This window comes from Gossypium hirsutum, chromosome A05 (assembly GCF_007990345.1).
Source record: "Gossypium hirsutum isolate 1008001.06 chromosome A05, Gossypium_hirsutum_v2.1, whole genome shotgun sequence".
In the NCBI taxonomy this organism is placed as follows: Eukaryota; Viridiplantae; Streptophyta; class Magnoliopsida; order Malvales; family Malvaceae; genus Gossypium; species Gossypium hirsutum.
This window is the reverse complement of record NC_053428.1, coordinates 21410900-21548947: the sequence shown is the minus strand read 5'-3', so window position 1 is coordinate 21548947 and position 138048 is coordinate 21410900. Positions and strand designations below refer to the sequence as shown.

General features: G+C 30.9%; 13 protein-coding genes across 34 annotated transcripts in view; 8 read left to right on the top strand and 5 right to left on the bottom strand.

Annotated features, from left to right (window-relative positions):
• Positions 1-12701: 12701 nt before the first annotated feature.
• Positions 12702-16378, bottom strand: LOC107957870 (protein SPA1-RELATED 2). Of its 12 annotated transcripts, XR_005927235.1 has the most exons (6): positions 15900-16341; positions 15451-15678; positions 15338-15366; positions 13754-13777; positions 13521-13648; positions 12702-13403 (listed from the first exon to the last, which is right to left on the bottom strand). XR_005927235.1 is itself a non-coding variant. In XM_041113927.1 (5 exons), the coding sequence occupies exons 2-5, from the start codon at positions 15381-15383 to the stop codon at positions 13191-13193; spliced, it is 411 nt and encodes a 136-aa protein (XP_040969861.1). In that variant the 5' UTR covers positions 15384-15678; positions 15900-16341; the 3' UTR covers positions 12702-13190. The 12 variants fall into 12 exon arrangements, 5 of the variants coding, with proteins under 5 accessions (XP_040969861.1, XP_016748961.1, XP_016748962.1 ...); XR_001700547.2 differs by having other exon boundaries at positions 13521-13777; positions 15900-16344; XR_005927237.1 differs by lacking the exon at positions 15338-15366.
• Positions 16379-35538: 19160 nt separating this feature from the next.
• LOC107957873 (inositol-tetrakisphosphate 1-kinase 3) lies at positions 35539-40749 on the top strand. Of its 4 annotated transcripts, none has more exons than XM_016893480.2 (10): positions 35539-36383; positions 36904-36985; positions 37097-37129; positions 38634-38754; positions 38898-38990; positions 39271-39390; positions 39490-39666; positions 39902-39957; positions 40056-40140; positions 40251-40749. In XM_016893480.2, the coding sequence occupies exons 1-10, from the start codon at positions 36193-36195 to the stop codon at positions 40337-40339; spliced, it is 1047 nt and encodes a 348-aa protein (XP_016748969.2). In that variant the 5' UTR covers positions 35539-36192; the 3' UTR covers positions 40340-40749. The 4 variants fall into 4 exon arrangements, with proteins under 4 accessions (XP_016748969.2, XP_016748970.2, XP_016748973.1 ...); XM_016893481.2 differs by having other exon boundaries at positions 36001-36383; positions 40056-40162; positions 40251-40347; XM_016893484.2 differs by lacking the exon at positions 35539-36383 and adding an exon at positions 36678-36819.
• A 284-nt stretch (positions 40750-41033) lies between these two features.
• LOC107957874 (50S ribosomal protein 6, chloroplastic) lies at positions 41034-41531 on the bottom strand. Its single transcript, XM_016893485.2, has one exon. The coding sequence runs from the start codon at positions 41529-41531 to the stop codon at positions 41175-41177; it is 357 nt and encodes a 118-aa protein (XP_016748974.1). The 3' UTR covers positions 41034-41174.
• Positions 41532-42048: 517 nt separating this feature from the next.
• On the top strand, positions 42049-43971 carry LOC107957875 (uncharacterized). Its single transcript, XM_016893486.2, has 2 exons — positions 42049-42819; positions 43027-43971. The coding sequence occupies exons 1-2, from the start codon at positions 42194-42196 to the stop codon at positions 43742-43744; spliced, it is 1344 nt and encodes a 447-aa protein (XP_016748975.2). The 5' UTR covers positions 42049-42193; the 3' UTR covers positions 43745-43971.
• Positions 43972-49212: 5241 nt separating this feature from the next.
• Positions 49213-52501, top strand: LOC107957877 (ergosterol biosynthetic protein 28). Its single transcript, XM_016893487.2, has 3 exons — positions 49213-49492; positions 51409-51615; positions 52235-52501. The coding sequence occupies exons 1-3, from the start codon at positions 49378-49380 to the stop codon at positions 52300-52302; spliced, it is 390 nt and encodes a 129-aa protein (XP_016748976.1). The 5' UTR covers positions 49213-49377; the 3' UTR covers positions 52303-52501.
• A 4092-nt stretch (positions 52502-56593) lies between these two features.
• On the bottom strand, positions 56594-57104 carry LOC107957879 (EPIDERMAL PATTERNING FACTOR-like protein 2). Its single transcript, XM_016893496.2, has 3 exons — positions 57092-57104; positions 56949-56983; positions 56594-56854 (listed from the first exon to the last, which is right to left on the bottom strand). Exons 1-3 carry the CDS (start codon positions 57102-57104, stop codon positions 56594-56596), a joined length of 309 nt encoding a protein of 102 aa, XP_016748985.2.
• On the bottom strand, positions 56949-63433 carry LOC107957878 (uncharacterized). Of its 5 annotated transcripts, XM_041113924.1 has the most exons (13): positions 62791-63400; positions 62631-62698; positions 62064-62134; positions 61545-61814; positions 61227-61387; positions 61072-61127; positions 60834-60886; positions 60618-60750; positions 59513-59610; positions 58068-59414; positions 57437-57583; positions 57092-57239; positions 56949-56983 (listed from the first exon to the last, which is right to left on the bottom strand). In XM_041113924.1, exons 1-10 carry the CDS (start codon positions 63066-63068, stop codon positions 59343-59345), a joined length of 1260 nt encoding a protein of 419 aa, XP_040969858.1. In that variant the 5' UTR covers positions 63069-63400; the 3' UTR covers positions 56949-56983; positions 57092-57239; positions 57437-57583; positions 58068-59342. The 5 variants fall into 5 exon arrangements, with proteins under 5 accessions (XP_040969858.1, XP_040969856.1, XP_040969857.1 ...); XM_041113922.1 differs by having other exon boundaries at positions 57437-59414; XM_041113923.1 differs by having other exon boundaries at positions 57092-57583.
• Positions 63434-66661: 3228 nt separating this feature from the next.
• Positions 66662-71000, top strand: LOC121202997 (endo-1,4-beta-xylanase 1). The gene is made up of 5 exons (XM_041113921.1): positions 66662-67064; positions 67433-67785; positions 68319-68496; positions 68647-69183; positions 69583-71000. Exons 1-5 carry the CDS (start codon positions 66930-66932, stop codon positions 70696-70698), a joined length of 2319 nt encoding a protein of 772 aa, XP_040969855.1. The 5' UTR covers positions 66662-66929; the 3' UTR covers positions 70699-71000.
• A 498-nt stretch (positions 71001-71498) lies between these two features.
• On the top strand, positions 71499-75671 carry LOC107957881 (endo-1,4-beta-xylanase 1). Of its 4 annotated transcripts, none has more exons than XM_041113918.1 (7): positions 71499-71620; positions 71852-72355; positions 72442-72601; positions 72926-73275; positions 73434-73611; positions 73826-74362; positions 74519-75671. In XM_041113918.1, exons 2-7 carry the CDS (start codon positions 71937-71939, stop codon positions 75632-75634), a joined length of 2760 nt encoding a protein of 919 aa, XP_040969852.1. In that variant the 5' UTR covers positions 71499-71620; positions 71852-71936; the 3' UTR covers positions 75635-75671. The 4 variants fall into 4 exon arrangements, with proteins under 4 accessions (XP_040969852.1, XP_016748987.2, XP_040969854.1 ...); XM_016893498.2 differs by having other exon boundaries at positions 72923-73275; XM_041113920.1 differs by lacking the exon at positions 71499-71620 and having other exon boundaries at positions 71731-72355; positions 72531-72601.
• Positions 75672-95862: 20191 nt separating this feature from the next.
• LOC107957882 (homeobox protein knotted-1-like 2) lies at positions 95863-101788 on the top strand. The gene is made up of 6 exons (XM_016893500.2): positions 95863-96247; positions 96485-96904; positions 97037-97159; positions 97317-97452; positions 100574-100827; positions 100932-101788. Exons 2-6 carry the CDS (start codon positions 96512-96514, stop codon positions 101133-101135), a joined length of 1110 nt encoding a protein of 369 aa, XP_016748989.1. The 5' UTR covers positions 95863-96247; positions 96485-96511; the 3' UTR covers positions 101136-101788.
• Positions 101789-108091: 6303 nt separating this feature from the next.
• LOC107957883 (homeobox-leucine zipper protein HAT22) lies at positions 108092-109515 on the bottom strand. The gene is made up of 3 exons (XM_016893501.2): positions 108887-109515; positions 108712-108791; positions 108092-108622 (listed from the first exon to the last, which is right to left on the bottom strand). The coding sequence occupies exons 1-3, from the start codon at positions 109313-109315 to the stop codon at positions 108340-108342; spliced, it is 792 nt and encodes a 263-aa protein (XP_016748990.1). The 5' UTR covers positions 109316-109515; the 3' UTR covers positions 108092-108339.
• Positions 109516-128089: 18574 nt separating this feature from the next.
• LOC107957884 (branched-chain-amino-acid aminotransferase 2, chloroplastic) lies at positions 128090-131522 on the top strand. The gene is made up of 10 exons (XM_016893502.2): positions 128090-128410; positions 129044-129111; positions 129432-129603; positions 129939-130115; positions 130237-130368; positions 130446-130544; positions 130654-130770; positions 130868-130963; positions 131037-131149; positions 131224-131522. The coding sequence occupies exons 1-10, from the start codon at positions 128342-128344 to the stop codon at positions 131336-131338; spliced, it is 1158 nt and encodes a 385-aa protein (XP_016748991.1). The 5' UTR covers positions 128090-128341; the 3' UTR covers positions 131339-131522.
• Positions 131523-137645: 6123 nt separating this feature from the next.
• LOC107957885 (transcription factor MYB36) overlaps positions 137646-138048 on the top strand; it is a gene marked incomplete at its 5' end in the record, with an annotated part of 1623 nt that continues 1220 nt past the window's right edge. Inside the window, 2 exons of the mRNA XM_016893503.2 lie at positions 137646-137808; positions 137979-138048. The exon at positions 137979-138048 is cut by the window's right edge and continues 60 nt beyond it. Coding sequence (XP_016748992.2) covers positions 137646-137808; positions 137979-138048 — 233 coding nt within the window. The remainder of the gene's footprint in view (positions 137809-137978) is intronic.

Here is a 138048-nt window from a genome sequence, read left to right as displayed (position 1 = left end):
AAAAATAAGCAGAAATACTGTCAAAATTTTTGTAAAAAAAATACGAAAAATTTTCGGAATACTCAAACAAGTCTTTTTCTACTTTTAATACATGTTTTGGGCTTCGAGAGTCCAATATAGGGACTTAATTATTAAATTATACTATGAATGTTATATTAATTATGAATTATTAGTAAGTTGTCTGATATGTCCGGTAATGCCTCGTAACCCTGTTCTGGCGACGGTTTGGGGTTAGAGGGTGTTACATAATAATTTTCATCCTATCAAACATCGGTGTCGCGACACCTAAGATTTGGTGTCGCAGTACCCTCGACAGTGGCACAATCTTGGCTTTAGAGGGTCTTGATGTCATGATATTGAGTAGTTGGCGTCATGAAATCTTCGACAGTGGCCCTAACTCTTTCACTTCAACAAGCAGCAATGATATTGCAACCTTGGAGACTTGGTGTCATGACACAAAACCCTTGGTATCATAACATCCTCGACAGATTACTCCAAGGTTCTCATTGAAGTATTGCTTCCTTAAGGTGATGAAGGCTCAGTGTCTCAACATCCTAGCATCAATGTCATAACACCAATGCCAGGTGCAGTTCTGCTCAATGTTTGGTCGTGGTCATCTTCCTACACAAACTAAAACACACCATTAGATTTCCAATGGCACCATTTTATCAATTTGGGTCTCAAAAGGACTAAAATTAAATAAAAACAATCATTAATACTAAAAAAATAAAAATCAATGAAAAGCATAGAAAATACTCGTAAATTGCTTGATAACAAACCCATCAATTGTTCTAGAGAGCCTAATTTGACGTATCAAATTACAACAAATTATCATTAATAATTCCTAAAACAAATAGCAAATAATATATGGTTACAAAAATTTTTACTCATAAAAGTATTTTTTTTAGTTATTATAACATTGTCACATTTAAAGGAAACTTTCACTCCAACTTTTCCTAATAATCCAACAAAAACCAATTTGGTTCTAACTTTAGAAATATGAAGCACCTCGCTTAGGCTAAAGTTTTTCTAGATGTAAAGTTGAACAAAATCTTGCCTTTTCTAAGTAGATTTGTAGTTTCCAAAGTATCTAAGATAGATAACATCTTCTCATTTTTCCACTTGAGAGTAGGACGTAAAGATATTTTAATTGCCACAAATGTGTCTAGTGGCACCACTGTCTAGTACCTACTCTTTCATATTAGTCACAATATTGACATGTGAAAATAAAAAATTGTATCATCTATTTCAACCAAATTGATGATTGGCTTAACAATATTATCATTTCTTCATTCTTCGTTTTTGCACAATGTTATATAATGACTCAGTTTATCATCACAATTAGATACTGGAATAATGAGCATAGTTGATGAATAAAAATCAAATAGGTTTCGAAGAAAGAAATGTGATGTACATGATCCTCTTAAATATCGAGTTTTTCCTAGCCAGCACCGTTCCTAGACCTATGCTTTCATGCTATCACACTTATTCCCAACAATCAATTTTGAGATTATCACTAATGCAAAAAATATATACTTGTCATAAATCATGTTTAACATAAATTCAACTTACAAATATATAAGCATACAATTCAAAGTATTTTTGAAAATAAATATACTAAACTTACATATTCATTCAAATCCGAAAACATGGCATATAAGAAAATTTCATCATAGTTGCAGTTTAATACAATTTTAACAATTGAGTCTAATTATTAAACAAAATTCATGTTAAACCAATGTTCAATTTAATAATTTATTATTAAAACTTTAGTCTTTTTAACTTGGGTTTGATCCAACTCATATTAAAAGTAAAATTAATATGAACTAGGTTATGAGTAAATTTACAGTAAGAATTTTACTTTATTAAAGTCTAATTTAAGGCTCACTAATTTTTCAATAATTATATATGAATTCACGCAACTTAAAATTATTTTGTCGTATAACATATTCTCTAGGATTCAACAAGCTGATCCCTTATAAAAAGGAGAGCTTTTAGGCCTAATGTGCAAATACACCCTTTCAGCTTAGCTTGTATTAACCTAATGAAGCATAATGACTTATAAAAAAGGTCTCAAGGTTTTCTGAAGGAATGTGTGATTTAATTCTTTTGAAATATCTCAAACTTTCCAACCTTTTCTACAAGCAGTTTAAGATTATTGAGATGCTTATGTCGAGGCTGTGTAAAGGAAGGGATAAGGGTTGTTCAAAGATTGTACTCATATTGTTATCAACTAAAATTTTGAATATAGATCTTTTGCCAGTCTTCCATCTCAATCAATAACGGTATTACTGATTGTAAAGCCCAAAATCTGCCCGGGCCCATACCAGCAAACCTACCCCCCACTTGCCCACTTACGCCGTTGCCCCATGTGCCCAACCACTCAACCTCGCACGCCTCTGCTCCGCGCCAGCCTCCACGCATGCCCATTACCGTCTGCACCCCATGCCTCTGTCACCTCCATCGTGCCCATCCCATGCAAAGAGACAAAACAGAAACAATAAGAAATTAGATGAAAATGGGTTATAAAAACCCGAATCAAAAATTGTACAGGGTGGGGGGGCTTCTTTTTTTTCCTTCTTCTTCTTTTCTACTTTGTAAACACTAAAGAGAAATTTACAGTCTTCAATAAACAGATAGCAGTGATTGTTAAAAACAAAAAACAAAAGGTTGTATTTTTTTTTCTTTGTTCCTTTCGATTTTTACATACATATATATACATTTCTTTGTTTTCTATCTATTTAACATAAAAATATACACAAATATAAAAAAATAAAATAAAAATTTTGAAAATTTTACCTCTCCGACCGCCGTGTACGACGGCCGGCGGTCGGCGCCGGTGATCGGACCGACGTCCCTCCCCTGGCCGGAAATCGCTCCGTGCCCTCCCTCTCCCTCTTTCTTTCTTTTTTTTCCCTCACCTGGTCTCAAATGAATTTTTTCAAAAAAACTTAGCTTTTATAGGGGACCAAAACGCACCGTTTTGGTCCCCCTGTTTAATGATAAAACGACGTCGTTTCGGACGTGGGTCGGGTCGACCCGACCCGCACCAGGGCAGGATCCGCGTGTTTTTGAGCGGAAGGGCTATTTGCGCAATTGGCCCTTCCGCATTTTTATATTTCGCAATCAAGTTATTCGTTGTTTATAAATTGACCCTGAAATCCATTCACTTTGCGATTTAGTCCCCCTTCCAACGGTGTCGTTTCAAGTGTTTGGATAAATTACTTATTTGATCCCCCATAGTTTAACGCGCGTTCTAATAAGTCCATTCTCCTTTAATTTCTTTCAAAATTCGCCCCAAAGATTTGGTTTTAATCCAATCTCATCCCTTTTTCATCTTTTTTTTTTACCTTAAATTTCATAATATTTTTGCTGTTTAATTCAATTTTAAATATTAATTGTTATATATATAATATTATTATCATTGTTGTTTTATTATTATTGTATTATATTTAACTATATATATATTTTTCGTTTCGTTTCTACTATTATATACATATATTATATATTCTTTAATATTAATATTTGTTCACATATTTCATTACGTATATATATAGGTATTTTGTGTATATGGTATTATTTTCATGTATTCATTTATTTATATCATTTTTTTTAAATAATTATATTAAGTATACACTTGTAAATATCGTGCTATTCGTATATTTCCCATTATTTCATACAAATATCTTTGCATTATTCGTCATATATCTCTTTCATTTTTATGTATATGTTTTTAGATGTCATAACATTTATATATTTTTTGCATTATGTCACGTATACATTTTTTATCTTTACTATTGTGATTATTAGTATATGTTTTTGTATTTATGAATATATCTTTAATACATATAAGTATATATTTATTATTAATAGATGTTTTCAACATTATTATTATGTATATTATGTGAATATTTTAACATTATATTATATATGTATTTATATATATTACGCATATATATATACCCCTTTTTAATATTATATTTTTTACACATATATGTATATATACATACTTATACATACTTAAATATATTTTCCATATTTCATAATTCTTATATACTTACATATATTTATGCATATTTTACATCATATACATACTTATATATATATATTCTTTATATTCTTAAAAATGCTTTTTGTATATTTCACATATTTTATAACTCACATACATATATTTTATATTATCACGATTTGTAAATATATAAACACATTTACATTTTTATTTTTATAATACTTACCGATTTTTATATATGTATATATTTATCTATGTTTCATATTCTATAATTTATATGCATTTCTTGTTTTATGGCTTTAAATTATACATGCATATACATTTTTACATAATTGTATTTATTGTCATCATTGTTATTTGGTGTTTGTTTATTTATTCGTGTACACTTATGCTTTTTTTAAATGTTAGTTCTATTTATTTATTTGTATGCTTTGTTTATGTAATCGCCTCGTCATTTCATTTTGCCTATTGTATTGTTGTTACTCACTTTACTTTGTTCACCTTGTCGTATTCATTATTGTTTTGTCAAGCATTGACACTAAACACCAAAAGGAAAATTTTTCTAAATAAGGCAATATTTCGCGTTTGGAAACTCGAGAAAACGTGCCCTAACGTGCTGGGTTTCGATTTCTCGTTTGACTAAATAGCCAAATATCCTCTTAAAGCTTCAAAGTATGGTTTCATTAAACTATAAGGTGATCTTGGTTTCGATGGTTTAGAGTATCGTGTCCTAACGTGCTGGATGTGATATTCATTCGGAAAAAGAGAGTCTTATATTTCAATTCACGTTATCAGAGTTTCTTTTAAGGATCGTATTTTTAAATTCTTTTCGAGTTTTTATTTTTTTGACATCAAGACATTAAGTAATCAACTAGGTACCAGTTTTGGGCATATCGAGGGTGCTAATCCTTCCTCGTACGTAACCGACTCCCGAACTCATTTTTCTAAATTTCGCAGACCAAAACCATTGTTTTAATAAAAATTAAATCGTTTATCAAAAACAACCACTTTTCGAGGTGACCCGATCACACCTCATCAAAAAAAGGATGGGTGGCGACTCCCATTTTCATTCTTTTTCAAAATCCAAGTCGACCCCATTTCATCCAAAAAATGTTGTCAACACTGATCTAATGAAGATTTTAACACCAATCTTAAGAACCCAAATTTGTATGTGGTATGATAAGAGAATACCACACTTGTATTCTTCCTTAATGTATTACGAATTTTAGATATTTTGGAGCCTCTTGATGATCTCAATTCAAAGTGTTGTTGGAATTAGTTCCTGTTGATACTGGGAATCAATAAAGAGGAAGGCTAGCAGCGGTGAAGAGAGCTTTTTCTTATATGTTCTCTTTCTATAGAAGTGAGAAAGCTTTTATATGAAAGGTTTGGGATACCACATGTACGCCTATTGCTTGTGTATGGATCACCTTCTTGTCCCCTAGTGAAGGTGATGATGTAACCTTATAGGTTAGCAATGTCATCATATCGTAGGTTGACTTGACAAGCGATCATCGTTTCATCATAGTTGAAAGGCTCTATGAAAGATGTTGAGTGCCAATTAATCTTGCTTCTGACGAAAATGAATAGTAGCAGTTCCGTCCGACTATCCCTTAAGAGAAAAAGATGGTAAGTTTTGCCTCGCATTGAAGTAGCTTACAGTTTGGGTAATTGAGTTATGAAGATTTAATTAAACAGCAAAACAAGCGTAGCATATTGGTGTATAAAAATCACGCACATGAGATATAAATTTAGTGGACACCAGCAATGAAGTCCACCAATTTGAAGACGTTCTTTTGTTTGCTTTGTGTTTTTGTCTTCTTTCACAGCACGTTTTACTTAATTATGGGGTAAAGTGAGATGAGAGGATTTGAATCATTGTTTTTGTAACTTTAAAGCACTATTTGAGCAGCTAAATTCAACTTTATTATGAAAATGACAATACATGTGTTGAATTTTTGGCTTCAGCCTTTATGGGACCAAAAATCATGCAGTTAAATGCACTAAGATCAAATCATGGATTGGCAGTGATGGTGGCCTGCTTTCTTTATGATTTCTGCCCCTCGATAGTTGGAGATGTTTTGTGGCCCTAACTCTGCCAGGGTTGAACTTCAGAATCCTTTTATATTTGAAGACAACCATAATTTATATATTTGTAATTTCATTACCATGTATGTATTTATTAAAAGGGTATTTATATTATACCATTTCTTTTACTTTATTTTGATAAAAATGTGTTTTCATTTATGTAATTGATAAAGTTTTGAAGTTTTTCTTTTTCAATAATATTTTTAAAATAAATTTTCAAGTAAAAATAATTATTAATAACTTTCTTATGGTATTTTTTAGAGTTAATTGCATTACACATCTTCCACACTATCACTTTTATTTTAAAATTGGTCCTTCAAATTTTAAATTATTCTAATTATATCTTTAAACTTTTGATTTATATCAATTAGGTCCTTCTGTTATTAAAATCATTAATTTAACTGTTAAATAGCACATTAGATCTTATCTAACATAATTTAAAATGAAAATTTTAAGAAAAATGAATACCGTAAAATTGAATGTTTTAAAAATCTTAGTTTTGAAGTTTAGGGACCAATTTAAAATGAAGGTTATAATTTAAGGGACGTCTTGCACAATTAACTTTATTTAAATTAATTTATATATATATAATATTTTTTAAGTTACTTTTATTATTTTAAATATAAAATATTTAAAAATTTTATTATAAAAATAAAAAATTAAATCAATTCAAATTTAATTTTATATTTTATTTATAATAATTCAAACATCTCAATTCGAATCTAATAAAAGAAATTCTCATTCAAGAGTAGCAAACCAAAAGGTCAAGTTTGCTAAAGGCAAGGAAACTATATATGGTGGAAAATGATACAAGCTTTGATAAGCAGCTTTGTCACACCACACCTTTCCATCAATATCTTTGCAATCATATTCAACAAAAGATGGAAAGGAAATTTCATAAATCAACATCCTTGTCTTTTTTTTTTAGTAAATAAAAGAAAGAGGTCACGATTTTATTACTAAGGTAAAAGTAAAGGTTGCAACAATTGTAACTTAAATTTTACATCTAGCTAACATTAATTGTTTGATTCAAATGAGTTATGTTTTGGGTTTATTGATGGAAACTTGATATATCAATCTCCGCTAGGATATCTCCACCATACCATCAACTATTTTCACTAGTAAATCCCTTTAATCATGACAAAACAACTATCCTATGTTATAGCATTTTATATTCTTATTTTGCTATCTTCATCAGGAGATAAGAAATGACTTATTCATAATTGTGGTGTCTTTACGTAACACTTCCGCCTCCACTAGCACCCTGAGATACTCATATAAATGTCCTATTGTCTAATTAAAGAGGACAAGACTTTCTTCTCATATCTTACTCTCTTTATCTCTTTGATATCCAACTTGAACAACAGTTAAGATTGAACCATTCCTTATCTTCACTGGCTTCTTTCTCCTTTGAAAACTCTTGAAAATTTTTAACAAAAAAAAAAAAAAACTAAAATGTTAAAAGGTGTTAACAAAACTAAACATGTCAAGTTTAAATTTTTTTTATAAAATATACTAATAATGTTAATTGTGATGCTAAGATTTTCAAATTGAAGAAGTAAGAAGACTTTAAATTTTTTAAGTCTAAGAGCTAAATCTCAAACTTTATTTAAGTACAATGATTGGTTGCATATTTAACCAATTTTATTAAAGTGATATACAAAAATACAAGAGTTGTTACATTAAAAATAATCAACTTAGTTTTGATTTGCTCATTGATAAATATCAAAATTTCAACCTTTGTTTATATCTTATTCTTTTAGTCAATACCTAACATATATCCATGTTTGCTTTCTCTTATACAATAGATGAGATGTTCAAGTTTTCTCAAATAAAGTACAAAAAGTACAATTAAAAATTTATTTGTTGAGGGATTCGGAAAATTGAAAAACATTCTATCCAACAATCCAACTACTTTTAACATGGTGTTTCAATAATTCTTTTTTCTCAACTTGGAACTTTTAATTTCAAACCTTATATATTAAAAAAATTCTTTAACAACATATAAAAAAATCAATTAAGTCACTGTCTTAATTTTAAATTTAATTAAGCTCCTAATGTTAATTAAAATAATTAATTATACCTCTCGTTAATAATTTTCGTCATTGACTATGTTGGCTGTCAAAATAAATTAACAAACCAACCAGATGGTGACACATGGTATCTTCTGGTTTAATCTAATATTTTCTTAAGAAAATCCAAAAAATCAATTTAGTCCTTGTATTAAATTTGCACCCAATTAAACCCCTATAGTTAACTAAAATAATCAATTAGGCCCCTCCATTAACGATTTTCATCATTGACAACGTTGACCGTTAAAATAAATTGATAGACCAATCAAATGATGATACGTTGCACCTTCTAATTTAATCTAATATTTTTCCCATAAAAATCATAAAAAATCTTAAAAAATAAAAATTTAGAAAAATATAAAAATATAAAATATTTAAATTGATATAAACTTATTAAAATTATAAAAAATCATAAAAACAAAAAATCTAATAAATTATAAAAAATTATAAAATTAATAAAACTTATTTAAATATTTAAAATTTTAAAAAAGTATTAGAATCCTAAAAAATAATAAAAATTGTAAAAATATTAAAATTGATATAAACTTATTAAAATTATAAAAAAAATCATAAAATCTGCAATTGGACCAGTTAGCTCGAAATTGGCAAGGTATAGGTTTGGGGAAAGCCATTAGATTGGTTAACAAAGAATCGGGCATTTGAACCGAATTTTTTAAATATTTTTATCAAACCAAAATTTCATTATCCAATTATTAGCTTATGTCAAAATGAAATATTCTAACCAAAATTTCTAAAACCGAACAGATGGTCTAACTGATCAGGTCATCAGTTTGCCAGTTCGACTGATCTATCTAATTAAATTAAATAAAACATTACAAAATAAAAAAATAAAAAAAAATTGGTTCAACCATCCAATTCTTAGATCAAGTGGTTTAATAGCTTTCACTGAACCAATACCCTTGTCAATTTCAGTTTAATCGGTCCAACTGATTGCTTTGATCCAGTTCAAGTTTTTATGATTTTTTTATATTTTTTATATGTTTATATAAATCTCAATACTTTTAATACTTTTTACAATATTTATGATTTTTACAGAAGTTTAATATGTTTTTACAAAAGTTTAAATATTTTAAATATGTATTATTAATTTTATAATTTATAATTATTAGAATTTTATATTTTTATAATATTTATAATTTTATATCAATTTTCATATATTTTTATATTTAATAATTTTATAAATTTTTATAACTTTCTGGTTTTAAAATTTTTTTATGGTTTTCTTATTTGTTATGATTTTTCAGTTTTTATAATTTTTAATATTTTTTATAGAAAAAATATTAGATTAAAACTGAAGTTACCACGTATCATCATTTGATTGCTCTATTAATTTATTTTAATAGTCAACGTAGTCAATAACAATAACAGCTAATGGAAGGACTTAATTATTTTAATTAACAGCAGTGAATTAATATAGAAGTTTAATTTTTTTTTTTTTTGCATGTTCTTAATTTTTGTCTTTTACATATAAGCCTAGTTTTAAACTATTTGACATTTTACCCAAAGAAACATAGTGAAAGTATTACGTGTCATGAATAAAAATGACTCTCATTACATGCGAAGAAAGAGAAAAAAAGTGAAATATATTTTGAAAATCTGAGAAATAAAAAAGTTTTAAAATTTATAAATATAATTTTAAAAAATAAAATTAAAAAATAATACTTTAAATATTAAATTTTCAAAAATATATAATATATTAAGAAAATGCTGAAAAAAATAAACTAAAAATTTATAGCTTTTAGAAACTATGAAATTTAAAATTTTTAAGAATCTATAAAAATAAAAATTGAAAATATTCTAAAATCTGTAAAAAAAAACTAAAAAAATTCAAAGAAAAACAAACGCATCCATATAAATTATAAGAGTGCACATTTTTATTGGGTATAAAACTAGGTTTCTCATCCATCAATCCTGTTTCGACCAAGATGATATTTAAATAATATTTTCTCAATAATGACGAATTTAGAAATTTACCTTACTTTAAATATTTGAAGAAAAAATTCACTTTCACCCCTTCCAACTATTTGTTGTTAAATGTTTACTTTTTTTTAATAAACATAAAAATAAATAAATTTTATAAAGCTAAAATTTTTGGAGAAGGAAAATTTACAAATTTAGGTAATTTTATATTATATATTTAAAAAATTAATTTTTAATTTGACATTTTAAAATTTTAAAATAAATACAAGTTTTTGAAAATTTTATTTGTTCGTAATTTTAAAAATATTTTATTTTTGTGAGATTATAAATTTATAAAAACATGTAAAAATTCTATTTATTTTGAAAAGTTAAACTCAAAATTTTAATTTTCTAAAATTTTCAAACTTTAATCTTTTAAGAATTTCCAGATTTTCTTAAAAATTATTTACATTTTTGGGATTTGTATATCTGTAAAATAAAATAATCTTTTTTGCTGTGTTATTTAATTTTTTTTAAAAAAAATTATTTCACATGCAACAAAGGTAGTAATATGTTAGCACTTTATCAGATTTATTTTATGTATCATACTTTCATTAAGTTTGGAGTAATGTTGCTAACAACTTTTTGATTTAGTGGACACAATATTTTATATTGTGTTGTTAGAATTTGAGTTCAGTTCCTAACAATTATAAAAAGTATGGGATAATTTGTTAAATGGTTTAATATTAATGTACTTATCAATTGATTTTTTTTTGGTATTGGTTATGTCTATTTTGCGGTTCATATTCGAGGTTTGTGACGGCTTCTTTTAAGAATATTGTCTCTAAAGTTTAAAGACGTATCTCCTTTTGAGAGTGGAATGTGCTTTGCTACTACAACCAATACTTATTGGTAAACTTATTAATTAATATGCTCGTACTTGTTATAATTCAAAAGTTTTTCGTCTAGAACAATTTCATTATAGATTTTGATTATACCTGTTCTTTTTGACACAATGTCTAAAATTACCGATAGCCCCTCCCTGACCTGTAAATAGGAGGATAATGCGCTTCATGCACACGAATCCATATCTACATGCATTGGCAACATTGTCCATGCCAATCAAATTAAGACTTAATCGGCTAATTCAAAAGTTAAATTACATATTTATCTAAATTTAAATTGTAATGATCCTAAAATATCTTATGAATTTTTTTTATTTTAAAATAAGAATCAAGGTTTTTTCAATTTTTAATTATTAAGATTTTCTCTCCATAAGTCTATTATGTTAGAATATAATGCAACTTGTAGCAGAGAACAATACATGAGATTTAATACTCAATTGGCTCCACTAGAAGTTGTGGCCAAAGAAAGAGCACAACATACAATGCCATCCTTCAATGTACCTTTCTAGAGATCATGGGAAAAGGAAATGTCCTAAAGAAATCAACAAATAAAAACAAATCTTGATTTGTAGTGCAAAAACACAACAATCATTGAATCATTTCGAATAATTAAAAAAAAAACTACTGAAAATATCGAAGAAATGATTCTAAGTTGAGCCAATAAATTTAGTTACATCCAATGTCAAGGAAGCTTTTTATGGTTTAATGATATATTTGATCACTAATTTTTATGTGTTTTGTCAGAATGATCCTAATTGTATTTTTTAATTTTTTTTTAGCTATCAACTTTTATTCTTTTTTTCAAATTGCTTTTTTTTTAATAGATTTGATGAAAATATCGATAAAAAAGTTAACGGAATAATATGAAATATTTTTAATGAGATGTAACTTATTATTTAGATAAACCAATAAAATAATTACATGTGAAAAATAATAAAATAAATAATTCATGAAGTTAAAAAATAACTTTTAATTTAAAGAAAATGAACATAATTATCTAAAAAGAGTTTCAAAATGAATGCACACATTCAGTATTTTCGGTTTAATTTATTAATTATCTTTTTGAAACCTCTCAGTAAACAAACGTATGCCTTCATTTTGAAATATTTTTTTTAGATAATTACGTTTATTTTCTTTAAATTAAGAGTTATGTTTTTAACGGTACTTTCATCATTATAATTTGAAAAGATTAGTTTTTATGTATTAGAATGAAAAAATAATCATTTCTCTTATCTTCTTTCCTCTCACTTTTCTTCATTATTAAGTACACTTAATTTTTATTTTCTTCACTTTTTCATTTCCTCCTTTCATCCTTCCACTTTTTCACCCAACCAAACACACTCTTAATATGACTCTCCCCCGATCACATTTCCTACCGAAGGTACAATATAAATTATTCAAAGGTGAAAAATACAAAGTACATAAAATATTCCTTACAACTAACAACTACTAGGTGTAGTAGTGAGGCATATATTGCATTCTCAATGGGAGAACACGGGTTCAAACTTTAAAACAACATTGTTGGGAGAGGTAACCAGAAACCCTAAGCATGAATTATAAAAATAATACTAAGTCTTCCTTACCACGCCAAAACCATATTATCACGTAAGATAATTATCACAATATACCCTTATTATTCTCTAACTGCTTGCTTATTTGATTTATGAAGTATAAAAAACTTTTCTTTTAATTTATCTGAACAATATCTAAATAAAAACGAAGCATATTTGTATTAACAATTTGTCAATCATATACAATACAATATGTCCGTGCAGTAAAAGAAATGCCAACATTAGTTCCAACACATTATGCTACACCACAGGTTGTGTACCAACAATATTCACTCCCTTCTGTCGCAGCAAAACACGTAGTAACAATACTTGTATGCAAGGCAGCATAATTTTATAATTCAAATAAGTAAACCATAACCAAGTGTCAAGCACATAATTTTGTAGTCACATTTTTGTTTTTTATAGTTTGTTAATTTTCTATTCTTGTTCTTTACACCAATAATAAATGGAATATAATTCTCCAATCAATTCATCATCTAATTCAATGATGCTTTTTGCAAGATACATAGGTTATCATAGAGATATAGCTTATATATATATAATTATCATAGTCTAATCACTAAGGCATTTAAAATTCTAGCCTACACATTGGCATGCTACTTTTTCAAAGTCTCCATATCCAACATCAGTTATAAGATTCTAGAGCTTCACATTTAGCACCGATGAACAATTTGTAGTACCTGGTTGTTGGGCGCAAAGAAGGTTCTGGGTGAAGTAGTCTAAGACAAAATCCAGCTTCCTTGAGATTTTCTGATAGAAAAGTTGGAGGAAAAATCCTATGGCATAGATCCAACATTGCAGCAGCATGTGCTCTCTCAGATTCAAATTGACAAAGCAACTGAAAGAAACAATCAAATTGCTTTTTAGAACAAATACAAATATCCACTCTCTTCCACGCAGATAAAAAATAGATAAGAAAACAAATAAAAAATAGAAGAACAATTTGTTTTTGTACCTCAAAAAACAGCACACCCAAACTGTATATATTAGATAAAATTGTGCAAACACCTTCATTGATTTCCTCTGGACTAGCATACCACTTCTCTTCCAACTGCTCATTCACAGAGACTGACTGATGCTGAGCTGAATTAGAAGAATGAGAGCTTCCAAAATTGCTAAATTGTGTATGGGAGGCATTGCTCAGTCCTGTAAATACATCCATCCATGACAAAGAAACAGGAAACTGACCTGTAAAGGAGGCATTGCTCAGTCCTGCATTAATTAAAGATAGAACCATAAAATTAGCTTAATTCTGTTGGGCAAAATTGCCAAAGATCAGATAATTAACATTTCCAAATACCCGATTGCCATCTTTAATAAAAATGGAAACTTGGAACTTTGCAGAGCAAGTAGCATAGAGAATGCTAATACAAAGCAACAAACATAATAGAAAGAAAGGCTAACAACAGCTTGCCATGCATGTAAGCATTCATAAAACAGGCATGAGTTTCAACTTTCAATAAATAGCTGCATAACTACCAAGCAAAACCCCATAGCCAAGGATATGGTGTTCTATTAATTGACAATAGAAGCAACATTGATAAAAATGCTAAGTGAAAATAGTATGCCTTTGGCGGAAAATTATGTGATTAAAGTGTAACAAGAAAGAAAATTAATTTAATATGATTAATTAGTGGATATTAAACTTTTATGATAAAAAAAATTAAATTGAAAAGTTATGAAAATTTATTAAAAAAATATTTGATAAGTGAAGAATGTAGTAGAGAATGTAACATCTTAATGTTTTGATCCGATGTTCAGGTCAAGTATGAGGATATTACAGTGGATATAATCTTAGCAGTTTGAAAAATATCTTACGAAAAAATATTTGATAAAATATTTTACAGGAATAAAGAGGTACTTTCACATTAACTGAAAAATCTTTTACCTTGACCATCCTATTTTACTTTAAACAAACATTCAAAAAGACATTGAAAAAGACAGAATATTTTCCCTAAGCATAAATGTTGAAACCACCTATAACTAGTGAAAAACCTTGTTTAATAGAAAAAAGTGGATAATAAGGGTAGTGGCCCTGTATACTTTTATATAAGCGCTTAGCGTGAAACAAGATCGAACATGGCTCAATCTGTTACATCATTTTTTTTCCTACTAAACAGAGAGTGGTTCAAAGATGAAAAAAATCAGTTGTCTGTAGCATTTATCAGATGAACTTAACTAGGATGCAGAATGCAGGAGAACTGACAGGATCGATGTTTTGGATATAGAATAACAATTAACAAGGAATCACTTCCACACATGCATAAAAAATATATTCAATAATAATAATAGAAATTCTATTTTGCATGTTCACAAGAAAATGTGGTTGATGTATAAATATTAGTAGTAAATGACACAAATGATTTTCATAATGAATCCAATACAGAAGTTTGTCCAGTATTGTTCTTCAACAAGATTCTCTAAGAAGAAAAAATCAAGAAGATGAGGGAGAGATATTGAGATCCTGTCAAGCAGACATCCTGAGATAAACTTTTTACTTCTAATGAAAAAATATATATCATAACTGAATAACAAGTATCAAACAGGCAAGACCATGAAAGATTATTGAATTCTTAGCCAAAAGCCTATGGACTATTTGTTAGGATATGTGAAAAGCTTTAAGTGGCTACAGTAATTGTCTAAAATGGGGATGATATCCAGAAGAGTCTGGAAATTGGTGTTTAAGAAAAACTCATAAAGTCAATTCCTAAAAAGAACGAAGAATTTGATACAAAAAACAATGAAAAAAATATATAAGAAACCAGACATTACCTCCTCTTGGAGCAAAGTTGGGAGACAGTCTGCAGATGTAACTCATAAAGAAGGAATTAACTAAAAAGATAAATGATAGTTTACTGAAAGATAAACAAATATGCCCATCATACCTTGAGTGCAACCCTTCCTTTCTCCTCTTTACTTAAAACGGTACTGCCATCATCTTGTCTCCGAATCTCTACAATCCACTTGATGAAATCCCTCAAACTAGAAGGTGTTTATCTAAATACCATACATAATACATCATTAACATCTTTTAGATTCTTGGAAGTGAGCAAAAGGGGAAGATCTTCCGTTAAGTACTTAGCGACTACATTCCAATTCTCATGTTTACAGCTCTGCATTCGATACACAATAGTAGTACCAGTTATCACCTCTTTGAACAATAAAGCTCTGGCAAACATAAAGAACATAGAAAAAATAAATCCGAAACAAATAATTTTTTATGATCAACAGCAAACCCTAGAACCAAAGAGCTAAGTCCGAAAGCTAAAATCGTAAAAAATCGAAACCAAAGTAAAAGGAGAAAGATAAAAGAGTGTCAGAATCGTAAAATTACATCATCAGCATCATCGACGTTTTCTTCATGGACGGCGTCATCATCTTTGTCGGAGGCGTCGGCGGAACGAGCAACAGCTTCAATCTCCTCCTCATCGTCTTCTTTGCCGTTGACATGAGCGTTCATTCGCTCCTCTTCGATGAACTCGAAGCATTGTACAACTCTTCATCGGAGGACGCTGGCTTCAATGATTTTGCCATCTATTCTTCATTCAAGTTTATCAGAACTTTTTTTTTCCTCTTTTATTTTCTTTCAATGATAAATGAAAATGAAAATGAAAATGAAAAAAAAAAGAGAATCAAAGGGACTTCGGCGAAAATCAAAGGCATTTTGATTTGGGGATTTTGGGAAACCGATTTGAAGATATCGAATTGGGAGAAATTTTAGGGGATTTGGAGATTCAAAGTTTGAGGAATCAGACGTTCGGGGATAATCTGAATTGGGGAAAGTAAAGGGGGATGTTTGTGGCGTTTTTTATGAAAACGACGGTAATTCATATCTTTTGCGGCGTTTTTAAAAAACGCCACTAAGTATGCAGCCCAATAATTTTTTCTTTCTTTTTTTCTCTTTTATTATTATTATTATTATTTACTAAAATGGTTAAATTTTAATTTGGTCTCTCTAATATATTTAAATTTCAGATTTTTTTGCATATACTTTAATTTTTAATATCATTTAGTCTATATATTTTTATAATATTATTAATTTATCCAAATAGTTAATATTATTAACTTTTTGATTAAAACATTACATGATAAAGTATAATTGGATAACATGAACTCAACCTACAACTTTACGCACAATACCAAGACTAATAGCAGAATTTAACCAAACATATATAATTGCTATCATTTGAGTGATCATGACTAAAATTTTAAATTTTGAAAAGTACAAAAGATAAAATTGATCGATTTGAAAAATACAGGGACTAAAAATAATCAAAATAAAATATAAGGACTAAATTTTAAGTTTAAATTTCGCTTAAATAAATTAAGTGTAGAGGAATTAATTTGAATTGAATTATTTTTAACATATCAAAATATTTTTAGATTAAATCTTAAACCATTTAATATATATATAAAGTTTATCTATAATTCATAAACACCCTAAACCTCTTAACCCCTATCCCATAAACACTAAACACTAAACCCTTAACCCTTAACACCAAACCCTTACACCTTAAACTCCAACCCTAACCCCTAAACCCTAAATCATAATCCCTAAACCCATAATTCATCAGAAACCTTAAATACTAGTTAACTCCTAAACCTTAAACCCTAAACCATATATATTAAACCATATTTAACTCATAAACCCTAAACCCTAAACCATCTTAAACCATAAACCTTAAACTATAATGATAATTAATTCAATATTTTAAATTCAATACTATCTCTTTTACGATTATATAAGAAAATATTTAATATATTGTATAACCATAAATTTTAATAATTATTACTTTAGGGGTTATAGATTAGTGTTTATGATTTTTTTGGGGTTTAGGGGTTATATGACTTTTAGCGGCGTTTTTCCAAAAGCGCCGCTAATGTTCTAGTTTATAGCGGCGTTTTATCAAAAGCGCCGCTAATGCTCTAGTTTTTAGCGGCGTTTTTTCAAAAGCGCAGCTAATGCTCTGGTTTTTAGTGGGTTTTACCAAAAGCGCCGCTAATGGTCTGGTTTTTAGCGGTGTTTTACCAAAAGCGCCGCTATTGCTCTATTTTTTAGCGGCGTTTTTTACTAAAGCACCGCTATTGCTCTATGTTTTACAATTTTTGCGGCGTTTTTTGATAAAACGCCACTAAAAACGCCGCTAAAGCCCTATTTTCCTGTAGTGACATATTACTCCCTCACAAAAATCTAAAGGGAGCAAAACATATACATTGCTTTAAATAATTTACCGATCCACATCAACAAGAGCAGCAAACATCATCATGTTAGTTTCAAATTGTCATGATGAATGGACAATAAGATGAGGTGAATTGGTGTTTAAAAAATTTAAAATAATAAGATTAAAAAAAATGACATAAAAGATTCAGAGAGTAATTTGACCTAATTACCTATGTTCACTACTTTAGCTTACCACACTAAGGATTTCCTAAATTCACTAATTTGAAACCTTTTAAGGACAAGATTTAACCTTTACACCACTATGTTTCCAATTAGACAAGATAGAGCCACTTACCCTTAAGACTTCTACCCAAAACCTTAAGTAATCTTTCACAACTTTAAAAAATACAATTGAGAATGAATAAGCAAATCTAGAAGGTAGGTATAGAATGATAAAGCTATCGCAATTACAAAACAACACTTGAAAGAATAAATAATAGTTGTAACCCACAAGTGTTTACAAGTGAAAATAAGAATAACAATGTGAAATGATTGGATTTTTGTCCTTAATCTTTGTAAGCTTGTTTATTGTCTTTATTTGAGTGTCATTGATTCATATTTATATATTTTTATTGATTTTAGGTCATTTGAAGTTATTGAAGAGAATTTCTAACCATTGGGAGCGTTAACTTTTCGTATTTAATACAATTTGTAAGTCTTTGTCTCGAGACATAGGAAAGATGTCTTGAGACATTGACGTAAAAATATAATTATTAAAATAGAATATCTCGAGATATGCTAATATCAATTCTCACCTATAGCACACCATAGCTTGTACATTGATAGCTATTTAATTTAAGAGCAAATGTTTAAATCCATTAAATTATGCATATGATTTATAAAGTGATTTTTATTGATTTATAAAACACTATTGATATATTGTTACTAGTGGATTTAAGGTTTAACAAGTACATTATAACGTATAGTAAAAAAATTTATATAAATAAATATGACATTTGTCACATCCACAACTTACTTGAGGAGTGTGAAAAATTTAACAATATATCAAATAATTAAAAAACATATTAATTAAATAATAAAAAAAATCAAACTACCTTATGAAATATTTACGAAAAATACAAGACAAGCACTGACAAGAAGTAAGACTTTGATTAAAGAAGAAACATAAAATGGTGTAAAATATTTACTAAGGATAAAATACATGATTTAAGTGGTCCTCCATATTGTTATTATTATTGGATATTAGCTTTTAATAAGGAGACATTTTATAGTGCTAGGAGAAGCATATATCCATCATTTTCGTTTTTGAAGGTTTTTTGCCTTCACTTTCCTTTATAATTGTGAATGCGATCAATGAATCAAATATTTGTTCCTTTTTGTGCCAAACTCAATTATGATGACAATTCAACTTTTATTACATGTGATTTTTCTAGAAATAACATCCCGCTTAGGCTTTTTTTTTTCTTTATTTCTTTCTTTCTTTAAAATGATTTGAAGATCTAATGTCCAAATTTGTATATATAATAGAGGTGAATCTTGTGTTGTAAAAAGAAGATGGGTTTGCAGGACTCTTTTAGAAAATATGTTACTGTTTAGTGAAATAAAAATTATTATTAATATTAATATTCGAATCTTAAAATTATTAAATATTATTTTTAATGAGGATTGCATAAAATGCTTACATTAAACTCGAGTTAATAAAAAACATGTGACGATTGAGCCTTAATTCATTTGGCACTTATTGTAACAACTAGAAAAACATTGGTTGAAGCATGCTTAAGAACGTAAAAGAGATAATGAGCATGAGCGAAGCCAAAATTATTGATAAGCATATGAATGTTTATATAAAATATACATGACGGATCTACTTTGAATGAAGTATTTTAAAATTTGGATAATTTTATCACTAAAATTTAGAAAAAAATAAAATAAGTGAAATGCTCAATTTGTATTAGATATTATAATTATTTAACTTTTTTGTACTTAATTAAAATTTAAATACTATTTATATTTAGATATTGGAATTATTAAATTTTATATTTATCAAATTAATATTTAAATTCTACTTTGTATTACTTTACCTAAATTAAACTAAATTTATCATTAAAATTTATAAAATATTATAAAATAAATCAAATTAAAATTTTTTGAAAAACTTTGAGGGGAAAACATAAATTTATCCAGTTTTTAACATTAAATATAATTTATCCATTATTTTAATACATACATTATCATCATTTATGTGTGTAGTTCTTTTTATTAATTTATAATCATAGAATTTTTGTGTTTGTATGATTATGGACATCTCATTTTCTTAAAAAAAATACTATAAAATAAATGATAAATTCATTAAAAATGTTAGAATAATACTCCTAATTAAATCTTTTATAATTATATATTAATTTAATTACTAAATTCAGATTGTGAATTTTACCATCTCTATATATAATTAATATTTAAAATAATAATAATAATAATAATGATTAGCCCAACAGAAGATGATAAGATCTCCCCCACCAAGATTTAAACATATCAGAGAAGTAGGAAATGAATGTTTTTAATGAAAAACTCCATAACTAGCTCCGCTTTATTAATGAATAAAGGTTCAGTATCCAATGCTTATCCAATTAGCACATCAGTTTATGTTTGTGTGAACTTCTTCTTCTAACCCAAGTGAATAAAAATAGAAGTTTTAGGTTCTCCATTGAAACTTGTTTATTTTATTGAATGTAATGATGGTCAAATGGCATTGATTCCACTTCCACCATGGTCAAGGACTAACTTTGATTTCAACTTTTTTAAATATTGATTATTTATAACTATCCTCTAAATATTAAACATAATTTAAGATTTACTAAAAATTAAATACAAATATCAAGATTCAAGATTTTATTAATAATTTAAAAAAATGAATTTAATAATTTTTTAAAAACAAACTATTTATTCATAAATCTAGGCAATTTTGAAACAAAATTCAAGTATTAAAATTTTTAAATCAAATAAAATTTAAAAAACATATATATTATTGTAACTAATCCATTCAAATTTAATTTGATTTTGTCTATTTTAGTTCATGAACATCTTTATTTAAATAAAAAAATTTAAATATTGTATTATTTTGAATCAAGAATGAAGTTAGTTTAAGTTCACATGATTATAATTTGATAACAAGACAAAATGGAAAATGTTTTGAGCACAAAAGAAAAAGAGGAACTACTTTAGAGCACTAGGAAAGTGAAGAAGTTTGAGATTATAAGGTTCGTTGTGGGTGACGGTTCTAGTGGAAAGTTGGTATACACACTGTTGGAATAAACCATTGGCAAACATGACTCGCAACTTTTAGAAGATGAAGAGGAACTTATTGAAACGGATTTTGAAGGTGATGAACCCATACCAAATAATGACATAGCTGATGCAGAAGGTGCAATTCATATCATTTTGTCCAAAGAGGAACGGAAACTCATTCGCAGTCGGTGAAGAAATATGCTAATTGTTAAAGTGTTTGGGAAAACCACTGGGTATCAGTACCTTATATTCCAGTTAAGACAATTATGGAAGCCTAAAGGGGATCTAGAGTTGATTGATTTGGGCTATGATTTTTTCCTTGCTAAACTTGAGAATGATTAGGATTACAAACAAGTTATCAAGGGAGATCTTTGGTTCATCGGAGAAAGACTCCTTGCTATGCGAAAATTGGCTCCAAACTTTAGAGCCTAAGAGGTATTGTTTAACTCTGTTGCAGTATGGGTGAGGATACTTGAACTTCTCAATGAATACTATGATCCAAATATTCTCACAAAGATTGGTAGGAGTTTGGGAGGTCTATTGTGGATCAACAACTTTACCATGTCAAGTGAGAGGGGTAAGTTCACTATATTATGCATGCAAGTTGATATGAACAAACCACTGAGAAAACCATTCATGATGGAAGGAAGGAAGCAAGACATCACTTACGAGGGAATTGATGCTTTGTGTTCTTGACGTGGCTTGGTAGGTCACAAATTGGATACTTGTACACAAAAGCTTCAAACCTGAAAGAGAAAAAAGTTGTCAAAGCTAAGTCAAAAAGTAATAGAAAAATTCAAGGCATACTAACACATGATAGAAAAAAGCCACACTCTGCCCTAGGTTCGAACACTTATAAGAAAAAGGAGAAATTGAGTTCAAAAAGAGAAAAGACATCGCCTAAGGGAGTCAATGTTAGTCATAAGAATTTGGGGAAAAAGAACTGACACCTTGGCTTTGCTTCTACAACAAATCTTTCCTTTAATATGAAAATTTTGGCAAATGGTAAAAGTGAGCATCAAGAGAAAGACACAAATCTTCATCTTTCTTGGAATTCGGATGCTGCTATTTTGAAAAACCCTCTATTTGAGACTAATAAAAATTTTCTTGCAGTAGAAAAGACATTGTTGATTGGAAACAAGAAAAACAACAGAGAGATTTTCAAAGAAAAAATATTGAAAATTCTTAAAGACAATAAAGGTTCATCAGAGAATGAGAGGTCGAATGATCCTTAGGAGGGAAAATGATCATTTAAGGGACATGTTTTGAGCAAGACGAAACAAGATGTCAAGAGCCGACGGGGGAGAAGAGTATGTAACACCCCATACTTGACTCAATCGTCTGGTTCGAACTATATGGTGTCACATTCATTGTTGAAGTAACTATGATCAAATCAAAATTCGATTGACAGCATTAAACATTTAATTATAAGTAAAACAAGTATATAAAAGATACATAATCATTTTTGGGTCTTATACGAGCTTACGAAAGCTCTTTTGCTAACCCGAGGTAAAGAAAGACCAAATTGTAAGGATTTTAAATTTTTTTGTTGACATCGAGATGTAGGGTGTTTCCTGTTGCAACACAATTCTCTATCTTGTGCTTGTCGTGACCTCAAATGAACATCGTCATGACATGATTCTTTGGTTACACCTCATCGCGATGTTAAGAGTACATCGTTGCGATGTGACTCATTATTTTCGAAAAGGATCAGTTTAAACCAAGTTTAGAAGACCTATAATAACGCATAACATCACATTCACAACCAAAACAACAATATTTCAACAGTATATAAGGCAAAACATACCAAATTGATACTTCAAAGTGACATTAAGTAACTAAGTTCTAAATTTGACCATTTTTGATACAAAACCGACTTAAACTATAGGTACAAGACATTTACAATCGAAATGGTACTTTACAATATTTGTTGAGTCAGAAACAATAGTCTGGATGCTAACTTCGAGTCTTTGGGCTTCTAGAAATATTTGAATCTATGCACAGAGAAAACAAACTATACGCTGAGTAATAGATTTTAGTGTTATTTCCATGATTCAATTCAAATTAATATAAATTTCAAATCAAATGTATACAATCAATTCCAATTCAATACCAACTAATTCACATATAACTTATGTCATTCTTCAATACATATAACACTAAACATATGCTACAAGATATATTATTTATGCCAAAAGAACCAACTAAATATATTACATCAAGGAACAACTAATTAACATATCATACAAATGTACTTAACATTCGCATTACTTTTCACTCTATTACATTCAATCAAGTCTGTATATCATTCCAGAACTAAAATCAAATCTACCATTATCATTCCATATCAGCCCTCAGAATTGTTCTAGCGGTTCGCATGATCTTTCACATGTTATCAATAAATATATATCGCAAATATGTACTTGTTGTAACACCCCCTAACCCCGAACCGTCGCCGAAACAGAGTTACGAGGCATTACCAGACGTATCAGACAACTTATGAATAATTCACAAATAAAATAACATTCTTAGCATGATTTAGTTACTAAATCCCTATATTGAACTCTCAAAGTGTAAAGCATACATTTAAGTGAAACAGACTCGTTTAAGTACTCCAATTTTTTTTTATAAATTTCAACAGCATTTCTGCTTATTTTTACATAAAACCCCCTGCAATTAAAACCATATCCATTTCAAACATAACCAATTCAACCAATTTATTTCACACATTCATTTTCTATTCTAATTACCTTCTAACTAACTTAATCAATATAATATTAATTTAAATTTATCATTGTACTAATTAAATTGAAATGGATAAACTTTTTCATTATAATTCTTAGACTTGTAAAACTAACAATTTAAATCATTTATATTCAAAACATAATAACTTTTATACACATCCTATGTACATGCCACATTACCAAAAGAAAATACGCATCACCAAAAGTTTACTGAAGTCGGGTCTAGCTTTGGACGCTGGTTCAGTACTTAACTTCTACAACCTGCGCACGGAAACAACCGTACGCTGAAATATGCATATACTTAGTGGTATCACTATAATTTAGTTTATAATTAAATACATTAAATCATACACATACTTTTACATTACAATCATCATCACTTAATGAACAATTCAATCTTTTTTATTTTATTATTCGATTATATATATATATACCATTCTTATTTCTTTGTTTCAATTCTCAACTTTCACATATGCCATATCATTCAAATTTAGTTTTATTAGTAGATTTATTTCATTTCCCCCTATTAACTTGACTCGGACTCGGCGGATACACGGATTCCAACCAACACACCAGTACGGCACAATGTGCCTTAACGGTACACAGTACTTAATCAGCAATCAGTAACGGTAGCAGTAGCAGTAACAGTAACAATATTCAACACACAAAGTGCTGAATCTGTAATAGTAACAGTAACAGTATTCGACACAGAAAGTGTCGAATCGGTAACAGTACGGGTAATAGTAACAGTAGTCGGCAGCCGGCATAAACCCGTACTCTTCCATATCCAATGGCATGCCAACTATATCCGACTAGCCCGACTAGTTAATAGGGTATTTAAATCATTTTTCAGTACAATTTCCATTTCGATTCAACATTAATTATAATTTATTATTTTGATCAATTTTCACAGTAATACTTTAATTCACTTCATTAGAAATTTTACAGTTCAATGCAGTATACATAACATTATTCAGTAATTTCACGGTTCAATTCAGTATTCAAAACAATATTCAGTATCCCATAATTCAATTCAGTATCAATCTCAATTTTAATACCCAATCACAAATTTTATCAGTTCATTAAATACTTACCTTAAAATACTTACCACACATTCATATTAAATTAAACACATATTAATTATAAAGCTTGAGTTATAGTGATACAAACTAAAATTTTCTTCGGATTTAATCCTCAATGATCTTTCCTTTTCCTTTTTGGGCCGATGCTTCAGGCTCGATATTAGCTACGAACAATTAAAATAATTTCACAATTATTAGCATAACACAATTTAAATGCTGAAATTTTTATCTAACTTTTACTTTAATTCCAATTTAATCCCAACTAAACCTATATATTTTTCTTTTTCAATTGATACCTTTTTGCTACTCAATTTCTTGCCAAACTCACACCTAACTACTCAATTTTTATCATATTTTCATAATTTTGAATTTATTTCAATTTAATCCCTAAAACTCAAAACTTATAGCATAGTTTACAATTCAATCCTTTATTCAATTCTAATCAAATTTTCTATCAAATAAACCCCCAATTCCATCATTTGTTCAACATAACTGTAACGACCCAAAATCCGTGGGCACCGGAAAAGTGTGTTATCAGGCCTCCGTCTTAGTGAAATAAGTTCAAAAATAATTATTAAAAATATTTATGAGTCTAGTAGTGTGTTTAATTAGGTTTTAATTAAGTAAATTTAGCTTAATTTAGAGTAATTATTAAAAAGGATTAAATTGAATAAGAGTAAAAGTTTAATTATAGATTAAAGAAAAACTAGAAGGACTTAAGAGGAAATTAAACCATTTCCTATAGCTGAGGCGGTTTAACGTGGAAAAATATCAAAGATTTTATTGATTAAAATATATATATTTATTTAATAATTAAGTATATTATATTATATTATATTATATTCTTATATTCCTATATTCTTATATTATATTATATTATATTATATTATATTATATTATATTATATTATATTATTATATATAAAAGAAACAAATAAGTTAAAAGAAACAGAAATGAAAACGAAAACAGAGAAGAAACAGGGGAGAAAGAAGAAAAAAAGGAAAATTTAGGTTTCAAGGTTCAAAATTAAATTGGTAAGTTTAATCAAGTCCTTTTCTTATAAATTTGATGTTTTTAGAATCTTAGAGTGAAATACTCTTGAATTTAAGTTGAAATTTTGAAAGTTAATAGATTTTTGGGTAGGGTTTATGTTGAACAAATGATGGAATTGGGGGTTTATTTGATAGAAATTTTGATTAGAATTGAATAAAGGATTGAATTGTAAACTAAGGTATAAGTTTTGAGTTTTAGGGATTAAATTGAAATAAATTCGAAATTATGAAAATATGATAAAAATTAAGTAGTTAGATGTGAGTTTGGTAAGAAATTGAGTAGTAAAAAGGTATGAATTGAGAAAGAAAAATATATAGGTTTAGTTGGGATTAAATTGGAATTAAAGTAAAAGTTAGATGAAAATTTCAGCATTTAAATTGTGTTATGCTAATAATTGCGAAATTATTTTAATTGTTCGTAGCTAATATCGAGCCTGAAGCATCGGCCCAAAAAGGAAAAGGAAAGATCGTCGAGGATTAAATCCGAAAAGAATTCTGGTTTGTATCACTATAATTCAAGCTTTATAATTAATTTGTGTTTAATTTAATAGAATATGTGGTAAGTATTTTAAGGTAAGTATTTAATGAAATAATAAAATTTGTGATTGGGTATTAAAATTGAGATTGATACTGAACTGAATTATTGGATTCTGAATATTGTATTGAATACCGAATTGAACTGTGAAATTACTGAATAATGTTACGTATATTGCATTGAACTGTAAATTTTCTAATGGAGTAAATTACTGTATTACTGTGAAAATTGATCAAAATAATAAATTATAATTAATGTTGAATCGAAATGGAAATTACACTGAAAAATTACTTAAATACCCTATTAACTAGTCGGGCTAGTCGGATATAGTTGGCATGCCATAGGATATGGAAGAGTACGAGTTTTTGCCGGCTTACTAATTAGGCACTTATGTGCCGACTACTGTTACTGTTACCATTACTGTTACTGATTCGACACTTTGTGTGTCGAATACTGTTACCGTTACTGTTACTGTTACTGTTTCGGATTTATTCCGATGAGGTACTCTATGTACCGTACTGTTACTGTTACTGTTCCGGCTTCGGCCGATGAGGCACTATGTGCCGTACTGGTGTGTTGGTTGGAATCCGTGTATCCGCCGAGTCCGAGTCAAGTTAATAGGGATAAATGAAATAAATCTATTGATAAAACTATATTTGAATAATATGTCCTATGTGAAAGTTGAGAATTGAAATAAAGAAATAAGAATGGTATATATATATATAATTGAATGATAACATGAAAGATTGAATTGTTCATTAAGTGATGATAATTGTAATGTAAAAGTATGTGTGTGATTTAATATATTTAATTATAAACTGAATTATAGTGATACCACTGAGTATATGCATACTCAGCGTACGGTTGTTTCTGTGCGCAAGTTGTAGAAGTCAAGTACTGAACTAGCATCCAAAGCCAGACCCAACTTCAGCAAACTTTTTGGTGATGTATATTTTCTTTTGGTAATGTGGCATGTACATAGGATTTGTATAAAGGTTATTATGTTTTGAATATAAATGTTTTAAATTATTAGAATTACAAGTCTAAGAATTATAATGAAAAAAGTTTATCCATTTCAATTTAATTAGTACAATGATAAATTTAAATTGATATTATGTTGAGTAAGTTGATTAGAGGTATTTAGAATAGAAAATGAATGTGTGAAATAATTTGGTTGAATTAGTTATGCTTGAAATGGATATGGTTTTAATTGCAGGGGGATTTATGTAAAAATAAGCAGAAATGCTGTCGAAATTCATAAAAAAAATAGAATACTTCAATGAGTCCCGTTTCACTTAAATGTAAGATTTAGATTTGAATAGTTCAATATAGGGATTTAGTAATTAAATTATGCTATGAATGTTATTTTATTAGTGAATTATTCATAAGTTGTCTGATACGTCTAGTAATGCCTCGTAACTCTGTTCCGGCGACGGTTCGGGGTTAGGGGGTGTTACAATAACTCATGTTTAGAAATCTACTATCTTTCAAATTTTCAATATAAATCATGACATATTTTTCTTAGAACTCCAAAAACTTAAAAATTACAAGAAAAAGGATTAAATTGACTTACCAATTTAATTTTGAACCTTGAAACCTAAATTTTCCTTTTTCTTCTTTCTCCCCTGTTTCTTCTCTGTTTTCGTTTTCATTTCTGTTTCTTTTAACTCATTTGTTTCTTTTATATATAATAATAATATAATATAATATAATATAATAATATAATATACTTAATTATTAAACAAAAAAATATATTTTAATCAATAAAATCTTTGATATTTTTTTCCACGTTAAACCACCTCAGCTATAGGAAATGGTTAATTTCCTCTTTAGTCCTTCTAGTTTTTCTTTAATATATAATTAAACTTTTACCCTTATTCAATTTAATCCTTTTTGCTAATTACTCTAAATTAAGCTAAATTTACTTAATTAAAACCTAATTAGACACACCACTAGACTCATAAATATTTTTAATAATTATTTTCAAACTTATTTCACTAAGACGGATGTAATAGCCCGATTTAGGCTTAGTCGGAACAGTGGTTTCGGGACCACAAATCCGACGAAAAAAAATGTAATGGCTTGAATTTTCAGAGGTGTCGGAACGGTGATTCGAGATCACTAAATTCGACAAATGGGTTGAAAATATTATTAATTTAGTAAGTATAAGTTAAATATGAAGTTAGGAAAATTTTTGAAATAGTGAATAGTGCACTAGAAATAAATATTAAAATAATTAGAATCGAAATGAGGTATCAAGACCTCGGGGATTTTAAAATGAGCCATAAATATTTTTATAAATATTTATGGAGTGTTAAAAAGTTAGTATTAAAGTTTCGTTAAGAAATTTTAAAGTTCCGATAATTAATTGAACTAAAAGGACTAAATTGTAACAAATGCAAAATTTTGGGAAATGATTAAATAGCTTAAATGATAAAAGGAAGAGGGCTTAAAAGGCAAATAGACCGAAGGTCTATTTGGGCTGGACGGCAGAGGCATGAAATCAGCAAGAAAGTAAGGAGAATTAAGGGCAAAATTGGAAAATTGCAAAATTTGCTTAATAAAGTTAGGACCCAAGTGGAATTATCTAGATTTCTCTTCATTTTTCTGAATTCTCATCAGCTAAAACACCATGGAAGGGCTTCTTCAAGCTGGTTCTTCATATTTTTATTACAAGTAAGTTCAATTCTTGACTATTTCTTGAATTTTTTGTATTTTTATGACTTTTACAACTAGGCCCACTTGTTAAATCCATTAGTTTTTGATTTTATGAAAGAAGTTGAAAGTTGATATGAATATGTGCTGGAAGTATATGATGATTTAGCATGAAATTAGAGCTTTAAATTGTTCATATGCTGATTTTATTAAAAGAATTGAATAGAAAGTGAATGTTTGGGACCTAATAGTAAAAGAGTTTGAAGATAGAGTTATATGTGGAAATTCTGAATTTCAATAGTTGTGTAACAACTTATAATGTCTAGTAAAGTACTAATGAGAAAATTAGATTAATTGAGGGGTTAATTGAGAAAGGACCGAATTGTATAAACTGTGAAATTTGGGGCAAAATGGAAATCAACATTTTGCACTAAAGCAGTTTTGGACAGCAGCAGTAGTGTAACTTTGAAAAATCACCAAAAATTGTAGAGATTGAATTAGAGGATGAATAAAATATGAAACTAAAGCTTATTGAGTCTAGTTTCTTATAAAAGAAATGATGTGAGCAATGAAATTGTAAATCATGAGATATAATAGATTTTGTGAGACAAGGTCAGAATGAATTCGGGTTCCCCTGTTCTGACTTTGGAAAATCATTAAAAATTGTACAAAAATCATTATGAGTTATAGTTTATATGGTTAGAATCCTTAATGAGTCTATTTTTAGAAGAAACAAGCTAAAACATCATCCGAATTCTGTACAATGAGATAATTAATTTTTAGTGAAGAGTGGTCGGAACTGTCAGACAGCGAAACAGGGGAAACTTTAAAGAATAAACTGTACTATTTGGCTGAACCAAAAATTATGAAAATTTTATGGTATGAAGATATGTGAGTCTAGTTTCAGGGAAAATTAACGGATCTTAATTTGGAGCTCTGTAGCTCCGGATAAAAATAATTTAGTGACTCTGACTCGGATAAACAGCTTTGAATATACATGTTAGTGAATATTGAAATTATGGTTAATGTTGTTTAAGTGTGTTATACACATTAAGGATGTGGAATGGAGAGGAGGAGGAGGAAAATTGGGAAATATATGAATGATTCGTGTATAAATGGTCATATGTTTGATTATAACTCATAAACGATGAAATATGAATGATGCTTATTTTTGTGCATTATTGGTCATGGTTTAAGCTCATGTGTGAAAATAAAGTTTCATAGTATGTGTGTATGGTATATTCAGTATATGATTTGGCATGAAATAATACCATGAATGGTTTATGAATTAACACATGTTGGTAAGCCTGATATATGAATAAATGATCAAATTGAGCGGAACGCCGGATTTGAGTACTTCTGATCAAGTGACAAAGTGATAACTGGTAGCTTTAGCTACACTTATCTGATCAAGTGACAAGTGGAAAGTGATAAGTAATAGCTTTGGCTATACTTATCTGATCAAGTGACAAAGTGATAAGTGATAGCTTCGGCTACACTTATCTGATCAAGTGGCAAGTGAAAAGTGATAAGTGATAGCTTCGGCTATACTTATCTGATCAAGAGACAAAGTGATAAGTGATAGCTTTAGCTACACTTATCTGATCAAGAGACAAAGTGATAAGTGGCTACACTTATCTGATCAAGAAACAAAGTGATAAGTGGCTACACTTATCTGACCAAGAAACAAAGTGATAGGTGGCTACACTTATCTGATCAGGGACAAGTGATAAGTGATCATACGTAAGACCATAGTTATACTATGGCAAAGTGAAAGTGAAGTACTCAATTTTCCGTGACCGTTCCCTAATTTGATTAAGGATGGTAAGTGACAAATGGGCCCAAAAGAATTAAAGTAAATGGATAAGTGGTAGTGTATTTATATCAGGACGATGTTGTTATTCAAACTAAAGTGATATTTTCATTGCTAAATTGAGAATTTCATAAATGTGTTATTGAATGGTATAATCAATAAACATTGAGTTAAATGGTAAATACGTATTAGTTTTGAATTGATGTCATTGAATTGTACGTGAATTAAATGGAAATTGCTAGTGATATGATTTAAATTACGAGCATGAGAAATTGCGAATTGAATGAAATGGAAATGAAGCATTAAATTGCATGAGTATGTATCGGGTCTCGCAGGCCCTAATTATTATGATTATAATATTTTGAGGATATATTGTGAAAAGTTATAGAAACATGTTAATTATTTTGAAAGTTTTTAATTTTGATGAAATTTTATAACTCGGTTAAATACGTTTACAAGTGTATGTGTTTTGGTAATGCCTCGTACCCTATTCCGGTGTTGGATACGGGTAAGGGGTGTTACAACGGAGGCCCAATAACACACTTTTTCGGTGCCCATGGATTTTGGGTTGTTACACTTGTAATACAATTTCATAATGTCAAATTCATTTTCAAATATCAATTGATTAATTTAAATGTATATTCCTCATTAACATGACTCAGATTTCAAGTCCAATACACGGAATGGACAAACTGGATTGTAATCTGGCACCGTAATGCCTCATCAAATATATCAAACAAAAGTTATTGGCACACATAGTGCATTATCGGGCAAGCCAAAGCAATTATATTGACACACAAGGTGCATTGTTGGACAAACCAGAGCAATTATATTGACACGCATAGTGCATCATTGAATAAATCGAAGTAATTATATTGACACATAAGGAATATCATTGGACAAATTGAAACAATTATATTAGTACGCATAGTGCATCATTGGATAAACCGAAGCAATTGGTTGCTTTGGCAATTTGATCTAGTGAAAATTATATTAGAGGTCAATGTGGCATTTGGTTGCTTTGGCGATTTGATTTAGTGACAAATGAGGAGTTGTGCAACACAAAATAAGAGATTCATGCTCTTGTTAAGGTACAACCTTTGAACACAATTTGGTTACTTTAAGCTATTTATGCAAAAACTCTAAATTTAGATTTAGACGTTTGTTTTGGAAAAACTTGAAAATGATTGCTCAAAATCATCATTTTCCATAGCTAATGACAGGTGATTTTAATGAAGTTTTATCGAGTAATGGCAAGAAAGGTGGGCGACCGTCTCCTAACTCCATATCAAAGAGTTTCATGATTGCCTTAACTATTGTGACATGATGGACTTAGGTTTTAAAGGGCATCAATTCACTTGGTCAAATCTCATATCTGCTAGTCAACTAATTCAGGAGCAGGTTGACCTCATCTTCGCTAACACAATTTAGAGATTACTATATAAAGATGTTACGGTCCTCCACCCTACTAGAACAAAATCAAACCATAGGTTGATTATGTTATGTTTATTCCTCGAATCTTCAAGATCTAATCGTAAACCTTTAAAATTTCAAAAAATGTGGCTTGATTATTCTGATTTTGATCGTATTGTTAACTCAGTTTAGAATTGTTCTAGTGATTTGTTTTCTATAGTTATTCATGTTCTTGCTAATGCTTTTAGTAATTAGAACCACTTTACTATTGGAAATGTGTTTGAGAAAAAAGAAAGAGTTGATTGCGAGGTTAAGAAGGATTAAGAAGGCACTCAAAAGACTTATGGGCGATGAAATCTCATGTGAATTGGATTGTTGAAGGGGATAAAAACACAATTTTTCACCTTACAACCATGAAAATAAGAAGCTACAATTGTCGTAAGAGTATAAATAATAAATAAAGGAAGTGGGTTACTAGATGAATGACCCTTGAACCTATTGTCAATGAATTTTTCAACGACCTCTTATCGACTTCTAGAGTTATGATATAAAGAATAGTCGACCCTATTCCATTGCATTGAAGTTCTTTGTCTGAGGAGGAAAAATAGAGGCTTAACCTCCCTCTACTTGAGGAGGAAATCACGAAGACTATTTCTATTTTAACCCTTTTGAAGCTCTCAGCCTTGATGGTTTCCATCCAATGTTATTCCAAAAATGTTGGGATTCTATGAAATTGAGTGTGTGAACTAATCATGGAGGCTTTCAAATTTGGTAAGGTCCCTCATCAGATCAATGACACACTAATAGCATTAATCCCTAAATCAAGTGCCCTCTTCAGCATTCAACATTATCGTCATATAAGTATTTGTAACACCTCTTAGAGGACAATTACCAAGATCCTTGTCAAAAGGTTAAGACCGTTCGTGGATAAGATGGTTTTTTCTATTCAATGAAGCTTTATTAAGGGTAGATAGGTGTCTGATAATGCGATTTTTGTTCAAGAGGTGGAAAATTGTTTCCAACGACTGAAAAGAAAAGTGGGTTCCATGATTGTTAAATTGGATATGGAGAAGGTATATGATAGGCTGGAATAGGACTTTATCAAGAAGGTATTAATATCTTTTAATTTACTTGATAAATGGATTAAGCTGATTTTCAGTTGCGTTTCCACTTATTTGATGATGGTCCTAGTTAGTGAAGGCAAGCTAGAAAGATTTGAACCCTCTAGAGGGACTAAACAATGAGACTTTCTATCTTTGTATATTTTCATCTTTTGCATGAAATACCTTAATCTTCGTATTAACGAGGCTATAAAAGCTAAGAAATGGAAATGAGTTAATACTTTAAGATAGGGTCCAAAAGTTACTCATCTTTTCTTTGTAGATGATGTAATTTTGTTTACCAAAAATGAAAAAAGTACCATAGATGCCATAAATAGGTAATTGAGGACTTTTCCTAAGGGTAGGGCCAAAAAGTAAGTCTCTTAAAATCTATAACGTTATTTCCGAAAAACAAATATTAGTGATAACAAAATAGAACCATTGATAGTTTGGGCTTAAAAGAACAAATGATTTAAAAAGGTACCTGAGTTTCCCAATTCTCAATTGTAGAATTAAGCGAACTGATTACAACTTCATTGTTGAACATGTTAATAACAAGCTTGGTACTTGGAAAAGTAATTGCCTATTGAGAGTGGGTAGACTCATTTTAGCCCAATCTACTATTATCGCTATTCCAAATTATTATATTCAACGTCGTGCCTTACCTACTAGTGTTTGTAATGCCCTTGATAAAGTTATTATGGACTTTTTGTGGGCTGACTCTAAAACAAAGAAAAAAGTTCATCTCCTTCGAGGGGAAAAGTGACACAACCAAAGGAAGTTAGTGGTATTGAGTTACCTAACACTAGACAAAGAAAAAAAAAACCAGACTCATTTGATTAAACTGGGTTGGTGGATCATTAAGGAACGTAATAATCTTCGGGTTCGTATGTTACTCTCTAAGTATCTTGATGGAAGAGACCCTTGTAAGCCTCCAAATAATATGTCATTAACGTGGAAGGCTCTTAGAAAAATTAGTCTATTTTCTTGAGAAAGGTCTCATATGGCAAGTTAGTAATGGCAACAATGTTAATGTTTGGACTAACAATTAGACAAGTGAGGGACCCCTTCGACAACTCTTTGATGGTCCTTTGAGTAAGAAGGATGAAAGGTTAACATTCAGGGAACTCAAACAAAGATGGAAGAGAGTGGGTCCATTCTTATCTCTATGGTTCTTCCAAATGAATATATTGGAAAAATCATCAGTACACCTATCACTTGTTGCACGGATAACAAGGATTCTATATGCTAAAATTTTTCCAATGTTGTTGAGTTTAATTTGAACCGTGTTTATTTGCTTGTGAAAGGTATTAACTCTACAAACATTAAAAACAAAGGTGATTGGAAGTGCTTGGAAACTTAATATTCCAACTAAACTAAGGTAATTTTTTGGGAGTGCATACATGGTATTGTGCCCACTAAAAGTTTCTTAAGTAGTATAGGTATGAGTATTATTCAAGAGTGCCCTTTGTGTAGTAGATAGCCTAAAACCATTGATCATCTTTCTAGGTCGTGTCATATAAGCAGTGAAATATGGCATATTTTATTCCCTAAGAGTCATTCACAATCTCAAGCGAACCTCCTTTAGATGCAATGGTTGAGGGAGAGCGCAAACATGAAGGAATTTCATACTAACTATTGTGTCTCAATAAGTACCATATTTTTCTTTTTCATTCGGGGAGTGTGGTTACTTAGAAATTCTATAATTTTCAAAGGTAGAAATTATAGCAGTGAGGTGCCTAGGATGGTTCTTACTTGAACTGCTGAGTTTTTTGTGTTTGTAAGGAAAACTTAAACGGATACCGTTATCTAGCTTCATATGTTTTTGGAAACCACCTGAAAATGATTGGTCTAAATTAAATACAGATGAATTTTTAGTTGAAAAATCTGATAAAAGTGGTGCAATGACTATTATCCGTGACAGTTGTGGCAAATGGGTGGTTGGTTCCTATTGATTTATTCCTAATGCGACTAGTGTTGCTGTTAAACTATGGAAACTTAAAAGATGGTTTAAATATGACTTTATAATTAAATTTGAATAAGAGATTGATTCTCAAATTGTTGATCAACTGTATGACTAATTTTGACATAAATATTGATCTTATAGTTGATTGCAGGTTACTTGGACCAGTTCAACTTAGCATATTTAGAGGGAGGGGAATTGCATTGCTGACATGTTGGCTAGATTAGGAAGTAATATTTGGAGTAGTGAATTTTGTAAAAATTGTTTTGTGTTTTTGCTCTTCCCTACCGGACTATATCATTCCCATTTTACAGCGTTTTAACAAAATATTATTATTATTCCCACAAAGAATCCCAAAAAACAAAAACTGTGGTGTCTATCACCAAAAATTCGCCACGTCATAAGCCGCCATTCCCTTGGAAAACACATACCCCAACGTGCGGAAATGGAGCACCGTCATTGGGCGAAGCGTGACCGTGGGATCAAAATAATTGAAGTCAAAGACAAATCAAAGGCGCCCACAACCTAAGCCTAAAAGCAAGCGAAACATCTGATCCAGTCTCTTCCTTCCGTCCAAATACGCTTATTTATTGACGCGTTTTCCATCACCAAACCCTCTTCTCTTCCTTTCCTCCTCCCACCCTTTTTTTCTTTATATAATAAAACGTTTTTTTGTTCATTCGCCCTTTCGCTGTTTTATTTGGTTTTTGTTTAATAGCTTAACTGACTCTCTGAAATATCGCGGATCTTTGGTTTTCTACACGCATTTTCGCTTTTAATTATAGCCTGATTTTACTCGGAAGATGAGGCTGGAGGAAGAGTTCTCTCATTGCGACAACTACGACGAAGAGGAGGAACCCAAAACGATGTCGCAATGTTCCATCGGAGCTTTACAACAACAACAGCAGCAGCAAAAGTTTGTCGTTGTCGGTTATGCCCTTACCTCTAAAAAAATCAAGAGCTTTTTACAACCAAAGTTCGAAGGTTTAGCCAGGTGAATCTTGGGTCTTTTTTTTTTTTTTTGGGTTCGGTTGATCGTTTTGGAATCTAATGTTGTGATCCCAAAATTGAGAATATCGTCCCATTTGACGTCCTTGTCGTTTTGGTTGTGCGGAATGAAATAATTTATGTGAACGACATTACATCAAACACTTGAACTCCAATAAGCCAAAGTTTTTCGATATTTTTATTTTTTGTGACCCTCGTTTATTTTGGTGATTATAATTTGTCATTTCCTCAATTTATTTCGAATTAATACATGGAGATATTTATCATTACTTACTACATGGATCTGTGGCAAGTTTCTTTTCTTTTCAGTACCTGGACCATGATTCGCTTCTAATATTAAAATATGAGTTCTTTTTCCGTTTTGCTTTTTCAAATTTGTTCAAGTTGTGCACCCTGATAAGAGAAAAAGCTTGTCTTTTGCGGTTAGCATAAAGGGTCTGTTGCTGTTGCTGTTTTGTTTCTTTCTTTCATGTTAGTAACAGAGTAAAATGTTGAAAATGGTGCAGGAATAAGGGGATATTATTTGTTGCAATTGATCAAAATAGACCTCTCTCAGACCAGGGTCCTTTTGATATTGTATTGCACAAGGTTAGTAGATATTTCTCTGTATGTGTTTAACTGTCTTTCATTTACCTGTTCTTAAATTTTATTATGAAGCGATGCATACTTAACATGACCCATTTTTTGTATCTGATGCAGTTGACAGGAAAAGAATGGCGCCAGATTCTTGAGGTTGGTCCAAATTCTAGAACCTATCATTTTTGTTTACTTTTTAAGTGATGGATGTTGTGGAATGATTTGAGTGTGAATCCACTTCTGTTTGATATATTATGTTGTGGTTTTGATGTGTTGTACATGTGAGGAACCGAATAACCCAGAGACTGGTGTCAGAAAATTATTGTTTAAATCTCATTAGTGGCTGACATAATTTGCAGACTTCTTGCTCTTTCCTTCCTCATGAAACCTGACTTGATAATTGAGGTCGAGGCCTTAAGATACCAGCAAGTGAGGATGTTTCTACTTCCATGGCCATCTAGCTGATTTTTCAGGTTTTCCTTAGCATTACCTGTGAAACAAACTTTTTCTTTGTTTTGAATGGCTTCTTTTGTCCTGTGTATAACTATGACCCCTTTCTGTCCTGACTCAAACCTAGTAAGTGTAGGGTCGTGTGTACCTCTATGTTTGTTATATCATGCTTGAGGAAGTGGCTGGCATAAGGATTCACTTATTTGCAAAAATTCAGAAACGATGACAACAAAAACTTATGACCTCAGCAAGATGAAAATTCTTACATTCAAATTTCCTAGTAGTTGTTCTTTGGAACTTGGATATTGCTTTTCTTTTCCTTCTTTTTTTTTTTTAATTTTAAGATTAATACAAGTGCTTAAGGTGAACAATTCTTGAATTTTATAATTATAGATTTATATAGGCAACAGCTGCTTAAGTCATACTCCTTGGAATCTATTGCTAGAATATACGTTCATTACTCATGGGATACCAAGTTCTAATTTTTCCCCTCTAATCTGTTTTAATCCAGTTCTTTAGCAATGTTAGTGTACGTACTAGTAAAAGTTCTAGTGCTTGGCTAACTCATTCATGTTAAATAAGTTCTATGATGCAATATATTTTAATTGTCTGCAAAAAATTTATACATTGAGATTATTTTGAATGGCCTCTTTAAGTTTTATGTCATTTAATCTTAAAAGGTTTCCCTATTTTGTGGTGGTCTGTTGATTTGGTTATTTAATGGGGATCCTTCCTGGCCTGTGACTCTGATTTCCTAAATATCTTGTACCTGTATGAGCTGTTTTCAAGTCTCAATGGTTCAGTTTCTGCATGAATTTATGTTGCAATATGAGGATGGTTGGTTGTTCCTTACAGTGCCCAATGAAAAAAAATTAGAAATATGCCTTGTGATCTTGTGATTTTGTGTAAATTCCTGAGTGGATGATATACATTGTAAAATATTCCGTCTTTTTTCAGAAGTTTTTCTTCTGAATAGAATGAATGGAATTCTTAAGGTAGAAATTATAAATGGAGAAAATAAGAAAGAAGATTGTAAAGCCTTTTCTTCCTGGCCAAAGGATTATGAAGTGTTTGATTTTGGAGAATAATGGGCATTTCATTCATTAAAAGTTAATTTTGAAAAGGTTGCTCTCTCTAGGGTTATTTGTTTGCTACTTACACATTTGTGTTAAGTCCAGTCCATCTTACATTCTTTACCATATATCTACAGGATTATAGACAAACACATCCTGAAGTCACAGTTCTAGATCCTCCTGATGCTATACAACATTTACACAATCGCCAATCGATGCTACAATGTGTTGCAGACATGAATTTATCTACCTCCTATGGTAATTTGTGCTGTCCTATTTGTTGACATTAGAACCTAGGCCTTTTTCTTCTTCTCTTTCCTGCAGCTTTTTGGCTTTCGATGAAAGGTTATCAAATGAACTCTCATGCTGATGGAAGTTGATTTTAATATTTTGCCATGCAGGAAGAGTTGGTGTTCCCAGGCAATTAGTCATTAAAAAGGATGCATCTTCTATTGCTGATGCTGTAGATAAAGCTGGGTTGATACTACCCCTTGGTATGCACATTTTGACCTGTGTTATTACACGTGATAGCAGTGTATAGGGGTATTTAAGTTGATAGACAGTCTTCTGTACTATATAGGTTGTGTTTTAAGTTTAAGAATCTGTTTCCTGCTGTCTGTATGTTACCTGTAAGATCAGCCAAAAAACGTATAAAAATGCTTTGCTCAATCTTGTGATTTATTTTTAGGGTTCATCTCATTTACTTATTCTGCTTTTAGTTTCCACTTCAATGCTTTCTAATCAAACTTAAAAGTTTTTTTTCATCTGTTGCAGTTGCAAAACCATTGGTTGCTGACGGAAGTGCAAAGTCACATGAATTGTCACTTGCTTATGATCAGTACTCCCTCCAGAAACTAGAACCTCCACTTGTTCTTCAGGAGTTTGTTAACCATGGTATGCAACTGCAATTTTTCTAGGGACTTCATAATAGTGTTTCCAGCTTTGCTGAGCAATGCCTGACTGCTGTGCTGCATTTTTTTCTAATGTTTGTAGGAGGTGTTCTCTTTAAGGTTTATATTGTTGGAGAAGCCATTAAAGTGGTCAGGCGTTTCTCTTTACCTGATGTAACTAAAAGAGAACTCTCTAAAGTTACGGGTGTTTTTCGGTTTCCACGTGTTTCATGTGCTGCAGCTTCTGCAGATGATGCAGATTTGGACCCTAGTGTGGCTGGTATGTTTCCCCATTCAAGATTACCCTTTTCTTGTTTGCTGTTTTTGTGATTTTGCTTGTTGCCCTTCTTTAACATGAATGTTTGATCAACGTAGTTGTATTTGGAATTTATTTGAATAAGGTTTCATGGTTGAACCAGAAAAGGTTGAACCTTATTTGATTGTGGCTTTTCAGTTAATTTCATGCAACATGTGGGTTTTGTAGGCCCTAAGCGTTTTCTTTTATGCTATTGCAGAACTTCCCCCTCGCCCTTTACTTGAAAGACTGGCCAAAGAGCTTAGGTGGCGACTGGTAACTTTCAGAATTTTGACTATTATTTCTGTCCGTACATGTATACCAATCTCTGGAATAATTTTGATATATTTATATGAAATTTTTGTTACATGTAGGGTCTTCGGCTATTTAACCTAGACATTATCCGGGAGCATGGAACTAGAGATCATTTTTATGTGATTGACATAAACTACTTTCCTGGCAAGTGCCATTTTTAGACCTGGTTTAAAAGCCCCTTGCTATTATCATTGTTCTTTGTTTGAATCACCTTGCAGGCAGCTGACTTGGAATTGCTGGTGAAAATATTGCAGGGTATGGGAAAATGCCGGGGTATGAACATATATTTACAGACTTCCTCTTGAGCCTTGTGCAGAGTCGATACAAGAAAAGATCTAGCTAGAAACTTAATGGAAGCCTAGGACACTCCAAAGCATCAGATGGTGTTTTTAATAATCATATGCAAGATATGATGTGTTCGCGGTTGTTCCGTTACCCCTTTGTATAGCATCGAGCTGGTGGAGGGTGCACATCGAAGCACAAAAGAAGCCAAGCCTCCAAATTAAGTAGTTTACATGGAGCTGGTAGAGGATTGTCCTCCCTACTACTACATAGGTGTTAAATGATGTAAACAGCTCTTTGAAAATCTGATTTGTGGTGGCTCAATTCTTTTCTTCTACTTTGTATTTACCCTTTTGCTGTTGCATGTTGCATGTAAACATGTTGATGGGTGGAGCTCTTTCTGCAACCAGCCAATAACATCATCTGATGTTTCATCTTTTTATTAAATACACATTGTTTTGTTCTTTCCAATTTCTTTGTTTTTTATGACAGTAGAGTAGTCTGAAGTAGAACTTACATGTACTTCATTTTTTATTCCCAATCCCCAAAACACTATAGATGTTAAATCAAAACTGATAACCCAAATTTTCTATCAAAATTCACAGATGGATGAATCTCAACTACTATCAAGACAAAGGGTATCCTCTTGGCAATGTCTTACTGTTAGCATTATACTTATTGAAGAATAGAAAGAAGATAAGCTTGGAAACGTTGGTATAATTTTTTAGAAAAACTGAAATTAAATTAAAGGCAAATTCACCTCGAAATCTAAGACAGGTTTAAATGCATAGATGTTCATCAGAGTACATTTTTCAGTTTAATTAAATCATATTTCAAAAAACCTGGAGAAGCAAATACGGTACAACCGACATAACAATGAACAGTGAACAAATAAACTACCCAGTTGAAGCAGGAGCCTGTAGAGCAGAGCCAGCAAGACCAACCTCAGCAACATCGGCGCCATCATTTTCTCCGCCGCTTGAAACTAAGGCCCAATCAGGAGGCAGCGGAGGCAAAGGAGCGTAAACGGTGGGCTTCCTCCTTATGTCCCACGGCTGCGTCTTGCGTGGCCTGGTCTTCATATGATGCTTCGTTGCCTTCTTCTGCGGCCTCGACGAACATTCTATCGACAACCCACCGGTGGAAGCTGTTGAAGATGGAATATTACGCACCTTAATTGAAGGTAGAGAGATGGAATTGGGAACAAAGGCGCTTTTGGGAGCTGAAGCAATGGAAACTAGCGGCATTCCCATGGTTTTCTTCTTCGGTTAGTTCACTTTCTCTTGCCTTCGTTTCTGTAGATTTTACGCACAAAAAAAGAGTGAAACGAAATGGGCGTCTCCGAACCTTTGCTTTTGGATTACGTGCGTTATCCTTTTACGCACAGTGTGTATAACATCACAATTCACATCGACTAAATCTCAATTTGCTTTGGGCTTCAATGTTAGCATTCGGCCTTTGGGTGAACCCAACCCATTCAGGCTAGCACCTTCACGTCACGAGTGTTTCACAGACCCACGTGCCAACAGTCACAGACTAGCATGCAAAATTCTACCACCCTTCATGTCTGTGACTGTGAGTGCAAAATAGATTCTGATCCATCTTAACGACTGCGCCCCCCCCCCCAAAAAATAAAACTCCCGTTATAACCCAACCCCCCCCCCTCTTCAATATTCCATATCAGATACCGTTGTCAGCTTCTTCCTTTGCAACTCAAATCATGTTTTAGTCTAAATCTCAGCCATTTTCCTCGCTGATCCCCAACCTGCCTCCTACCTCCCAATTCTCTCAAATGTTTAGCTTATTACACGATTTCCCATGTAACATGCATTCCTGTCTTTATTGCTAGCTATATATGCAAGACTGGTTTTTTTTAAAGAGGAAGGGCGAGTGCTAAAACCAGTAATAAAAAGCCATGGATCCTTGCCCTTTCGTACGACTTACCGTCGGCAATCTAGCGTTGAAAATTCCGGTGGCGTCTAAACCAGCGCGGTCCGTTGTTCATCCTTCTTTGTCGCCGTGTTTTTGTAAGATCAAGCTTAAGAATTTCCCTTTACAAACCACCGTTGTTCCCTACTTTCCACCGGAGAATCAGTTTCCCGACAACCAGCTTCAAACCCTCGCCGCTACTTTCCACCTCAGCAAAGCCGATATCGACAAACTTGCTCAGAAATCGATCTTTTCCGCCAAGCCTTGTCTCAAGATCGCTGTCTACACCGGCCGGAGAGGCAGTACCTGCGGTGTTAACTCAGGGTGTCTGTTAGGAAAAGTTTCTGTACCGTTGGATCTGGCGGGAACCGAATCCAAGGCTTGTGTTTTCCACAATGGCTGGATATCAGTCGGGAAAGAAACTAAAAAAGATTCCTCTGCTCGGTTTCACTTGAATGTGAAAGCGGAACCCGACCCGAGATTTGTTTTCCAGTTCGACGGCGAACCGGAATGTAGCCCTCAAGTGTTTCAGATCCGAGGAAATATCCGGCAACCCGTTTTCACTTGCAAATTCAGTTTCAGAAACACCGGTGACCGGAATCAAGGATCCAGGTTAGTTATAATTAGTTATTTAATTCTCAGTATTTTCTATGAAGTTATTCAATTTGAATGCAAAACAGTAGGATAAAGCAACATTAAAGTTTGCAGGATTATGTTCTTCAATTCTTTTTCATTTTTTAGTTACTTTTTACTGTTTAGTTAGTTGTGCAGTGTTTGTTCTTTGCTTGTGAAGTTAACTTTTCAGTTACAATCGGACAGGTCGTTACGGTCAGAGCCAAGTAGCTCTCGGAGATGGCTAAGCTCGTTTGGAAGTGAAAGGGAAAGGCTAGGAAAAGAACGTAAAGGTTGGTCCATAACGGTTCACGACTTATCCGGCTCACCTGTAGCCGCGGCTTCGATGGTTACTCCTTTCGTGGCTTCACCGGGATCGGGCCGAGTCAGTCGCTCTAATCCCGGCTCATGGCTTATTCTCCGTCCCGGAGGTGGTACCTGGAAACCCTGGGGCCGTCTCGAGGCTTGGCGAGAACGCGGCTCTTCCGACGGACTCGGTTATCGTTTTGAACTCATTCCTGATATGAGCGCGGCAGCCATTGTCCTGGCCGAGTCGACGCTGAGTTCAAGTAAAGGAGGGAAGTTTGTGATTGACCTAGGTGGCGGAAGCGGTTCCAACGGACGGGTGACGCCGAAGAGTTCGACATCGCCGGCTTGTAGTCCAAGGAGTAGCGGTGATTTCAGGTACGGGCTATGGCCGTTTGCCGTGCATCAAGGATTCGTAATGTCGGCTGGCGTGGAAGGAGAAGGCAAGTGTAGTAAACCTCGCGTGGAGGTGAGTGTGCAGCACGTGAACTGCACGGAAGATGCAGCTGCTTACGTGGCATTAGCCGCTGCCGTTGATCTGAGCATTGATGCTTGCAGGCTCTTCTCTCAACGTCTAAGAAAAGAGCTCTGTAATCATCACCAGGAATTACTTGGTTGATTCAGATTTTTCCCTCCCTTTTTTTTCAAAAAGAAAAAGTGTTTTTTTTTTTTTTTGTTTCCGCGAGAGGTATTTTTAGTTACCTTTTTTACGGTTTTACCACTAACAAACAAATCCAAAACTCTGTAAGATAGAAAGAAGGAAAGCAAGGGGGTGATTTCCATTTACCAGCTACCACGCTCTGTTTGTTTGTTTTTTTTTTAACCGTGTGGGTTTGGTTTTTGTGAGATATGATTGTCGTGAAGCTGACTTGATGTGCTGTAACTAAATATGAAAACGTCATTTTATGTGGTGAAAATTGTCATCAAATGCTTATGAAAAGGAAAGGAAAGGAGAGGAGGGTTGGTTGTTGAGGAATGAAGAGAAGTCCTTGCACGTTACTATTGCTTGGTGGGTACTGAAGAATTGTTTTATGAATGATAGCTGTAATCCGCTTTCATTAGTAGCCAGCAATAAAGAAAAGAAGTTATAAAAATGAAGCGTGGGGGTAGGAATGAGAGTATTGGAGTATACTTTACAAGCTCAACTCCAGTCTCATTTAATTAATGAAGGGAAGAAAAAGATTAGGTTGGATTAGATTAGCTGACAAAATTTCAATATGTGCAGCAAAGGAATGGTATTTTAAAATACAAGGAAAGTGGGTGTAAAGGGAAAGTTGTAGGGCCTGGGTTTGGTGGTGGCTTATACCCCTTGCCCTTGTCCTTGCCCTTGCCCTTGCCCTTGCCCTTGCCCTTCACTTTAAAACAGGGAAGCCATGTGTCCGTCAGAGAGGCACGTGACCATGATTTACAGTTGTAAAACCAAACAAGCAAAAGCTTCAATAATATAAATAACTAGTCGTACTAATAAAATGACGCTGGATTGGCAGATTTTGCTCCACTGGAGTCGACAGACACTACATAATTAGGAGTCACGCTCACGTCTCTGTGTCTTGCTTCGCTTTTCTTTTTCAAATCTTTGCTTCACTCCTCTTTTTTTCTTAAACACTCTTCTCCGGTTCTTTGTTCAATAATTTTTAAATATTTTAATTTTAATCTTTTTATTTTTTAAATTCAATCCAATTATTTATATAATTTATATTACATTTGAAAAAAACTAATTTAATTTAAATTCAAAAAATAAATATCTATCAAATTTTAAATCTACAAATAGCTTAAATACTTTAAATAAATATATTTTAATCTGAATAAGCTTTTAACCATGCGTTATTTCTGTTGAAAATTGCAAGTCAATTAGAGCCACAAAATTAACGGCCACTCGCTCGGGCAATAAAACTTTGACAAAGAACTAAATTTACATTGGATGCTTCATCTCATGTCGTTTGATTTGACTTGATAGTTTCTTGGATACTAACAAGTATTGGATAAACTTTCGTGGATTTCTACGCTATGTTTTTTAAAATAGTTAAATTACTATTTAAGGTTTAAATTTGATAATTTTTTTCAATTAAGTCTTAAACTTGATAATTATTTCAATATTGGGATTTGAATTTGATAATTTTTCTCACATTAGGTTCTAAATCATTTTTTATTCTAAGTTAGACCTTGAACTTAACAATTATTCTCATTTTAGGGCATAAACATGACAACTATTCTTACATTAAGGCTTGAACTTTAGGGCTTTCAATGTCTAACTTGAATAAAAATAGTTTAAGTCCTAATGTGGGAACATTTGTCAAGTTTAGGCCCTAACTTACCAAAAAAAAAAGTTCAAGTCCTAATGTGAGAATAATTGCCAAATTCAGGGTCTAACTTAGACAAAAAAATAATTTTAAATCCTAATGAAAGAAAAATTATCAAGTTTAAGCCCCAAAATATGATATAACCCTTTTTGCAGTTAGGTTTAACACAACCTTAGCTACAATTAAAGGTTTATTATTAAAAAATATTATACTATTATATAAATTATTGAACATCATGTGAATTGTGTTTTAAATTAATTGATATTGTTATTATTACAATAATCATGATGACATAATTTCAAGTGTGTTTAATTGTGTTTTTCCTTCAATTTAGAAGTTGAAGAGAGATTGAGTAGATATAAGCATTGTATTAAAAAAATTATTAAACATTTTATAATATAATGTGTAACATAAATTACAATATATATTATTTACTTACACTTTTTTACACTCTACATAATTGTTTTATAAAAACCATTACACTATTTATTATTGTTATATCCTTCCGCCACTCGTACACGTGTTCGCATCAAATACATTGTTAACCTCTGCATTGACAACATATAAAGTAACACCTAGACAAGCTACCCACTCCCAACATCTTTTGGTAAGACCACTTGTTCTTCTTAAAGGGAATCACCCACTCGCTATTAAGTATGAACACTCTCCTAGTGTGAACAAGCTCCTAATACAATAAGTAGTCCATTTAGGCAAAATGGAATCATATTGATGAGGTCCCATGGTATACCCCATGAATATCCTTTACGCATTTAGCAAGATTGAATGTTTATTTGGCCACCTCACATCAATGGACAAGAAGACCTTCCCTATAAATATCATGAGGAATGATGAAGAATGGATCAATCTTTTAGCACCCTAAAATTACTCTTTGCAATTGTCTTCTTGACTAGGCTATCCTCTTGACCTCTTCAGGTGAATCGACCTCCATTGCACCACATTTATTTCCTCTAATGTATTGTGTAACATGAATTACTCAATTTCTTACTACCTACATAATATATAATTTAAGTTACCCTACCGCACTATTTATTACATATGTTATATTGTATTTTGTAATACAATTAACAATATATATTACTCAATTACACAGTTTCTTACAACCTTCATAATATTTTCTATAATAACAAAAAAATTGTTCTTACACAAAATTATCATAGTACACTATTTATTACATATCTTGTAATATATTATGTAATACAAATTACAACATATATTATTTGAATAATAATTTCATACTATCTATGTAATATTTTATGTACTAACACAAAACTAGTATTTTGTGTCAATAAAAAAAAATTATCTGACGATAATTATCATAGATGTTGCAATGTATTACATAACACACAAATTGCAATATATAAATCAAATTCACTTAGAATATTAATAAGAAAGACATTAACTACTCAAGTTGAGAAGCTATGTAAGAGTATGGCTATTGAAAGGAAGTTTGTGTATGAAAAAGTTTTTCCTCGTTCTCAATACACTTTTAAATATAAATGGATGCATTACGTGTTTTGGAAAATGAAACTTCAAAAAAGAAAAACAATTTATATTTTTTTTTTTGAACCCAAATATTCCTAGCCTTGATAAAATGAAAGATGTTTCTAAATTTAAATCCAAATATTAGAACTTGATAGCTTCAATGTAAGTAGGAAGAACAAACTATTTATGCACGTTTTTCATCTTTGCTAGCAATATCTTCATATAAATTTTAACATTTTCAACTACCACCTCCATCACAAAGTCCTTAGGGTTATTAATGTGATATGGTTATGCTCATTTTATCTTTGAAAGTTGTGTTATAGTATTTTGGATTTTTATTTGTTAAACTACTTTATGATACTTAATGTATTTTTCTATATATATTTTAGACTTAATGCATGACTCTGCTATATGATACTTTTCATGTACGGTGATGAGATATACTGCTTTGTTGAAGTATTTTTGTTAAAGTGTCTTTGTGTTGTATGAAATGTTATAAAATATAGATTTGTTATTTGTTTACCTTTTCAAGTTATAGATGATTTTAATGATATGTACATGTGATTTAATATGGATTATGATAATATGAAATTAAATGAAGAAAATCAACTAAAAATAGTCACACTTGTTACACAAGATGAACAAAATAATTATCATGAAATGGAAGAGAAAGAAATTTTTCTCAATATCATCTACAGACAGAAATTTTAATTTTGAGAAGTTTTTTTTGAGTTTTGTAACACTTTTAAAAGTGTTCTCTAGTGGGAATGAAAATCGTGGCGACAGCCTTATTATGTGAGTGGTGGTAATAGGTTGGGGCTGGGGACCTGCGCCCACAATTCCTCACCCGTTGATTGTCGTTACGCCTTATAGGAGTTAGGTCTCGTGGCAATTAGTGTTTGGTTTCTATTCTGTCCTGAATCACATCAATTTATATTTATATTGGGGAATTTTTAGGTTGGGGTTTTGGAAGCACCCGAATTCACGTGCTCCTGTATTGATAATGATACTCATACTAATTAAATTAAGACTCAATCGACAATTCAATTTAAGTTTTAATTCATCTAAAATAATTTAAATTTAGAACAATTTAATTCAAATTACTCGAACTCAATCACGAATTGTTCCAAAATTAGAATGATTCATAATAAAAATAGATTAAACTCAAAATAATTTCAAAAAAAAAAAAATCAAAACTTAAGCTGAGAGTAAAGACTAAAGAGCGTGTTAAATGAATTTGCTTTTGGATGAAGAGAAAGTGTTTTGGCTTCAAAAACCAAGAGGGAATTGGATTATAAAGGGCGAAATGAACACAAATTTCCTTCACCTAATGGTGAACAAGATAAGGATGAGAAATACAATTTTCGCACTCAAGAATGACGTTGGAAAGTTCTTGGATGAAGAAACAGAAATCGAGTAATGCTTCAACGATCACTTCAAAAACATTTTTAACAAGTCAGATAACGTTTTGTTCAATGAAATGAAGTAATTTCTTCAAGAGCTAGAAGTACCAGAAGTGCTTGATAATTTAAAACATCTATTATCCACTGTTTGAGGAAAAAGAAGTGGAGGAGGCATTGATTGAGATTGGCCCTCTGGCCCTCTTAAGGCTCTTGGGCTTGTTGATAATCCGACTCTTTTTTTTTCAACAAAATTGGAAGATAGTAGGCCTTTTATTGACGGATGCTTGTTTGAACTTCTTAATACAAGAAAGTTGCTAAAAGAAACAAATAAGATGTACGTAGATCTTATCCCGAAAAGGAAGAACCCAGAGGAAGTGAATCATTACAAACCCATAAACTTATGCAATGTGGTCTACAAGGTTATAGCCAAAATCATGGTAAGACAGTTTAAACCCATTTTGAATTTCCTTATCCCACCTTTACAAAATGTTTTTCTCGAAGGAAGATAGATTAGCGATAATACCATTTTTTGGGAAGTGAATTTTTGACCAATAAATCGCAACTTAGGTTCAAATTAATTTATATAATTTAATATAGTCATTTTTAATTTTTGGATTTTTTAAAATTTAAAATTTTAATTATGTTAATGATAGTTATTAAATTCATCAAGTTAAATTATACTATTTCAAAAATTTTATAAAACATGCATATAATCACATGTGTGATATGACAATACAGGAATTAAAATTGATCAAATTAGAGAATATAAAACTTAATTTAATATTATAATACGAAACTAATAGTAATATTTAACCAGCCATTTATTCAATAATAAAATTTTAAAATTCTGAAGTTTATGTTTTCAAAAAAGTAAGAAAGATATCCATATAAAAATTTGACCTTATTTATTGGAAACCGAAATTTTAATGGAGGATAAAAATGGGAATATAGAGTCAAACTGAAGTGCTAAAGAAAAGTAAAATATGCTCTTCGACTGGCAGCACTAACACACAGAGAAGGGAAGGGAAGAGAGAAAAACTAAGAAGATGAAGGCTTTGGGATGGTGGTTAATGCTGGTGGGTTCACTTCGATTAGCATCCGTTTGGTTCGGCTTCTTCGATATTTGGGCTCTTCGTCTTGCTGTTTTCTCCAACACCACTAGTATGCTTCCTCTCCGAAGTTTGTTCTTTGGTTGCTTAATTCTTTACCTTAATTATTATTTTTTATATTACAATGGTTCTCGATATATCGGAAAGATCACTTACTCTTTAAAAAACAAATCTTTGATTTTTAAACAGAGGAAATGAGCTTGTATTTCTGATTATAGATACAATGTGTTATTCTCGGTGTGAGTGCTGTGTTGCGTTATGTCTCTTTAATGTTTGAGATCGAAGCTTCAATACCCAGATTAGAAAGTAGGGAAAAAAGAGTAATTTTGGATCCAAAGTTTAGACATTTTGAAGATTGTGATAGGAAACATGTTAGCTTTGTTGCCTTTCTGGGAGCAATGCTTTTGGAAAACTAGTTTTTACGGTGTAATAATTTCTTTGTCTTCTAAAAGCCAGCAAGAAGCATACTGATCTTGGTTAATTGAATGATGCATTGAGAGTATTCACTCCATGTTGAGAGATATATAGAGATTGCTTTACATTATAAAAAGATTGCTGCTAATTAGCATGCTATTTAGCTTAAATTAGTGGAATATTTTTCCATGTTTAGTTCTAGTAATTAAGATTTGCTAGAGCTCATTGAAATGCTTCAAAATTAACTTTTTTTGTTTAAGTCAAATATCCCAATTTGTTCCCGCCTAATAGTCCGACGATGCATCTTACTTGAAGTTATATTTTTATACAATAACTTTTTGGATTTTGTTTTGGTTGATGAGAATAAAGAAGGGTAGATGAGAATGCAAGATTCATATTTCTACCTAACCTAAAGTGCCAAAACCAAGAAAGATTCACACTGGTGGATTTTAGATGTAATAGTGCAGCCAAAAAGTAGACAAAACCTAGCTGAAGTTGTCATGTGATAGTGGATAGTGGATACTAAGTATTAATACCATGGTAGATGAGTTTGGTGATCAGACAGTTGATTTTGGGTCCATTGTCCAAGAAAGATATAGGATGTCTGAATTAGGATAAACAAGCAGAAAACGATTTGGTGGAACTGAAATTCTACATGTATTCATTGCATCTTTGAGTATTATAGTTCTTTAAGTGCATGCATAAGCCCATTGCATAACTCAAATGTAGTATGTTGATGACTAAGGGGTCATAGGTGGTTTCCCACATGAAAACAACTTAATTAATGAGGATGTGGATTTTGGTTCTAGTTGAAACAGATGTGAAGAAACTATTATATCCCAGGTTTTTGGAGGGAATGGGTTTGGCTTATGAGGCAACTGGCTTGAGTTGAGATCACAAGTCAAGAAAGATACAAAATTTGGATTTTGACTATGTTATCAGAAAAATTAACTACAACTTGAAAATGTCCCCACTCCTTTTATGTATTTGGGTGCATGTTTATAGAATTGTCTTATCACTTGCTTTAGCGAAAGGGATCAAAAGGAAGGGTTACCTAAGTTCTAGTTAATACAATGCACTTACTCGTATACGCTGCATGCATATCAGATAGGGCTTGAGCATGATATTTTGTGCATGTAATCCAATGGAGATGCACATTTTTAGGAAATTTGACAGCTCATTTCATGACGAAAAGTAAAAGTATATGTTTCAAGCAAAATAAACGAGATTAGGAATGAACCCCTGCTTTTTTGCTATTAAGATGCTCTAAAATTCTTTTCCACTATTGAAACCTACATGGAAGTGGAGAGATTGGAACTTGTGATAATATTCCTTTGAGATAACAATATTTGTCAATTCTGGAATTGATATGATTTTTTACATTTTGTTCCAGTGACTGAACTTTCTAATATCCCATTTTGTGTGTTAAATGGCAACTTGATTACTCTTGCAGTTTCAGTTTTCCTTCTGTACCTTTACATATACTTTCCACCTAAGACTGCAATATGTTTTCCGCTAATTGGTCATCTCCTGTTTGTTCTAATTGATATGCAGTGTCTGAAGTTCATGGGAGGACGTTTGGAGTTTGGACTCTTTTGACTTGTACTCTCTGTTTTCTTTGTGCATTTAACTTGGAAAATAAGCCGCTGTACTTGGTGACGTTTCTGTCATTCATCTATGCCTTTGGTCACTTTTTGACCGAATACCTCTTCTATCAAACAATGGCCCTCTCAAATCTGACGACTGTAGGCATATTTGCAGGTATGTTGCTCATGAGTAGACATGCCATCATATTGAGCTTGTGTTGCTTGTCACTACTTATGCATGAGCTTTAATTCAAGTTGCTGAAACCTTTTTTTGCTCAACTTTTTAGTTTTTTACTGTTTTTATCATAAGTTTGTTGATTGCATAACTGACCAAGAAAAACAATCAGATTAAAATTTGATAAACGATGATTGTTTAATCAGATTAAAATATTTCACCATATTGGTTAAATTCATATAAAAGCCGCTGTACTTTTGTGAAATTCTTATATAAGCCTCTAACCTTTAATTTGTATCCAATTTAGCTCCTAAATTACCATGTTTTTCTGATTAAGCAGTTTAACTAAACCCTTAATTTTCCAACGGTTTTAGTGGTTTTCATGTATAAAAAGGGGTTTCATTAAACAAAAAATAGTACTTTAAGGGCCCAATTGAGTAAAATCGTTGATAAGAGCTTATAGGGGTTCTTTGAGCATTTTAGTCATTTATTTCTTGTAAGTTTTTCGCTCACCAATCACCATGGTCTGGTTTTTTCCTTGGGACATTGATTATCATGCTACTATGTAAAAGTCCCTATGTTTGCCTGTAATAAATGTCTTTTTACACCTCAAAATCAGGGACATCAATTATATGGATGCTATTACAGTGGAATTCACATCAACCGACACATGTCAAGCGTACCTGAAAATGAACTCCTTTGGTTTCAGTTTGTTTAATCTTATCTCAGGCATGGGGATTTATCAGTATCCATTTTACATTCTTGATGAGTACTAACTGATAACATCTGTTTGCAATTAGATTCTGGAGTTACTGTCTAATAGACTCGCAATGAATTGAGAACATACGGTTCTATAGTTTAAAAAAGAGACATGATTTTAAGCTTCCATAGCTTTCTTAACTGATGGTATTTGGAATCTGTAGTTTTCTGAACCCAGTTGTAGGTCCCAGGAGCGTACACTTAGTGGATGATACTGTGAAAAAACTGCCAATAAAATAATGGGTGTTTGTAAGGCCTTCCTTTCCATGTCCTTGTGTTGGCAAAGCTTTACAATCTTTGCATATTTTTGTTGCCTTAGTCAGATGATATTATGTACAGAAGCCATTTCCTTGCATCTTTGTTTGCCTTTCTTTACCATTTCCTTCACACTTCTCAAAACGTGGAAATTGAGCTGCCCTTGTATAGCTTGCTTTGCACAATGGCACTTGAGGCATCTTCATTCTATACCATTTCTTTCATGGTTTCCTGCACAATGGCTAAAATGCTAAAAGAGTCCCTTCCCCTTTTGTTAGAACACGCTTTATCTTGAAACCTTTATACCTCTGGTTTCTGCTGGTTGATTGCTTTCGATTGGTGAACTCTTGAATTTATTTCCTTAAGTTATCCGAAGCAAAGAGCTCCACCCCAAGCTTAATCTGTCCAAGTAGGATCAAGAATGTTATAAACTGAAACAAAGCCTTTTATTCTTATAAACTTCAAAAGGTCACTGGTATTTGAGCTATTACATTCTTTTGATTCACAAAAATAACAAATGTCGCTCCTAATAAAATGATCAAGTTGGTGTCGTTTAAATTCTAACAGTCTAACCAGCTTTTTTTGTCCAAAAAACAACAGTTTAACTAAATTTGAAAGATTGAAGGTCCAAATAATCAGAAAAAAGGGACCAAAGTGAAACAGAGAAGGTAAACGCTAGGGCGAATAAACTGTCTCCTATTAATCTCTCCATTTAAGGTAAATAAAAGCATTCCATGCAAGTTTCGACACAAGAAGAGACTTGTTGATGCCTCAATATTCATGAATTCTAGATTCAATCTCATTACCACAAAACGCAGCTTCCTTCAATAGACAGTCCCATTGAAGTTAGTCTCACCTTAGTAGACAACATGTCAAGAATAGTCATCCAAGTAATAATGGAGTGTTCGGGTATATTCAAAGTATGGCACACTAGTTTATTCCATTTCACTTTCACTTTTCTCCTCCTATTGTACTCCCGATTTAAAAAGCAGATTTTACTCCAACAGTAATATACAAAAACTTCATAAGTTTCCTCCAAATCCAACTTCCATTTACCGAAATTGAAGTCTGCCAAAAGGATACACCCTTTAAAACATAAGCATGTAACCATGATATCCATTAGGATCCTCCACCGGAAAGAATCTCTCTAAGCTTCACTAAACAAGCTTGCTTTCATGTGATCAAGTCCTTCATCCCCAGACCATCCTCAGACATAGGGTGGCAGATCAAACTCCAACTTACTCTTGTTCCCTTTGTTGGATCATAAACTGGAGCAATTTGATTGATTTTTTGAATAACTATTTTAGGGAAAAAGAATTGCGTACACCAACTATTTTGAACATTGAAAATCACCGATTAGAATCTTAGCTAATAGAATCAAAGGCTCCCTGTAAATAAATTTTGACAACACATTGAGGAGATAAAGTTGTCCTCCTATAGCCCTCTACAAGTTCTTGGGCCATTAAAATATTATCCTTTATGCTTCTTCCTTTCACAAAGGCACTTTAGCTTCTGGAGATCACATCTAATAAGTGCTTTCTAAGCCTTTTAACCAAAATCCTAGTTATACATTTGTAAACAACAGAACAGAAAAAAATTAGCCGAAACTCCCTCATATGACCAAGATTTTCACCTTGGGTACCAATACAATAGTGGTTGTATTAAAAGCAGACATCAGCTTTGAATACTTGAAAAAATATAACACTCTTTAGTCACATTAGCTTTTACAATATGCCAGGCAACTTTGAAAAAATGGGCAGTGTACCCTTCCGACCCAGGAGCCTTATCACCATTTTGCTCAAACTCAGCCTCATGGATCTCCACCTAGCAAGATCATAGAAAAATTCTTTGGCACTACTTCCTTTGAGAGAACAACCAGAAACATTCATATCAGGCGAGCCAATAAGTTGTGATTACCATTGGAGATACATACTTAACCCTTTCTCTGTCTGACAAGTCTCATAATTTATCTCTTTAGCCTTAAGACCTTCGAAGTTGCCAAAGAAATTAACAACAAACAACATAGGAATAAAAAAGGTACTGATTAAAAAAATAAAAATAAAATAAAATCCAGACAGAAGCGCATAAACCAGAATGCAAAAGTTGGAAGAAGAAATTATACCCTCTTGAAAAGGCATTGACAACAAAAAATGACTTTGATTAAGGAAAAAACAATAACCCTTGTCGTAACATGGACTTTTGGATTCGCTCATATCCAAGAGAATCCCTACTTTTCACAAGCAGCAGCCACAGACTGATATTTCTCAAGGAAAAATCATTATCCAAAGGGCGTGGTGAATGCCATGGAATATGCATAGCCATAAAAAAAAATGAAGTGAAGTGAGTTGGTTCAAAGTTTATGCAATGAAAACAAAACAACGTGGGGATTGTGTTTTATTCATCTTTGAAGCAAAGGGAATGTCAGCCTCAGCCAACATTTGTTTGATTCATGTCTAATTTATGGGTTTTTACTTCGTTTAGCAATTATCTGCCATGAATACTCTTTAACTTGTGGATGTTCTTTGATTCTATGAAAAACATGACTAAAATCATTTTCTTTCGAAGAAAAATGATGTTAAAACATGTCTTTTATACCAAAACTGAAGATCCCATCCTTAAGATTTTAATCTTCCTAAAGAAGCATGCTATTTGGTTTTTCTCATGAACATGCCTGAAATGCATAACATTCAATTTGTTTTTATCTTGAGAGGTGTTAAATCAACCTTTATCGCCTTTACTTTTCATTTTTCAACTGAAACCATGAAATCTCCTTTTTGCTAATCACTGGTGGCCACTGTCACGTACCGCACAGCTCTACCAGAATCAGAAAAAAAGTGTAGAAACAGAAGAGAACTTTTAACAAGGTTCTTTTTATCTTTTACCTCTCAAGGTTCTACATTTACCATGCAAATCCATGCATAAACATAACCATCTTCATATTTGCTAAGAAACTTATCAAACTCATTTATTAAGCATCTGGGTTGCTTTTTTATGACAAAAAATTTCTAATCACAACATCATCAAGTTTAATCTTAGGTATAGTCACCAGTCACCTTAGTAAGCAATAAAGTAGAAAGAGAAGGGCTGAGGAGACAGATCGCAGCTCTGCAAAAACCAATGAATCAAGAAGATGAAGCCTTCACTTCCTTTACTATTTCTAACTGCAATCTTTTTTTCAGGCCCATATTCAATGCTGCATTTAATGTCTTTTTTTCTCCCCTCTAATCTTTTTTACATGAAAGGAAACAGACAATTCACAAACAATCCACCAACTCTTTATTATTTACAAGTAGGATTCAAGCAGGGGCAGTTCAATTATTTATGTAAGATCAGTTTCAGAGGAAAAGCATGGCCCATACCTTGAAATGCATCTCTTCTATTATTACTATGTTGAAGCCCGTTTTCTCATCAGTACAAAGATATATTTCTGTCTCCTTCATATACAATATCCGACAAAAAACTTTTTCGTTAACTTTAACACCACGTGAAGGTTATCCATTTAACTTAACTTTGTTAATCATGATTAAGATCATGAGTTACGTTGGGGTATTTTTATCACTTCGAGGTGGGGGTGTCTAAAATACAAGAGGAAGAACAGGGTCTAAACCCCTCTAAGCTTACATGTCTTGTAATATACGAAACCAGTAACTGTCTGCATCTTAATTATCTATTTTAAATGATCAATGTCGTCACTTGTCATCAAAATTAACAAATATCTGATCTCATCTCATCACTCGTAAAAAAAAAGGTAATTTTTTAATATTAACAGTCTCGAATTAAGTGTATCTTAATCTGTTGATGTTTTTAACTGTAACTAAAGTAAACAAATAGTAGCGAAAGCTATGATCTTGCATTAGGAGAAGGAACATGAAATAAACGGCAAAATAAAAATGTTACCGTCAACCTCAAACTCAAACAAAATGTAGCTTTACAATGTTGTTTTTTTTTTTTTTTTTACTTCAAATCAAGGGTTACAAATCAGGTTCCCACACTTGCATTTCCAGCTCATGGGCTTGTAATTTGAGATGTCATCTCCTCTAGAGAAAGATATTGAGAACAATGCAGCTGAGAAATGGCGGTCTCTACGGTTTTCGAATAGTGTTGTGACAGGAACTTGAATTGCTTCACAGTTGGGCCAAGAACTGCACTTTCTCTCACACCTTGGTGGCCTTGACCCTATCAGACTTCTCATCATATATGGCTTATCTTCTTCTTCAGTTTCTTTCTGTTCATGCAACATTTATTGAATTCTGTCATTTCTGATTGGATGTTAAGAAAATAAAGACAGAAAATAGAAATGGGATTTTGATTATTGATACCTGAGCTACTTCAAGCAACCTGGAAAGAGACCTTCCTGGAATTACATGAAAGCGAGTGTAAGATGGAGTTAATAAATGGGGTTTTCTTTCTTTTCCTTGTTTCTAAATTTGGAAAGTTTAAACGAGGAAAGAAGAAAGTTTACCTTCAGCAGCCATGAATGTAACTTGGGTCAAGCTTGAAACCAGGAGGAACAGCAAGACAACAAGGAGTCTATTTCTATGGCAGCAAACATAATTGGGAGAGCTGCTCATTTTGTTTTCTTCAAAGAGGGAACGGTGAAAGGTCGAATCCTTAAAAGATGAGAGATATAGGGAGTTGGTATTATAGCAGTTTAAAAAAAGAGACCAAAGCAGGGGAAATTAAATATCGTTGGCAGTGTAGAAGGAAACTGAATCTGAATGTTTTTGTTGTAAAGTTTTTTTTTTCCAGTACTTGAATGCCACCTCCACAACTACAATGCATAAGAAAAAAGAAAGTCTGATTTTACCTTGTAAAATCTCTGAATCAAGGGAAGGAACGTGGAAGGCAAAAAAAGAGAACTGCAAATGAAGCTAAAAGGCAAAATTGGGAGAGGACCTCAACCGAAAAGGGTAGGACCTCAGCCTCGTTTCATGAGCCAAAGAAACCAATGTACCTTACCAAATATATATATACATATATCAATGTGAAAACAACTGTAGTAGCAGTAGCAGGGGAGGTAGAAAAGCAAAAAGAATGCACAGCAGAGTCAGCCGAAGGAAAAGACCGAAATTTAAAACAAAAACAGCAAAACTAAAAAGATCACACAAAAACCAAATGATAGAGAGTTTTCTAATTTCTACCCCCAAAAAACAAAAAAGGGTTTATTTCATTTATGTAATGTCAAAACTGGGGAATGACCATGAGGTTATTCCAATGGCTTCCACCCACGTTTTTGTATCTTTCAAAGGGAGGGTCTTGGTTTTGAGGTATTAGCTGGTGAGTTTTGACTAGTTCCACTCCAACACGCCAAATCCAAATCCATACTCTCAATTCCCTGGTATTTGTGTTACTATTATTTTCCCAAGGAGGATACTATTTTTGGGTTTGGTATTTGTAAGGGAATAGATTATGGAGTTTGGCTTGAAAATATATTTTACCTGCAACTGCAAACAAACCTCACGCACGCTTTTGGGAATGATTCACACACAACCACTCCTTAATCTGCTTTGCAAATCCTAACTGCTTCTGCTTGTAGATTTCTCCGCTGCTCCTGCCTACAAGTTTTGTTTAATTTCCGTATCCAGAAATCATAATTGCCTCCGGTTAAGGATCTGCTTATCGATCCTGAATTACCACCACGGACCAATCTCTTTTATAAATTTAATAATATTACTTTAAGCAAACACTTGAACTTCCGGGGATTGTACTCACGAGAATCGAGAAGATTCTAATTGCGTTTTAAATTTCTTTGGTTCTTTTTACTTCTGGGTTCTGATACCTTCTCCATTATTGATAATCAGTGTTACACCAGCATTACGATTTAAGCCATTATATATCTGCAGCAGAAGAATGGCTGCAACGTAAAATGCCAACACAAGGAACAGAGTGTGAGCTGGGCTGGGACCGGCAAGACGCCACACATTGATCTAAGATCACCTAACAACAATCCAACGCCAACTTACGTGGACCTCCTTGCTCTCAAACTTCTCGCTCTTTTGTCCATATATACAGCGTATACTGAAAGACCATTCATATATTTAGAAAATCACATTCGCACACATATCCAAACATCTATTACTTGCCTTTGGAATGAGTGTTTATATGTATTCATATGCTAAATAAAAATTAAATTTGTATTTTTTTAAAATATTTATAATCATAGTTTGTGCATTATAATTTTTTTTTTAAAAATTAAAACTACATTGTTATTTATCCCTCCATTTTGTAGCTTGTGTGATTTTTTTTTCCCCATCTTTTAATTTCACACCTTTAACTTAAGCTCTTGATGAATTAATCTATGAGCTACATTTTTTGCCAGAAAATATGTTCTTATCGGCTTTCGAAATCAAATGACAAGACCAGTTGTTGACGAGTACTTCAATAGAAGTAAAGAATTCGGACAACATAGATCTTTGCAACCGCGTCTTCCTTGTGACTGAAACGAAGCAGATTTTGTAACAGCTGAACTGAGTAATATTTCCAGAATTAGGCACAGGTTCATAGCAGGTAATCCGTCTTTACAACACAAGTTTTGGGATTTCATCTTCTGTTCTATGTTAATGTTAATGGCCAGTCCCCCCTTTTAAACCTGTAAAAGTAAATTAACCTTCCAAGTTCCACCCTCCAGCCAATATCTCTTCAGAACCCCGAATGCCATTGAATCCAAAAGCCATCGGGTGATTTACGTGTGGTAATAAACAAGTTGGCACCTTTTACAACACAAAATTGTCGATCATGTGTTGGACTACATCAGCTCCATCAGAATTAACCCAATAGTTTTTGACCTGAAGAATATGATGATAAAATAGAATGGAGGGTGACAAGGATTGCAAGCATTAAGTACATCCAAAAAAAATAATGCGTTTGTAAAGAGTAAACTAGCCTGAATGGCAAGATGTGCAAGAAGTCTTTGTCTGCTTCCTTTGAAGTAAACATCAACACGTTCCCAGCTCATTTTTGTTAAAGCTCTGATCATTTCTTCTGCAATTGATAGTTAAAAAATGAGTGAAAATTGAGTCAATTACGCAGCTTTAAATATGCAATGGATGTGTGATTTTGCCGCTTTCCAGCATAAAAATGAAATACCAAGCTAAGAAAATTAAACGTAACTACTTGCAAGCAACAGTACTTGGACTCGAATGTTATTCTTGAATACATATATGTGTCTGACACAGGTATATTGAATTTTTCCCAAGATTTTCCATGCATTGGTACAAGTGTCCACAACAGACAAGAAAAATGAAAATTGTGAGCAACATAGCTAGCCTAGCAAGCATTTGAAAAGGTAACCCACAACTGCTTTGACTATTTCATCCCCTGCTTTCCTTTACAAAAATGTTTCTATGCCCAATGAACTAACAAACAACCAAAGAACGACATTTAGCAACCATATGTGATCCTTTAAAGAGGAGGAAAGCATCAATTACCCTCAAAAGAATCACTTTCACCATTTAATTATCTTAATCTACGCTACTAGAACGTCCTCAAACATTAGACCATAAGAAAGAAGCCTTCGGGCTGTTTTATTCTAGAGACAATAAACTATTGAATAATCTATGACGAATCGTCATCTTGTTTTCCAACCCGAATCCCGAACAAGTAAACAGGCTGACATATCAAAGGGAAAAAGAAATACTATTACAAGAAAAATTATTCAAATCCAATTGTTCAGTGACTGAAAAAGTAAATGCCATCCTACCACATTAATTACTTCTCTATTCCATATACATTGCTTAGTGGAAAGGAATGCTGTTTCTTTATGCTATCTTTCAATCTCTTCCCATCTACTTGAACTCTCAAGTCTTAATAATTAGAAAAACAAATATATAGATATATATATATATATTATTACAAATCTGTTCCAGTGAAGAAAAATGTTGCCAACATCCCAAAATAGCTCAGTAAAGGAGGATTAAGAATATATCTAAAAGATTTTAATAGAATGTTATTAGATTAGTAATTTAAAAGATAAAAATTAAGAACCAAACCTTCCATGTCTATCTTCTCAGTTCCATTGATCTGGGCCTCATAAGGGACTACATCAAGAGTAGGAGTCTTTCCTGTCTCCACATTTACAACGTGTGGGTATTTATCACCTCTTGGAAGATGTTTAATCTGGTACTGAGGATGGAAAGAAATTCACATTAACATTACGAGTTATGACAAGTGATAATTCCAAGAAAGAAAAACTACTCCATGGTTACCTTTGGAAGCTCATCTCGACGCCTTAAGGAAGAGGTACTCCACCCAACAATATCTAAGGAAAGTGTTAAGTTCTTAAACAGTCAAAATAGTGGGGATAAGGATTAAGTCTTTTCCTAACGCCAAAAACATTTAGATCCACTATTTAAATCTTCCTTTAAGAATTAATTAACAGATAGAGCATAACCACAATATCAACTGATATATGTATGTGTGTGTGTACGCAGAATTAAAGGATACGATCAAAACTTGCATTTGCATAAACAACACGACGCTTGAAGGACAGCAAAGCGGATCTGCAGTTTAAAGATAATATACAGCTATAAGTCTGTAATTCAGCTTCAGCTCCCAGTCACACACTGTAAACTAAATATAGGAAGCTTATGAAAACTCACATAAATTTAAGATCTTCACAATCACTGGCCATCTGTAGAAGAAGAGGAGGTTTTCCGTCTTTTCCATCTGTCAAAAACAAATGTTTTCCAGTCCTACCAAGAAACCATGATGTGCGAGTAGCAGCTTTTTCCAGCACATGGGAGCCATGAAACAGTGGAACCTTGATAATGAATAACCACCAAAGAGAATATTACCGACCTCTTAAGGTAAAAAGCACACGCAAACAAACATATATCTATCAATGTCTTATCAATAAAATTGATAAATATGCATGTCATCAGCAAATATTATGCAAAAGAAGCTGGTGAAAGAACAACCTGCTTATGCCACCGAGAACCAAGGTGTGGACTTGCAAGTGTTATGAAATTCACGGGCTCTAGTCCAGCCATTTTACATTTGACGTTCTCTTCAAGCCATGAATCTTCCAATTGATCAGCTCTACTATCTCCCTTTGTTTGAGAACTTTCTTGAGTAAGATCTTGTTCAAAAAGCCGTGCAATGGCATATCTTGCTATAAGGCCACCCAATGAACGACCAACAAAAAAAATCTTCTGAACACTTGGGTGACGGCTTATGACATATTTAACCTGAAAGACACAACAGTATTCTCCTATTGACAACGGCAACCTCAAATCTGATTTCATAATAATGATTAGAAGAAAAAAATAACTGACAATATTACACCAAAGAATTAACACCTATTTCTCAGCTGTAGGCAAGAGTCTTGCAACATGTGAAAAATAATGCCAGTTGCAATTATGGATAAAACACACAACGTTTTCTAACATAAAAGTCTCATGATACATAGAAAAATAAATAAAAGTTTCATAACATACCTCCTCTGCTAATCTGTCGCCCATTACATCCACACCATCAAAGGTAAATATTGAAGAATTGCGCTTACTGCCTGCAACGCGCATGAAGTCAGTAACCATCCGTAATCATTTCATAACCCAAATAATCAATTATTACAATTCACATGCACTCACCCAGTGAATGATTTTATAGAGATGGCCCCTAATTAGGATAGTTATCTATAATCCAGCAAAATCTTAAATATGGAAATAACATAGTTTAATCAACCAACAATTTGAATAATGATAATTATAAAATTCGTGAATAAGTTGCTAATTAATAATAAATTACTTTGTACCACAAAGACTTATTAAAGAATAATCATATAATCCCTCCTAGAGAAGCCTTAGAATTTATTGAAGCAGATAAGGAAAGGGGTGTTTTTATTCATCAGAAAAAAAATAAAAAGAATAATCATATAATAGAGCAGAATTAAAAAAAAAAAGAGTAAAATGATAACCAAAAAAGCTAAGTCGACCTTAATCACTACTCAGTGTAATCAGAGATTAAAATAAAGAAACAAAAAAGTAAAGTATCATATAACTTACAATGAACAATAACATCTCCCGGATACTTCTTCAAAAAGTGCTTTGCTGCAAATCTCCAATCTTGTGCACTGCACAGGTATCAATCCAAAAATCAATCAAGCAACTTCAAACAAATAACAATAAAAAGTTAAAAACAAAATTAACCGGGAACTGATTTAACCTGCCAATGAGGCCATTAACCATGATGACGAGATGAGAAGGATCATTGAGCTTCTCCGGGAACCGGACTTCCATATCAACGCCTCCATTCTCATCAGATTCTACTCTCAAGCATCCAAATCTCGCAAAACTCAATGATCTTCTCTCCTTCTTCGTGCTCTTATGACGCAGCTTCTTAATCCCCTTAGTATTATTATTGTTCTCGTTTTCATCGTTGACCTCTTTAGCATCAACTTCCTTCTCTCCCACTTCTTTAGAATTTCCCTCAATTTCCGCCATTGAAGCAAAAAATAAAAAGGTAGCAGCGAAAAACAGAAAACAGAATAAACAAAATAATTTTAGTCGAGAATCCAGAGATTGTGTTAGATTTTGTTGGTGCGAAAGAAAAGGAGGGAATCATATTACTCTGCCAGCCCAAACGGAGATGAGAGCGGTTTTAGAAGTTACGGACTGTCTTTTTTTTTTTTTGATTGACTGTTATCTTTTTTTTTTTCTGTTATTTTCATGGCAGACTTGTTCAAACATTGGAGAACTCGTGCAACAAGTGCAGTCCTCCATTTAATTCTGATGTTCTCGATCTTCTAAATTCTCAACCTTCGGAACCTAACGATAGCTGACTTTCCAATCTTACATTAATTATTCATAAATAAAATTTTAACAATACTTGATGAATATATTAGTTAAAATATATACATTTAAATGAAAATAAATTTATAATAAGTGTCTGTTTATTTCATTAAAAATAATCTGAAAAATAATTTATTTTTTTAGAAAAGTTAATATTTTTTTATATTTAGATAAATTTGTGTAAAATATTTTTTTATTGTTTCACAGATTTCTTAAAAATATTTCATAAAAATTATTTTCAATGAAATAAACATAAATATATTTGATATTTTCTTATCTTTTCATTGTTTAATTAAATTTATTTTATATTTATAAAATTTATATTTTACATTATTTTTGTATTTATTAAAATATTTTGTTAAATACAGGTTCATTACAATGTCATTTTTTAGTTACATGATTACCAAGTGAATATTTTTTATTTTTAAAATGTGACATCAATAAAAATTGATAAAAAAATTTAACAATGTTAATAATTGGATTTGATTTTCAAATTTGGAAAGTAGGACTAAATTCTTGAAAATAAAAGTATCGAAACTAAATTACAAATTTGTGAAGAATACATAGACTTATAACACATTTTATCTTTATACTATAAAACATTTATTATGAATATATTTATAATTGTAATAAATATTTATTATTAAAATATTAATATTGAATATTATTTAAAATTTATTATTAAAATAAAATTGAAATATTAAATAATTTATTAAAATAATAAATTAATATTAATTATATTAATAATTTATTATATGATTAAATATAAATAATTAAATATGTATATTTAATAATATTGAAAAATATAATATTTTATATTAATATTTTAAATATTTTTTTTAAAATATAATATTTATTATTAATATATTAATATTAAGCTTGATTTATGTTAATTTTTAAATAAAAATTAAATTACTTATAGAATAGTTTTTTTTCGGGAAAATGACTTACTCTTTGTACCAGTTGAGCTTTGTAAAGGAGTAAGTCATTTTACAGTAAAAATGACTTATTTTTGTTGAATAAGTTATTTTTTATAAAGCAAACATAAAAAAAATAGAAAAAAATATTTTCTGTAAAACATTTTATATATAAACAAACGGATACTAAAATATCAAATATCCGAATAATACTTAAAAAATTAAATTGTAGTTTTTAGTTTTTCATGTATATATATAAATTAAATTGTAGTTTTTAGTTTTTCATGTATATATATAAGAATGATAATTAAATGTCTTTCTCAATGGCATAAAATATACATATACGAATATGAGATGCTTTGATTTGTTTTGTCTTGTTTACGGGACTTTATCATACCTCTTTTTTTTTTTTCTTTTCTCAAACCATGTAAAAAGGTAGGTAGCTGTACTAATTGGAAAGAGACCTAATTTCTCAGAAAAAATAATGGAAAAAGCTATATATTATAGAAATGATTTAAGTACTAAAATATTGGGAAAAGAGTACATGGATTAATGTTTTACCTAACATGTGAAGTTTGTTTGGGCCAATTCCATGCCTTGTAAGTTCTAATTCCAAATTCCAAGATATCATCATCATCATCATCAATAACATGGCTTAGCGACTCTTCAAAGAATTACCAATATATGAGATTCTTTCTTTTCCTTCTCGACTTTATACTATTCTATTCCATCTAGTTGTTTACATAACTCAAAAGGTAAATTTAGAAATAAAAACAGCCCAATTTCTTAAAATTTTTAATCATATTATAAAATTATGTAAATATTTTCAACCTATTCTCTTTATCATCATCTTGAATCTTAATTTTTTCACTTATTGTCATCTTTATCAACATCTTCGATTAATGTAAATTTTTATTTGTCAATTTAATTAAGATTTTGAAATTTTTCATAGCATATAGATTAAAATATTTTAAAAAAAATTGAGTACAATTTAATTCAAAAATATAAATATTATAAATTTTTCATCTCTCTTCGATTTTCATTCGATTATGACTTAATATTTTCTCTCTGAAAATTCTATATCTCCTTAATATCATTTTCATTTATTATAACTCAGTATTTCATTTTTGAAAAATCATAACACTAATACCTTTTTTTTCTTCTATTTTTCCTAATATTTTAAATACTTTTAGAATACTTCTAATTTATTAATATTAACAATAATACTTCGCTTTTTCCCCTAATCTTTTAGGTACTTTTGAAATACTCTTACTATTTTCCCCTGATATTTTTGGTACTATCGGGAAGTGTTAGGATGGTGATGGTCTGTGCTAAATTTAGCTTTATTTGATATATATAATTGTAATTGATTTAAAACAATACATACATAATTTATCACTAATAAAAAACAAATTACTAATTAAATATTATTAATTAAATGTGAAAAAGAGTCCTTTAAGAACTATAACATTTTGGATTAATTAAATATTATTAATTATCTTTTTGTACAAACGAAATGGTCAGGGTTCGTTTTTAATATAAAGTCCCAGATTTTATTTCAAAAGAAATTATTATTATTATGTTTAATATTATGATAAAATAAAAAAATGAATTATTATGATTTTATTTAAAAATAATTTAGTAATATAGTAAATAATAAAAAATAAAAAATTAATTTGGTTAGTTTTAAATTTTTTTTTCCAAAATCATTCTTATATATATTATAGCTATCACTCATATTTTAAATTAATTCTAAACTTCAAAATTTTGTATCTAAAATTTAGTGACATATTAATCAAGCATTTTAACTTACTCGTTAAGTGTTAGCTCAAACGTAATGTGGATACATTTAAATATATATGAATCAATTTGCAAACATATATTTATCTACTGCATGGATAATTTAGATATAAAATTCTAAAATAAAACTGTTATTTTTATTGACATTATATTTTTTAACACGTTAAATTCAACATATATATGTGATAAGTATACACGCATTTTAAATATGCTCCGTGTCAAATCGGAATTACATTCATGCCTACATTGACAGGTAGACTTACAAAAGGAATTAATTGATACTCTAAGGGCTTCGTTACAATGTTTTGAAGTTTAGGATCTATTTAAAATTTATGTAATAGTTTGGGGACGTTTGATGGGATTAATCCAAATTCAAATTATAAATAGTTTGTTTTATTCAAATTCATCGATCCATTGTAATTGCAAAGCCTTATGGGCTCATCAATTGATGGATGGGCCTTATTGGCTTATATTCCCTTTTCTAACGGCCAAGGAAAACGACAAGTCGTCACTTGCCGGTCACTACGAGCTGCGCGCTCTTGTAACAGTGGAAACAGAGTTGTAAAGCTGAAATCAAATGCTTTGCCATTCAACTTCATGTTTTGGATCATTTCTTTCTTTGATTTTAAAAACTCCATCAATGTTTATTAAACTTTATCTTCCATAACTCATTGCTTCGTTCCTGACTCAGCTTCAACATTCTTTATTAACTAATTCAACTCTAGATGTTTCTCCTCTCTCTTTCTTTCATGCCAAATGGAACCTTTCCACACTCAACTCCATTTCACAACCTTTCATGGAGATCTTCTTTTTCTCCCTTGTTTCCCATCTTTTCCTTTTCGTTTTATATTGGGTTTTCCCTGTAGAATCTGTTTTTCTGCCAAATTTACCGGTATTGGAGACAAACCCATCATTTCACGTATTCGACCAGGTATTACCCACATTTTCTTTAATCTTAATGCTCATTACTCGGCTGATAATGTAGGGATCATTGTTCAAGTAATTCTTACGGATGGCTGCGAGTTTTTAGATATATATTTGAAACTTTACTAATGGCTACGTAAGAAAATCGTTAGGCCTGTTTTGAGCAACCCCAAAAAAATCATAAAATCCTTAAGCATTTCCTTCTTTGAAGTACGAAACCATGTCGATTACTCCACAGTCCATACAGTAAATTCTTCAGATACTGTTTATAATGCTATTTAAACTGAAGAAGTGAGGGATTTATGGCATACTTCTTGCATATGTTTGTGGCATATTGATTTCTTCTGATAGATAGTTTCCTCTGTATGCACAAAGAGTACAAGAAAAGGACATCTTGCCAATGGAAGCAATAACATCATACTAAATCCTACGTTTGAGGATGAGCTTAGTAATTGGTCTGGCAAGGGCTGCAATATTCTTCTTCACGAATCAATGGAAGATGGAAAAATCCTTCCACTATATGGAAAGTTCTTTGCTTCTGCTACAAATCGTACGCGGAGCTGGAATGGAATTGAGCAGGAGATCACAGGTCGAGTGCAAACAAAGCTTGCTTATGAAGTTACCGCGATAGTTCGGATATATGGTGGCAATGTTGCTGATGCTAATATACAGGCCACATTATGGGTTCAAAGCCAGGATATTAATGAGCAGTACATTAAAATAGCTATGTAAGCTTTTTTTCCCCCTCTTGTCTATAGTGCACTTTAGTATTTACTTGCAGTGTCTCATGCATCTTCTGTGGAAAAAATGTACAGCGTTATTTAATCGGCTATTATAACCATTTATGGCTGCTATCATTTGACTATGCTTGAAAATTAGACGATTGATTTTGGAGAAAACCTTGTAGCTATTGTTACCTTTCATTACTTAGTAGGCTTTTATGTTGCATACCTTCAGGGTAGTGAAAGGTTAACATGCTCAGCAAGTCTGGGTAATTTACTTCCAAAATGAAAGTTATCAACAGCCTAAGTTCATTTAAAATATTTTACTACATCATTAAGTAAAATGTGCAGAGTTTGAATCTTTATGAGATGACTAGTTAAGGAAAGGTCAGGCACGTAACATCATATGTTTTTCTATTTAACTTCATCCTTTGAGGTATATGGAATTTTATTATGTGGTATTACAGGCTTTACTTGTATGGTGAGAGTTATCTTTACTGTTCCTCAAATTTCTAATGCAAAATGACTTTGTTCCAAAGTTCACAGGCAACTGACAAAGGCTGGGTGCAGTTGCAGGGGAAATTCCTCCTTAATGGTTCCCCTTTAAAAGTAATTATATTTCTAGAAGGTCCTCCTCCTGGAACTGATATTCTTATTAATAGATTGGTGGTCAAGCATGCTGAGAAGGCTCCTCGTCCACTTCGACCATCCATGAAGGTTGGTAAACAAGCGACTGGGGCCTCTGAAATCTTTTCATAATCTTACATGTATAAATAAATGAGACTTGCTGACACACACGAGATTTATATAAATAAATGAAATCCGGGTTTTAATTCTAGTAAGGTTCTTCTGTCTGGTTTTTCGTAGAATGAAGCTTTTGGAGTGAATATAATTGAGAATAGCAATCTTGATGATGGCATTAATGGATGGTTTCCTCTTGGAAACTGCTCTTTAAACATGGAGTTTGGCTCACCAATTGAACTCCCTCCAATGGCAAGGAACTCCCTCGGAATGCAAGAGCGTCTAAGTGGACGATACATACTTGTAACGAATCGTGCTGACACTTGGATGGGTCCTGCACAGATGATCAGTGGCAAACTGAAACTGTACTTGACATATCAAGTGTCTGCTTGGGTTAAAATTGGTCCTGGATCTACTAGTCCTCAGATTGTCAATGTTGCACTTAGTATCGATGGGAATTGGGTCAATGGAGGCCAGGTTGAGTTTAACAATGGAAGTTGGCATGAGGTTGGGGGCTCATTTAGAATTGACAAACAACCATCTAATGTTATGGTTTACATACAAGGTCCTGCTGCTGGTGTTGACTTAATGGTTGCTGGACTCTACATTTTCCCTGTTGATCGAAGGGCAAGGTTTAAACTTCTCAAAAAACAAACTGATAAGGTAATTCCAAGCTCACCTTCATGATTATTATCAAAAGTGGGTAAAAGTTTCTTAACTCTAGAGTTCTTAGCTCACCATCCTTAATGAATCTGGCCAGTATGGCGGACACTATGTAAAAGTAGTTTTCTTTATGCTTGTGCTTCAGTTCTTTTTTACTGTTTACTCTTCTTCATCAATGGTTTAGAAATTGATAGTGGGATCAAAGATGTGTTGTAATGTAATTTATTTTCGGACTGATTACATGCAAATGTTACATTGTTAATTATTTTGCATGCCGTATCTCATGACAAGCTACAATGAAAAACTAATTCTGCAAATACCGTTTTGCTTTTCGTTGCCAACTGTGCAAGGTTCTAATATCAAAATCTTTCTTTTTCTTTTTTTTTTTTTGCATTGCAGATACGTAAGCGTGACCTCATACTAAAGTTCTCAAGCTCAAAGGCCAACAATGTCAGTGGTGCCTTTGTGAAAGTTGAGCAAATACAAAACTTTTTCCCTTTTGGCTCGTGCATAACAAGAAGCAGCATCGATAATGAAGACTTGGTTCGGTTCTTGGTAAAAAATTTTAACTGGGTTGTGTTTGGAAATGAATTAAAGTGGTCCTGGACGGAACCACAACAAGGTAACTTCAACTATAAGGATGCTGATGAGCTTTTGAACTTCTGTAAGAACAACAACTTGGAAGTTCGAGGTCACTGCATCTTCTGGGAGGTTGAATATGCTATACAACCATGGGTCCAAGGGCTTAATAAGAGTGATTTAACTACAGCCGTTCAAAACCGTCTAACAGACCTTGTTACTCGTTACAAAGGAAAATTCAGGCACTATGATGTAGATAATGAAATGTTGCATGGATCTTTCTATAAAGATCGGTTAGGTAAAGATATCCAAGCAACGATGTTCAGAACATCTCACCAACTGGACCCCTCCGCCACTCTTTTTGTTAATGATTATCACATCGAGGATGGATCTGATGTTAGATCGTCACCAGAGGACTACATACGCCAAATTCTTGATTTGCAACGGCAAGGTGCTCCCGTAGGGGGCATTGGACTTCAAGGACACATTGACAGTCCAGTGGGACCGATTGTTAGTTCTGCCTTGGATAAATTGGGTACTCTTGGTCTTCCAATCTGGTTTACGGAACTTGATGTGTCATCTGCCAATGAGTTCATTAGAGCTGATGACTTGGAAGTAATGCTCCGTGAAGCATTTGCTCATCCTGCAGTGGAAGGCATAATTCTATGGGGATTTTGGGAGCTGTACATGTCCAGAGAAAACGCACATCTGGTGAATGCGGAAGGTAAGATCAATGCTGCTGGTAAGAGGTATCTTGCTCTTAAGAAAGAATGGTTGTCTCGTGCTCGTGGTTATATTGATGTGCAAGGTGAATTTAGATTCCGAGGCTTTTATGGAACATACAACATACAAATCAATTCCCCGACCACGAAAATCAACAGAACATTTGTTGTTGACAAGGGAGAGTCGCCTTTGGCAATTAACATTGACCTATAGTTTCGACCCATCCGTCCCCCTTATCGGTCAGGACTCAGGAGTCAGAATCCCAGCAACCAAACATTCATTAGCCAATTCATGGTCTTAAAGGATCGGATCATTGTTCAAAAGTGACATGGGAATCTTGACTCTGTAATACCTCTGTATGTGTTGGAATTGTTTGGAAACTTTTTAACAGCTAAATCCTGCTGTCTGGTTTGAAACCTCAGAGTTGTTCACAGAGGCTGCCATCATTTAGCATGGCGGGTACGTTGTTTCAGTTGTGATCTTAACTTGGTTTAAACGGCAATAATGGTCGTATCATAGGATGATACTTTGTTCCCAGGAACACGCCATTCCAAAGTTCATTCAGTTATGTAATAATTTCGAAAACTAAAATCCTATGAACGATGAAGGAAATTTAAGATTCTTAAAGCTATAAAAGCTACCTAACTTTGTAAGCATCAAAGACTGCCTTGAAATCAAAGATTCATAGAACAAGCTCTAAGAATAAAACATTAAAATCAATGAACAGATTCCCCACTCTTAAAACCTTCTATTCCAATTCAAGCATTGAAATGCATATTGGGAGGGTTATCCTAATCTGCAAGAAAAAGCAATGGCCTACTCAATCCCAATCATTTCTTAAACAAAGAAAATAAGAAGAAAACAGGACAAAAAGGTTTTATTGTGATTGGAAGGTAAGAGGTCGTCTTGTTTTGATTAAACCGAAGTAGGTCAGACTGTAAAAGCTTTTTTTTTTTCTTTTTTGGGTTTTTTGAGCTTAAAGAGATTTGAATGGTTGGTTGGGTTAATTAGGTCCCGCGCTTTTCTTAGACTCAACTTTCAAAGCACTCCGAGTGAAGGTTGGCATGCGCCTTATAAATGATGAGGCTCTCCATTTGCTGCTTCACGAGTCGAAAGCATAAAGCATCCTCCTCAGGTACTGTAGTTATTTCTTTTGCTTTATTTCCTTACGAAAACCTCATAAAGTTTTTCCTTTATTGCGATTTCGTTTACATTTAGCCTCATTGGGTGTTTTCCTTTTTGCTTGATGGGTAGCTAGTTTCGTTTTATTCTCCTTAATTTTGGCTATTTCTCTTTATTAGTAAACTTAAATTTCGTTGTCATGCTCGAGTAATTTTCATCTTTCTTGACGATTGCTGTTTTTAAGCTTAAACCGATAGGAAATTTCGTGGCTGCTTCTTTTGTTGGAACTGCTTACCCCACGTTTTCGCTGCCCTCCACTTTCATGTTGCATGGTGGTTCGTGGGAACTGTTTTTGTATCTGTGATAGTGGGACGTGTAATTGGTGGTTTTTTATGGGGAATTGTAGAAGTGGGAATCCAACTGATAATATCATAGTAAACCATGACTTCTACAAGGGACTGTACTCTTGGCATCCCAATTGCTGCAATGGCTTTATAGTATCAGCCAATTCTGGTAACCGGGTTGGATTGTCACCAAAGTCAGGTGGTAATTATGCAGTTATCAAAAATCGCACAGAACACTGGCAGGGTCTGGAGCAAGATATCACAAGCAAAATTTCACCAGGTTCTACGTACTCAGTTTCTGCTTGTGTTGGAGTATCGGGGCCCCTTTCAGGGTCTACAGATGTCATGGCAACCTTGAAGCTATTAAACCATGGTTCAGGAGCGAGCTATATGTTCATTGGAAAGTAATGATGTTTATTTTTATTGCATTACATTTCTTTGTATATAAACTTAACAAGGAAGTTTTTGTTAATGGCGTTTGTCATTGCAGAACATCTGTGTCAAAGGGAAAATGGGAAATGGTGGAAGGTATATTCTCATTACCAACAGTGCCTAATCAGGTTATATTTTATTTGGAAGGGCCTCCTCCGGGTGTTGAGCTGCTTATTGATTCAGTGGTTATTAGGTGTCCTAGTTCAAGCAAGTCAGAGGTAACATTGCCTTAGAGAAGTTTATCCTTTTTCTTTTCCATAACTGAGTATTGTAAAATGTTCATTTTCATAATGCTGAAATGGTCTATGAGTAGCCAACTGCCTGCGTGATCTGTCAGTAAAGTGCTAAACTGTTAAATTTGGTAACTAAGAGTTTAATATAAGGAAGCCTCAATCACCGAAAAAAAAAAGTATGAGTTATTTAATTTTTCATTTGTTAACTCCACTCCCTTCTGGCCAAGGGGAAAAGTAAAAAGAAAGAAGCCTGTTTCGTAGTCTTACAGTGATTTTTTGATCCCTTTGCCATCCTCTTTGTTTCAGAAGAGTACAAGCATAGGATGCAGTGCTGTTGGAGACGAGGTCATCATAAACCCTCAATTTGAAAATGGTCTCAGTAACTGGTCTGGAAGAGGCTGCCAGGTTGTTTTGCATGATTCTATGGCAGATGGGAAGATTTTACCAGAAACTGGGAAATTTTTTGCATCTGCATCAGAGCGCACTCAGAACTGGAATGGAATCCAGCAGGAGATCACTGGAAGAGTGCAGCGAAAGCTAGCATATAATGTAACAGCTGTTGTACGGATATTTGGTAACAATGTCACAACTGCTACTATACAAGCTACATTATGGGTCCACACACCAGATCGTGGTGAACAGTACATCGGAATTGGCAAGTAAGTTCCTTTATTTGTTTTATTGTGCATAGTACTAGTGTTTTTTTCACTCAAAATCTCCGGCCATTTACACGTTCTTCCCTAGATTTATTTGGTTTATGAAGATCCCATATGTTCCTTTGGTGTTGGGGTCTTGATGCTTTCTTTTAATATAATAGAGTGCAGGCGACCGATAAGGATTGGGTGCAATTGCAGGGAAAGTTCCTTCTAAATGGTTCTCCTTCAAGAGTAATCATCTATTTAGAAGGCCCACCTCCAGGCACAGACATTCTTGTCAATGCCTTAAGCGTAAAGCATGCCGAGAAAATCCCTCCTTTACCACCACCGATTATTGAGGTGAGTTGAATGATTTTGCTTTGGAATCTGTTATTGATTTTCTTGTACTTTAGAGAAGATATCGGATGCTTAGATTTGCTGCATGCTTTCCCACAATAAAACCCCTAATTGATATAAGCATGCACTTTTTGACAGTAGGATCTACATATTGAAGTTGATGCAGTTAAAAATAACCCAAGTGATGGTTTCCTGATGTGTTCTTATTTTCTTGTAGAATCCTGATTATGGAGTTAATATAGTTACAAATAGCCAACTAAGTGATGGAACCGATGGATGGTTTCCTCTTGGTAACTGCAATTTTAGTGCTGCATCAGGCTCACCAAAGATACTTCCTCCAATGGCTAGAGATTCCCTTGGTGTCCATGAACCTTTAAGCGGCCGCTATATCCTGGTGAAAAATCGCACGCAAACTTGGATGGGCCCAGCTCAGATGATCACTGATAAGCTGAAACTTTTCTTGACATACCAAGTATCTGCTTGGGTTCGAATTGGTTCTGGAGCAAGTGGTCCTCAAAATGTGAATGTCGCACTTGGTGTGGACAACCAGTGGGTAAATGGTGGACAAGCTGAGATTAAAGATCGTAGATGGCATGAAATCGGTGGTTCCTTTAGAATTGAGAAGCAACCATTGAAGGTTATGGTTTATGTCCAGGGTCCAGCTGCAGGTGTTGATTTAATGGTTGCTGGACTTCAGATTTTCCCTGTTGATCGTGTGGCCCGGTTTAAGCATTTGGCGAGGCAAACTGACAAGGTAATATCCAGTTGCAATTTCAGTAGTATTTGCTGTATCAAAAGTATGCTGACATTATAACTTCCAACGTTGGGTCCTTTTTTACCAAGCCTCTTGTGTATTTGTAGTCCTAGCTCACTTTTAACTTGTAAGGGGTTTCATTTGGCTTATGTACAGACTCGAAAGCGTGATATTATCCTTCAATTCTCAGGATCTGAATCAAGCAGTTTGTTTGGAACCTCTGTTACAGTCATGCAAACACAAAATAGTTTCCCTATAGGGTCTTGCATCAATAGAACAAATATAGAGAACGAAGATTTTGTTGATTTCTTTGTGAAAAACTTCAACTGGGCGGTGTTCGGAAATGAATTGAAATGGTATTGGACGGAACCACAAAGAGGAAATTTCAACTACAAAGATGCTGATGATATGTTGGCTTTATGTCAAAACAACAAAATAGAAACCCGAGGTCATTGTATTTTCTGGGAAGTTCAGTCCACCGTCCAGCAATGGATTCAAGCATTGAACAAAAATGACTTGATGAAAGCTGTTCAAAATCGTCTAACAGGCCTTCTCACACGTTACAAGGGAAAGTTCAGGCACTATGATGTGAACAACGAGATGTTGCATGGGTCATTTTATCAAGACCGGCTGGGCAAAGATATCCGAACATACATGTTTAAGACTGCAAATCAGCTTGATCCATCTGCCACGCTATTTGTGAATGATTATCATGTTGAAGATGGAACGGATACCAGATCATATCCTGAAAAGTATATTGAACAAATTCTTGATTTGCAGCAGCAAGGTGCACCTGTTGGAGGGATTGGGATTCAAGGACATATAGATAATCCAGTAGGACCAATAGTGTGTAGTGCTCTGGATAAGTTAGGCGTTGTTGGTCTTCCTATCTGGTTTACAGAGCTTGATGTGTCTTCCCTCAATGAACACATTCGAGGGGAGGATTTGGAAGTTATGCTTAGAGAAGCTTTTGCACATCCTGCTGTGGAGGGTGTAATGCTGTGGGGATTTTGGGAATTGTTCATGAGCCGGGACAATGCCCATCTGGTTGATGCAGAAGGTGAAATCAATGAAGCTGGGAAGAGATTTCTTGCTCTTAAACATGAATGGTTGTCTCATGCACACGGACGTATCGATATTCAAGGACAATTCGAATTCAGAGGCTTTCATGGGACATATGTTGTGGAAGTTGAAACTGAATCGAACAAAGTTTCGAGAACATTTGTTGTTGACAAGGGCGACTCCCCATTGGTGGTGTCCATAGATCTGTAAAATCGAATTATTATGAATAAAATATGGGATGAATCAAGATGTGACACAAAGTTAATATGAGAAGATAACTAAAGCAAATATCATATGAAAAATAACGTGATAAGTTATAACATGCTATAAAATTATTTATTCCTACATTTTATATTTCAAAATATAAATTTAATTGTTAACACTATTAAAATTATTTTGTTAACTTGAGATCCATTACATGACTATGGAGTAGTTTTTTTTTTTTAAATATCACGTTAATAAATTTAAGAGAATAATTTCAATAATTAAACTTGAATTTTAAAAAATAAAAAGACTAAATTTGTAAAATTAAAATAAAAAAAGAAAACAAGAACTTGAAGCATATATTAACCTAAATTATAAACCCTAAATTCCCATTTATAGTACTTTGAATAAAGAAAAGCAACCATGAAAGAAAAATCAAATCAGTTTAATAAATTAGGTAAAATATATTATAGATGACAAATAAAACACAATAAATAATCTCAAATAGATTAGGAAAATAATCGATGAAATGTGATATAAATTAATATATAACATAAAAAAAACCATTACTGATTAAACAAATTGTAGATTAATAAAATTTAATATTATAATTTTATAAACAATTAACTCCCGAAATTGCTTTGTAATTGTATGCATTCACTTAGTCTATCCTAAAAATTACCGAAAAAGCCCTCAAAATTAAAATGAATAGCATGAATTAAAAGCTGAGTCCAATGTTTTGAATCCCGGTTTCTCAACGAATTGGGGGATAACTTTTATATATTGTTATAGAGTTGGGAGAAAACATGGGAAATCATAAGAAAAAGCTTTGATTATGTATTAGTGAAACAAATTGCTCGTGGTCCTTCTCACAGAAGAACAAAATCTTGATGATTTGTCTCCCATTTTCCAATCTGGCAAGTACATGTATATCCCCTCCAAGAAAGTTTCATGAAATACGGCTGCTTTACCTTTTGTTTTGTCTCCCAGAGTAGTTTATTAGGTGGGTGAAAGGGTGGTGACTCAGCCCACTCCTTTCACTGTGAAAATAAAGTTGAGGTCCAGGAAGAGTGTCAAACTAGACAAGGCCCAAAGGTTCAGACAAAAACAAAAGGACTTGGGTTTTTAGTGACTAAAAAGAAAAGGAGAAAATGACTGAATATAGAAAAAAAATAGCAGCCAAGAAGGGATTAGACAAGCCCTCCAATTGAAAGCTGAAGTTAGAGAACTAGAAAAGAAAAAGAATGAAAGTTAGGTGGGAGAAATGGAAGTTCATGGACTCAAAATGGGGACCCCATTTTTTGATTTTGTATTGGATTCTTCCATCATTTCAGCTAAATATCCCAATTGGTAGTCTCATTCAAATCTGATGTCAAAATCCCAATATCATCTCCTGCATGTAATGTGTAAGAATCAACATCAGTTTTTGTTTTTTTATTTTACACATAGATAGCTGTAACTATTTATGATTTTTTTTATAATGATGTTCTTTCCAAAACTAAACAGGTACCATGTAGAATGACTTGATGTTTTGTGGGATAGGAAGCTGCAACATATTGCTATCTTAATCAAACAATTGAAGTGTAATATAATCAATTTGGACTCTCTCACCATCTACTCCTACCACTAAACCATAGACCAAGAAAAATAGATAAGTAGAAAAAAAAAGGGGGGAGGGGGGACTATTAACAACAGTGTTAACATATATATACGATATTTTAAGTTTTTCCTAAATCCAAAACACAAGTAAGATGCAGAGATATAGAATGTATACTGTATACATAAAGTATAAAAGTAGCTTGATGATGATGAGGGGTTCACAGCTTCTGAGATGCTGGAGGTTCAAATTTGGTGTGTTTGATTGGACCCGAAAACAGTATCTCTCTATCTCTCTCTCACATTGTCTCGGTCAAAATACATGGTTCTAATGGACCCCATTGCCCACATGGGCGTATAGTGGAAGGGTGTTGGGTCGTTTCCAATTCCACACAAGTGCACGTTAGCTTCAGTCGCTTCCCTAAAAACCTTTCTTCCTCCAAAGGAGAATGTGAGAGAGAGATGAAATGGAAAAAGGGAGGGGAGGGGTGGTTGTCTGTGAATGATCAAAAAGGAGGTAACATTTTATGTGACTGGGAACCGACCCCACCCCACCAAGTATATAAAAAATAAAAACAATTGTAGCAAAGAGTGGCAGAGACAGGGATTTATGAGATGTCTAGTGCATCGGGAAACAGCTCCCGCGCTGTTTTCGCGCGGCTCTCTCTGAAATGGGACCCAACACACAGGCCCTGCCATTGCCACCGCAACCATAAAAAAAAAAACTCTGAGTTTCTTTATGGGGCTTTGAAGTTTAAGGGATGACAAGGTGAGTTAGAGATCCACCATTGACATGCTTAGCAGCAGTAGTAGCAGCGGAAGTGGGAGTGCTTCATCTTGTCTTTCGTCTCTATAACATTACACAACTGCAAGCCTGCAACTTGTAGTGTGGGTTCAATTATATCTATATTTTTTATTATTTATTGTACTATCTGTCAATTTATAAATTAAAATTAAAATATGTTAAATATATATACCTTGTAGTTCAATTGGAAAAAAAAATTAATTTATCATTTTTAGTAAAAGATTATTATTATTTTAATGCGTTTTATTTATTTTTTCATACTTTTATATTTGTTTTTGGTACATAAAAATAGAGATCCAAGTTAAGCACGCAACAAGCCATGTCCTGAGTTATCTGAAGACTCTCTGACAGATCCATTGAAGAATCGGTCTCAATCTGCCTACAATCGTCTTCGACAAAACTTTTATACGACGAGTTAAACAAACTAATAGGTCGGAACAAGGAAATCCTATGCGTCGTAGTTGTCTTGGGAATCAAGACTAACATTACTTTCAAAACCGAATCATCAAAACAACTCGTAGTAAACGCTTCCTGTACAACAGACAACAATGTTTTGCTTACCATGTCCCAGTATTTCTGAAAGAACAAAAGTTGAAAACCATCCAACCGCGGGGATTTCAAAGCCTTCATTGAAAATAGTGCATTTCGAACCTCCGATAAAGAAACTATACTCAATAGATTTTCCTTCTCCGATTATGAAAAACTTGATCGAAATCTTCCATAATCACCCAACAAAGGTTGCACCTCCCTGTCCATAAAAAGTTGTCAGTAAAAGTCAACCACATAAACGTAAATCTGATCCCGATCCATAACCCATTGATCCTCAATAATCAACCCAACAACTTTATTTCTATTTCTTCGTATTAGCGTAGTCAAATGAAAGAACTTGATATTCCATTCACCATGTACAATCCAATCTAATCTAGATTTCTGAAGCCACAACCCTTCCTGAGTCAAAATATTTTCATATTCAATCGATAGATTTTTTTTTCCAACTGTTGCAAGAAGTCCGAAGTTAAATAACAAGGACATCAAGTTGACCATTCCATAGCATAATCAAATTATATACATGCCACATTCTTTGGAACCAAAATATATAATATATTTCTACCATTCAATTATAGTGTGACGTCCGCAAAAATTTTGGAACCAAAATAACATATTTCTACCGTTCAATTATAGTGTGACGTCCACAAAGATTCAACTTTGTGAGTTCCACAAATTAAATATCTACAAGTAGAAGAAAAAACTAAAACAAACATATAAATGCTTAGTGATTTCAAATGAAAAACACAAGGTTTAGGCATACTAGCTACCATAAATTTGACATACATTTGACTAACCTTAGCACATAATGTCATAATTAGGAACATGACAACATTGACATCCAAATAGGTTAGACATTATAACATATCATGAATATCATCAATTCATACCAAATCATACTTTACCATCTCACTTGCATACATCAAGATACAAAATCATGTTATTTCAATATAAATCACAAATCATAATACCATATTAAATTAGTTCACTTCTTTTTCTTCTTTTTTAATTCAATATCCAATTTTAGTATTTCGCCCAATGAAACACTAGTAAAATGAACTCAGATACACAGGTGAACTACACTACACTAAGGCACTGAAGTGCAAAACCCATGGGCATCAAATATATAAACATTTCAAATACATTCTTTCACCACACCAAAGTTTTCGTAAAGACGTATAATATTCGATAATATGCAACAGATGTTGGATCTTAATATAACCTTTAATAATCTTTGTACAATCACATATTTCGTACAAGCACGCATAATCCTTTATTGGCATGTCAATCATATCATAACATTTTACTAAGTTCATATGGATATCAACTATTCATATTTGCAAATTCAACCCTATAGTCATTTCCAATTACATATCATATCATGTAATCATTTTCAATTACATATCATACCCTGTACAATGTATTATAACATAGTAAACATATATCTCTATGTCAATATTCATTAACATATCAAATTATTTCCAAGCATAATAATAATGAAACAAACACAAACATACATATAACACAAGGGAAGGTAGTAAGTTCCAATTGAACTTACCTTTTTGAAACACAAAACGAGTAGATTCTTCATGGGCTAATCCATAATTTTAGTTTTTTCCCTATTAACTCCAACTTAATCCAATTCTTGATTTATACACATATTTTATATACCAAATCCATACTAAACATTAGCAAATATTGTCATGAGATGCATGATATTAAATAAGTTCATTTTTTATTTCCCTCATATTTTACATTTTATTCAATTTTGTAATACCCCTCACCTGATTCGATTATCGAAACCAAGCTATAGGATGTTATAACAGTCGACGAAATAATTACATGCAACATAAAATTCAAATATTTCAAATAACATGCAATTATTACATATCACAAACAAAATCAAGTTTAAATCGAGCTTACGAAAGGTCTAAAATTAACCCTAGAACAAACAGGGATCAAACTGCAACATTTTCAAAAGATAAAGACACTCATGTAAAACGAGTGTCACACGGTTGTGTTCGCAGGCTGTGTAACTCGCTAAAGTTGTGTGGATCAAACACTAAAACTTCATCAAAAGTCACATAATCGTGTGCCTGAACCATGTAACAAACTGAGGTTGTGCAAATTATAAGTGACTAAATCTACAATACTCGCACGGGCATGTGGCTGGCTCATATGGCAATTGAGAACCATATGGCTCCAAAGCTTTCTACATTTCAGTGGTCACACGACCGTATGGAACAAAAATATGTCATCTTAAATCTATTGCATACCAATATAAACTTTTAACATGTTGGTGCATACTTGCACCTTTAAACCTGCACCAAAACATACTAAAATATGTACCCAAAGCGTTCATTTACATATGCACAAAACTATCAAGAATTCAAACAAGAAGTGCACTCCAAATTAACATCTAATTCCAACCATTTCATCTCTAACATTTACCACTCATAAATTTCAATTATAGCCCAATTCAATGTTATACATCCATGTACCAAAACCATCTATTCCATTACCAATTCCATAAGCAACTGTACTTAGCTACCATCACATTTCCATAACTAAATAATATACCATATCAAACATGTTAAGGTAACTTTTACACATCCAAATTGGCCATTTTTATGCTTCAAGCATAAGTTGCCAAATTACTATCATATACTATTCGAAATTATTATTTTCAAGCAACCAAAAACCATTAAAATTCTTGATACATCTCTATAAGTATAAAAAGCAAACATATGTACAAAACAAGCTCTATTTATATGCCACATAACCGTGTCTGAAACGTTTAAAATACTATTGAATCAGAAGTTGGGTAGTGTGTGCTCCGAGTTGATTCGATCGACGAGTTCTGTAAAAGTCTCAACTATAGAAACAGAAACAAAAAATGGAATCGAGTAAGCATTATATTTTCTTAGCAAGTTCATAGGTTAAAAAACTATAGAGCTTACTGGAAATCACAGTTAATATGCCAACTTAAATAACTACATGACTTTCCCGTCAACACAATCGTGCATTGAGTTTAACAAATACAATACTTTAACATTTCGAATTGTACTATACAATTCCATTCAAAACCAATTTATTAAAAAATCTATCAAATTCATCATTTACATTCTTCCAATTACATATATAAATACATCTCTGTCATCAAAGATATTCTTATACAATCTTTTACCTTTTCATTAACATTTTAGCCCATTGAACTAGAAAAAAACAGATACGAATACACGGGTAACCACCAAAACACACCTGATTACTTGTCTGAGCGAAACACACACCTGAGCACCAAAGTGCTAAGCCCATTGACACATGTCAACATCCCCACTGAACACACCAATGTCTCCAAAGAGACAAACAGTAACAGTGGTCTTCGTAGAGACAAACTTGGTAATCTGTAACAAATGTTGGATCCTGATTTAAACAGTAAATTCTCCGTACATTAATATCATCTCATATCATATCATGTACAATGCACAAATAACACTATTGGCATGCCTATTTATCCTATCCTATAAAACATTTGTCTGAGCACTTTTAACACATTTAATCACTTATTTACAATTCAGTCCATTTTCACCTTTAGTACCTTTTTTAATTCAATTCAAAACATAATCACATAATATAAATTCATAATTCAAACACATATATTACACATATATGCATAACTACACCATATGAACTTACTTGGAAAAACTATATTAAACGAGGTGTCAAGGACTAGTATGCAATTTTCCCTTTTCCTCGATTAAGTCCTTGTTGATACGAATCTTGATCTAAACTGTAATTCGTTCCAAATTATTAGTTATAAACATTTTATAACAGTTTATCTAATGCATATGATATCCTATTATTACTTTTCATAATTTTTCCTAAAGTTTTGCACTTTATTCAATTAAGTCCCTAAAATCGAAACAAACATATCATTCACATTTAAGATTAGTTTTTGAAACCAATATCAAATTCATCCCTCTACAACCCTCTAATAATTATATTTACAGAAATTCATCACTAATTTTGAAATTCTTACACTTTAGTCCCTATGTGCAAAACTAACAATTATGCAATACATTCTAGCCTCCATAACAAACCTACGAAATCCTTTCATGGCTAAAAGTTACCCTAAAATAATTACCCTTAGAATGATGCAACTTCTTCCTTAGCATTAAAGGTTCCCTGGTATCCAACCTAACCTAAATTCTCATGAAATTATGCAATACATTCCGACCTCCCATAGCATCATATTCTAACATCCTCATAACATTGCCCAAACTTTTGTCCAAGTTCTCAAAAGCAAAACCCGGTGACAAATCATGCACTTTAACCCGAAAGTCGACAAAGAATAAATCAACACTTTTTAGGTTATTAAAGGACTAAAAGCTTGATAAAACTGAATAAGATACAAACCCGAATGACCTATCACCCTTATTGTAGGACCTTGAAAAGGCTTCCACAATGACAATGGTCAAATAGCATTTAAATTGATCGCCCGCTCACCAAAAAACTTACCCACTAGACAGAGGTCGTAATCAATATCATCCATAATAGCCTCCTCAACCTCAACAATCAACTATGCCTCCTCCCTATCCTGGATTGACATTTGCTGAAAATTTTTCATAGAAGAACCTAAACGCATCATAGACCCAGAGCACTGATCTTAGCCAATAACATTGACTTCACAAGACCAAATCTTGTACAATGACACAACGAAAAACCTCACACAAAAATTAGGGAAATGCTATTTTCAAAAATACCCTAAGTTACAAGACTTATAAATATTATTTTAAAATACAATTTTTAAAAGCAATGTTAAATTAACCTTTTAATTATTAATTAAAAAATGTTATTTTATTGAACTTAAAAGACGTTATAGTAAATAAAATAGAAAATGAAGATTGAGTAGTAATGGCTATGGACATCACAATAAATTATAATATAATATATGTATACTCCTCCTTCAAATTTCTTTTTCAAAGTGCAATTAAAGAAAAGAAAGAAGATTCTCTCACACACTTTCTTTTCATTATTGTTAACCTTATTTCTCAAATTGGTGTAAGTGTATTTATTTACTACCATACATATCTCTATCATGTTTTATGCATGGAAGATATATTTTTTTTTCATGGAGTATATACCTACATCTAATTTAATATTTATTTATATTTAAGCACTTTATTAAATTTGTGTTTCTTTGATCGTCAATTCAAATGTAAAATTATAAAAATATTTTTCTTTCAAATTAGAATTAATATTATTATAGTAACATTTTTGTTTTTTTTATATTTTTATATTATCTTTAAATAAAAATAATTAAAAATTTCAAATCCAATGTTCAAACATGTGTTAAATAGTATTAAAATACAAGTTTATTACCACTCAACCTATATTTATTTTTGAATAAAATTAAAAAAAAAAGAATTTTCTTTCACCCTTGTCGTGGATGTGACAAAATCTAGTATAGATAATGTTGTTGATTGAATTGGTGTCATAAATTAACTCAATATTTAATTTTTAAATGAATTATTATATTAACTCAATATTAATTTTTTTATGTTATTTAATTTTCCTTTCACAAACATTATGACATTTTAACGTGTTGTAGAAAAATGATAATACTATGATAAAAAATTAGAATGCATTTAGTATTATTAATATGATATAATTATCAATTTAAATTTTTTTTACTTATAATTTAAACTAATTTTTTTCATTTTAATTTTACACATATTGTAAATACGTTATAAAATATTGTTAATTTTAAATTATATGTTTTCTTTTATTTTTTATGTTATATTTATCTAATTTTTAAATATGTGGGAATGATAGAATTTCTAATATATTATAAAAGTTACTGCGGTCTCAATGTATTTTTATGTAAGTCAAAGAAAGAAGGCTTAATTAAAAGATGTACTAATTATGAATCTCATTTTTTATCTTTTAGTCGTTAGTTTTTTTTTTACTTCAATTTGTTAAAAATTTATTATTATACTTAAAAAACATAAAATTTAATTTAATTTTTGATAAATACTTCAACTTGGATTCTTGATTTTTACCTAAAATGCATATAAATTATTATATTATTTATTAATTTTGTGCGCTAAACTACTATTTTTTTAATTGGAAAATTAATGGGAAAGTTGAATACAAATTGACTTACTTCTCTGTAAAGGGCCAATTAGAATGTAACATATATTGTAAATTTTTTACAATGAAATTGCGGTCCACAATATTTTTTTTAAAAATAATATAACATTCAACACTTAAATTTATTTTCATAATTTCATATTTGACTTTAATTTTTTAAATTTGATATTTAATTTTTTTTAATTTGGTATCAAATTGGACAACAAAAAAGAATTTAAATGTCAACTACAAAAATATTAAATTTAGATACTAAATTAAATAAAAAAATATTAAATACCAAATATTATATCAAACATACAATAAAGTATAAATATTGGAATCGAACACTTCAAGGTTATGAGAATTGAGTTTCCAAAAGAGAATGATGCTTCCTTTAGTAATTGCGAAATCATATAAAATTTAATTAGTACACATGATATGTATATAAATATATATAATAAGCATTAATGTATATTCAATTAATTAGCATATATGAGTATGTGATTTTTATATAAATTAGTATAATAATATTAACATATAAAATTAAATATTATATAATGCTGATAATGTTAATGAATGATTTTCTATTTATTAATCAATACTATACGTAAAATTTATTAATTTCAATTACTTAATTAAAATAAATTCAAATTAATGATGAGTAATTATATTTAATATATATAATTTTTTACTAAATTACTTAAAAACATTAAAAAATATGTTTGGTAAAATTTTTAAAACAATTGGTATGATAATTATGTTTTAAAATATTATATTAATTAGTTTTACAATATCTTTTACTATACTATTTTTAAAAAATTCAAATATTATTTTTTCTAACAAGAGTTAAACTGCAAATTTATCATCATGCTGTAAATAAATATTGAAATTCATCACTGTACTTTATTTTTATTGATATTTGCCCTTGTTTCTTTTTTTTAATAAGTAAATTTGACACTAAATTTTTATGTTATTAAATTTTACCACTAAACTTTAAATTTTATTAATTTTTGCCACAAATTTTCATTTTTTTAATTAAATTCTATCGTTGGATATTGATTTTGAAAATTTGAAAACAAATTTCAATAATAAAACTTCTTTAAAACATTTTATTTCAATACTTAATAATAAGTTAATTTAGAAAATATCAAATTTTAATAAAATTTAAAATTAATGAAACTAATACTTGAAAATTAATATATATTTTATAAAATAACCGTTTTCTATATTTTTATTTTGACATTATATTGTTTTACTTATTAATGTTAAATGTTAAGATGAAATAAAAAAAAAAGGAATTTTGTTGAATTCTTTTGAAGTTATTTTGAATTAAATTTGAGTATAAAATTTTAATCAAATGTCAAAATTTAGAGACAAAATTCAATCAAATAAATGTAAAATGACAAACTTTAATATAAGGTTAAAACATAGTGGTAAATTTGCCTTTAATTTATAAACACGATAATAAATATCAATTAAAGTAAATTATAGTGGTAATTTTTAATTTCACCTAAAATATAGTGATATTTTTGCACATTTAAAATTTAGAGGTAAACTTTTTAAAAAAAGTTACAGTATATTTTATTGATGCATACAATCAACGCGTGTATTGCACGGGTAAGAAAACTAATTAGTAATTATATTTGCTTTTAATTTCCCTAGCTTTTTTTTTTATTTTAGGGTAAACAACATTCACAATTAGTAAGTTATTAGTAAGTTTACATTTTGATTACTCAACTTTAAAATGTTACAAAATGGATATTGAACTATTCAAAAGCTTTTATTTAAGTCATTGAAGATTGAACTATTTGAAAGTTTTTTTTTTAATTTTATTTAAGTCATTGAGTTATTAAGTTTTTTTAAAAGTCCAGCTAACGAGCTCCAAGTGAGGATTTGATGATCGGTACGATGAATTAGTACCGATCGACAAGTCGAAGAATAAGCCTTGGATCCAAGTTGATCTAACAGTTAGTGTTAAAGATTGAAAAAGAAAGCTATTTGGATTTTACTTTGCTGATTTGCAATGTTCAAAGTTGTTTATAAAAAAAATTGAACAATAGAAGAGAAAAAGAATAAGAGCTTTTAACTAGTGTACGCAATGTAAACAGAGATGGCCATACAAAACAATTTTAACATCTCAATAATTTAAATGAAAATTTTAGAATAGTTCAATGACCATTTTATAACTTTTTGAAATTGAGTGACTAAAATATAAAATTACTAATAATTTAGTAGCCTTGAATGTAATTTACCCTTTATGTTATAGGTACAAAGTACAACCCTTATTTTAATTAAATATAGAACCCATATAACTTTTCTTTTTCATAAAAAGCATAAAAAGTTGTTTTACAAACTCAAATTTCCTTGAGAAGGAATCATAATTAGTGTAATTAGTAGACATAAAGATGGAATAATATATATTTACCTAATAAAGCAAAAAAACAAAAAAAAAAAGCTAAGTTAGCTTTTAATTTGTTGCCACTATTAAAATTAAATGCTAATCAAGCAGCTGGAATTAATGAAAAGGAGGAGGAAAGACAAAACCTAATGATCCTATTTTGCTATGAAATCAAAGTATATGGGTGCTCCATATCATTCCACAAAACAAAACTTAAAAATTTGGTCATTGCTATTTGCAATGGGAATCAAAATTTTATTTTATTTTACTAAAAAGCCCTAATTTTTTTTATTGATGGCTTAAGGTAAAATGTTAATGTTATTGTATCTAAAAATTTATATTTCCACCTTTTCATTTTTAAACATATTTTTTCGAATAAAATGTAAAATATACGTATTCAATTAAATTTTCTATATTTGGACCGACTTTATTTCATTTTAAATACTTAAAACATGAATGATGAATATAAATTGATGTTGTTGAAAAATGCACATACTGAAAATGAATTTAGCTCCGATTTGAATTACATCATAAATGACTTCAAAACTCCTAAGCGCTAACCACCACCACACAACAATAAATAAATAAATAATCAAACATTAATTACGTCGATTAAGCTTAATTAATGTATATATATATATCATTTTTTTCGTGCTTTTGATTCTCATAAGATTCGGTCAGGATATATTTATAATTACCTGCTAATTGTTTTTACTAGTTATGTTTCCTTCAATACTTCTAGCATATTATTTATTTTATTAAATTTAATAAATATATTCGCTTTTTTTAATAATGGTTATTTAAAAAAAAATTATCATCTTAAGTTCATAACAAATGCTAATATATATATATTTTATCAATACTTAAATTTGATTTCAATATTCAATTGGGTACTTGAATTTTTTTTATTTTAATTTGATGTATGATTTTGGCTTCAATGTTTAATTTGGTATCAAGACCAAATGACATTACATGGTTTAATGAATGTTTGACACTTATGCTCTAATAAAAATATATGTACTTAATTAGGATAAAACAAAGCACATGTACCAAATTAAACATAAAAATTACACTCAAGTATTTAACTGAGATAAATTAAACTCAAGTGTCAAATTTAAAAAATTGAAGTACAAAAATAAACATTAAAATCAAAGTTGTTGCGACAAAAAAAATTCCAAATACTGAATTAAATATCAAAATATATTAATTAAAATTGCCGAAAGTTGAAATTCTATAAAGTTTAGTGAATGTAGAAAATTGCTGGATCCAACCTGACAGGCATCAAATTGAATTGAAAAAACTTTACCAAATGATAAAAGACCACATTTGACAATAATATCAATCGTTTCGGCAATGTTTTCCATTTAATGCACACCTTTGGTCAGTGCTATCCTTTAAATTTCCTGAAATCAATTTTAAATATTAAATTATTAAACATCATATTTAAAAAAATAATTATATAATTTTATATTTACAATAATACCTATTCAGCCAAATCAAGAGTTTAATCTAACAAAAGAGTGTGAATGAACAAATTGGTTTGTTGCTTGATTTCCGGAGGCAAACAAAGGAATCAGGAATGTTATGAGTATATTATTATAATCTAATTCCAAGGTTTAAAATCTGAGAAATAATGGAGGTTGATGTGTCACTTCACTTGTTTTGTTCAATCGAAATCATATTATGTAAAAATGAACCATCTTTTTGACTATTAGATTAATATACATATAATTGCATAGCAAATTACAAAGATTAAATATTATAATATGCTAAGTGTTTAGAAGCACTATTCTTTTATCTCACACAAAGTTGCTTCAAGATGACATGACAGGAACAGCTCATTCAAATGATGATTGAAGATGATGATTTGACTGGGAAAAGGCAAGCACCAATAATAGACAACTCAACTGTACATCATCTCCAAACCCCCCCCCCTTCACCTCCCTTTTATGTAGATTAGAAACCAAAGAAAGGAACTTTGATCAAATTAATCATGAATTGAACTCATCTGCTCTTTTACTGGGTTTGATGTTAAGAAAGTGATGGTAATTAAAGTAGTAGTGATTTTGCAGGGCAATGGCAGGCAAGTGATTGCACATACTATAGAGAACAGTGCATGGAGAAGCAGCAAAGAAAACAGCACTGTGACTGAATTCAGTGAAGGACAAATGAATATGGAGAGTGAAGTTGATTATTTTTTCCCTTTCCCTGCAAGGTTGCTGTTGAGTTTTAGACATGTCCAATCCTCTTCAGAAAGTATTAAATAAAATAAAAAAAATGGGGCAAACAAAGCAACACTAGAAACCAAATTGATAGCTTCTCTCTTTATCATTTCGGCCCCTCCCTTAATTATTTATTTATATAGCGCGCGACTATCGGGGGTGGAAGAGGCTATTTTATGGCCTGTGGGCCTCCGTGTCTCTCCAACTCTTTCAGATTCGTGAGACATTCGATGAATTTACACTTTGTAATGAAATATTAATTATGGTATAGTGATTTGGCGAAAAGAAGATGATAGCAGAGGAGCAAAGGAGGCCATGCCAGGCAACTTTAAACAAAGCTCTTCCAGTTTCAGTTGGGGGTGTTGTTTTAATTTTGCCTCCCATACCTACTTTACTGCCAAATGGTCATAAAAAACAGTTGATATGTTGGTTAGACTGAAGCTAGGGGGTGGGGGGGCTTTTTTGCACAGTTAACCGTTGAAAATAACTATTATGTACGCAACTTCTATGTTCTTCTATTCTTAAACTACCTTTTACGACTGCACAAAAACAACCCCATGAAATCACACATTAATATCAACACCTAGCGCTTTAAACTTTTAATCACCATGGATACTTTGGTGGTTGGGAAAAATGCTTCAGAGGTGGATATGACCTTGTTAGATTAAATGATAATTTTTTTTTTACTAAAATTTTAGTTTTAAGTTCCATCTGATTGAATTCCAAATTTAATCAGTTTTAATGTCCCAATCAAATTTTGGGGGAAAAAAACCAGTCCCATATGAATGTATTGCTGTTTGTAAGTTTCTTTTTAGGTTACAACCAAAACTTAAATTTTGAATTTGATTAATTATTGGAAGTGAAAGATATACATGTTGCTTTCTTTTTTTGGTATGTGTCATGTCTTATTAAATTCATGTCTGAATTTTTTTTTTAAAAACGGGGTGAAAAAAAATTTAAACTAAAATGGATATTTTGAAAAAGAAAAATCGGAAAATTATAAATCAATTTGAATAGAAATGTACGATTTATAAAATATAAGTTAAATCTTATGACGTGAAAATAAATATTTTATATTTAAAATAGTGAAAAATAACTTAAAATATTTATATAAAATTGTTTTCAAAAAAGCATATTATTGATTACTTTTTTTTTTTTTGAAAACATATTCTTTTAAAAATACTTAACAAAACAAGTTTAAAACTCTGCCAAATAATATTAAAATCGTAAACTAAAAAACTCAAATTACCATAAACAATTCAAAAATATATATATAGAATGAAGTAAAGCAATAGCATTAGCAGGTTTCCACATTTGGTAGTGAGGAAGCATGATAGATTTGGTAGAACAACAATATATATAAAATAATAAGAAAGTGAAGGAATATTTTGCTCATAATATATGATATTACTTGTTGCTTTGTCTTATTAATCCAATAAAACTCTTCCAAAGGGGGAGGAAATGAATGAAACATGAAGTGCCCTACACATATCAATCTTACATGATTTTGTTTTCCAATTATAATGGTGAAAGGCAATTAAATATGATCTTGACATTTAATTTTCCCTTCCACTCTTCCTTCTTTTGTATAATTACAGCCATAATGGAAATTCCATTGATAGTAAGGCTTAGGTTGTTACATTCATTTTCCCTCCCTCCATCCTTAAATTGTCTTGTATGTAAGTCTCAAAGCTTTTTATTCAAGCCTTGCATTTTATGCCTTAATACGCAATTATGGATGGACTTAATTAATTCAACACTTCACTTTCTTTCTTTTATATTTAATCCTTCACTTGTGCGGTTTTAGACAAATTTGATATTTAATCCCTTAATTACAATTTATTAAAATTTAATTATAGGTTAAAATTCACAACCCCGTTAATTGTTATTATTAAAAGTGATTGCATTTTTTTTTATTGTTATTCAATTATATAATCACTGATGCCTAAAAGTTTAGTTAATTATATTCAATCAATAATAACTTTATATACTAATCAAATGCTTGAAAATATATGTTTTTTTAAATTTCAATATTATCAGTAATGATTTATCAATGACATTCGTATAAAATGTTTGATTGAATAAATTCTACAACTTACAAATTAATCTCAACATAATTGGAAAAAAATACAATTTAAATAACAAAATACTATTTTTATATTAATAGAATTATATAGACATTATATATTTTTAAATAAAATAAAAACTACTTTCCTAAATATTTGAACTTGTTAACTTTTCCAACACAATCAACACCTCTCTAACAAAATAATTTATACTTCTTTTACTATCAATAATTATTATTTTTTAAATTATCAAGTAACTTTAAAAAAAAAAATAAAGTTTTCCTGAAAAGAAAAAGAGACCAATGGTGATAACCTTTTTTATTTAGTTAAGGTATAGAGGATTAGAGGTGAAAATGTTAGGAATTAATTTTACACTGGGCCGGGTTAGGCACAGCTTAAAGGCCCGCCCGAAGATTTGGGTAAAATTATAAACACAAAAAAAGAGTTTGGGCAAAAAATAAGGCCTATTTAAAAAACGGGTCGAGCTCAGGTAAACATTTTCTGGCCCGGGCTTGGCCTGAATTTGCAAAAAGAAAAAAATGTTGTTTTCCCACTGTTTTGTTATTATTTTTTACTGTTTTTTCATTGTTTTGTTGTCATTTCACTGTTGTGCTGCTACTATTTTATTGTTATTGTTTAAATATTGTATAATTTTTATTTGCTTGTTAAGTTGCACCTGTCTTAATGTTATTTAAGTATGAAGATTTTTTCAAATTTATTTTCAATTTGTTTGGGAACATTTATTTTAATGTTTTTTATGTATTATATTTTAAAAAATGTATATATAAAAAACAATATAAAAATTTAATGCGACTAGGCTCGGGTTTTAACATTTTTATCCAGGCCAAATTTGGATAAAAATTTAGGTCCATTTTCAGGTTGCGCTTATCAAACGGGTCTAAATTTTATCAAAGCCCGGCTCGAACCTAACCCGACCTATGATTTAGTGTAGGGTCCATTTGGATTTGATATAACTCTTAATGGCACATTTTATGTACTTTTATTGCCCAGAGGTATCTCAATGGTTTTGTTTAGATTGCACTCTATCTACTAAGAAATTAAATATTGCAGCAATAAAATTAAAATCAACGGTGAAATATATCTTTGGATTTAAATTCAATTGTAACAATGAGACGAATGTAAGAAATGGCTTTTAAAGATATAGTATCAAAATGAGTGTATATGTACAATAAAGTCTTTAAAAATATTTGACATTTTAAAATTAATAAATTATTTATATCTCAAATGTTTTTTAATAAATAAAAGTTATAAAAAAATAGTATTGTTTCAAACATTTTTTTCCTTTACTTTTAGTTAATTATATAATGAATGTTTTTATTAGTTTATCATATAAAAACAAATCTATGCATTCATTAAATAATTATACAATATTTAAATAACAAAATGAAATAAGGAAAAAAAATAGATTTTTTTTATACAACTAAATACCATTATCCTTTCCAAAGGGAAGGATGAATGAATAACTAGAAAGGTAAGGTTGGCTATGATAATTGTTTTTCAATGAAATAGACAATTTGTAATAGAATGTGCTTTATTTTCATGGATAATAATTAAACCCTCGACCTCATGATTAAGGGAATAGATGAGCACCAGTTACACCACACATCATGGTTTATTTATTTTTTATTTGTCTTGCACTATATTTTACATTGTATGTTTTTTATTTTTAAAAAAATTAAATAACTTTATCAATTCAATATTTGTATATTATTATCAATTCTCAACATATATATATATTTTTTTATTTTTTAAATTAAAAGATTTTGAATTATTTATTAGTTTAGTTTTTAATTATTTTGATAAAAGGTTTGAATATTTTTATTTCATATAATAGATATTTAAATATATAAAATAATGTACCTATTATTCTAATGTGCATAATTAATTATTTGGTAAATTATTAAAAAATTTCATTATATATGTTTAAAAGTTATTTTCTCTCTTCATTATATATAATTCACTCTTTCATTACCGCTGTTGCGATTAAATTCAAATATATATTCTACTACTAATTTTAATTCAAAACTACAATAGTAATTAATCTCAATACACATTAAAATCATAATTACAATTCCCGGTTTAAAATTAGGGTATACTCCCGCCACCTCAACCTCAAACTGTGATTCAAATTTTATTGTGCATGAAAATTTAAATTGTTTAAGTTCAGTTGATTAAACTTAATTAAATTTGTGAAAACTTTGTTATTCATAATCGAGTTTAAGTTGTAGTTAAAGATTTTATAACATTAATGAAAACTTTAAAAAAATTTAAAATACATAAATATAATTCATTTTAATCTCAACTTAACAAGTTGAACCAATTTTGATTTTTTTTAAATATATGATATATGTTATCTCATTTACAGTTTAACCATGATTTTTTAAAAAAAATAAAATAATAATTTTAATGCCTAGTGTTGATATCAAGTCAAGAAAAGAATAATTCCATGCCGAAATGATTAAAGTTTAAGCAACAAATGTTGATAAACTTCATCAAATTGACTTAGACGGAATCTATCTATTTAACATGTATTATTTTTATTGCAAAATTCTTAAATTTTCAACCGTAGAAATTATTTCATTTAAATTAGACAAACAAGTAACAAGAAGCAATTTGTTTCTGTTTGGTTTTTAGTGAAGGGTGCGGGGGAAATGATTAAATTTTATTATTTACTATCATTTATTGTTGTAATCATATAGTTTATTCAAAGAGTACTTGATATCCAAGGCGAATCTAAAGGGTTGGCATGGGCTTAGCCTCTCTTGAAATCGAAAATTATTATTTAGACTTCTAATTTTTTTTATTTATAATTTTAAATTAGTAAATATAAAATTATATTTTTCCTCCAAAAATTATAAAAAATTAATTTAATCATTTAAAAATTATAAATATATAGAGTATAAAAAATTAAAATTTGATTCGACCCCCCCTAAAAGATTGTTCTGGTTTCCCCTGCTTGACATGTGTTTTCTAATAGAATTAACATTCCAATGAACTAACCTAATTAACTAGTGAATCTTGAACTAGCTTGCAAACCTTAAAAGACTATGTGTTTCTGCTAAGACAATGTGAGGTCCACGTAAGAGCTTAGAGTCATTGATTGCCTTATACTGGAATATAGCATCGTCGCTATCAAGAAGATCAAATCAAACTTCCATGTCAATAGCCTTTAAAATATATAGCTAAGGCTGTCTCCACTTATAAAATGATACATACAAACAGCTTATACTCTCCCGTGTACACACTTTTTCTTCCTCAATCTTAAACTCTCCCACAAAAAAATCTTCTTCCTAACCTTCACCTAAGTGCTCCTCCATATAAACCATCATCTGTCAATCCAAGCTTAATATAAATAATTGGTATAAATATTTTGTCAATACGACACTTAATTATTTTTTAAACTAAATTTTATTATTAGCATTTCAAAAAGTCAAATAACTTTTTTTAATAGGAAAGTTGATTAAAACATTAGTTATTTTTTTTCAATGATGTTAGTGTGACAATCTATATGTATGTGTAATTCATATTAACATGATACTATTTGTCATACATGTCACATTAACAAATAATTTAAAATTATTAAAAAATTAAAAAATAATAATAATAAATTCATAAAAATAAAGAAATATAAAATACATATAAATTGCCATACGAGTGGTCATGTTTAAAGATATAGCGTTTTAACTAGTATTTCTATTTAAAAAACAACCAACCATTCAACTATTTTTGAAATATTAATGGTTAATTTATAAGAATAAAATATAGTTGATAAAAATCAAATTAATTAAAGATGTAAAGGTTAAAATCTAAATTTATGATGATATGAAATAATTTTAAAAAGTCATAAGACAAAGATGTTGAAGTGAGTTTATAAAAAATCATAAAATAATATATGTTCAAAAGGTGTTTGTATTGTAAGTTAAGGAGTGGCATTCTTCTTAAAATAATTGAAGGAATTTAAGAAAATAAATGATTAGGTTAGGAATAATTTAGTGACTATAGTTGCTCAAATGAGATAATTGAATAAAACTTTAACAACATGTGTTTGTAAAGTTAAGATGGTGAAATAAATAAAAAAATAAAAAAAAAATACAATAGGTCTCCATTATCAATTGGCTGAATTTTAAAAATATAAAAAATATATAACTAAATTTCTATATTTATATAAAAAAAACCTATTAAATATTTAGTGATGATGTATCTAGTAGTCTACAGGCAAATCATTTCCGTAGGCTGATTATTGACCAATAAACCCTGGTTTGAAAACTCTTATCGATAACAATGATCACACTTAAATTAAACATAAAGGTAAAAAAGGAAAACCCCTCTAGTCTGGTTGATGTAACATTTTCCTTTAAAGTATAGTATATGAAAACCTTTTAGTAATTGAGTGAACAGTTTGCTCCTCTATTGTCAAAGTGTGAAACATTTGAAAAAGCAACTACTAAAATATTGAGTGAATGAATACATTGGTACGTCCTAGAGAAGGAAGTGCAATAATAATAATAATTATTATTATTATAAAGGAAAATTTAAAAATAAAAAATCTACTTGCCTTATCTCGTGGTCGTGCCTTGCCTTTATTATTTTTCAAATATTTCTTTTTCTTTCAACAAAGAACGTCTTGTCAACCACCCAATGCCACGCAGTCGCCTGCCGGTTCCGGCTTACGCTTAACTTATCCTTTTTTCTCACCCTTCAACCTTCGTTAGATCAACTCAAAATAACTCTTTATTCTTTCTTCTTTATTTTTTTTGTTCCGTTCTGGGCTGCCTTTTTTTTTCCCTATCTTTTCTTTGCTATGCGCAAGTGTTGGTGCAATTTCATTTCAAGGTGACATAAAACTGCAAAGAATTTCAATATATTTGTTTTCCTCATTGATCAAAAGTTTTTCCAAGTCTACTCGATTTGATATGGAAATGGAAAACTTTTTGCAGTGAATTATCAGTGGGGGTCTAGCTATCTTCTTTTAGGGTTTCTATTCCTTACACTGCTTTTCTTTAGGGTTTCTTTGAGTCTTTTGATTTGTAGCTTGAATTAAGTTTTATCCTTCTGCTTTGTTTGGCTCAGCTGAATTTGTTGTCAAAAAAAAAAATAATGGAAGATTATAATCAGCTAAACGAGAATAGTACACCCAGGGGAAATTTCTTGTACGCAACTCCAGTTCTTGCATCGAATTCTTCTCCGTATGGGAGAGGGAGTAGCGGCTCCAACGTGAGTAATCAGCAGGTCGAGATGCCATTGATTTCTTTTCAGTTTCAGTCGAGCGAGTGTTACCAATCGGAGGTGCATCCGATCGTGAAGACCGAAGCTAGCACTTCACAGCATGGCCAAAAGTTTCACTACCCTTTATTGAGAGAGCATCAAGCAGCAGTTCATCACCAACAAGATAGGAATGAAAGCTCCAGCGAAGTGGAAGCTATCAAAGCCAAGATCATTGCTCATCCTCAGTACTCTAACCTCTTGGAAGCTTACATGGATTGCCAAAAGGTAAGTCTTGCCTACAAAAGCAGTATATTCCGTGAAGTCGAAGACGAAACTTGCTTTAAAACTCGAGAGAAATTCGATTAACTCGTTGACCCTTTCTCACCACTAATCATTTTTTATACTGTTGCCATACAGGTGGGAGCTCCACCTGATGTAGTGGCCCGACTAGCTGCTGTTCGACAAGAGTTTGAAGCAAGGCAGCGATCTTCAGTGACATCGAGAGACACCTCAAAAGACCCAGAGCTTGATCAGTTTATGGTGATTTGTTTAGCGAAACCTTCTTCTCTTTGGCTTAAGATCTCCTTTTTGGGGATTTAATGACAGCTCCTTGTTCGGCTCAGCACCTTTTTTTTCTTTTTCTTTTCTTCTTTTGTTTTTTTGTTCTGACTCAAAAATTGTGGATCCATAAAACCAGGAAGCTTACTACGACATGTTGGTGAAATATCGGGAAGAACTAACGAGGCCAATACAAGAAGCTTTGGATTTCATGCGGAGGATCGAAGCTCAACTCAACATGCTCACCAACGCTCCTGTGCGGATCTTCAACTCTGGTACCTCTTTTTTTTTTGTTTCCTCTTTGTATTACACGCTCGCTTTTAGTACATGCTTAAACACTTGATGAAGATGGTGGTGATGATGATAATGATGATGATTTATTGCTGTGCCTACCTTTGCCTAATGCCGTAGCCTGGAAAAAGAAACGGAAGAGACTGTAACTGCTGGTGCCTTTGGATTCGTAATATCACCAAAAAGAACCGATAATCTAATTGGCTAGGCTTCCTTTGGAAATTGTAGACCTGAGTCTACATCTTTCGTATTCATCCATTTCGCCATTGATAGCTGTGACCCAAATCACGCCTTCCAATAATGAACAAGGAAAAAAAAAACCAACAAAAAATAGATCAATAAAAACGGAGGAGAAGACCCAATAGTGGAAAAAGAAAACAGCTACACTGAGTTTTTTTTTTTTTCTTTTTGGAGCTAATGGACGAAACCCTAGCTAATCACGAATCTATATAGTAATAAATTGATTGCAAAGTTCCAATGCTTAACAGATATATCTATATTTGTAAAGAACAAAGATAAAACGCACTTGGTTTTATGCTATTGCCGGCTGTATGCAATAAAATTCACACGTTGGCTTTTTTGTAATGGGTTTACCTTTTCAATGATCTCTGACAGAGCCATTCTTATTTTAGGGTTTTATTCTTTCTTTATTTTTCCTTCCGAAAATCTAGATACTCTTATTCTATTTGGTTCTGCTAAACCTGATTCTGTTCCAAGTGGGTTTTTGTACATAAATTCATGCCTCGAGAGATGAATGATATAATTAGTGTCTTCCCTTTCCCCAGCTGTTCTTCGTTTAAAACAAATAGTTCTGTAGGTTTTTTTTTTCTTTTTGGTGAAAAAAAATTATAAAGGTTAGGAAAATTGGAGAGCATAGGATGCTATTCAAATCAGTGCTACCCCATTCTGTACGGCTTTATGAAAAATAATATATATATTCCTTTATTGGTATTTGTTTTGGGGTTTTATCATCACAGTTTAGCCCCTAATTTTCTAATTTTTTTGATCTGTCAAAACAATGGATGAAGGAATATATATTGATTGACGGATGCTTTTTTGTACTTAAATAGATATTTTCGTCTAGCGTTAATTAAAATAAATAAAGTTATCAATTTTGCTTATAATGTAATGATGTTATTATAATAAGTAAATATTAGCTTATCTTAAAGAGAGGCAAATCGTTAGCAAAATATTTAATTAAAATGATCATCATTACAAGCATCAAACTTTCATTTTAGCATTTCTTTGGGGGGAAGGCAGGGAGGGTTCTGATTTCCTGGGAAGTATACTCTAGGCCTTGTAGGTTCTAGCATGTTTCACTCGAATTTAACCTCATAAATGAATTAGAAAAATGCTTCGACGCAACTGATTTTGGTGAGAGATCAAAATCCTTCTCAGAATGGCGTAGAAGAAACCTCCGTTTATGATAAAACTTGTGTCAACCTTTGTTTATATATACATTAAGGTCTATGGAATTATTGGCAATCTTTCCACGGATTGTTTTTTAATTGTTGATCACTGAAGATATGGAATGAATGTCGGCTGAATTTCATAATTGGAATACTTTTGGCAAGTTAAGTTTTCAAGGTGATGTTGTGAGATTATGCTTGTTAGAGCTGGATTTTGTCTGGTAAATGGTGTTGGACTCTTTCTTGTTCCAACTCGAGAAACCTGCGAAGATTAAACCTTGAATGCACCATAGACATTTCGTAACCGTTGCATGATAGCTTTGAGCCTTCGATACCCTTGGCTATTGGAATTAAAGTCCGGATGCTGATAATAGTGTTAAAGCTGATATGTAGGATTTTGAACGAAATATATATGAAGTGATTCATGAGAGGGACAAAGATGTTGGTACATCTTTGTAAGTCTCATTTGATCATATATAAACCATTCATGCTGATTATTAATGCACAAATATATTGTTTTAAGCATCAGCTTCCCACTGTTTTAATCATTTTAATGGGTTCCCCTTCATGCACTGGAATTCTGGTGTTTATGTTCCCACATGAATGAGGATTCGCGTATTTAGCAGGATATTCATCTCAGTCATTTTTGGTAAATTGTAAATCAGTCATACGTTTGCCGTTCTTTCTAAGTTTAGAGATGGGAAATGGTGGTTGTTTATTTCAATCACCGGAACTAGAATAGGATGTTAATCCAATTGTAAGGGAGTAAAGATATGGAATGAATACCTGAGCGGTTCCTGGACTGTTGACACCTCTTGATGCGGATATGATGAGCCCGAGCTTTTTACTCCAGTCATTCCCTTTTAAAGGGCTAAATATATGGGATTTTTGTTGGTTTACTTTGCTTAAGCTAATGGGAGCATCTATACACGCTTAAAATGTTAATCGTAAGCATGTTGGAAGAAAGTTGCGAGTTGGTTAATGCAGACATTATCTAGCTGTTTCTCCTTCACTGCTCACAACTTCCTCTCTTTGTTCTCTTTGTCAAATATCAGATATACGTATCATTATAATTTTACTGTTGTGGCCATGTTGGTCACAGTTTCACTTCACTACAAGTCTAGCTGGTGAGCTATAAATCCTAATTGGTCAACTTTCACTAAATTGAATAGGCAATGCACCATTCATTCTCCTTTACATTAAACTTTACTCCCCTAAAGTCTCTGTGACTTGTCCATTTGTGGCACCTGGCCTTTGTGTGCTAATTTAGGAACTATTGATTTACATGTCCTATCTCTCTTGTAGTCATCTTTTCTTGGACATCTGTCTGAATTGGTAAGTCACCTCATTCAAAAGAACCGGAGAAAATAAAAGAAGCCATGAAACTATCAACTGATGGAATTTACTTTTGATAATAGTTTGACCTACTTTGCCCAAATACGAAACGACGAGGTCGACTTGATATGGGCAGTTATATTTACTTTATACTAGTCTCCTTTTGATTTAATTTGCTTGCATCATACCTATACCGAGTAAATATTGCATTGCTACCATGAATTTGATTATGATGGTTGTGAATATGGTTGTCATTGGACAGAGTATAATGTTGTGAAAATTTTCTTGCACTGTGTTTACGTTTTTCGAGTCAAGTGCATATTTTCAAGTTGATGTACTTTTTCCACATAAATTTGAACAGATGAGAAGTGTGAGGGTGTTGCTTCATCCGAGGAGGATCAAGAAAATAGCGGCGGAGAGACCGAACTTCCTGAATTTGATCCGCGTGTTGAAGACCGAGAACTGAAGAACCACCTATTGAGAAAATATAGTGGTTATTTAAGTAGTCTCAAGCAAGAACTCTCCAAGAAGAAGAAGAAAGGGAAACTACCAAAAGAAGCTAGACAGAAATTGCTAAGTTGGTGGGAGTTACACTACAAATGGCCGTACCCGTCGGTATGTATCCTTTCTTTAGCTAAACTATTCATTGGCAAGCTATTAGAATTCCAACTTTAGTTTTTATCTTGGATTGCTAATGAAACCCGGTGATAATCCCATAGGAATCGGAGAAGGTGGCATTGGCTGAATCAACTGGTTTGGACCAGAAACAAATCAATAATTGGTTCATAAATCAAAGGAAGCGTCATTGGAAACCTTCTGAAGACATGCAATTCATGGTGATGGATGGTCTGCACCCACAAAATGCAGCTCTATATATGGATGGTCACTACATGGGTGATGGTCCTTACCGTTTGGGCCCATGATATAATATGCAACAGCGCATTATAAATTACCTGCCTCAGCAGGAATATATATATATATATATTTACACTAAGTGTTTGTTTCCATTACATTTCAACCATAGTATATGTTAGTCTTCCATTGTTTTTTTCTTTTTTGGTTCATCCCTTAGGATTCAGCTTTCTCCTACAACATAATCTAGCATATTTGAAAAAAGCACCCTTATAGTTTCCTGCTTGCCTATTCCTTATGATGATTGTCAAGGATGGGGATCCCTGTTGTCGGGTCCAGGATGCCTGCCTGTGTTTCTCATGTTCAAAGGTACGGTGTTGCGCCTTGTTACGCCTTGTTACTTCATTGCTGTCTGAATGTGAAGAGTAATTAAAGGAGCTAGTGCTGCCAGAGAGATTGTAATGTTAAAGTTGAAACGTTTTTTTGTGGGGGGCAGCACTACATGTTTTTAAGTGTATATAGTGAGAAAGTATGCTGGGAAAGTTTGGGTTAGTTAATGTAAGTAGTTGTAATACTTTGTGATCTTCCTTTGATATCTGCAACTTGCGGACAAGGAAAGGGGTTCCAAACATTGACGGGATGCCATATTAATCAGCTGTATTAAGCTTTTATGTTCCTTGTCTCTTGTATTTTATAACAGACCAAATAAATATCTTACATATTAGTTAGTGGTTGTCCAATTTGGGTAATTTAGGACTTCTGTTCTAACCGTATGTATAAATGTGATTGAGTTGAACGAGTATAACCGGTATTTTTTTTTTAACATAGGTTTTTATATATCTAAAATTATCTATAGTCTTTTTTAACTCTGAAAAGAGGAGGATAATGTATTTTTGTGTAACTGAACATACGTCATCTTACATTGAAACTAATCCTAATGTTAATCAAGCTAAGACTCAATCAATATCCTTCTTTTATTTTGGTGCTAATGTATAAGTATATTTGAAATAAAAAAGACCAAATAAAGATTGGAATTCAAGATCCAAAATTTGAAATAATAAGAAAAAAAAGAAAAATTTGGTAATACGCAGAAACGTGATAAGGATTAAGATAATATAATGCAATTGAAATTGAAAGGAAGAAAGAAGATTGGAATAAATATCAAAACTATATACATGTTTTGGTTAATTTATTTTTTATTGGATTAATATAATTATTTGTGTATATAATATATCAACCTAAAATGATGTTATGTTTGTGAAAATTATAAAATTAACATTATATATTAGACAAAAATTCATGTATAATTTCAATAGTTATCGAAAAATATTTGAGAAGGAGAAGAATTTGAATTTAGGCTTCGTTTGTTTCACTGAAAACGACTTCCGGAAAATGATTTTTGGAAAATGGTTTACATTTCTGGAAAAGCTAATATTTTTTGATGTTTGGATGAATCCGTGTAAAATATTTTTTATTGTTTGGTAGATTTCTTAAAAATATTTTATAAAAGTTGTTTTCAATAAAATAAACATACATTCGAGATTTTCTTATTTTTCGTTGCTTAATTGAATTTATTTTTATCTATAATTTTATATTTTACATTATTTTTGCATATATTAAAAATATTATGTTAAATTCAAGTCCATTATAATGTCATTTTTTAATTACATGACTATCAAGTGAGTATTTTTTATTTAAAAATGTGACATCAACAAAATTGACAAAACAATTTAACGTCAACAATTAGACTTGATTTTCAAATTTGAAAAGTAAAGGAACTAAATTCTTGAAAATAAAAATACAAAGACTAAATTGCAAATATGTGAAGTGTACATAGACTTATGACATATTTTAACTTTTATACTATAAAAAATTTATTATTAATATATTTATAATTGTAATAAATATTTATTATTAAAATATTACTATTGAATATTTTCAATAATATGTGAATAATATTATTTAAAATTATTATTTTCAAAATTTATTATTAAAATAAAGTTAAAATATTAAATAATTTATTAAATAATAAATTATATTTATTATATTAATAATTTATTATATGAATAAATATAAATAATTAAATATGTATGTTTAATAATATTAAAAAATATAAAATTTTAATAATTTTAAATATTTTTAAAAATAAAAATAAAATTTATTATCAATATAATAATATTAAACTTGATTTAAGTTAATTTTTATATAAAAATAAAATTATTTATAAAGGAACTCTTTTCCGGAAAATAACTTATGCTTTTTAAAAAAGTAAGTTATCTTAGAGGAAAAATGACTTATTTTACTGACCTGTAAGTCATTCTTCGTTGACCAAGCTATTTTCTGTGAAACAAACATAGAAAAAATACAGAAAATATTTTCTATAAAAAACGAATAGACCCTTAATTTATGTAAAACTAAGTTGACACAAACAAGAGGAAAATAAAATTAAAAAGGTTAAAAAATAAGGATAAAAATCATTATCATACCCAAAATCAAAAACATTATCATCTTCACAAGGATGCGTATCATCATTATCACTATCATACTCAAAATCAAAAAGATATTTACCATCACTACAAATAATTATGGCCTTTTTATTAGGGCACTCTCCAACTTAATATCCTTTTCCTTCATATTTGAAGCAATGGATATCTCATTCCTTTTACTTGCAATATTCTTACCTCTTTCTTTATATGTCTCTTCAGATTCAAAATTTCTAATTTCTTGTTCTCATTGATTATTCCTAAGTGTTTGAACTCAAATATTTTTTTTACTTTTCAATCACTTCACCATCATCATAGCCTTTTACAATATCATTCATATTTTCATACTCATAGAAATGTGTTAGGTTTGCAATATTTGGATTCAACTCACAATAAAATCGAGCCATGATCATGGTTTCATCCTCTTTCATGGTTTTGCACAGATCATAATCATATCTAGCTCCTTAGCTTGAATACTCTTGATAATAGTAGGAAGGATCAAAGCACTTCCTCTCCCATGTATTTAATTGAGCATTCTTTATTTTAACTAGTGATTTAACCATATCAACGCATAATCAGCAAATTCAATCGTGGTAAATCAAAGTATTCCTCAGGATCATTCTTGTCTAGGAAAGAAGGGATCTTGTAACACTCCTATACCCGACCCGATCGCCGAGTCAAGGCATCAGGATGTCATATTCGTTGTCGAAGCAATTACTGAAAATTTCAGATCAATTTATCTTATTATTTAATTAATGTAGATCATTAACTAATTTTAATAATAACTGAATTTACGGTAAAACTAATTATGACTTAAAGGAGCTTATTAAAACATCCATAATTGATCAAAGGCCAAATTGTAAAGTTCATAAAGATTTTTGAACAGTCGTCACAACGTTGGGGTTTTCACGTCGTAACATGGCGAACTTGTCATCGTGACATCATCTCCATTTACTACAAGTTTCATGCTTTATTTTTATTTATTTATTTTATATATATCATTACCTGAATCGTATTCAGATGTCATAACCACTACTTCATTTTACATATCGTCCACTTATATCTATTTCTAATCTCAAGTCCTCATACAAACATGATATTCAATTAAATATAACAAAGTTTATAAAATTAACACAAATATTAAAATTTTACAAAGAAAACTATTGAAGGACTTGCACTTGCAAAATTAGTTTACCTACTTTATGTATATTTCATATTTATTTCTAAATTGTGCCAATCAATTTAATTCTTCATAAAATTTTAACAAAGAATTCACATCAGTTAACAAGTATTCACTTATTATGTTATCAATTAGTTTAAACCTACAACCATTTCAAAACATTTCAAATTCATCTGCTATATATATATTCATATTTTTTTTCCTCCTCCTTCTCCTCTTCTCCATTCCACATCCTTTATATATATATATTTGATAGAATCTTTAACTTTTAGTATATAACATGCTTATATGTAACATTATCTATAATTTCACTATTTACTTATGTGTTCATATCAAAGTTGTCCACTTGAGTCATAGTCACTAAATTATTTATATCTTGAGCTAAAAAATTCGAAATTAAGATCCGCTTAATGATTTTGAAACTAGACTAAAATATTTTTTTACCATAAAAATTTCAAAATTTATTACCTAGCCAATAAGTACAACAAATTCTTCAAATTTGTCCCTATTCTGTTGTTTGACAGTTTCTACCTTTTTTTACTAAAAATTAATTATCTCTTTGTATAGGGTTTTGATGATATTTTCGTTTGCTTCTCTTGAAAATAAACTCATCAAGAATTTAAATATATAAATTTAAAACCCTAATTATTTTTTTAAATTTTTTTATGATTTTCCAAATCAGAACAGGGGAACCTGAAATCAATCTGATATTGTCTCACAAAAATTCATATATCTCATAATGTGAAATTTTTTTGCTTATATTGTTTCTTCTGTGTAAAAATAGACTCAATATACTTTAATTTCGTACTTTAATTAACCTATAATTCAATTTCCAAAATTATTGGTGAATTTTCAAAGTCAGACTACTGCTGCTGTCCAAAACTGTTTTAGTGCAAAATGTTGATAACCAAGCTTATAACATCCTCCTTTCCTTTCTCTACAGTATTTCCCAACACTTCCTCTTATTTTCCTTCACTAGCATATCAAGAATATAAAAATATATTAAAATCTTGATGTTCTTACACTGTCATATTGATTTCAGTCTTTAACTTACTTTTCTCTCTCCTCCAACTTCCATTTTCTTGAATCCAAGGTGTTTTTCTTGTTCTCCATAGTCTCCTTATCACTTTTCTCTCTTGGTGATTATGAAAATTTCTTGAAATTCTTGGTGAAAATGGTGGATTTTTAGTAGAAGGATCAAATTATAAAGACAACAAAACTTTCTTCTTCTCTCCCCCCCCCAACTCATGTTGGAAAGATGGGAGGATACTCTCTCTTTTTTCTTTTTTTTTTCATCTTCCTCTCCTTTTATACTAGCTATTTATAATAAAATATTAGTAAAATATCTCATTAAAATAATAATAAAATATTATTTATCAAATTAAATAATTATAAAATATCATCAAAATATCTCCAACATCATTATTGCCTTCTAGAGTTCTCTCTCTTTCTAATTGACCATTTTGGCCTTTATGATATTTTAAAATTTTATCATTGAATCATCACTTAATTTGATAAAATTGTAATTTAGTCCCTTATAATTCTTCACCTATTCAATTTGGTTCCTGCATGCCAATTCCATATCATAGTAAATTGGATTATTTTCACTTTTGGTTCTTCAACTTTCTTATTTTTACCTTTAATCCCCTAAATTTTGAATATTTACACTTGAACAAAATATTTTCACATATTTACAATTTAGTTCTTACTTTAAATCAATATACTAAAACCTACTTCTTAATTATTATTATTATTTTTTAATACTCTTCAATATTATCTTTATATTATTTTCTCATTTTATTGAGAAATCAATTATACATCATGTCATACTTCTTGATTTAACTCTCTTTTAATATCTTGCAACTTTCATTTTCTTTGATCTTATACCTTATTTCACTAGAATTTTATCTCATATTATTTACGACCAAGGGAGTTTTGAGGATGTTACAAATCCTAATTTTTATACGGTCCCAAAATCTTCGACTCTACATTCTTGCTTCACGATGTTTTGAATTGGAATAACTAGTCAAAGTTTCAGTTAACTTCCTAATATCAAAAAGATTAAATAGGAACTATGAAAATTAAATAATTAAAAAAACAGAAAAATCATCTTATTACCCCACTAATCAAGGCTCTCTAGCAAACTAAATTATTAAGAAGAATTGAAGATGCGAAATATAGGGCGGGCCAACCTTGATAATTATAGACCAAGCTTTTACCTAATTCTAAGTAAATTAAACTACTTAATGCACCAATTAGAATTCAACACAAGAAGTTATAATTCAGTAATTTAATTTCCAAAACATCTCAAATAATTTAAATATAAAATAATAGTTGGCTGACTAAACTAAACCTTTAGAATCCTAATTGAAGTCGTATAAACCTCTCATCGACAACGATACAGCGAAAGATGATGTAATAAAGAAAGTAAATATTTTGTTGATACGATCCTGGACCAAATATTAAGGCCTCCATAAAACTGGGTTCGTCAGCCAATTTAGCCCACTTGAGCTTGTTCATCTCCCTCCATATCTACAAATTATTTTTGAAAGCTCCATAAATATAACTCTCGTCTTATGAAATTATTTTGGAGTTCATACCGATTTGAATATCAAAATCCCCAACATGTTGCACTAAGTTCAAGAATGGGGATAGGCTTAAATTGAAAAAGGCAATAATGAAAATTTGTCACCAACAATTCCAAGGCAAGCAAAGAAGCCAAAGTCAAATTTAATTTGCAATCAATTGTGAAACACATGATAAGTATCGCTTCACTAATCATCCCCATGCGTATATTAATTATTTTAGTTTAAACGTTGCTTTCTTTCTCTCTCCTTTCTCCTATTTGTACATCATTTAATTTTTCATAACTTTTACAAACATCATCATCTTATCTTCTAATTTCTTCCATTTTTTTTCTCTGAACTTCTTGATCATCCACATGCGGAATGTATGTATGTATATGTATGTACATGCGAATGATTAGCCTAATCTGTATTCAAGTCTTGTTCAAATTAATTACTTTGTAAGCTAATCTATGAACGAAGCTCCTTTTTCTTTTTCTTTTGTGACCGAGGTAATCCAACTGTAATCACATTTATTACAAACAAAAAGAGAAAAAAAAAAAAGATTCCAGATCCAAATTCCCTTTATCTAAACCAATCAAAAGAAGGGTTTATGAGCAAATTGCTCGTCCTTGCATTTCTTCTATGTTTCTCTTTCTTGGTCATTAAGCAACCAAAGGCAATTGAGTTTCTTCCTTGCAAAAAGCTATAGAAAATTGTAACGCTTATACCCCAATGAGGGAGCAAAACTGAGAAGATCATTATATTGCTTGTGTTTGCAGATTTAAGAAAATATCAACTAATACGAACGTCCCACCGCGACTACATTTAAAAGGAAATAAATTTTCCATTTCTCTATATATGCGTAGTACAATATATACCCTAACTTCAATGAATCATAGTCACTTAAGATGGTAACTAGTCAAAAACTTTCTCAGTTTTTGCTAAGTATGTACAAAATATTCAAGTTATAAAAGAAATATATAGATACAAAGTCTAGTAAGGTTTTAATTACTTCGTACAGATCATTATGGTCTCAACAAGTTGTCTAGCAGGCTGCAGATGGGTGAGTGAAGGAACTGAAGAAGTGAGATTTCTGCCCCATCGTAAAAGGGCTCGACGTCGAAGGGGCTTCACCCCCATTGTCGACCCTTTCACAAGAAGGGCACAAGGTGAGGGTGGCTGCCGGCAGATGCATATAATACGATGCTGTTAGTTTCAATGATTTAAGCTCTTGCAGTTCCTTGTGAAGCCTCTTGTTCTCTTCTTTTAGTGTTTCACAGCATTTCTTTAATAACTCACGATCCACTTCAGTCTGTTTCAGCTTTGTCCTATATACAATAAGGCAAAAAGGTTTTACCAAAAAGAAAATTATGATAAGATCTAATGTATATTAATTATATATGCTAAGTAAAGAAACCTGGCTCTTCTATTCTGGAACCATACTTCCACTTGGCGTGGCCTTAGATTCAGCTGTTCGGCTAAAGCTTGCTTTTGTTTCTGTTTAACATAAGAAAGGATATTGGTATCGAATAAGACAACACAAGTCATATATGCAAATATATAAGTTTTATAACGAGTAAGCAGTGGTTTACTGGGTTTAGAGTGCTGTGTTCTTTGAAGCTGTCTTCTAAAACGGAGGATTGTTCTTTGGTGAGCTTAAGTTTCTTTCTGGGGCTGCCCTCTTCGTCTTCATCACTGACCCTCGAACAAACCCTCTCCAACTCCACCTCTTCACCACCGAAATCCCTCTCCCTCTTAACGCTGGAGTTAGAAAACGAAGACACTGCACTGAGACTGAGGGAAGAGGCTTGACGTTGGTGCAAATCAATGGACTCGCCCTGGCCATGCACGTCATGAGATGGGCCTAAGGAAAGAGATGGAAAAAGCTGATCGTGTTTGAGGAACGGTTTCTTCTTCTTTTGTTGGTGATGATCCGATTGGGAAATGTTTTCTTGCTTAACAAGGCAGCCTATGCCTAGACCAAGGCAAAGGCCAGTGTTGCAGATATCGTCGAGTCCCATTGCTTTTTCTTAAAAAAAAAAAGAAAAAGAAAAAAAGAAGAAGATTAAAACGTAGCTCAATATTGATAACTAGCAGAGAATCTTGGTGTTAAGGAGGCCAAAAAAAAGGGGGGTTTTTTAGAGAGAAATAGAGGGTGTGGTGGAGTGTTAATTGGGACAAATTATTAATGAAAAGGAAAAAGGAAATAATGAAAGGACTAACGAATCCGGTTGCGAAATGATGAAAAATACCCCCCATCTCGGTTTTGTCTTCATAGGTTGACCATTCAGAGCCATGAATACAATGTATAAAGTGCATACAATGGATTGTATACGTGGAATCACATGGAAAGTGGGGATGTACACAACAGCACATAAAAGGAGAATGAAATTCTTCGTCTTCTTTTCAACTTTTCTTCTGCTTTTTTCACTTCAAACCTACACCTTTACACACTTTAGATTTATTTTTATTAACTTTCTAACTGATTTTTGTATAAATTAAAACATAATAATCCTTGATTATAATAAAAATAAAAAAGTTAGGATTTTTTAAAAATAGATTATACAAGTTAACAGCAAAGGGGCGGTGATTAATTAAAGGGGTGAGATAGCTAAACAATTATTGTCAATTACAAACAATGATGTTGATATTAGTGAGAGATAAATGAGAGCAGACAACATTTCATCATGGGTTGAGTGTATACCTAGTCGCAGACCACCCAAATGTCCCCCACTATTTTATGCCTTTCTTCTTTAACAAGAAAAATACACTCTTGTAAAACTTGCCCTAAATTCCTATAACCTTTCCGGACGACATAAGCAGGCAAGTTGGGATTTATGTATAAAAAATGAACCAGTTTATGATTTTCTTGTAAAGTGGTCGGACTCCAACAAAGCTTTGCCGACGGGGAAAAACGAATCGAATGTTATAAAGGGGAAATTTAATGTTGTGGGTTTTACTCATTTGAAAGGGAAAATCTTTTACTTATGAGCATATGTTTCTCTACCAATTTAACAATTTCCTATCCTTTGTCAGCACAACAATTGGTTGATTTTGCTTCAGCAAAGGGGATTTTGATATTCAAATTTTGAGTGACCATTAGCCCTTCATTGTCTTTAGGGTTCAAGGTTAAAAAGAACAAGAGTTTTTTAAAAAAAACCTGAGACTTGTTCAGTTTTTGGTTAGTCAAAATGGAATAAATAAATTTCCTTCCAACACTTATTTTATATAAATTTTCGAGAAATGAAGGAATTCAAAATCGATTCTGAAAAAGATAAAACCATCTTTATTTCCAAAACAGATATAATAAGTAGCATTTTTTTATCAAAGCGAATTATGAATGCTTACGCAAACACAACTTTAATAAAACAATCTTAAATTACCTAAAATTTTTTAAGAATTCAATGCACAATTAATGGAGTATTGACATTTTTAATTGGATTTATCCCACAAATGTCATCAATCGGGGGAAAACAATTCTGCACCAGTTATAAAAGGCAAAGTCCAGGGCCTCTCTTCATCGAATCATTCAACATTTATATTGTAGATACCAAATGTGAAAGATGATCCACTACTAGCACCCATTCTTGAGTTTCCAACTAATTCTTATATATCATTTATTCTATAGTTTTATTTTCAAGAGTACACAAGATTATATTAACATTAATATCCTTTTAGATAAAAAGGAGATGCAAGGATTAATATGTTTTTTTGATACCATTCGGTCTTGAATCTTTTCACCAAGTGGTTTAGGCACAAAAAAAAAATGGTGGATAGGCACTAAGCTATATAGGGTTTTCCCCAAGCCCATTAATATGAATTTTGCCCAACTTCAAATCCTGCCCTTTTGAATTACAATGTTTTAATAAATATATTTAAAAAGAAAAACAAATAAAGGAGATACATGTATTCAAGATTTGTTGAGCTATGATTGGGATACTAACTTAAAACATGTGCATTGAGAATGTAATTTTTTTAACAAAAGTTGCAGAAAGAATGGGCATTAGCATTCATTGTTGGTCTCAACCTCCTAATTTTCCTCTGCATGAAAAGCTTAACAGTCTATCTACTACTAGACTAATGTAATAGCCTCCATTGCTCTTTTTTAAACAGAAAAAAAATAAAAAATAAAAATAAAGAGGAGATACACAAAATTTAAAGTAAATATATATTTATGAATGAGTTGGTACCATTTATTAATCGAATCTCAACATTTTAGAAAATAATAAATACACATTAGAGTTTTTAATATAATTAAAAAAGAAAAGAAAAAATATTATATGAAAATATTTGAACGGAAGATATTTAATCATTTTAATATATTTATTATATAAATAATTATTTTCACTCAATTTAAATCATATTTGTGGTATATATATGATAAACAAATAAAGAATCTTATGTATAGGTGATGGGAAAAAGGATATAAGCATATGAATGGTAGGGTTAGTCCACCGACGAATCCATATGTGGAATGCATCCATTACTTTGTGGGGTCGGGAGAAAGTTTTTGATTGATGAGACATCTAACCGTCGAATATATTTTATAAAGTGAATAAGGGGAGAGTTGTAGAAATAGTTGTAGAGACATTGACCTCATTGGTGTATATGCTAATTAGGTCATGAAAAAGCATTTTAGCAAGCATTAAGATAAAAGGTGTTTATCCAAGCCTTCATAACCAAGTTTCTATCTTACTGACTTAGACATCTACGCTCCATATATTCAATCTGATTAAAATAGCGTATTCGCCTTAATTTAATTTAATTAAATTTAAAATTAATTATAAAAGTATTTGAATAGTAAAATAGAATTTTTGGACAGATCGAATCAATCTAAAAATAGGATTGAGTACTGTTTTTAAAATATTTCAGAATAATAAATGATTTCATAATTCGATTTGGACTCGTATTTGTCTTAAATTTTATATGTTTTTTTTGTTTGTTTTTTCGTTGTTTAATAAGTTTTTAGTTTTAAAAGTTTTTTGTCTCTTCTTGTAGCACATTTTTTAGTCTTGCTTATGCATGTAACCTTACTTTTACAAGTGATTTTAGAGATGATTTTGTTGTTGTCTTCTTTAGTTTGGTGAATGCTTGATTCTTTTGTCGATTTTTTGCTCGCCGCTTTGGACCATCCAGGGTTGACTTTCTTATCATATTAAGTACTTGCAATCACTCCAGATATATCGTGCTTGAGTTGTGATAAAGTTAATTGTCAATATGTCATGATATTCTGTTGATGCTAAAACTAAAGTCTTTGTTATGCTGATGGAGTTTGTCTTTCACCATCTACGATTAATGTTTGTTATTTTTTTTTCCTTAAATTGTATAATTCTATTCTTTGAATAAATTAATAAATTTACATTAAAAAAAAAGCTTAGGATAAAAAAGTTTTTAAAATCGAATCTTAATATGACTTCGAATGTGAATAGAAATGGATGAAGTATTGACTTTGAAACAGTGGAAGAATATGGTATAAAATTTTATTAATTTTTTAAAATTAAACTTGGTACCAGGATTAAAATTAGATTCACTGTCTATTACAAGTGAGCGAATAATTACTTTTGGGGTTAATTGCATCTAATGTTTCTTATATTCATATTTTAAATTAGTTTTTATATTTAAAATTATTTTTAATTGAGTTATGAAAATATTATCAATTAAATTATTTCATTGGCCTAGTTGTCAATTTAGGTATTGAATCATTTGAATAATTTAATTTGATATGTTAAAAAAAAGACAATGTCAATAAAATTTAAAATAATTATTTTTTTAGTACGTTAGATCCAAGTTATTCATGCAAATAATTTATAAGTATTTATAATTTTATTTATATATTTTAAATATACTCCATGTTATATGTGAATTAGCATTAAAACTTGAGCTAATAATTAAATTACTAAAAACACAATTAATATGATATTAATACTTTGAAAATTTAAATAATATATAACTTAAGAATATTTGATATAATTAACCCATATTTTTCCATCAAACATTTTAATCTGAAAGACAAATGGGAAAACGTAGCTTAAAAACAAAGGATCCTCGTGCTTGGTTCACACATGACAGAAAAAATGCAAATAGGATAGTTTTGAAATGGGGAATCCAGGTGGCGAGAGGAGAGGAATGACAAGTAGGACTGGCGGCAAGAAATGATTTGGCAAAGATGGGGATGGAGCATTCGATTCTAAAAGGATATCATGATTTGTGGGAACCAAAAAGGAGTAGCTAAGCTATAGCTGTTAGGTAGGCAAATGATAGAAGGGGGTGGTGGTGTTGGAGATAAGGTTTCAAAAATGTGTTCCGCGCTATCAGGCTTAGCCCACCAGTGATAACCAGGCATTGTGCTCTTTGCTTGGCTTTTCTAATTTCTACTCCCCTCTTTTCTTTTCTTTTCTTTTTTCTTTCATCATTCATTCCCATACCATACCAACCGTCCATATCAAGGAACTCATCACTTTTGTCTGCTTTTCCACTACAACTTGCTCTTTATTGATTGCAATCTACGTTATCACTACCTACACTGCACTTTAACCATTATTATTATTGGGATTATCTACATGGACCTCTCTATAAATTCTACAAAGTTTAGGGAAAAAATTTTGGTCTAACTATAAGGAGTCCCTAAATTTTAATCAAAAGTTAACAAAAAAAATGTCATGTGTTAACCACTCATGTATCATGTCAACAATTAGTTAAAAGAAAACATAAATTTTAATAGTAATAATTAATTTGCACAATTATCTTATTTAGAGTGATTAAATTAAGATTTTTTTGGAGTGATCAAAATAAAACAAACCCTATCTTAAAGTGATCATAGATGTAATTTACCCTTTTATTATTATTGGCATCTAAGCTTTTTCATTTATATTAGAAAAAGTCCTCAACATTGATCGTTGAAAGCATGAAACCCGTGGAACAGATTCTTTTTATGTTAAACATTTGCCCACCCATTAGTGACAATAAAGAAACATATGGTTTCTGGTGTTGAGATGAGCAAGAAACTTAAGCATGTTAGTATATATTTTTTGAGGGGTAACGTGGCCTGTGATGTCATAAGAGTTCGATGAGAGGTATTATGGAACAACGGGACAAAGAGAAGCCTACTCAGTGCAACATAAGCATATATATAATCCTTATGGGCTTCCATTAGATGAGAGCATGATCAAGGCACCGACTTTCCTAAAAGCAAATGGTTTGCCTACCCCAATTCCCTTGTCTTGGATCTCTTGGTTCCTCTTTCTCCTTTTCTATATTTGTGGCATTTGATTTTCAAGTTTGGCCAACAACATGCTTGTGTTTCAAATGGGAGGTGATAATCACCTCATCACAGCCTCTGCTCCTGAAGGGCGTACCATTGGGACCTTGTCATGGAGTATTGGGTTATTATTACACAAGAAAGGAGCTTTAGGCTACTTTTTAGAGCTATATTTGAACTATCGGAAAAGGAGTATTCAAACATGTTATCGAGTCCAAAAGGCAGAGTAAAAAAGATGAAGGCAAGGAAGCAATCAGGTTCAAAGGGAGTAAAATTATTGGATGGTGGCCCCAATAGATTGGAGAAAGAACATTGTGTTCCATATGGGGTTGTCCGGCGCAAGAAGGAAATATTCTGCCTTTGCTTCGTCCTGTGTTTTATGCATTAAATTATGGTGAAGGAAGTACGAGACATAATTTGATTGACACGAGCTCTGAAACAGGGAGCCGTTTTGTCGGTGCTCGCAAAGCAAGAAAAGCTTTGAAGGCCTGAAAACGAAGCCCATTATATGCTAGTGAAGAAAAAGAGCAAGCCCAAGTCTATAAACAGCCTTGACATGGAGCTATTCTGATTATTGCTTTTATATCGGTGTGGTTTACAATTGTTCCAGGCTTGTTTTTTCTTTGACTTTTGTAAATCATTATGAATAACAAATAAGCTTATTTTGTATTTATCCGTAAAGAATAAAGATGGTAACAAAATTCTCCTATGCCTCCCAATTTCGAAATCGATTAAATTAGTCTCCCACAAAAGAAGTCAGAGCAAATATTTTTCACCAATTGTACATGATTTTGATTGATATAATAATAAATTTAGCTATTAAAATTTACACATTTTATCAATTTGGTCCTAATTTAATAAATTTATCTTGGAATATTTGTGTAAATATTGAGGTTGAATTTGTTGAAACTTTTAGAATTAAGACTAAAATAACAAAATATGTAAACATCGAAAGCTAAATTTGTTATTATAATAATCAAAATTATGTAAAATTGACGGAAGATATTAACACTACGATTAATTGTCTTTAGTCGCTCTTTTTCAAAATTGACAAGGATTAAATTGTTTTAAGTTTTTTTTAGAGTGATCAACTTGCTCAATTTTGAAATTGAAAGAAATTGGAGAAGTCTTTTTACCAATAAAGTTTTAGTTCAATTGAATCTGGTCTAATCACAATTGTTATATGAATAATAAAGATGGATTTCACTAGTGGGATTAGGGGTGTAATCGAGCCAAGTCGAGTTCGAATATTGTCCAGCTTGAGCTCAAGCTCAACTTGAAATTTAGAGTTTGATCGAATATATATTTTTAAACTCAAGTTCGACTCAAGCTATAATTGAGCTACTCGAGTTTGAGCTTAATTAAGTTCATTTACCCATTTTTATGCTCGAATTTAAGCTAAATTCATAATTAAGCTTAAAGTTAATAATATTAAGAGTAATAATATAATTTAATAATATAAAAATATGTTACTAAGCTCGAGCTATTTGCTTGGTCAATAATTACTGAATTTTTCAACTCAAATATCTTACTTGACCAGTATGCGAACTTTTTTTTTCTTTTTTGTAATTAAATGTGGGATGAGCCCGCTGCCTACGATTATCACCAATTCAGCCCAATAATGTAGCGCCTGGGAAGGGTAATCGACTGATAAATTTCAATCATGATTACGATGTTCTCCTAAAGATTCAAGTTATTATTCTTGTTGACGACTCGTCATTTTCATGAATGAAAAGAGAAGGAAGGGGTCAACGCGAACTGGATGCTAAATTATGGAAATAGTACTTAATATTTTTTTTAGTAAACTATATAGTTGATTGTCTAATTTTAACAAAATTTTATTTTAAGCACCCAAAAGAAATACGTTGCAAAATAAACACCAACATTACATGGTATGTTCATTTTTATCGTTGTCGTTAAAATAGGTAATGGAAAACCCACGTAGACTTTGTTGTAAATTTTGATTTTCCACCTACTAAGTCATTATTTATACATACAACTGAATAATTATAATTTTAGTCACTACATTCTTTTATTTATAACTTATAAATTTTCCTTGCTTCTTCTAATGCTTCCCTGGTGCACTTCTGTTTCTCTTGTTTAGGTACAATCTAAACCATCCTGGTGCGAACAATGTTAAAGCCAATAAATACTATTTTCAGGAATACAGCGGCTTTATGGCACAAGGAGTACTGCAATAAATAAATAGTAAAATAAAAAAATTTCGATTGAAGCTTAGAACAAGTCCTTAACATGCAATTGATCCATGGTTTAATATGTAATTTTACCATTAAGAAAATGCATTAGTGGAGATAGTTTATCTCCTCCCTTGAATTCTATTATTTATGATCGCATCTTAGCCATTGATTTTTATTTTGTTAATTAAGTCAACTAACATTATTATACAATAGTGGGACGGAGAAGATTAAAACATATCTTCATCTCTTTCATTTCTTCACCTATTAGCTAAGTAAGGAGGAAGCAAACTTTGTTTCTTTTCTTCTCAAGTCGTCGTCTCTCCCATTTGCCATATCAATGTGAATTTGTTTAGTTTTTATATAAATTTCTAATATATATGAATCATGATAAATAAACCCCATGTTTAGGATTTGAGGATTCAAGAGAGTTAATTAAATTATCCTTATTGACTGCTTAAAGAAAATTTGGATGCATGTTAAAGCTTAAGCTCATGCACGAGTGAGATGAATTAATTTATATAATTAAATGATAAAAACATAGTAGAAGATAGTAATTTAATCTTGAATCAAACTTGAATTATTTGATAAATTATGTATTGTTTAAGGACTTATTTGTAAAGGGTAGAAACTTTGAGGTTAAATGATAACTAATAGTATCATGAGGTCCCTGTACTATAGTTATGAAGTTAATTTTAAATTCGACCGGGTAGATCATGAGGTACAAGCATTTTAGACATTAAGAATTCAAATGACTAAATTGTAATAAATGCATTCATGTTTAAATTACCACAAATTATGTTTGAATAGTGTGATTACTGAATTTTTGTATTCAGGTTTAATTTCATAAACAAAGACAACGTAGGACCATTTAAGACAAAGCGAAAGCCATATAAGCTTTCGATAATGGATCCGATTGGTGATATTTGCAATATGAGATAACCATTCGAAATTGTGTTTGCTATGTATATAAATGTTGAGACTTTATATTATGATGATATGTGTTACAAAGGTGATTATGATGTTAATGCCTTGTTAAATGATGTTAGACGTAGTTTAGGTATAGTTGGCATGTCATAGTGTCATCGATATAATGATTTACTAGCTACCGTTGTTGGGCAATATGAGATGATAGAATGAACAGTACATACAAATAGTAAAAGTCATCGTTGCCAAGTTGTAACAATCCGTTTTACAATGGTGTCAAAACAGTAGTTTCGGGATCACAAATTTTAATGTGTCAGTCTGTAAATATTGATTATTTAATATTTACGAGGTCATTAATGTCGTATTAAATTTTGGTTAAGAAATTTAAATGTTTAGATAGTTAATTAAGTAAAAAGGATTAAATTGTAAAACTTACAAAAGTAAACCATTAATAAATTATATGTTAAATGGATATTTAAACATGAAGTGAGGGTCTTACAAGGAAATTAAACCTTATATGATGCTAGTGGGTGGCAGGTAAATGGAAATGGATTAAAAAAAAAGTGATAATGACTTTTTTGTAATTAAGTTAAAAATTAAAACAAGTGTAAAATGGTGTCGTCTTTTTCATTTCTTCTTTATGTTGGTCAAACCTCCATGGGAAGAATTGGGGAAGTTTTGGTTTGAGTTCGTGTTTGGATGTAAGTGTTTTCTTAGTCCGTTTTTCATAAATTTTATGTTTTTGTAATTGTTGTATTGATATCTAACTAGTTTAAGAACAAATTGTATAACGATTAAACGTTTAAAAAATTATCATTGATGATTTTAAGTATTTTTGAAATTATGTGATTTTATTGAAAGCTTGATTGTTGGATGAGAATAAATTGTAAAGAGATTTTTAGTAAATTTCATGTCTAGGGATTAAATTGAAAAATAAATTTAAATAGACATGGTTTTTCTTGAAAATTTAAGAAATTAAAGGCTATTTTTTCTTGAAAAATTAAGAAATTAAGGGCTATTTTAGACTGGTTTAAATTGGGTTATTTGGGTTTAAAGTTTAATTATGTGAAATAAGTTTGTTTTCGTCTTAAGGACCAAATTGAATAAAATGTAAATATTTAGGGTTTAATGTGCAAAATTATAAATAGGAAGTTATATGTATTAAATTTAATAGTATATGAAACTGAGGCTAATAATTAAAATAAATTATATCATAGATTAAGAACAAGTAGATAACTGAAAAAAGGTAAGTTGCTGAATAGTCCTTGAATCTTTGCCATTAATGCAATTTAGTCTTGGTAAGTTCGTTCGATTTATTTTGATATGAATTACAATATAAATTGAATGAGGTATTGAATGTTGAATGTTTAAATAAATGCTTTACTATTAATTTAATATGAATTGAGGTAATAAATTGCTTGGATCAGTGTTTTACAAAAAAAACTCCTAAGCCGGGTGAACGTAGGATAGAATACGATTGGCATACCAATAAGTTAATAGTGCACACTGTTCGGGATTGGTTTGAGATGAGATGACAATTACGGTTTATTTCCTGTTTACTAAATATATTGAAGTCTAGCATTTGTTGCGGACTATCGTGTTATATTTACAGTGTTTCTAGTGTGTTACCGGGGGCAGATGTAAAGCCTTCAGGCTTAACACTTGGTGCCAAGGCGTGTTATAGGTGTAACATCCTCAAAATCCCCTTGGTCGTAAATAATATGAGATAAAATTTTAGTGAAATAAGGTATAAGATCAAAGAAAATGAAAGTTGCAAGATATCAAAAGAGAGTTAAATCAAGAAGCATGACATGATGTATAATTGATTTCTCGATAAAATGAGAAAATGATATAAAGATAATAAAATAGAATATTGATGAGTATTAAAAAAATAATTAAGAATTAGGTTTTAGTATATTAATTTAAAGTAAGGACTAAATCGTAAATATATGAAAAGTTTTTGGCTCAAGTGCAAATATTCAAAATTTAGAGGATCAAAGTGTAAAAATAAGAAATTTGAAGGACCAAAAGTGAAAATAATCCAATTTAATATGATATGGAATTGGTATGCAGGGACCAAATTGAATAGGTCAAGAATTATGAGAGACTAAATCGTAATTTTACCAAATTAAGTGATGATTTAAGGATGGAATTTTAAAAGATCATAAAGGGTAAAACGGTCAATTAGAAAGAGAGAGAATTCTAGAAGGAAATGATGATGTTGGAAATATTTTTATGATATTTTATAATTATTTAATTAGATAAATATTACTTTATTAATATTTTAATGAGATATTTTACTAATATTTTATTATAAATAGTTAGTATAGAACGAGAGGAAGATGAAAAAAAAGAAAAAAAAGAGAGAGAGAGAGAGTATCCTCCCATCTTTCCAACGTGAGTTAGGGGGAGAGAAGAAAACTTTGTTGGATTTACAATTTGGTCCTTCCACTAAAAATCCACCATTTTCACCAAGAATTTCAAGAAATTTTCATAATCACCAAGAGAGAAAAGTGATAAGTAGACTATGGAGAACAAGAAAATCACATTGAATTCAAGAAAATGGAAGTTGAAGGAGAGAGAAAATCAAGTTAAAGATTGAAATCAAAATGACAATGTAAGACCGTCAAGATTTCAATATATTTTTAAGTTTGATATTATAAGGTTGTATGTTTTTGATATGTTAGTGAAAGGAAATAAGAGGAAGTGATGAGAAATATTGTAAAGAAAGGAAATGAGGATGTTATAAACTTGGTTATCAACATTTTGCACTAAAATAGTTTTGGACAGTAACAATAGTCTGACTTTGAAAATTCACCAATAATTTTAGAAATTGAATTAGAGGTTAATTAAAGTATGAAATTAAAGCCTATTGAGTCTAGTTTTACATAGAATAAATGGTGTAAGAAAAAAAATTTCACATTATGAGCTATAAGACTTTTTACGAGACAACGGCAGATTGATTTCGGGTTCTCCTGTTTTGACTTTGGAAAATCAATAAAAAATTGTAAAAAAATAATTAGGGTTTTAAATTTATAATTTTAAATTATTGATGAGTTTATTTTTAAGAGAAACAAATGAAAACATCATCCAAACCTTGTACTAAGAGATAATTAATTTTCAGTAAAGAAAGGTCAAAGCTATCAAACAGCAGAATAGGGACAAATTTGAAGAATTTATTGTACTTATTGGCTAAGTTATAAATTCTTAAATTTTTATGGTAAAAATATATTTGAGTCTAGTTTCAAAAACATCAAGCAGATCTTAATTTCAAATTCTGTAGCTCAAGATATAAATAATTTAGTGACTATGACTCAAGTGGATAGCTTTGATATGAACACATAAGTAAATGTGGAATTATATATAATGTTACATATAAGCATGTTATATACTAAAAGTTAAAGATTTTAACAAATATATACATAAAGGATTTGGAAAGGAGAGGAGGAGGAAACAAATATATGAATATATATAGTAGATGAATTTGATACATATGAGTATGTTTAAACGAATTGATAACATAATAAGTGAATACTTGTTAATTGATGTGAATTCATTGTTAAAATTTTATGAAGAATTAAATTGATTGGCACAATTTAGAAATAAATATGAAATATACATAAAATGGGTAAATTAATTTGGTAAGGGCAAGTCCTCCAATGGTCTTATTTGTAAAATTTTAATAATTGTGTTAATTTTATAAACTTTGTTATATTTAATTGAATATCATATTTTTATGAGGACTTGAGATTAGAAATAGATGTAAGTGGATGATATGTAAAATGAAGTGGTGGTTATGACATCTGAATACGGTTCAGGTAATGATATAAAATAAATAAATAAAAATAAAGCGTGGAACTTGTAGGAAATGGAGACGACATCACGATGACAAGTTCGCCATGTCACGACGTGGAAACCCCCAACGTCGCGACGACAGTTCAAAAATCTTTATGAACTTTACAATTTGGCCTTTGATCAATTGTGGATGTTTTAATGAGCTCCTTCAACTCATAATTAGTTCTATCGTAAATTCAATTATTACTAAAATTAGCTAATGATCTACATTAATTAAATAATAAGATAAATTGATCTGAAATTTTCAGTAGTTGCTTCGGCAACGAATGTGACATCCTGATGCATTGACTCGATCGACGATCGGGTCGAGTATGGGGGTGTTACTGTAGGAGGGATGTTAGCTTACGGGCTAGACACTTGGTGCTGGTGTCGAGGCGTGTTATCGGTTGGATTGGCTCGTTTGAACGTTTGGCGTGTTTTGGATGCATAACTGTGTACTCATAATGGAATATCATTCATCGGACAATGTTTCTTGTGTTAAATGTCTTGTTATTGAATTGTTGAATGATTGTTCATGAATCTCCTGATAACATTGTGGCTTGATAGTGAATGATCTCGTACTTGTTTATGTATAAACACACCTGTTGTGGATTGTGGTTTACAGGAAACTCTGACTTTTAATCTTGTTATTAAAATTGTTATATTTAAGTCAGTAAGCTTTATCATTTTAACCGTTGAACTTACTAAGCTCTAGTGAAGCTTACTCGTGTCCTTTTTTGTTCATTGTAGATAACTTTTTGTAGAGTCGACCAATCAGATAAACTTGAAGATCACACTATCCAGATACATTTTGGTAGATCTTGATATGCTTAATTATTTTGGGTTATATGGAATGTTATAGGTGTTTTTGTATATGTTTAGATACTTATTACAAATGTTATGTTTTAAGCTTGATATAAGCTTACTTGTGTATATGCCTTTAATCTTGGTGTGAATATGTTCATATAAATTTGTTTTTGTCTGATATAAACCTTATTTAAGTGTTTGAATCATTGTATGAATGAATGTGAATGATTAAGAAAAAATGATAAGTTTGGCATGAGTTTTATACATGAACTTATGAATTTGAATGCAAATTAGTTGATGTGTCAAGTGAATTGAGGTTGATAATTGAATTGTGGTTTCAATAAGGACACATTGATTAGACACTTAGGTTGATTGTTTTGCCATGTTTTAGGCTTGTTTAAATGTGTTTTTAAAGTATGAAAATCGTTTACTTTGATTTGACTTGGAACTTAAGTGTTGGATGAAAGTTTGCATTGTTTTAGAAGCTTTTTAAGGTGCACACGACTTGAGCATTTCCACACGGCCATATGTCTTATTAATTTTTAGGTTTAGGATTTTACACATGGTTACAGTTAGTTACACGGTCTGCCCACACAGACGTGTAGGGAAGCCACATGTGTAACACCCCCTACCCGTGTCCGACGTCGGGACCAGATACGAGACATTACCAGACTTAAACATGCACACAGATGAAAACCAGGCCATAAAATTTTCAGAATTTTTAACTTAGCCAATTAGTACAGTTTATTCATTAAAGTTTCCCCTATTTCAGTGTTCGGCTACTCTGACCTCTGTTCAGTACGAATCAATTTTCTCTCTGTACAGAATTAAAACGGCTATGCTATTTATTTCTCTTAAAAATAGACTCAATAAGGAATCTATACATGTAAATTATAACTCCTAATTATTTTTGCACAATTTTTAGTGAATTTCTCAAATAGGAATAGGGGATCTCGAAGTCATTTAGACTCTGTCTCACAACAATTTAAATATCTCATAACATAAAATTCAATTGCATGTACTGTTTCCTTTATGTGATACTAGACTCATTGAGCTTTAATCTCATATTTTATTCAGCCTCTAACTCAATTTCCAAAATTTATGGTGAATTTCCAAAGTTGCATCATTGGAGTAACCTAAAACTGCCAAGGCTAAATTTACTTAATCACAACTATTATTCACTAAATCCATACAATATCATTTCATCTATCATGGAAAGAACACATAATTATGCTTCATAGGCATAGATCCATAATCTCAATGTCATCAAGTATCAAGACTTATTCCTCATCATGTCATTTTCATAGTATTCACCAATACTATATACATCATATATCAAGGCATCACACATAAGTTTAGCGTACATACCTGTACAGCTTGTAATTTAACTTAAGAACATACTCACCAATGGCTTGTCTCATTGGGACCATTATCGAATACTCCGTCAAATTACCCGTTGAACACTCGGAATATAATCGAATACACGGAAGCCCATAGCTAGACAAACTCAATAGCCTGCGATTTATGTAGCAAAGCTACCATAATCTCACCCATAATGAACTCGGAACGCAACTTAACAAGCTCGGGTGTTTGCATCCATAATGAACTCGGAACACAACTCAACGAGTTCAGATGCTTGCATCCATAGGTGAACTCGGAACGCAACTCAACGAGTTCGGATGCCTCATAATTCTCACGAACTCGGACCACAACTCAACGAGTTCGGATCTCAATTTTCTAGTGACATGTCACTTGTATCCTAACCTATTCCTAAGGTTCAAACGGGCTCTTTCCTCGATTATACGCCTTTGCCATTTTTCTTATGATGTCAATATCGATACTCCGGTGGCAACTCATATTTTTCAAGTATTCCACATAATTTGAATAATAATTTAACAATAATCATAGAATGCAACAATTCGTAAACAATAATCATCATACCATTATAAAGACATCAACAATATATAGTAATGTTACATTATTTACATAGTATCAAATTATTCACATATATGTATACTTACAATTCATATAATATCATAACATTAACATTAAAATACACATTGCATTATTAAAATCATATGAATTTACCTTGTATGCGAAAATGGTCATTTTTACCATTTTATCCACAACTTGGTATTTTACCGATTTTAGCTCGAATTTCGATTTTCCTTACTAATCAAGCTTGGAAGTTTTAAAAATCCTAGCCATATCTTCCATCTCCATATAGGGTTATGGCATGAGAAAAATGAAGAAGATGACATCTTTTTCTTAATTATTTTAGCTTTATTTACCAATTTACTAAAATACCCTTAATGAAAAATAAATAAAAACATACCATGCCATGTCCATCTTTGTCCACTAATTACAAAATGGGCTATTTGTCATTTAAGGACCCCCAATTTAAAAACTCATTACTCACAAGTGCTTAGTACCTTTGTAAACTAGAATACACATTTTTCAACTTTTACAATTTAGTCCTTTTGACTAAATTGAGTGCCCGAACTTCAAAATTTTCGAACGAGATTTTCGCGAAATTATTTCGTAAAATCGTAGACCATAAAAATATAATAAAAATAAAATTTTCTTCATCGAATTTGTGGCCCTAAAACCACTGTTCCGACTAGGCCCAAAATCGGGATATTACAACATGGCTATGTGTGAAGCCACACAGCCTGGGTTATTCCACACAGCTGTGTGACCCCTGTTTCCAAAATTTTTTAATTTTTGCATATTTTTTTTGTTTTGATTCAAATTAGTTCTGGATTGTTCCCAAACTATTTTTAGGGACCTGTGGGCTCGATTTAAGGCCCTTAAGTGTATTTATACCATAAATTGTTTTTTTTGTTATATGTTTATAAATTATTTGTTTAATTGTTCTGAAATGAAGTGAAGTGTCTTGTTTTGCCTTGTAATACTCGGTAATCCTAATTCGACGATGGAGACAGGTTAGTGGTGTTACACAAGCAACCCGGGATGGTAGAATATACAAATTCTAAAAGTTCTCATTTCTGGACAATTGGAGATGATCGAATAAAATAAATCTGAGTATCCGTCCTAATGTTTATTGTTGAATAATAGGGGTGGGAATGAATAAACATTGAAATTGATATTAAAATGTGAAATGAATAAGAAAGTTAGAAAATGTTACGATGAGTTAAAGTAGTATTTATCAAAGGAATTGATACTTGTTATATATACTTAGTTTATTCTTAATGCAATATGTTTGAATTTGAATTACATTAGCACCACTGAGTATTGAATACTCTGTGTACGATTATGTTTGTTTTCGTATGCAGGTATCGAATGTTAGCAGACATAGATTATAATGGTCAAGCATCCAACTCAACAACTTAGCTCAAAACACACCTTATTACCTCTTTTGTATGTATATATGTGTTTAAGTTGAAATGACATGTACCTAGATTGTTTTGGGCATATTGCTTAAATGGTCATTTTGGTATATTTGGTATATTGGCCTATAAGGTCTTATAAGTTGAATTTTAGTCTTTAATTTGTAGATAAGTATGCTAGTTCTTATGACGTTGCATTGATAGTTCTTTAATTAATGGTCTTAATTTGATGTAAAGTTTAGGAATGTTTAAGGTACCAGCATGAACATATCTCAAGACCATAAGAATAAAATTTAACCTATATTTTAATTCATATGCTTAGTGTCTTGAGACTTGACAAGTTAGTCTCGAGGCAATCCTATTAAAGCCTCGAGACATGTTTTGAGACTCATTTGCTTATGGAAAAAACAATCATGAAAGTCCAAGTAAAAGAAGCCAACAGTTAACTTGACTTGAGTAGTCCAAATATCAGTTGTAGGACAGCTTGTTTAAACAAGATATTTAAACATGGGAGTGAAAGAAGCACTTGAGCAAGTTATGTGAACAAGTCCCAACAATAATAAAGGTTAATAACAATAAATTCAAAAATAAATGATGATATCAAATAAAGGATAAGGCTAAAAGATTGAAACACTTTCTTAATAGAAACGAACTAAAGTAGGGATAAAGAAAGAAAGGAAAAAGTTGAAATGTGATTATGGATGTTATTTAGCTTATTGGAGCATTGTGATGTGTTGGAGGCTAATGACATAATGCTGGTTGTTTTACTAGTCAAGTGTTGATTGGTTGTGTTTAGGTTTGTTAGTTTTCTAGTAAAAATATTGTCACATGATTGGTTTTAGTAGATGTTGAGATCTTGATTGAACCATAGTTAGGGGTACTGGTTAAAACTCAAAATATTTAATTAAAGATTTTATGGAGATACTAATAAATAGAAAAGAGTAAAGTTGTGGGAGGTAAACATCGTTCCATGTTTGGTTTTATTAGTGATAGATTTGCTTTTATAAAATTAATAGGGTTGTTTGTTTGGGTGATTTGTAGTAGGAGTTTAATTATTATTTATTATTATACTAAATAGATTTTCTTTTTGTCCTTTCACCAACTGGTTTTGTTAATTAGATTGAGTGCCGACTCAAACTATGTTTCTTGTCTTTGTATTTTAGTTTATTGTTCTAATGGAGTGTTGTCGTAACAATATTAAATCCTTCATTGCTATTTTACAAGGGATTTTGGGTAGGACCAAACTAGTTGAAGTCTTTTCCATTTCAAGTTATTATTTCATGTATTAGCGATGTATGATAACAATCTCAAGTAATCTTTATTTTTATTTCTTATTATTAGAAAATGTTTATTGTTGAATGATATTTTAGAGATATCAACTTGGATTACAGTTTTGGATATCTATTAGTGTTTTTTTTTTATAAATTTACATATTTTAAATTTGGATTTTAAATTTATCATTCATTATGAATTCAGAGTAAATGTGAAAATCTTAAATATTCATTATCCGAATTCATGTTACTTATTTGAATAATGGATGAAATTTTAAATTCGAAACTACCTTGAAATTTTGATTTTATATATATAATTAGGACTTTTAATGTATTTCGAATTTAAATTTAAGCAAATTTAGATATCCAACAAATTGAAATTTTTAAAATCAAATTTTTATAAATTTGAATATCCAACAAATAATAATATTTTATTTAATTTAATTTTAAATAATAATACTCAAATAATTTACATTTAACAAACACATTCAAATAATTCAAAAAATGCAGCAATCATATTCATTATCATTCTTAGTACTAATGTGCTTTGTTTAAGTATAGTTATTTTAAATTTTAATTAAATTCATCTATATTTGAAAATAAATAAAATATTTAAATTTTTTTAAGTTCATATAATTTAAAATAAATTAAAAATGTTATTTTTTTTAGTCTTTAGTAATTTTTTATTAGAAATTAGTATATAAATCATTTTCATATTTTTTTTATAAGAGAAAGAGAGATGATTATCAATAAATGTTTATGAGAGACTATTCAATGCATAGTTATTGCATAAGTTTCATGTATCGTTGATAAATAATAATATGACACCTCATCATTTAATTAAAATAAAAAATAGTAAAAGACTTATAAATAAATATTAATAACTTTATTTAAACATAATTAAATAATAATTAATTATAAATAAATGCTAAAACCTTAAAACTATAACCTAAACCTAAGAACTTAAACCTTTAAACACAATATCCTAAAATAAGAGTTAATAATATTTATTTATAATAGTTACCATCAATATTTAAATTAATAATCTTTATTTACATGTGCTTCAATAAATAAATTCTAAAAAAAACATGATTTTAATTTCATTTTAAAAAATAATATCCTGAGTCCAACCCGAGACGTAGCTTAGCAAAATTTCCCCTTTTCCTTTATTTGTCAGATTAGCGTAGAGAATTCCGTGTAAGAGCCGGTCACTTTAGATTTGGCGCTTTCTACCTTTATTTTTCCAGCTCCCAAAAACGTCTCTCTCCATTTTGCTTGAACAACTCGATTATCAAATCCCCTGGGTTTTTTTTTTCTCGTTCAAATCTTTATCCCTCACCTCTTCTACTCTGAAGTTTCCTAAAACAACCCAACTGGGTTTCCCTCCTTCTTCATCCAAAAAAACATGGTTCAAGGGAGTTCTTACATATGCAGCCTGGTTCAATCCTTACGGTCTGCTTCTTTTCCATCCAAGGTATGTTACTTATATCCCTTTTGACTGCCTGTTGTTCTTATATATTCTACATTTTTAACTTACTGCTTTTGCTTGCATGATCAAAAAAGTTGTTTCTTTCATTTATAAAATTCTCAGAGTATTTATCTGGTATTGTTCTGCTTTGTCCATTGCTGGATTTCAATTATTCTAATCTTTTTCTGTTTACTGGCTTTAAAACTCAGCGTTTTACAACAACTCTTGTTTTTTTTTTCTTTTTTTACTTTGTTTGATCTTGTATTAATTATCCCAGGATATGCCTAAAGCTTTAATTATTGGCTTATTAATCCCAGATGATAAGTTGTCTAATTTAGACCTGTAATAACTGTACCATGCATATATATTCCGGTGATTGAAATAGGGCAGCAATCGGAAGCATAACTGTTTCTGAATACCACTTGTTTTCACTAATGATTCGAACATATAATGTTAGTCACATGGTCTATGTTTTCATGAGATGTAACTTCTCAAAGACAAGAATGAGATAGCTCCAATGTATGTTCTGTATTACAGGTTTTTGTCCAAGCTAAGTAAGCTTTTTAAATAATGAAAACATAGGATTTTGGGCTGAAGAAGTACAACTAATATGTTTCTTTTATACATGTCTATATATAGCTTGCAAATTACCGCGGCTACACATCTCGGGCCGCTTCTAATTCTCTCCATCACCCATCTACTTACAGGTAACAAAGTTGAGCTAAAATATGATTTTCAGCTTAACAAGTTCTTGTCAAATGTTCGGGTCGCAGTGTTTGGTTTTAGCTACAAAGTGCATGCATGCTTGTCTGTATTATTAACTTTGGTTTTCAAAGAGATAAATTAAAAAAAAAAAAACCCAAAACACGTGGGAAGTCGTGTTCATGAATGTTTTGGATAAGTGAATAAATTATTAAAATACTCAAACATTATGGTCATTGTTAACTTATTGTCGTCGACTATACTGAATATTTTATCCCATTTCCTAATTTTTTATAAAAAATAATAAAATCCAATTTGAAAATAGTGACGATGAGTACGCGGATGTGGATTGGGATAAACTTGGATTTGGTTTGACACCTACTGATTACATGTACGTTATGAGATGTTCCAAAGACGATAATTTTAAAGAAGGACGACTTAGTCGCTTCGCCAATATCGAAATAAGCCCTTCCGCAGGAGTCTTAAATTATGGCCAGGCAAGCACTCCATTTCCCCTTATTTCGCCCTAACATTTCATTGTAACAAAAAACAGAAAAACGTGGAGTTGACAACCAAACTGAAGAAATTTATGAAATATTTTTGCCGTTGCTGACTTGGAGATGCATTTACCAAACATTTTCCATTATATTATTATTACTTTAATTTGGGACCTTTCTCACATGCTGAATACTTAAGATTGGAGACAAATCCAAATCTAAAGTCAAAAGAGTAAAGATTTGGACAAAGATTTTTTTTTTTAAGGTTACCAAGTTTTCCCATTATGTCAGATTCATAATAATCTAATTAATCCGGCTCTAAAAACTATATCCAGGGCATATATGAAGGAACGAAAGCAAACAGGACAGAAGATGGACGGATTCTTCTATTCCGTCCAGACCAAAATGCTACTCGAATGATGCATGGGGCTGAAAGATTGTGCATGCCTTCACCTTCCATTCAACAGTTTGTCGATGCAGTGAAAGAAACTGTGTTTGCTAACAAGCGTTGGGTAAATTTAAATAAAATAAAAAAAAAAGAATTCGCATATCTGAACACAGTTTTCCCCGAAAATTATTAGATTTTCATTTTCTTTTTACAAATTCATGAATTGATTCCATGATTACGTGCAGATTCCTCCTCCAGGAAAAGGGTCATTGTATGTTAGGCCTCTTCTTGTGGGAACAGGTCCTATTTTAGGTTTGGCACCTGCCCCCGAGTATACATTCCTCGTTTATGCTTCTCCTGTCCGTAACTATTTCAAGGTGGATTTCAATTTTTTTCCGAAGCTTTGGATTTCCATAAAAGCTGCTTGTTTATGTTCTGATTACCCTGGATTCAGGACGGTACTGCGCCTCTGAACTTATATATTGATGAAGAATTTGTTCGGGCTTCTCCTGGAGGAGCAGGAGGTGTCAAGACAATCACGAACTATGCTCCAGTACGCAACATAATAACATTTCAATGTTTCAATATTGAATTTTTTATTTTGTATTAAGTTGTAAGAGATGAAGGGTAGGTAGTAAATTTTTTTAATGCCATTGTTACAGGTTCTAAAAGCAATATCCAGAGCAAAAGACAGAGGATTTTCCGATGTCCTATACCTTGATGCCGTGAATAGGAAATATCTGGAGGAGGTCTCATCTTGTAATATTTTTATTGTGAAGGTATTGTTGGATTTTGATTGCAGGCTAATTACCGGTTAATTATCACTTTTTTGTCAGCTAAACTTATAACTAAAGAGCCGCGTTGGACCATTTACAGGGAAATCGTATCTCAACTCCTGCTATAAGTGGAACTATCCTTCAAGGGATAACTCGAAAAAGCATCCTTGAGATTGCTAGGGATCATGGTTACCAGGTGACTATCAATACTGCAAATAAGACAAGGACAGGATTTAATGCAATAACTAAATCACTAATGTGTTATATAGGTTGAAGAACGGGCAATTCCAGTGGATGACCTGGGTGATGCTGATGAAGTATTTTGCACTGGAACTGCTGTTGGAGTTGCTCCTGTAGGTAGCATTACACATCGGAACAGAAGGTAACTGATAGGATTAGAAATAGGAAGGCTGGGAGTCGGTGTTGTTAATCTATTTAAACCGTGTGTATTTGCAGAATTGAATTCAAAACAGAGGGCAGCTTGATCTGCAAAGAACTGTACTCAACTCTGGTGGGACTGCAAACTGGTCGCATTGAGGATAAGAAAGGATGGACGGTGGAGATCCATTAAGCACTCCAAGGCTTATATAACTTCTTGTATTATATATGAACGGGGATAGGAGTTTGGTCTTTTTTTAAACTGGCACTGAGAAAACTGGTTATTCAAAATCTGGTTTGGATTTCAAATATGTACTTAGTAATTTACATATGAATAAAATGGAAAATATAATAATAGCATCTATTTGATGGATTAATACTATCTAATCTTTCTAGATATTTACCTTAATAACTTGATAAACCCCAATGAAGCTCAGGGATGTGCTTGGGCCTTTTCCAGTAGGCTGATCTTGCCACATACAGTAACAATTTCTATGAGTTGGGCTCAAACAACATCTTCCTTATTATATTATCCACCCATTTAATCTTTTATTTAAACCTATCCTTTAAAAAGTCTGTTTGGATAGAGAATAAAAGTGTAATTATATGTTGTAATTATTAAAAATTATAATTGGTTAATAAAGTGTAATTATATCATAATTTCCTATTTTATATTTGGTAGTACAAATTGTAGTTATACAGTTATGTAAGTTATATTTAAAAAAAAAAATTAGTATGATAAAAAAAATAATTTCTAAACAAGTAACAAAAATTAAAATCAAATCGTCATTTGTATTATGTCAATATAAAAAAGTAGTTGATAATACAATTATTAATAAATATAGCGAGAAAAACAAATATCATATAGAATATTATCTAATTGTTTTATTGCATTTTTGTTGGGCTATTCTCTCTTTAATATTTTGAATATATGCTCTTTATTATCATCTGAATTTAAATATGCAATATCAAAATTATCAAATTTTTTTTTCATGTATTATTCGAAGTTATTTGAAGTGTGGATCATCTAAATTCCACCTATAATTGAATTTATGAAATATGTAACATATTAGTATGATCCAGCCTTTTTTTAATGCTATATTAATGTGATGTTAATATGAGAAATATCTTTTTAAAATAATAAATATCTTCTCAACCAAATTTTGAAGCCTTGAATATCTTATATTAAAGAGTTTGTGAGCTATTTATAGTGCTTCTATCAAATAGTATCATACCCCACAATATAATGTTGGAAAATATTTTCTATTTGCATAACTAACATCAATCTCATAATATTTGGGTTCACAGTCTAACTAACATATAACTTTAATTTTAAAATTTTATATAAACTTAATTTGCAGAAAGTCTTATGATAGGTTAAATATATCATTTTTATAAAGCTTAAATTAAGTAAAAAATAATAAAATATATATAATATATAAGTTTTATAAAAAAAATTATAAATTTGTTGAAAACTTTCATAACACTTTTTATAAATAATATAATTTTTTTTGTCATAACTTCATAAAGTTATTTTTTAAAAAAGAAGCTTGATAAGAAAAATACTATGACATTTTTTAATGAATAAGTTTATTATTTTAATAATATATAGCATGGACACATAAATAAGTTATATTCATACTTCTTGTCTATAACTTTTTATATATACTTTTATAACATGTAAATTATTTTTTATAATAAATTTTTTGGCCATAACTTTAAAAAAAATTATGATTTAAATAATATACTTTTTTATAACTTTATAAAATACACAAATTATTTTTATAATATAATTTTTTAGTACTTATAATATAAGAAATTTTTTGTTATAACCATCTCAAATGCTCATACATGTTCATGATTATAATATAATTTTTATAAATTATATAAAAATAATTTCTAAAATTAAATTTGGGTATAATTACCCGTGTAATCATTTAAATTTTTACCCTCCCCTAAGAATTAGAAAGTGTAATTAGGGTGCTTCAATTACACCCACTTCAATGGAACCTATTAATTATCATGATTACCTAAACATGTCACTCTTGGATTCTCAGGCCAATAGGATTGTTCTTGCATATAATTGTTTTTAATTATACAATAGGATCCTATTGGCATGAGAATCCATGAGTTCCCCCCCCCCCCCAAATCGATTGCTTTGAAAGCCCTACAAGAGAGTGTTGGTATTCAACATAAGAGTCTTCATGGCTAATTGTATGTAGCTTCTTCATTCACCAAAAACAAAACAAAATAATTACGCCTAAAATCAATTATATGTAACTTTCTAAACACTGCCCTTGTTTAAACCTGCATTAATTTTTAATATTTTTTTAAGTATAAGATTTTAGAAAATTGGGTTAGATTTTATAAATGAGTATTGGATTATTGCCTTATTGGATAAATCTCATAATTATATATGAATTATGATTTAATGTGTAATTTAATATATTAAATTATATTTGGTGTAATTATACACATGAAATTTTATTTTTAAGTCAATTATACACATTTAAAGAAATAAACATATCAATTTATTTTTATATTTGATAAATATAATTATTTTTTATACGATATATAAACATAGAATGGTGCTACATCAACAATTATGTCAATAATTTTTAAAAATTAGATTAAATCAAAATATTACGTATAAAACTATATATTAGATAAAAATTTATATCCAATTTTAAGATTTATTTCGCTAAGATTTTTATTTCCATACGTAATAATTAAAAATCAGAATAGAAAAATAAAGATTATAGTGTGAATATGCTGAAGCTATTTTAGTTGTGTTATCTCTTTTTAATAGGCTTATCAATTTCGAAGGTTATAGATGAAATGAAAGGTTATTTTTATTTTATTAATTGAAAACAGATAAAAGCATAGGGACAGTTCTTACATAAGAGTTTCACTTAATGGGGAAATTATGAAATCCAATCCAATAGGGAACAACCCATCCTTGAGCATCGAGCAGTCCATCCATTGGCTTCTCTTACAACAAATGAGAAATGAATCATATTAAATGGTTTTTAATTTAAAAATAAAAATAGAAACCAAAGTTATCAAAATTTTCAAATTTATGTCAAAGCTTATCATAAAAGATTACTAGAATTACATCAAGATGATAAAGTCATTTTAAAATGGATTAAAATTATATAAAAAGTTATTTTTTGTTGTCAAAATCAAAGTATTCATTGCCGGTAATAGTGATTAATCTATTTATCTTATTATAAAATAAAATCCATTTTTATAAATGAGAATGAAACTCCCAACATATGATTAAAAGATGAAATGAGCAACCATTACATCACACCTCTTTATTAGAAAAAAACTATTAAAATCATTGAAGGATACAAAAATAATATATAATATATGTTATATACCACATAAAATGTTAGGTACTTCCTATTACCTATTATATGTTTACCCAAAACCATTTTTCTAACTAATATATTTAATTCAATAAAAAATAATTTAGAAATTCATTAAACGTATAGATTATACAATTTTAGAGTTTAATACTTGACTAAAGTCTTGGACTTAAAATGTGGGAGGGTATCCTAATGTATATTAGTCACTACAAATACAGAACAAATATAGTTTATGATGAAAAAAGTCCTGTGATGCATGTATATGCCCCTAGTAAGTCACTAAATGAAGATTGAATGAGGAAATTACAGCTGTGTAAAATGGACTAGTGATGAATTATTATTACATGTAATATTCTACGTGTACAAATTTTGGACTAAACTTTTATATACACTTTCATTGATTAGAAGCCACAATTTTAGCTTGGTCTGTGCTCCTTCATTTCACTCTATTTTATTACTATTTCGCTGTTTGTCCAGCAGTTAGGTTTATTGCTTCTTCATGTCTTCGTCACCATATACCCTTCATAGAAAAGGCTAATGTATCAAATACAGGTACGTACTCATTTTTTGACATGAAAAAGGGGAGGAAAGAAAATCAATGAACAGAAAATGTAGAACAGCTTGTGTTGGTTCTGTTGGGAAAACCATATTTTAATAAGATAAGTTTGGTTTTTTCTTTTACATGTTTGTATGGCTGTCAAAACAAGGGGAAAAGAGAATAGAACCTGGAGAAGGAAGTTGTCTTGAGCTGTACTAAAGAACAAGATTGTCAAAAGGGAAGATTGACTTTTGCAAGGTGTAGGTCCAATATTGAAGCTTGGAAATTATGTTGCAAGAAAAAACAAGGTTAATGGTGACCTACTAAATTGACCTTCTCCATCTGCACATTTCTTTTTGAAATCACACCTCTTTTTTCCTTTCTTCTTCCATATGTGTTACTTGGTAATACATAGTTTATTCTTTACCTTTTTCCTTCTTTTATTTATTATTATTATTGGGGAGGGGGGGTAGGAAGGTCAAAACGCATTGGGATTTGTAATTTTCTAACATCTTTTTGATTTTTCATTGAAGTAAATATATACAGATTTTTTGCTATTCAATGGATAGAGAAAGGATTGGAAGGTGGAAAGTGTATGAAAGAAAGTAGGATTTTCCCTTTGTGCTTTTACTGAATAAAATATGTAGATAGGGCAGGGTTTTTGGCATGGAAATTAAAGGTTAAAGGTAAGATGGTTGGGGCTGGATATGATAAACGGTTTGGCTGCCTTCAAATATGGCTGCACCACTACATTAATAGCATATCTGTCTTGCACTAACAAAACTATACATGTACCCACCAAAAAGAAAAACTAAACTATATAATATGGACACCCAACAATTCACAAGGTCAAGCAAGGTGTGATGTTGACGCTTGGACTCTTGCCCGCCACTTCCAATCTTCACCCTATCATTATTGTTGTCGTTTCATATATATGTATTTTTTAAGTGAAAATTTAATTGTTAATAACTCACGAGTATATATAGCTTAAGATGTGATGGTAGCTAATTAAGCTCAAAAGAAGGGAAGAAATTGGAATCATGAAGTTTAATAAATAGTAATCGATAAATGAAGTTTAATGATCTCCTATGGGATATATGTAACCCATCAATTATATTTTAATTTAATTTAGCAATTACAAAGGTTTTTTTCATTTATAAAATAAATGCATTGCTATAAAGATATTTGTCATTTTATATTATGTAAAATTTAAAAAATATTTAATAGGATTCGAACCCAAAACACAATAATATTTAATAAATTAATTATTTTAATTAAAACTTTATTTAATATTGTATAAATATATTTATTATATAATTTTTTATAATTTAATATTTCTTAAGATTTTATGTGGGAAAGATTGACCAATTCTCTTTGAAATAAGGAGGTATGCGCAGTCACATAACACATGATTTGAAAAGCCCTCTCTTGTTGATCAGGTGTTGCCTTCACCAAGTATATGTGGAGGCTTGCAGCCTAGTTCTGAATGTTGCTAAATACACTGCATGCATGTCACTAAATAAATTTGGTGACCTACTAAGAAAAGGAAGAAACTTCCTTCATTTGTTTCAATATATATCCACATTTTTCTAGATTTTGTGCTACTTGTCTCGCTGCAGCTTGCAGTACTTGTATATGGATTATGTGGTCATTCAAATTACATGCACACCCAGCATCAGATTCCAATCAATGGATTTGACTTTTGTTTTCACAATTTCAACTTTTTATTTCAGCCTACAATTCCTCTCTATGATTTTTTATTTTCACAAATATAATTGACCATTATAAATCTGATTGTTACACAAATTAAATATACTGATGTTATAATAGTGATGAGCAAATCCATGGAAAGTGATGCAGCAATTTCTTATGAAACCCCTCTCATATATAAATTAATGACACTATCTCTTTCCTTGCTACCATTTCTTTTTAAGAAAAGAAATTTATCAGCATTATATATATATTATGATTTCAGAATGTAAACAATAGCAAATACAATATGCAACAAGAATGATAATAAATAATTAATCCTAAGGTTCTGCAGTAAATAGTACAAATATATATATATAAGTCATACCTCTATGTGCACTTATTAATAATAATGTGATAATGCAGGTAAACGTAACGTTCCACTATTCAATGCCAATATATATACTCTTACAAAAATACAAATATAAATTTGACGTTTCACATATGTATATAAATTACAAATATTAACATATGACACTTACATTCGATTTTGAAGTTAATTTGAAGAACATAATAGGTTAAGGAAGAAAAAAAAGAAACAGCAGCCTTTTTTATGTATAAAATTAAATATTGATTACTTGGTATCATTCTAGACTAAGGCAGACAAGTAGAAAAAACCCTATTCTCCTGTTCTGGCATTTTTATTTTCTATAATTTTTTTATACCAAAGTCTTTCTTTATGCCATACCTTTTTATTTCTTTCTTAAAAAAAGGAAAACCTATATAAATATATATAAATGGATCTTCTCAGAAACATGTTTATCCTTTTCCAGCTTTATTAATCCCTTCCTCTCTCCTATAATTCTTGCTTCAGTGGAAAGAGAGAGAAAAGTTAAAAAAGGAATACTAAGAGAGAAAAAAAAAAAAAGCATGGGAGAGCTCCTTGCTGTGACAAAGCTAACGTCAAGAAAGGCCCATGGTCACCTGAAGAAGACACCAAGCTCAAGGCATACATCGAGCAGCATGGCACTGGCGGAAACTGGATCGCTTTGCCTCACAAAATTGGTAATTTTTAAACCTAAAATCAATCAATCAATCAATCAGTCAGCTCTGCTTGGTTTTATTGTTCCTTATTTCAAGCAGAAATAGTACTGATTATCAGTAAATTAATTTTGAGTTTTGTGGTCTCTGATGAGATTTCTAAAGGGTTGGGTTTTTTTTTCCCTGTATCTTAGGCCTTAAGAGATGTGGGAAGAGCTGCCGCCTCAGATGGTTAAACTATCTCCGCCCAAATATTAAGCATGG

Excerpts from the sequence above, each read along its gene's own strand:
- LOC107957870 (XM_016893472.2), bottom strand. The coding sequence starts at position 15,383 with ATGAGTTACATCTGCAGACTGTCTCCCAACTTTGCTCCAAGAGGAG. Across the intron at positions 13,778-15,337 it reads CAACTTTGCTCCAAGAGGAG|GACTGAGCAATGCCTCCTTT; the intron begins GTAATGTCTGGT and ends TAATTAATGCAG. Across the intron at positions 13,404-13,520 it reads TGGGTGTGCTGTTTTTTGAG|TTGCTTTGTCAATTTGAATC; the intron begins GTACAAAAACAA and ends TGTTTCTTTCAG.
- LOC121202997 (XM_041113921.1), top strand. The coding sequence starts at position 66,930 with ATGGAGATCTTCTTTTTCTCCCTTGTTTCCCATCTTTTCCTTTTCGTT. Across the intron at positions 68,497-68,646 it reads CACTTCGACCATCCATGAAG|AATGAAGCTTTTGGAGTGAA; the intron begins GTTGGTAAACAA and ends GGTTTTTCGTAG. Across the intron at positions 69,184-69,582 it reads TCAAAAAACAAACTGATAAG|ATACGTAAGCGTGACCTCAT; the intron begins GTAATTCCAAGC and ends TTTGCATTGCAG.
- LOC107957877 (XM_016893487.2), top strand. The coding sequence starts at position 49,378 with ATGAAGGCTTTGGGATGGTGGTTAATGCTGGTGGGTTCACTTCGATTA. Across the intron at positions 49,493-51,408 it reads TGTTTTCTCCAACACCACTA|TGTCTGAAGTTCATGGGAGG; the intron begins GTATGCTTCCTC and ends ATTGATATGCAG. Across the intron at positions 51,616-52,234 it reads GACTGTAGGCATATTTGCAG|GGACATCAATTATATGGATG; the intron begins GTATGTTGCTCA and ends CCTCAAAATCAG.
- LOC107957884 (XM_016893502.2), top strand. The coding sequence starts at position 128,342 with ATGGTTCAAGGGAGTTCTTACATATGCAGCCTGGTTCAATCCTTACGG. Across the intron at positions 129,112-129,431 it reads CATCACCCATCTACTTACAG|TGACGATGAGTACGCGGATG; the intron begins GTAACAAAGTTG and ends ATTTGAAAATAG. Across the intron at positions 130,369-130,445 it reads CTGTCCGTAACTATTTCAAG|GACGGTACTGCGCCTCTGAA; the intron begins GTGGATTTCAAT and ends CCCTGGATTCAG.
- LOC107957875 (XM_016893486.2), top strand. The coding sequence starts at position 42,194 with ATGGATCCTTGCCCTTTCGTACGACTTACCGTCGGCAATCTAGCGTTG. Across the intron at positions 42,820-43,026 it reads GACCGGAATCAAGGATCCAG|GTCGTTACGGTCAGAGCCAA; the intron begins GTTAGTTATAAT and ends ACAATCGGACAG.
- LOC107957879 (XM_016893496.2), bottom strand. Across the intron at positions 56,855-56,948 it reads GGTTGCTTGAAGTAGCTCAG|AAAGAAACTGAAGAAGAAGA; the intron begins GTATCAATAATC and ends TTGCATGAACAG.
- LOC107957878 (XM_016893488.2), bottom strand. The coding sequence starts at position 63,068 with ATGGCGGAAATTGAGGGAAATTCTAAAGAAGTGGGAGAGAAGGAAGTT. Across the intron at positions 62,699-62,790 it reads GTTAATGGCCTCATTGGCAG|TGCACAAGATTGGAGATTTG; the intron begins GTTAAATCAGTT and ends ATACCTGTGCAG. Across the intron at positions 60,887-61,071 it reads TGCAAATGCAAGTTTTGATC|ATATTGTTGGGTGGAGTACC; the intron begins GTATCCTTTAAT and ends CACTTTCCTTAG.
- LOC107957881 (XM_016893498.2), top strand. The coding sequence starts at position 71,937 with ATGGTGGTTCGTGGGAACTGTTTTTGTATCTGTGATAGTGGGACGTGT. Across the intron at positions 73,276-73,433 it reads CAGTACATCGGAATTGGCAA|AGTGCAGGCGACCGATAAGG; the intron begins GTAAGTTCCTTT and ends TTAATATAATAG. Across the intron at positions 73,612-73,825 it reads TACCACCACCGATTATTGAG|AATCCTGATTATGGAGTTAA; the intron begins GTGAGTTGAATG and ends ATTTTCTTGTAG.
- LOC107957873 (XM_016893480.2), top strand. The coding sequence starts at position 36,193 with ATGAGGCTGGAGGAAGAGTTCTCTCATTGCGACAACTACGACGAAGAG. Across the intron at positions 36,986-37,096 it reads TTGATATTGTATTGCACAAG|TTGACAGGAAAAGAATGGCG; the intron begins GTTAGTAGATAT and ends TATCTGATGCAG. Across the intron at positions 38,755-38,897 it reads GAATTTATCTACCTCCTATG|GAAGAGTTGGTGTTCCCAGG; the intron begins GTAATTTGTGCT and ends TTTGCCATGCAG.
- LOC107957883 (XM_016893501.2), bottom strand. The coding sequence starts at position 109,315 with ATGGGACTCGACGATATCTGCAACACTGGCCTTTGCCTTGGTCTAGGC. Across the intron at positions 108,792-108,886 it reads AACACAGCACTCTAAACCCA|AAACAAAAGCAAGCTTTAGC; the intron begins GTAAACCACTGC and ends TATGTTAAACAG. Across the intron at positions 108,623-108,711 it reads TTCCAGAATAGAAGAGCCAG|GACAAAGCTGAAACAGACTG; the intron begins GTTTCTTTACTT and ends TATTGTATATAG.
- LOC107957874 (XM_016893485.2), bottom strand. The coding sequence starts at position 41,531 with ATGGGAATGCCGCTAGTTTCCATTGCTTCAGCTCCCAAAAGCGCCTTT.
- LOC107957882 (XM_016893500.2), top strand. The coding sequence starts at position 96,512 with ATGGAAGATTATAATCAGCTAAACGAGAATAGTACACCCAGGGGAAAT. Across the intron at positions 97,453-100,573 it reads TGTGCGGATCTTCAACTCTG|ATGAGAAGTGTGAGGGTGTT; the intron begins GTACCTCTTTTT and ends AAATTTGAACAG. Across the intron at positions 100,828-100,931 it reads ACAAATGGCCGTACCCGTCG|GAATCGGAGAAGGTGGCATT; the intron begins GTATGTATCCTT and ends ATAATCCCATAG.